Here is a 143,532-nt window from a genome sequence, read left to right on the forward strand (position 1 = left end):
GTCCCTCCAAGGGCGCGTCGTTTCCTACTGACCACGGACTTTCCCAGCCTGGTTCCACCGAGCGGGGCCCAGGGTGCGCCTGTGACTGGGCGGGCCGAGGTGGGGTCTGCTGCCAGGACTCCCCGTTCCCTCCGGGTTGACACGTGGCCCTGAAGGCGACACACACTTCGCCAGGGAACGCGGCCAGGGTCGCGCAGTCCCGCAGGCACCATCACCTTCGGGTCATAGGATCCGCGCGGTCCCAGGAGAAGACCGGCCTGCCCACCCGGGGACCGCACGGCGCGGGACGGGAGTGGCCTCCTCGCGGCGGAGCAGGGCAGACGTGGGCGGGGCCTGGGGAGGCGGGGCCGGGCGGGCGAAGTGGGCGGGGCCTGGGGAGGCGGGGCCGGGGCGGCCGAAGTGGGCGGGGCCGGGGCGGGGCGAATCCTGGACCTGCCGGATCCCCGGGTGCAGGCGCGTCCCGCTGGGGGCCGAGGATCCGGGTGCCGGCCGCTGGGCGGTGAGTGCTCGTCCAGGCGCCGGCAAGGCAGGCGGACAGTGGGCACCGAGGGTCCCGCCCCGGGGTCACTTGGCTCTGGAGCCAGGCTGGCCGCCCGGCTTGGGGAGGACTTGCCTCGGTTTCCCCCAGGGGAGGGAGAAGAACGGGGCGTCGCGAGGGCGGGAGCGCCCTGGCAGGGCTCTGGGGGTGTGGGCAAATTGGCCGGAGCCCTCAGTGGTCCCCCAGCGACCTGAGAGGCTGTGCCTTGGGGCTGGTGGGGGCTGTGGAGCGAGGAGACTGCGTCCTTTCTCTCCAGGGCCAGCGAGGACATGGCTCACCCTGCCTGCGCCCTGTAACTCTTACTGGGGTCTCTGGCCTCTTCCTTCCCCCTTGGTGCGGAGAAGGCCCAGTTCAGATCCCACCCCTGCCCAGACAGGCCCACCCACCCAGGCCTGCCGTGCGCTGCAGTCTCGGGCTGTGGGCCTCTGCTTTGCTCTCAGGTTGGGGGCGCAGCCACCTGGTCCTACCTGTCCTCAGGCAAACTGAAAGCTCTCCCACTCGGCTGCCTTGGGTGCGTCTTCCTCAGGTGGATGGAACTGGAGCGTGGACCCAGGCTCCCAGAGGCTCCGACTTTCCTGGCTCTTTCCCTAAGCTCTTTCCCTGTCTCCCTGCCTGGCTCTCCATGGACCATGACCTGGTCTCCTCCAGGGTCCCTGTTCTACAGAGGGGGAAAGCTGGCCTGCCACCCCTCCTCTGGCCTCTTAGTGAAGACCAGGTTGCTATCCCCACTGGCCCTGTGTTATGGCACTGCCAGCGCCCCTGGTCTTTGGTGACTCAAGCCCCCTTTGCCTCTCTCAATCTGAGTCTGAAAGTGCCCGGTCCAGGCACCTCCCTCCCCCCCTGGTGGGAATTCCTCTGCAGCACAAGCCCCGACCCTGAGTGTGTTACTTGTGAGGTAGCCATTCAGTGTCCCGCAGCTGCAGCTCTTGTTTCATTCAGCTAGCGGCTGTGGCTTGCCTCTGTCACCCCTTGGGTCCTCGTGTGCCATTGGAGCCACACAGAGCAAGTGCATTCTTTCATTCCTTCCAACAACCTTTCTCAATGCACCGAGGGAGACAAGGGAGACCCGGCCATGGAAACTCAGACAGCACTCCTGCCTTGCTCTTGTGGAGTACACACTCTAGAAAGGAGCACCAGCCGTGAAGTAAGCAAACACATGGCATGTCAGGGGGTGAGAAGAGCTATGGAGAAAAAGAAAACAGGCAAGGATGGGTACTGTGGTTGGGGGTGGCAGTTTTGTATAGCATAGGGAAGGCCTCTCGAGAGGGTGACCACGGAGCAAAGTCTTAAGGAGGTGAGGGACAAGCCAGGTGACTATTTTGGGGGGGGGCATAGAGAGAGTGCCCATCAAGCAAAGAGCTGGTGCAAATGTCCTGAGGCAGGAGTATGACAGGCAGGAACAGGCCTGACTTGTTCTTGGAAGGAGGAGGAGGCCAGTGTAGCTGGGCCAGGAGTGGGTGAGGAATTAGGAGGAAGTGAGTGCAGAAAGGTAAGTGGCAGGGAGCTGAGTGTTCACTGCATGGGTCATTGAAGGTGGCCATATGGGCCACCACAGGGTCTGAGCAGGGGAGTCCACCTGCTCTGCCTTAGCAGGTTCAGCTATCTGTGAGGCTGAGAGTGGACGGTAGGGCACGAGGGAACAGGAGGACACAGTGAAGGGGGACCACCCAGGACAGAGATTTCAGATTCAGTGAGTATTCTGAAGCTTGGGTTGCCAGGATGTGGGGTGCAGGAGAAAGGTAGAGCCTAGGAGGGCGCTGAGGCTTTGGCTTGAGCATCTAGAAGTCTGGGGCTGCCATCCCTGAGGTGGAGCTGTTTAGGGGGAGGGTCAGGGCTTTGGATCTGTGCTTTTCCAGCTTGAGATGCCCCCAGACATCCATGTGGTGTCAAGTAGGCCACTGGGAAGAGTGGGGTGGGATTGGAGCTGGTAGGACAGTTTAGGCATCGTCACCATGAGGCTGGTATTTCAAGCCGGGAGAGCAGGTGGCTCACTCAGGGAGGGGGTATGGAGGGAGGTCTGGTCCTTGAGCTCTGGGGCCCCAGGACCAGGAACCAGCCAAAGAGTCAGAAAGAGCATCCAGTGGGAGGGGGAGGAGCCTGGCGACCTGAGGGCCGTGAGGGGAGCGCGTCAAGGGGGAAGAGAGCCGTGGGCACCGACGCCTCTGGCAGATGAGATTGTGTCATGGGAGGTCACGGGTGACCTCGACCAGAGTGGCCATCGGGGGGGTTGGAAGGGCCATCAGAGGGGACGAGCAGGAGGATTTGAGGACAGCTGAGCAGCCACAGACGGGGGCAAAGGGGCTTGGAGCTGAACGAGGACAGCAGCCAGGGAGGGCTTCATGTTCACGGGGGAGGAATTAGTCCCCTGTGTCCCCCTGGGGGTGGTCAGGGGAGGGAGGAAGACCCTGTGGCCAGGGGAAGGAGGGAATGGACCTAAGGCCCTGGGGAGGCTTGGCCCTAGCTGGGCCTCCTTGGGCCTCCCTCTCCTCTGTCTGCAGGGGGTGGAGGCTAAGATTTTAACACACCGCAGAGAAGCCAGGCGGGCTGTGATGTCAGGGAGGAAGGGGGTGTCCCGGTGCAGGCCTGAGCTTGGGGGTAAGGGAGGTGCCACGTGGGTCACCCCTTGACCGTCTGTTTCACAAAGTGGTGCCTTTCTTTGTTTCAGCCTCACCTGGGGGAGGACAGTAGTGACTCCTAACCTCTAATAACTAGAGAAGAAAAGGCAATAGAGGCCAACTGAAGTATTGATCTAAAGAGGGGGAGTCTGCCCAGGTGATAAAGGTGCAAGTGGTAGGATTTCAGGCACAGTTTTTATGGAATAAGTGATAAGTGAACATCTGCCTATTTCCCTCCCTTCCAATTTAAGTGGAAGCGGGAGTAACTTAAGCTAGATATCACGAAGAACTTCCTGAGTTTATGAACTCCCTGAGCTGCCTAGTGAGGACGGCACCGAGGTCAGTCTTCTTTGCCAGGTGTTTAAGAAGAGCTAGAGCTACGCCTGCTGAGAGGCGGGGCTGGCTGAGTGGGTCCCTGGGGATTCTCCTCGCTCTGAGGTTTCCACAAGATTGGCACAGATGGGATTTTCCCACTGATGGCAGGAGGACAAATCACCAGGCCTCGTGGCTTGGGCCAGCCTCTCCCTCTGAGTCCCTTATGTCACTAACCAGGCAGCCCCGGCCTTGGCATGTCCTGTCCCTGGGGGTGGGCACGTCTGCTGGGTGTGTCTCGTGTCTCCAGTGTGCCCTGTCCTGCCTTTCAGTGGGGGCCACGGTGGACGCGCCAGGCTTTGTGCCAAGATCACGGTGCTCTGGTAGCTGGCTCCGGCTTCCGGCCCATCCTTTCGGGATTTCCCCTGAAGGTGGGGTCTGTGGACCACCCAGGACTGCCTGTCCAGTGCCCCCCTCTGCTCAAGGCTCACCCACAGTTGGCCTGGCCTGCCTGCTCCTCCTGCCTGGTGGCCTTTGCTGAGAGGCTGGGCTAGACTGTCCCAATGAGAAGGAAGTAGCGGATGTCCCTCCCTGGTAAGAGGAGTGGGCACTGCCTGGGCTCGGCCTAGTTCTTCACCTTCCTCTTCTCCTGGCTGCACCCTGCTTGCCAGGCCTGAGGGCTGAGGAGGGTGCTGAACCCTCTTCTGGGCTATTCTCAGGGAGGGAGAGTGGGGGCAGTTACTTCCTAGGACCTGGACAGGGGTTGGGGGCTAGTGTCTCTGCTGCTGAGACTACCCCAGGTCCCACCCAGAACTCCACCTGCCCCTTGCTGTCCTCCTGTCCCCTTGTCCCTGGTTCCCCTGCTTGTTGGTGGCTCAGTGAGGACACCTTCTTGACCAAGGAGAGCTGTCTGAGTTCCTGGTTTACAGTGGCCTGTGCATAGGGACACCGTCTCCCCCAAGCTGCCGGACACACAGGTCCAGGTGACATGCCGCCCAGGCATGAGGCCAGTCTGCATGTTGCTGTCTTATGAGAAGGTGCAGGCTGCTCCCGTCCCCCCCTCCCTGCTTGGACCCTTCCCAGGGTCCTCTGCTGGGCCAAGCGCGTGCCAGGCTTAGGGGTGGGGGCCAGGAAGAGGAGACCCAGGCTTTGCCATGGGCCCAGCAGGAAGCCACCAGCAGGACAGAGGCGAAGCCCCCAGGCCACTTGCTGCCCGTGTCCCTCTGCCCTCTGCTGTCTTCTTCCGTGCCTTTCTTCCTTTTACTTTCGTTTTCTCTGGGTGCTGCACCAGCCCTTGTCCCTGACCCTGTGACAGTCACAGAACTGACCATGCAGAGAGATTTTCTCTGCCACTCAGGGATCCTGCTAGGGCTTGACGCTTCTGGAGGTCACTTCCCCTCAAATTCCCAGAGTCTGGGGGCTGAGCCCACAGTAAGCCATTGATGACGGCCATGGTGACAGTGCCAGCCTGTGAGGTGTGGTGGTGTGTGTGGAGGAAGTGAGGCCGCGGGTGTGTGTGTGTGTGTGTGTGTGTGTGTGTGTGTGTGTGTGCAGACGCTCTAGCAGGCTCTGAAACAACTTAGTCTGCACCACGGTTTTCCACCTCACCTTGCCTAGTATCTCGGTAGCCACGTCCCCCAGTTGGGTGGCCGTGGGTCACCTACACAGGGGTGGGCGCGAGGCCCTGTGGGAAACTCGAGTACAGGGGGTTAAGGGCATGCCTCCTGAAGTCACGCTGCGTGCCTTCAGTCCCAGCTCTGCCTCGTGCACGGTTTGTGCAACCGTGACCCTGTGTGCCTCAGTTTCTTCCTCTGTAAAAGGGGGCTGAGCACGGCACCGATTTCAGAGTGGCAGGCAGGGTTAAGTGGATTCACACAGCAAAGCATTTAGGGTGGTGCTCACGCATTATTGAAACTGCTTGGCGGGCATCCGAGCTTGGTGGCAAGGTCCTCTCTTCCTGCCTCATAAGAGAGCCAATTCCCTGATCCGCGAGGATCACTGCTCCTCATCTTAGCTCCAGCCCTTCTGAACCTCTGAAGCCGGGATGGAGCAGGAGATGGGAGCCAGGGTTCTCCATTTAGTTCTTGCCGTGGGACCTGGAGCTCGGGCCTGGTTTGCGGTCTGTACCGTGGAGAGCTTGGGGTGCGTAACGCTGGGGGGGCGCCAGGGCTGATGAGGTCCTGGGGTGGGCTGGCCGCCCCTCCCTGGCTGCTGGGGAGCCTCCTGAGCCCTGCTCTCCGTTCTCTCCCTAGGTGGTGAGATGTGCTCCCAGGAGGCTATCCAGGCACAGAGGAGTCACCTGGTAGGGCTGCTCGTCTCCGGGTCCCTGGAGGGCTTCGAGAGTATCTTGGACTGGCTGCTGTCCTGGGAAGTCCTCTCCTGGGAAGACTATGAGAGCCTCAGCCTCCCAGGCCAGCCTCTTTCCCGCTTGGCCAGGTGCCTGCTGGACACTGTCGGGAACAAGGGCGCTTGGGGCTGTGAGAAGCTGGTCGCAGCTCTCCAGGAAGCCCAGGCCGGCGGTCAGTCCCCTGAGCCACGTGGCGGCTGGGACCCCCACTCACTCCACCCAGCCCGAGACCTGCAGAGTCACCGGCCGGCCATCGTCAGGAGACTGTACAGCCACGTGGAGGCTGTGCTGGACCTGGTGCGGGAGCGCGGCTTCATCAGCCAGTACGAGTGTGATGACATCAGACTGCCCATTTTCACGTCCTCCCAGAGGGTGAGGCACGGCCTGGGGTCGGCGTTCACAGGAAAGGCTTTTAGTCATCCAGCCTGACTGTGCCTGGGAGGTCAGCCCGTGGGGTAACGCGTCCACGGGATTCCCCCTAAAGAGCAGCCAGGAGGGGAGGAGCTGCCCTTGGCTATTGGCAGTGAACCACTGCTGGTGAGGGCAGGAGGTTGGCACCGGGCTCCGGTTCTGGTGCTGGAATGATGCAGGGTCAAGGTCAGTTCGGGGTGCTTCCGACTTCGGTGTGGAACCTGTGCATCCTTAGTCTCTCCTGTCTCAGTTTCCTCATCTGAACAGCACTCTAAATAGTTCCATACTTATCTTACGTGATTTTGGGGGGAATTTAATATGGCACATAGGAAGCACACATCCACGTCACCACTGACTGCTGCTATTTCTGTTATCAGCCATGTTCTGTCTTTGCACAGTCTTATCGCTGTCTTTTAAATGAACAGCTCAACAGAGCATAACGCTTCCCTATATTAAGTCTGTATCAATAAGTGAAATAGCACGCAACGTACTAATATGTCCTCGTAGGATTTCTAATGGGAAATCATGTTAGATCACAGGCGTTTGGAGCTGGGATGTAGCTGTCCCTGAAAATACAATGATTCAATGGAGACCGCAAGGACAGAAAAGTGTCTGTGGGTATTTTTTGGAAACGCTCTGTTTTATTTTCCTCAAACAGCGATCGTCAGGCCTCCACCTGACAGAATAGGGAATTCAGGCCCAGGAAAGTGGTTTGGATGACGGTGGTTGAGCAGAGAGCCACTGTTGGACCACAGCCTTGACCGTTCATTGATCACTCATTCATTCACTCATTTATTCAGCCAGACACTATTCAGAGCTTATCACCTTCCAGGCTCTTACCTGAAGCTTGTACTCAGGGTCCATGGTACTACCAAACACTTACTGCTGAAATGAATGGATTGCTGAGGGAATGAATGAAATGGAGTTCAATTGGAGTTTTAGAATGGTCTGAATTGGGGAAATTTGTAGTTTTTATTTTGGCCTGTTTTTAAACACATATTTGATGTGTGCACCTAGGTAAGGCTAGGTGGAGGATGATGAAATAAACTATTCTGTTTTCAAGTTGACTCAAGTTGGCTAATTATTCCCAGTGCAGACACACTGTGGTCCTCTCTAACTAGTGCAGATAAGACCTACGATCACACCCCGAGAGCCCACCTGTTCAAGTTTCTTGTGTTTTATTGGCGGGATAGAAGCAGCCCACCCAGGAAGTTACAAGTTAATGTCTAGTTGTCTCTGATCAAGTGTATCAGCAGTGTGGTCGGGTCTGGATGCTCTGAGGGATCTGGAGAAGCTCGCTGAGACGCCTAGGGCCCAGACAGAGGAAGTATTTGGACTGGTAAAGAAAAAAAAAAAATGGTATAGCTTATGGATCAAAGAAGAAATCATACTGGAAATCAGAAAGTATGTGGGATCAAAAAGTAATGAGAGCTGGGTGTGGTGGCCTGAAATTCCAGCAGCTTGGGAGGCTGAAGCAGGAGGATTGTGAGTTCAAAGCCAGTCTCAGCACCCCCCCCCCCCAAAAAAAAAGCGAGGTGCTAAGCAACTCAGTGAGACCCTGTCTCTAAATAAAATTCAAAATAGGGCTGGGGGTGGGGCTCAGTGGTTGGGCACCCTGAGTTCCATCTCTGGCACTGCCCCCCCAAATGAGAATATTATTATCAAAGTTTATGAGATGCAGCTAAAGCAGAATATAGAGGGAAATGCTCAGGTTGGGACGAAGACGGGCTAAGAATCCCTCCTGAGAAAGAACTAAGTGGACCGCAGAAGCCACCCGGAAAGTGGGGACCGAGCTGAGAGGTGGAAGGCACAGTGGGGAGCAGAGCTGAGGACTGGGGCAGGGGCCAAGGGCAGCCCAGCGAGCTCCAGGTGTTTAGAATCCACCTTTCTCTGAGTTCCCTTCAAGCTCTGGCCTTCTGAGGTCTCTGCTTTGGTGGCCTTCCCCCGGTGGCCGAATTCCGGATTCAGTGTGGGTGGTAACTGTGGTATGTCCTATTAACACGACCCCCCGGGAACCTTTCAGTTTCCTACATAGAGGTGCTACCACTGACCATTGATAATGATATCAGGTTGGGGGCTGGAAAGGACTGTGGAATGAAACAAAATGCAAGCTAAGGATCTAAATCCATAAAGTACTGAATCTAGGGATGGAACTAAATCATTGCTACTGTCTGCTGCCACAACGTGTCTGCACTGTGAATAATCAGCCAGCTAGCAGACAGAGTCGTTTGTTTCATTATCCTCAACCTAGCCTTACCTGGGCGCACTTAAACATCAAATATGTGTTTAAAAGGCCCTACTATGTGCCCCATGCTGTACTCAGCCTTTTCCCTATACTACATCATTTAAGCCTCACTATGTCCTCCCAATGGTGTGGTATGACTACAATCTTCCTTGACAATGTGGAAACCGTCCAAATTGCCCATCTGGGAAGGGGCCAGCTAGAATTTGAATCCAGGTCTGTTTTTCTCCAAAGTTTAGGTTGTTTCTTTTTTTTTTCCCCCCTCGGCGGGTGAGGAGAGTACCAGGGGCACTGAACCACTGATCCACACTCCCAGCCCTATTTTGTATTTTATTTAGAGATGGAGTCTCACTGATTTGCTTAGCACCTCACTTTTGCTGAGGCTGGCTTTGAACTTGCAATCCTCCCGCCTCAGTGCCCCTTGCCACTGGGATCATAGATGTGCACCACTGCACCCAGCTCTTGTGTTCTTTCTCTGTCATAAAATGTGAGGGCTTCCTGTGGTTTTGCTCAGTTGGGAATAACAGTTGTTAGGAAACCTGAGACTGGTAACACCAGCTGTGATATCAACTGTTCGTGTGACTCATGCAACTGCTAAAGTTAATGGGACTGGGGTGTCAGAGTGAGCTCTGAATGGCTTGCTCCTGTCACAATATTAACTTAAACATTTTTAGATTGGGAAACATACCATGCCTACAGAATAGTGGATAAATTTCATACCTACCGGATAAATATGTTGCATCACCCCGATTAAGAAATAGAACGCTATCAGCACCCAGACCCTTCTTCAGTTGCAACAACCAGAGGCAACGTCTGGTCTGACCTTGGTGTTAATCATTCCTTCACTTTATGGTTTTAGCACCTTTTAATCTAAACCCTTAAATTCTGGATTTTTTTTTTCTTTTGAAAAACTGAGTTGCAAGCCACACATTGTTGTGTAAGGAAAGGGCCAAATTGCCCTTTCTTAGGTCAGTGTTCCCAGGTCAGGGAAGCTTAACAGGGTCTTGTGGATGTGGTCTGGCCCTGCCTTCCCTGGGAGTTTATAGGGGACTCTGGGAGGTTGGTGGACAAGGTCAGGCTGGAGGATCTGGAAGCACTGGTATGAGAGAGGAGCTAGCTGCCTGTCCGGTGGGAATATGGTCAGAGGACGTGGGCTTCTCTTTCACTCAGTTGTGAGCTCACCAAAGGCTATTCTGGCTCCCAGGAAGAGGTCAAGACAAGCGCTTCTGTGGGGTGAAATGATGTCCCAGCTGACTTAGGCAGCAGGGTTGAAGGAACGATGCTGGCTCATGGTGAAGACAAGTCTCAGACAGAGAAGGATGAGGGCCAGGCTTACCTGGGATGTCGGAGGTGACGGCCCTCAGATTTGAGTCAATAGTGATTCCATCTAAACAGGTGGCCCTCTGTGGAGCCCACAGCCATCATCCTGATATTGGCCTTCCTGTGTTGGGTTTCCTGTATCCCAAATACTATGTCTTCTTCTTTTATTATTTATTCCATTATGATAGATCATATGTCTTCTAGTAGATTCATTAGAAAGAATGTGTGTCTGTCATTTCAACCACACTTTATTGACAGTTAGACTGGGTATAAAATTCTATGTTGGCCATCATTTTCCTTTAGAATTCTGATGACATTATTCCATTACCTTCTCTTCCGAATGTTGTTGCTAAGAACTCTAGAACCATTGTATATGTCTTTCTGGAAGCTTTTCAGATTTTCTTTTGGTCTTCAATATTCTGAAATTTCACACTTAAGTACCTCGGGTGCTGGGTACCCAACAGGCTCTTTGAATGCAGAAGCTCATATCTTTATGTTCTGAGAAATTGATGAATTTATTCCACTTTATTTTCTCTCTTCTCTCTTTATGCAATTATAATTACTTGAACGTTAGAATTTCTTGACTAACTCTTTAATTTTCTTCTATTTTCCATTTCTATTTTTTGCTCTATTTTATATATGATATTCTCTATTGTAAACTCTTAAATTTTTCATTTTTGCTATCACACTTTTAATGTGCAAGGGCAATTTTGACTATTCCTTTATTATAGCATCTTGCTCTTGCTTTATGAATACAATCTTTCCTTTTCCTTAAAGATCATAATGATAGTTACTTTGTTCTGTTTTGTTTGCTTGGGTAGGTTAGGTTGTTTCCTTCATCACACATAAACTTTTCTATCCAACAAGTTGCTTTCCCTTTCCCTACTGATTTGACTTTTACCTCCCATATTAAATATTTTCTTTGGGCATATGGTAGTCCTTGGTTGTCCTTTTTGTTATTGAAATAGAGAACTTTAAAATTCAATGAGACTGCAGATGAAATTTGTCTGCTAGGCATTCCACTGTAGAGATTTTGGGAAATGGCAGATTGAGATCTCTCTCTCTCTCTCTCTCTCTCTCTCTCTATTTATTTATCTGTATCTTTAGACTTTCCTTCTGGATTGACCAAATTCCTTGCCTAGACCTGCCTGGGGGTAAAGGTCTGATAACCAGAGTCCTGGGAGCCCAGGGGCTGAGAGGCAGTGGGTGCTGGCAGGGAAAAGTTTCAGTGTTCAGCATTTGTTTTGCACCGGGGCATTAAACCTGTGTTTGGTATATGACATCCACTTTAATTGTTCCTGATGTCTCACAGTCCAGAGATCCACCCCGCCCTCTTCTTCTTCTTCTTTTTTTTTTGGTACCAGGGATTGAACCCATGGGCGCTTAACCACTGAGCCCCATCCTCAGCCCTTTTTTGTATTTTATTTGGAAACAGGATCTTACTGAATTGCTTAGGGCCTCACTAAATGGCTAAGACTGGCTTTGAACTTGTGATCCTCCTGCCTCAGTCTCCCGAGCCGCTGGGATTACAGGCGTGTACCATCACGCCCAGCCAGGGATCCTCTCTTTACCCTTTCTAGAATATCAATAGGCCGACTTTGCCACGGCAGGCAGGGATATTTGCTGGTGGCTTGGAGTGGGCAAGGGCATCTGAAGATGTAGTTCATAGTCCACTTTGACTCAGTGCTTGCCTTTGTCATTTCCTTTGGTTCCAGAGGTACCGGATGATGAGAGTCTCAGAGCCCCTGACAGATTCCAGAGTGTACCTATGCACTTCCTGACTTCCCTATTGTTGGCTTAGGATTTGGCTCTCCCCGGAGTCTTCTGAGTCCCCTCCTGTTCCTTCATTCAGCCAGTTCTTGAGCACTGGGAGTGGGCCCGGTACTCTTCTAGGGCCAGAAGGAATTGAGCTGCAGAGTGTGTTAGAAAGTGCTTGTGCGGTGGAGTGTTCTGGGCGTAGAGAGTGTAGGGAGAGCAGGGAGCAAGAGAGTTCATGTTTAAATAGAGTAGTTGAGAGATCCCTCTGGGAAGATGGAATCTGGGCAAAGAACTGGAGGAGGGGAGGGAATTCGCCATGGCCCAGGTGGGGAGAGGGCATTGCAGGTCGGGGGTGCAGCCAGAGCAGAGGCCCAGAGGCAGGAGCATGCTGGGATTCCCAGGGAATAGGAGGCCAGTGCTGAGTGGGGTGGGCAAGGAAGAGGAGGAAGAGGGAGGTCGGGTGCAGCTGGGAGCCAGACGGTTATGGACAGAGACTTTTGTCTGTTTTGTGCCGTGAAGTTTACTGTGGGACTCAGGGTTTGATTGCGCTGTGTGAGGATCTTTTGTTTATAAAGGAGACGATGGGGCAGGGACACAGAAGGGAGGCCCATTTGGCAGGCTCTGTGGTTTTCTAGGTGAGCAGGGTGTTCTAGAGGGGGTACAGGGGAATGGCGGGGCTCTGCAGCTGTAGACGAGGCCATGTGTGGACACTGAGTGCTCAAAACACGTGATCCACATGGATATTCTCTGAGTGCATAAGACACACCAGATTTTAGAGACAATATGGAGGAAAGAATGCTGCATTATCAACTCATTTTTTTTTATATAATGTTGACTACGTGTTGAAATGGTAATCCTTTGCATATCTTGGGTTAAATGGAATATATAGTTAAAATCAATTTCATCTTTTTAAACATTAAAGAATGTGGCTGTTGGAAGATTTTAAATCTCGCGTGTGGCTCACATTTGTTGTTGATTTCTAGTTCCATTGGGCAGTGTTCTAGGTATACTTAATCGTGCCCAAAGGATTTCTGGTGGATTGAAGCTTCAAGGGTGACTTCAAACCTCTGGGGCTAAGCACCTGGAAGATGGCGTTGACTTCAGCTGATATGAGGATGTCTCTAGGCTTGGCACGTGTGTGGGTGTATGTGAGTGGAGATGGCAAATGGGCAATTGATGAGCCAGGCCCAGATTCAGGGACGAGTTCAGGCTGAGGTCAAGAACAGAGATCATATTCAAGCATGGAAGCCATGAGACTTGAAATCACTTTTCTTTCAAGTCATCGACAGCATCTGGAATCATTTTCCTTATCTTTGTACATTTGTTTATTTTTTTAGGTATTTACTTCTTGAGTGGGTTTGGAGAAGGAGTCAGATTGGATGAGTGTGTTCATTTCACCATCCAATATTGTACCAACTTCTTTTAACTCCTGTGATAATTTATTTGTTTTTCAGGCCTTTTATTGTGATGGCAGAGAGATCCTATGGCATTGTAGTTCATATAGAGTATCTTTTATCTTAAGTGCTTGAATCAGAAGTGTCTTGGTTTTCTGTTTTTTTTTTTTTTCAGATTTTGGAATATTTGCATATACATAATAAGATATCTTGGGGATGAGGCCCAAATCTAAAAGGGAAATTCATTTATGTTTCATATACACCTTAGACACATAGCCCGAAGATAATCTTATACAATATTTCAGATAATTCTGTGCATGCAACAGTTTCATAGTATGGAATCATCCACTTGTGACATCGTGTTGATGTTTTGGATTTGGGAGCATTTCCTATTTCAGGTTTGCAGATTAGAGATGCTCGACTGTACTTGGTGGAGACCTTCCCACTCCCCTCCTCAGCCCTTCTGGAAAAATAATAGCTTCTTCTTCTCCCACAGGCAAGGAGGCTACTTGATCTTGCCGCAGTGAAGGCAAATGGATTGGCTGCTTTCCTTCTCCGGCACATTCTGGAATTACCAGTCCCATTGCCCCTGCCTTTAGTGGGTATGTGTTTGTTCTTCTCAGTTTGTCAGAAAGGGAAGGGAAGTCAGCGCAGATTCATGGTTAATAGCAGAGCATGCATCCGTTGTCACCCACGTATTGGCTCTGCATAAGCCTCCCATGAGAGTCAGTTTCCTCATTTTAAAGCTAACATGGCTCCCAGACTCATCGGGCTTGCAGGGAGGGAATGAAAGGATGAAATTATTGACCTTGTCCCTTAGCTTTGATCACGTCCTGTGCTGCATCGTGATTACTAGAATTGCCACGAAGCAAGGGCTAACAACAGGTGCTCCTTACCATGCCAACTCTTGTCGTCTGCACTAAGAAGATCCAGATTCACTTTTAGAGGTGAGCTGGGTATCTCTTGACCTCTGAAATGTAGTTTTTGTTCTTCTCCAGTTTGTCAGAAAGGAAAAGGAAGTCAGCACAGATTCATGGTTAATAGCAGAGCATTTACTCATGATCAGAACCTCAGGGACCAAGTGGATTTAGGGAACGTGGCACCCCTCAGTGCCCATGCTCACCAACCCCACCCAGGAACGGGAGAGGCCTGTGCACACAGCTACAACGGACAATAAATGCCCTTTGCAATAACCCTTGGGAATTAGGTGTTTCCTCCACTTTACAGATGTGGAAACTGGGCAGGCAGGTTAAGTGACGAAGCAGTGGAGACGGGTGTGACTGCAAACTGTCCTCACCTGCACTGTCTTGTGGGGAGAAGAAATCTTCCATTGTAAAGAGAAGATGCAAGCTGGGCGCTCCCTGAGTCTTGTTCCAGCAGCCTCGAGAGGGAAAGCTCATCAGCACCGAAGGCCCTTGAGCTGTGTGCCTGGTGCTGACAGATGGGTTTCTCACCCTGAGTCCTGGCCTCTCGGCAGCGAGCGGGCCTGAGGGCAGGATGGCTGCAGGCCTGTGCTTGGCATGTGGCTGTGTGTCATCTCCTTCAAGCGCAGGATAGAGACATCAGTGCACAGTACCCGGCTGGCCCTTGGTTAACGATTATTGATATCATCAAGCATAGCTGGCGAGTCAGGCACTGGGGACACCGTGCCATGGGGCAGGTGCTGCTGAAGGTGACAAGTGATATGTCTATTGATATCTTTAAAATGAGAATTTATTTTTGAGGAATTTGGTATTGTTAACCGTGGCTGTGAATCTGCGATGGAAGTCAGGGTACTGGAAAGAAAGGTCTATAGCTTCTGGTGTCTGCTGAGTGCTCCCGATATAGCCAAAGGGCAGAAAGAGCAACAGTAAGCATAGCTCTGGGAGCAAAAGAGGTGACACGTGGTCTGTAGTCCCAGCCACTCAGGTGGCTGAGACAGGAGGACCACTCAGCCCAAGAGTTGGAGTCCAGTCTAGGCAGCATAGTAAGACTCCATCTTAAAAATGACCAAAAAATAAAACATAAAAAAACATAGACACAGAGCAACTGCAACTTCATTGAGCTGAGAGCTCTCTGCAAAAATTACCTGTTGGCTCCTGGGTTGAGAACAAACGGGCCAGTGTTTGGTTGGGGGCAGTGCGGCTCTGATGATGTGAGCTGTGCTGATGTCCTGCCAGCCTAGCTCTTGGGACCAGTACTTCTCTATTTCCCAAAAAAGGAACTGACCCCTTGCACAGGAAGTGGTTTGCACACACTGGAACCAGGATGATAAAGGAAAGCATCAGCCCTCTGGATGCACCCTGGGCACGCGAACTCTCCCTGCAGAGGGGACAAGAGGAGGATGGGGGCGTGCAGGCAGAATCAGAGGGTCTGGTCTGAGTGCTTGGCCTGGGAACCACGGTGACTTTGAGGCCCTCCAGTGTCCGGCCCACTCAGATTTTGCAGGTTCCTCTCATCACAGCCACCTAATTCCTTTTACCATGTAAGGGAACATAGTCACAGGCTCCAGGAATCAGGATGTGGACATCTTTGGCCGGGGGGCACTGCTGTGCCTGTACCAGTAATGACAATAGTGAATACCATTTTTGGATTGTCCACCAAGGGCCAGATATTCTTCTAAACCCCATTCATCTCACTGCTCCTGAGACAGTTCTTCAAGATGTGGATTGTTCCCATTCCTATAGATCAGAAAACCAAGGCCTGGACAGGTTAGGTGGTGTCCCCAAATGAGTGGTGGATGCAGGTTTTTATTTTTATTTTCTAATATTTTTAGGTATAGATGGACACGATACCTTCATCTTATTTGCTTGTTTATTTATTTTTATGTGATGCTGAGGATGAAACCCAGTGCCTCACACGTGCTAGGCAAGCGCTCTACCGCTGAGCCAGAACCCCAGCCCCTGGACACAGGTTTTAAACCCAGGTGTGTCTGACTGCAGAACCCTAAGCCCTTAGATCCTGTTTCCCTGTAGGAAGAGGCAACTGAAGAAGAGTGGTGAGGGGACTTGTGTAAGCCACCCAGCCAACATGGTGGGAACAGCATCAGAACACAGGTCTCGTGACTGGAGCCCAACCCCACAGCCAGTCTGGAGTCAGGAGTAGTCAGGGCACTGGCTGATGTCTTTGGAGCATTTACTTTGTGAGGGACACTGTTCTTGGCACCGGACATGCATTATCTCAGTTGATGCGTGGTCAAGTTCCATAAGGTGGTGACCACCAGTCTCCCCACTTCACAGGGGAGGCAACTGAGGTTTAGGAAGGTTCTGTGGCTGTCTTCGAAGTCCCCAGCTAATGGACGCCCACTGGCCCCTCCTATCAGCACATTCCTCCCCACAGCCCGCTCCGGTTGGGTCCCACCTTGACCACAGTCTCGTCCTCATCCCCTCATCCGCTCTTCTGCTGTCTTCCAGCTGCAGAATGCCGGAAGTACATCTCCAAGCTGAGGAGCACGGTGTCCGCCCAGTCCCGCTGCCTCAGCACTTACGACGGCGCGGAGAATCTGTGCCTGGACGACGTGTACACAGAGAACACCCTGGAGCTGCGCACGGAGGTGGGCACGGCCGGGGCCCTGCACAAGAGCCCCGCCACCCTGGGCCTGGAGGAGCTCTTCAGAGCCCAGGGACACCTCAACAAAGACGCGGACACCGTGCTGGTGGTGGGCGAGGCGGGCAGCGGCAAGAGCACACTCCTGCAGCGGCTGCACCTGCTCTGGGCCACTGGGCAGCACTTCCAGGACTTTCTCTTCGTCTTCCCGTTCAGCTGCCGGCAGCTGCAGTGCGTGACCAGACGGCTGTCCTTGAGGACGTTGATCTTTGAGCACTGCTGCTGGCCCGATGCGGGCCAGCAGGACGTCTTCCAGTTCCTCCTCGACCACCCCGACCGCGTCCTGCTAACCTTCGACGGCTTCGATGAGTTCAGGTTCAGGTTCACGGATGGCGAGCGCCACTGCTCCCCGTCGGACCCCACGTCAGTCCCCACTCTGCTCTTCAACCTCCTGCAGGGCAACCTGCTCAAGAACGCACGCAAGGTGCTGACCAGCCGTCCAGACGCCGTGTCGGCCCTCCTCAGGAAGTACGTGTGCACCGAGTGCCACCTGAGGGGCTTCTCAAAGGAGGCCATCGAGCTTTACCTGAGGAGGTGCCATCCTGAGCCTGGGATGGCAGACCGCCTCCTCCACCTGCTCCAAGCTACCTCAGCCCTGTACGGCTTATGCCATCTTCCTGTTTTCTCATGGATGGTGTCCAGGTGCCACCAGGAACTGCTGCTGCAGGACGGGGGCTCCCCAAAGACCACCACAGATATGTACCTTCTGATCCTGCAGCATTTCCTGCTGCGTGCCTCCCCGCCAGACGTGGCCTCCCACATCCGGGGACCCAGCCTCCTCCGAGGCAGGCTCTCCACCCTCCTGCACCTTGGTCGACTGGCTCTCTGGGGCCTGGGCATGTGCTGCTACGTGTTCTCTGCCCAGCAGCTGCAGGCAGCCCAGGTGGACCCTGATGACATTTCTCTTGGCTTCCTGGTGTGTGCCCCGCGGGTGGTGCCAGGGAGCACGCCAGCCCTGGAATTCCTACACATTACTTTCCAGTGCTTTTTTGCTGCCATCTACCTGGCGCTGAGCCCTGATGTGCCCGTAGCCTCGCTCAGACACCTCTTCAACTGCCACAGGCCGGGCAGCTCTCCACTGGCCCGGCTGCTGCCTACACTGTGCGTCCAGGGCTCCAGGTGTGAGGAGGGCAGCGTGGTGGCTTTGCTGCAGAAGGCCGAGCCGCACAACCTTCAGATCACAGCAGCTTTCCTGGCAGGGCTGTTGTCCCAGGAGCACCGGGACCTGCTGGCTCCATGCCAGGTGTCCAAGAAGGCCCTGCTCCGGCGCCGAGCCTGTACTCGCCGCTGTCTATCCCGCAGCCTCCGCAAGCACTTCCAGTCCATCCCGCCAGCTGTGCCGGGTGAGGCCAAGAGCATGCACGCCATGCCCGGGTTCATCTGGCTCATCCGGAGCCTGTATGAGATGCAGGAGGAGCAGCTGGCGCGGGAGGCGGTGCGCGGGCTGGATGTCGGGCACCTCAAGCTGACGTTTTGCAGGGTGGGCCCCGCCGAGTGTGCCGCCCTGGCCTTTGTGCTGCGGCACCTCCAGCGGCCCGTGGCCCTGCAGCTGGACTATAACTCTGTGGGTGACATTGGCGTGGAGCAGCTGCTGCCTTGCCTTGGTATCTGCAAGGCTCTTTAGTGAGTGCTGCCGGGCATTGCTGGTCGGGCATGGCGGGGGGACAGGACCTCAAAGTTATGCCCATTGGGATCCAGATGTCCAGGCGCACCCCGTGGTACGACACAGGCCAGACCCTTCCCCATTCTGGGCTTTAGTGTCAATATGTGACAGCCACACCTTAGTCAATGTCTGGTCTACTAGGTACAGTGCTTGCTGCGCTTTCCAGTATGATTTCATTTAATATCCACGGCCACTCTGCGACGGTGGCAGGGCCGTTATTATCCCCATTGTCCTTGATTTGAGGCTCAGACAAGTGAAGTGAGTCACATAGAAGGGCTGGAGATGTGGCTAGCATTTGTCACTCCCTGAGTTCAATCCCCAGTGCCATGAAAACAAACCAACAAATAGAGAGAGTCACGGGCTGGAGCTGGGGTTCAGCAGTAGAGCACTCATCTCCCATGTGTGAGGCTCTGGGTTTGATCCTTAGCGCCACATATTTAAAATAAAATAAAGGTATTGTGTCCCCCTACAACTGAAAAAATATTAGAGAGAGAGAGAGAGAGACACACAGGAAATTGCAGACTGGGTTTCACATTTTTCTGACTATCAGTTTTCTGCTCTCCATCTCATCTCTGTGGATGCACTTCTAAGGCTCTAGGAAAACCTCAAGGTCATGTGCAGAGTTTTTTTTTGAGGGGGTGGGGGGCGTTATTGAACTCAGGGTCACTCGACCAATGAGTCACATCCCCAGCCCTTTTTGTATTTTATTTAGAGACAGGGTCTCCCTGAGTTGCTGAGTGTCTCACTGTTGCTGAGGCTGGCTTTGAACTTTCGATCCTCCTGCCTCAGCCTCCCAAGCCACTGGGATTACAGGCATGCCAGTTCCCTAGTCCTTTTGATTTTTATTTTGAGACAGTGTCTCGCTAGATTGCCCATTCTGATCCTCCTGACTCAGCCTCCCAGGTTTTTGGAAATATGAGTGTGCCACTGTGCCCCACGTGGCCCACTTTTTTTCTATCAGGTAGTGCAGTGTGCAGGTGGGATTTCAGCATTACCCAGGGGAGGGAGTACTGCAGTTCGGTAGAACCCATGAAAGACCAAAAGTTGTAGACAGAAGTTAAAATCTATTCACAATCTTCTGGGGCTTTAGGGCTACTTTCAGGTGACCTTTATTGACCCTAAGCAAAGGGTGAGAAGACCTTCCTTGAATGTATGTATGAAGGTGGTGCATCTTCTCTGAGGCAAATCAGCAAGCCTTTTTTTTTGGTCCATGAAACAAACACATGGAATCTACTTGAACTTGTGCAGTGGCTTTCATTAGCCCCTAGATAGGGACAGTGGTCATAAGTTTATAACATAGATTACGGGTAGTTAATCATCCATAGTATTATGGATATTGTGTACAATTAATATAGAATGTCAGTATGGCTGTACCTGTTGTGGTCTTGGAGGAAACAGATCCCACACTTAAACTGGGGTAAGCTGAGGAGAGTCTAATAAATGGACTATCTACAGAGGTTATGAAGAGCCAAGGTGTGGAATGGAGCAGGGCCCTGGGGCTGGTGGTGGTTGGAGTGGACCTGAGGCTCAGGGAGGGCGGACTTATTAGCTGAGAGGAAGGAGTGGCCAGGGCATCCTGAGTGGCCTGGGCTCCAGGAGAGTCAGGCTTGGCCCTGGTCAATGCCTCTGGTCAGTGCCTTCCTCTGGTGAACCACCGAGGAGGCAGATCTGCTCCTGCTGCTGATGGCCACAGACGTCAGCCTCCCAGGACCAAGAGCCCGGGAGAGAAGGGAGGCAGAGCATCTGGCCAAGTAACGGCCCCATACTGCACTTCCTCTGGAGGGAAGAGGTGTGGTCTTCTGGCTGGGGAGTCAGGAGGCCCGTCTGTCTGCTAAGCTGGTTCTCCCAGGGTTTCTTGAATCCCAAGAGACCAGAATGATCCTCATAGACCAGTCCATCCCTGGAATTCTTCAGTGGGTCCTCTCTGACTGTTCAGGAGTGTTCCCATGTGGTGTGCAGGGCTGTAGGGAGCTGAGCACGGTGGCGCACTCCTGTAATCCCAGAGGTTTGGGAGGCTGAGATTCGAGGATCGTGAGTTCAAAGCCAGCCTCGGCAACTTAGTGAGGCACTAAGGAACTCAGTGAGACCCTGTCTCTAAATAAAATACAAAATGGGGCTGGGGATGTGGGTCAGGGGTCAAGTGTTCCTGAGTTTAATCCCCAGTATCAAAAAATAAATAAATAAAAGGGCTTTAGGGAAGCTGTGGGTCTGTCTCTATTTTCAGAGAAAGGTGAGGCAGGCTGGTTCTACTGCATGGTGCTCAGGCTACGGTGTGCAAAGTTGATTGATGCAGTGCAGATTTCTGGGCCTGCCCCCCATAACTCCCACTCAGTGGGTGGCCTCGGTATCCACAGCTGTCCCACCCCACACACTGCTGGTGATTCTGTTACAGCTGGTCTCACACCGAGAACCCCTGGTCTGGAGGAATCAGCTTGATGTTTCCATTAGCAGTCGCCACCATTCGGATAAGTATTCCCCAAAGGTCCACATGTGAAGAGCTTTGTCCCCAGAGTAGCACTCCTGGGAGATGGCGGGACCTTTAAGAAGTGGGCCTTGTAGGAAGTCTGCAGATTTCTGGAGGCGTGCCCTTGAGGCGGGCGGACTGTGGGCCCCAGCCTCTGTCTCTTTCTCTTTCCTCTTTGGCTTGTGATGTTAAGGATGTTTGCTCCGTCACAAGCTTCTGCCATGAGTTGCTGCCTTGCCATCATCCCCACAGCAACCAAGGCCAATGGACCATGAACTGGAACTCCTAACTGTGTATCCAGATAACTCCTTTCTCTTCATGTGTTGGTTATGGGAGAGATTTCATTGTAGAAACAGGAAGTGAACCAGTGGTTCAGGCCCTCGACCGAGATCCATTGTTCTTTATCCTGCACACAGCTAGAAGGTTGCTTCATGGGCATATTTGTGTGTGTGTGTGTGTGTGTGTGTGAGAGAGAGAGAGAGAGAGAGAGAGAGAGAGAGAGAGAGAGATGCATGGGGGCGAGGGGGCCAAGCTCCTCTCCCGCAGCGCCAGGTTGCATCTCTCCACTTGAGGAGTTTCCATGCCAACTAAAGCCCTCAGACTCTAGGAAACCCCGTATGTAAAGCACCCGATGCAGGGCTCTTCACACCCTGACGCTCTCTGACTCTAGGGTGATGGGTTTCAAAGTTTTTTGACGGTGACCCACAGTGAGAGCAGGCGGTGAGCAGACGCACCCGCATTCAGAACTTCTACATGAGAAGCTTCGTGAGATGACTTTGCCTCGTTAGCTCCGAGACGCTCTGCTCTCCTCTTCTGTCCTATTTCAGTTTTAAAAATGCTGCTCAGGACCTTCGAAATTGGTTCTGTGACACACTAACGGGTCACACGACCTGCAGCCTGAAAACCGCTTCTCTAGAACGGGCAGCCATCCGAGGCCACAAGGGGGGCCCCACAGTGTTGTGGTTAGGGGTGGGATTTGGAGCCAGACCACTTGGGCTCAACCCTTTAGGCGCTGTGCAGCTTTAGCAAAGTCACTTCACGTGTCTGTACCTCAGTTTCTTTCTAATGAGCATCATAGTAGGGCCTGCTCCAAGGGCTTGTGGTGAGGATAAGGTTACTGTTGGGAAGTGCCCAGGACAGGCACACGGAATGTTCCATACGTGCTAGTGCTCCTGATGACAGGGCTGTATGTGTACAGCCTGGAGAGGGTGATAATACAATCGTTCCCATCTTGTAGATGAAAGAAACAGAAAATAGCTAGTAAGAGCCTGGTCAGGATCAGAATGTCCAGATGAGGGACTCCAGTGCCTGAGCTGATAACCATTGAGTCAGGGCCATTGTCTGAGGATTAAAAAATCATGTGCACAGATGTTAAAATTTATGAACCCCGGGCCCCCACCCCATGTGTATAGAAGCACCAGTTCAGGATAGATGCCCTAGAATCTGTACTTTAGGGAAGCTTTCAGACGAGCTCATGGTCAGATGAGCTAGAGGGGGCTTGCTAGGCAGGATCTGCCCTTCAGGAGGAGTGTCTTGGGTCAAGGACAGCCCAGCGAGGCTTCACTGTCTACAACCTGTTATGCACTAGTTGGGGCCAGTCTCATCCAACTGCCTACCGTCTGCTAACCAGAAGGTGGTGACCATCGCTGCCCCAGGGGTTGGCCCATCTGGTATAGATCAGCCTCTGTCCACTGGGACCCTTCAGTGAGGCCGCTGTGATGATCATTGTCCTTTTGCAGAAATAGAAATGAGGCCTGGAATTAGACCTGCGACTGTCCAAGGATCCCAGTGCTCTTCATTAGGGACTCTGAATCCTCGGGGCCGTCCCCACCATAGTCAGCCACCTGGCCAGGGGTGCTGGGGAGTCTCCACGCTTCCGGGGTGCTCTGTCTTGGTGGTGGTTCCCAGAAGCACATATACTGGCACTTTGGGGATATGAGCAAGACTCTATTTTGGGGGTGCTGTGCGTTTTCTTCCTGAGTTAGCTCCATTTGTCAATGAATTCATTCCATCTTTTTTAGTTTGCGCAATAACGATATCTCAGACCGAGGCCTCTGCAGGCTCATTGAGCACGCTCTTCACTGTGAGCACCTGCAGAAGTTAGCGTAAGTTGGGCTGGGCTGTGGGCGTGGGGCCTTGGGTCCCCCAGGCTCATCCCAGGCCACGCTGTCTGGGCAGCTAAGTGTGTGAAGGGCTGGGGGGTGGGTGTTGCATGGCTGGCGGGTGCCGATTGGGGCAGCCTTGGGTTTGAAGGCTCACTGGCCACAGGCCTCACCTCCACATCTCCTCTCTCCTGGGACATCACAGTTTGTTCAACAACAAATTGACTGACGGCTGTGCACACTCCCTGGCCACGCTCCTCGCATGCAAGCAGAACTTCTTGGCCTTGAGGTAAGCCCTGGGTGTTCCTGTTCCCTGGAAGGTAGTTTTTGGTGTGGTCTGGGTCCACCTGGCCCGGCCCACAGTGGGCTTGTGACTTCTGACTGAGCCCAGCGCAGTGTCATTGAGAGCTGGGTTCCTGCACTGCTTTCATCTCCTCTGGACCAGCTCTGCTCAGGGGCACCTGCCCTTTTGACCTTCAGCCCTCAGGGCAAAGAAGAGTTTCTAGGCCCTTGTCCTTCCCTGTGTCTAAGAGTGTCCCAGGCTCTTTGGGGTTCCAGGTTCCCTGCTGGACACTGGGGGCATCCTGCTGGGGGAGACGTATGCCATCTTTGCCCCAGGGCTGCGCCAGCCATTGGCTGAAATGCTCCTGGAAGGTCTTGTCACCAGCTGGAGCATTGCTTTGTGGAAAGAATCTATTATTTTCACTTGCTGGGCTGGGTCTGGGGATGGAAGCTACTGTTTTTAAACTTGGCTTTGTAGCTCCGTCTCCATCAGAGCTGCTGAGACCAAGGCCACAGGTGCCATTTTGCACAGACTATTCTGTCACTACCACCTGCTCCCCCAGACTGACCTGGACCGGGGTCACCTGCCCAGGGAGGGCTGCAGGTGGCTCTGGGGTGCTGTACCCGCATTTGAAGTCCTGGGTTTCTGGTCAATGCATCAGAGTACTTGAAACTAGAGCTGCCCACAATTTGACTCTAGGAACCCTTGGAATTTGAATCCTCATTAACTGTGTGACCTTGGGTCAGCCTGGTAGATGTCTCTGTGCCTCCATTTTCCCCTTCTAGAAAATGAGGATAATGATTATAGCCCCCTCTGAGGTTGTTGTGGTGGTTGAGCGAGTTATTATACATGAAGATCTAATGCAGAACAGTGAGTGCTTTGTATAGTGAGCTCAGCCACTGAAAGATCGTGGGCAAGTTATGTAAGCTCACAGCTTGCGAGTCTTCTGTGAGTCTCCAGGAAGGAACTGCATGGCCATCAGATTTGCTGGGGAAAATGTGTCCAAGGGGAAACGGGGAGGGGGCTGGGGAGACTGAAGAAGCTTGTACTTCAGTGTAGCTCCGGTCACTGGGAGGGAGCCCCTTGTGGGAAGCCGTGGGCCTTGGTGCCAAGGCGAAGGGCATAGATTCTGGGGCCTTAGTTGCCTGCAAGGAGCTGAGGCTGGAGGTCGGGGAGGTGCCGTCTCATGGTGCTGCACCCCTTCTTAAAGGGAATAACAATGCCCACCCCGTAAGATTGTTGAGTCAGAATGACTTACAGTTCTTTGAACAGATGAAATTACATTCTGATTATTCCAGGAAGTGCTGGGTGGGTGAGAGCTCTGGGGATTTTTCTGACACTCTTGGACATACCTGAATTTGGCTTTAGCTGGACTCTTTCTGGTTGGGACCGGACCGTCCTCCTGCCCCAACACTCCCCTGTGTCCCTTTGGGGGTTGGCAATGTACATGCCCAGACGGCTCCTCCCTCTTCCCAGCTGCTTGAGCCTGCCCCAGCTCTTGCAGAAGAGGTAACTACTACCTGGGGCAAAGTGGTTTGTGCATGTCAGCAGGGACGTGCTGGGGTGACAGAGACGATTGGGAAAGGTGGGACAGAGTTGTCTTCGGCTCTTGGGAAAACTACCTACCAGGACAGCTGCCTGCTATGGCTCCTGCCCAGACCTGTCACACTATGTTACCAAATAGTTCCTCCCCAACTTTCCTTTGGCTGAGGACGACAAAGTTGGAGCCACTGAGTGAGCAGGTAGCCGCTGCACTCTGGAAAGGCTTCAGAGCTTTCCTGCCAGGCCTCCCTGCCCCTGGCACTGCGGAGCCTCGTCCCCTGCCCTCCGCTGAGCTCTCAGCCTCCTGTCTTCCCTTCCAGGCTGGGGAACAACCACATCACCGCAGCGGGGGCCCAGGTGCTGGCCCAGGGGCTCCGAAGCAATGCCTCTCTGCAGTTCCTGGGGTAAGTTGGACTCTGGGACAGATAGGTCTGCGTGGAGGAGTCTGGGGACTTCCAAGAATGTAGGGCAGGTCAAAACCACCAGTTGTAAGGCCCCAGAGGGGGGCTGGGCCCCCTGGGGGAAGGGCAGGGGGGGGGAGGGGGGGAGTGAGTGGGTGGCGCTCAGCGCCTCTGTGCTTGCTTCATCTGATAAGCAGGAAGTTCAGGGTGTCAGGGCTGGGGAAGGCAGCACCCTGGACCTGGCACAGGAAGCCCTCTGGTCCTTGGGGTGCTTAGGGCTGTGCTTTGGCCGAATCTTGGAACCACTCTGTGCTTCTGAATGACACCATCCCCAGGGCCCCATCCAGACTAATGCCATGAACATACCCGGGGATGTGGGTCTCTGTGAGGGCCCTGACCTGGGAGGGAGGGATGTGGGAAGGCAGGTAGGCCAGGATGGGAGTGTGCCGCTAGGCTCCGCTAGGCTCTTGAGCACTCGCCCTGGCAGTAGGGCCAAGCTGGCGCCTGCCAGGAAGCGGAGGGGGATCATCCACTGACTGTGAGAGGAGCCCACACCCCACAGGGCTGCAGAGTGGGGCTTCCCCTGGTTGCTGGGCAGAGCATCTGTCCCTCCAGGGTGCCACTCATGCTGTCCCCAGCAGTCCCTCGGCTGTTCCCCGTGAACTGTTGTACATTTGACAAGAACAGGGATCTGAGACTGTCAGAAGAGAGGATGACTTTAGGGCTCAGCCCTTCCAACCATCTCACAAGCAGACAAGTTGCCCACCAGCTCAGTTGGAGGCATGTTGTTCTAGAAACCAGCACCCTGTTCAGGCTGCATGGGTGGCAGCAGAGTTACAACAAACTAAGTGGGTCAGAGAGGATGACCCAGAAGGGGAGAGGGTTGGACACCATGAAGGAGCTGGGGTGCTAAGAGGAACAAGAGATATGAGCTGACTTGTGGGAAAGAGGTAGACTTCTCCCGGGTGGTCCCTAGAGCTAGTTACAGACATGGGTGGCAGCTACCAGGAAGCAAATCTGGACTCCATGTTGGGAAAGTGTTACGACTCTGGGAACTGCTGTTGAGGGTGGGTTCCCTGTCCCTGCAGGTCTGGGATGGTTGCGCCTCTACTGTATCTTAAGTCTGTGATTTCAGGCCACTGAAGTCCGAGAGAGGTTGGGCCAGCCCACCAAAAAGATGGCAGCAGGTCCACTACTGCTGGGACCAAAGTGAGAACTTTGTGTCCCAGTGAGAACTCTCTGGGATTGGGTGGCCCCGCCCCTCTGGCTGGGGCTTCAGGGGGCAGGCGAACGTGAGGACAGTTCTAGAACCCACAGCGGGTATCCACTAACAATCTGTTGACTCCGTTGGTCCTCTCAGGCTCTGGGGTAACAAGGTGGGTGACAACGGTGCCCAGGCCCTGGCTGAGGCCTTAGATGACCACCAGAGCTTGAAGTGGCTCAGGTAAGCTGCAAGGCCTGCCTCGCCTTTTTTCATAGGGAGATGGGACGTGAAGAGGAAGGAGATCAGGCCAGTTTTGAAGGTGGTTGAACTTATTTCCATCCCTCTGTGTGAGGTGGTCGGGGAGGAAGAAAGACCATTGGTTTTGGAGTTGGGGCACTTGAGGCTTTTCTGGGTGACCCCGGAGATGACTCTTCTCCTCTTGAAAAGTCGTTTCTCCACCTGCAAAATCGAAGATCGTAGGCCAAATCAGTCATGTTGTATCTTAGTAGACCAACTGCAATCCACTGGTCGTGGCAGTACAGCGTGCCTCGTGAGAAAGGATCTCTAAGGCCGCTCCTGGGCTTGAGGAGCGCTGTGACCCACTGGTGCACGCTGGGTCAGTGGGGCCACGTGTGCCATCATGTTGCTCTCCGTAGGCTAGCTGACCTCTGAGGTCTCTGACCGCTCTGATGCCTTTCTGTTTCATGACTGTGTCCAGCCTGGTGGGGAACAACATTGGCCGTGCGGGTGCCCAAGCCTTAGCACTGATGTTGGAAAAGAATGTGGCCCTAGAAGAACTCTGGTGAGTTGGGGGGATTCTCTGCTCTGGGGAGGAAGGTGACAGCCTTTCTTGATTGCCTGGCCTCATCCAAAGAGCAGCTGTGTGGATAAGACATGGAGAGGATGACGGAGTGATTGATCGATTTTGTCTTTTTATGTCCTGGGAGGTATGAAGCTTACAGAGCCTGATGTATAGCTCCTGATTTGTTTGCATTTAATACTTTTTATTAGTTTACTGATTTTTTTTACTGTCCTCCCACAGCAAAATGGGTAACCTGTAAAATGAGAGTGAGAATGTTTCCACCTATAAAAATATGTGTATAAAAATTGTTAGGTAGTGCCTGTGAGAGCTTAATATAGTGCCTGTCATATGGGTGAGCACACCACAGGTGTTAAACCATCGGCAGCACTGCAGTCACCACTACTATGGTGGCAGCTGCTGCTATGACTACAGCTACCACTCATATTATGACAGCTGCTAGTGATGAAGTTTTGTTATATATTTTTTTAATATATATTTTAGTTGTTGATGGACCTTTATTTTACTTATTTATTTATATGTGGTGCTGAGAATTGAACCCAGTGCCTCACACATATGCTAAGCAAGAGCTCCACCACTGAGCTACAATCCCAGTCCGAATTTTGTTATTTCAAAGTGAATCTGAATTCCTAAGAACACTGAGTGTTAGAATCAGGGGTCACCTTGGAAGATGAATGGAATTTGGGGGAGCTGAAAGGTGACCCATGAATTGTGCTCATGCTGTCGACCTGAAGCAGAATCCCAAGTTTTCCATCCTATAGATATTGCTAACAGAGTCTTCAGTCCCAGCGTCATCTTTGTAGTTCCAAATTATATCAGGGAGCTAAAATGCTTAATGTTAAATTTTTCCAGGAAGCAGAAAAAGCACTGAACCATATAAACCTTGCCAGAAAATGGATATTGAGGATGGGTCACGGCTCTTGGCAGGGCTCACTAGTTCTGTCAAAGTACCACTGATCGAATCCTGATTGGATTTTGCCCCTTATCATTTCTTGGTGGAAGAGCATCTCACTGTGAGCGTATCAGTTATGATTACTGTTAAAAAAAAAAAGAACTTCAGACAAATTCATTTTAGCAGAATTAATTTGAAGAAAGACTGATTCATGAATTGGGCAGCACTTAGAACCAGGAGAGGTTCAAAGGGCTCCATCCAGCCATGGATACACAGGATTTACCCACAGGGAAAGGAAGTGACATACAGAAGCAGCCTGATTGGTCACTGCTCGGCATTGGTTTTATTTGGACACAGTGTGATGAATTAGCAGCCTGTGATTGGCTGAAGCTTAGCTGCTATGATTGGCTGAGATTCAGCTATTTGTTACACGAATATTCTGGTTTGAGTTTGTTTATGTACTGAGTTAGGTTGCAGTTAGCTACAAAGGAACTCAAAGTATGGAGGCAACTTCAGGACAAATTTAGTTTAACTTAACACTGCACGAGGCTGCAAGTAATTTTAAAAAATCCATCTACAAGGCTTATACCAGTAAAGGATTTATTTTTCATGTGTAAGTAGTCTGGAGGTAAGCAGTATGTTATGGTGGCTACTAAAGGTAGCAGAGGCCTTGACTCTGTCTCTATCTTTTAAATATTCTTTATTTTCCTGTGGCTTCATCCTCAAGGTTGGTTGCCTCATCATCACAAGACAGCTGTTCCACCTGCAGCAATTGCTTCTGTATTCCAGGACTTATGAAAAGCACAGGCCAGCTGTGACTCTCACCTTTCAAAAGCATTCCTGGAAGGCCCAACTGTCAATTTCCCCTATGTATCAGTGACGGTGTATTTGTCACTTAGCCAACCCTGGTTTCATTAGAGAGTGGGAAATATTTTTTACCAGTAAGATTATGACTGCCCAAAATGAAAGGAGGTTTCCATGGATATGAGAGAGCCGGGACCTGAAGGAGTTTATTATATGGAAGAGCCCTGGAGTGAATTCTCTTGCAAAGATGTCCCTGGAATTGAGAATCCTCAATCTTACCTTACCTGTCCTTACTTTATTTGTAGGTTTAGATTTTCGGATGTTGGATGTGGATTACTGACATGGAGTTCCATGATAAGTGCTATCATGTCAATTGGATTTTCTCTTTCTCTTGCCAGCCTGGAGGAGAACCATCTCCTGGATGAAGGTGTGTGTTTTCTTGCAGAAGGACTGAAGAGGAATTCCAGTTTGAAAGTCCTGAAGTAAGGACCCTGTAAGCAGGAGCTGGGGTGGTAAGGACTGGCCTGAGGAGCGGGTTTCTGGATCTGAGATCTGGGCAGCTCCCCAGTCCACACGAGGTGGCCTGGTTGAAAACAGTCGCGCTGGTCTGGATGGATAAGGATCCCGGTGCAACTTGTTGACCTGGGACATGGTGTCAGCAAGCTTGGTGGGAGAGCAGCGGAGTCAGGCAGAGATGGACGAAGACCCATGCAGTGTGCTTAGTAAGGAAACTGGAGCTCCCTGCTGCTGAGACCTCCCAGAGTCAGGGTAGAACATGCCTGGTCACCTCCCAACCAGTGGATGAGGAAGCAGGAGCATCTGTCCACCCACCACCTGTCCTTTGTGTGGCAAGGCATTGCGTTAGCCAGCTTTTGCATTACCATGATCAAAATGCCTGACTGGAACAGCTTAGAGGGTGGAAAGTTTGCTTGGGGCTCACGGTTTTGGAGTTTTCAGTCCCCAGACGGCCAGTTCCATTGCTCTGGGCTTAAGGTGAGACAGCACATAATGGGAGAAGGGCCCGGAGGAGGAGAACCCTCTGCTCAGTCAGGAAGCAGAGGGGGTGGGGAAGGGATTGCAGGGAAGATGCATCCTTCCAGCACCTCCCCCAGGGACCCGCCTCCTCCAGCCTCGCCCTACCTGCCTGCAGTTACCACCCTGCCCACCCAAAACCTGGAACGACTGATGGGGTCACAGCCATCACATTCTGATCATTTGACCTCTGTGTATTCCTGCATGAATAGGAGCTTTTAGGGGGACACCTCACATCAAATCCTAACAGTGTGCTTGCTTGCACAATGTGAATTCTCCAGCTGGTCCTCATGGCTGAGTGTGCCCCTGGGTCAGGAGAAAGGTCTCAGGCAGAGAGGGGCAGGTCTTCCCAGCAAGCAGCCCTCAGGGTTGGAGGTGAAAGCCGGGAGCAGACGTGGGCAGGTTGCCAACCCCTAGGGGCCTGGATGGGCGTTTTGGATGCCCAACACCAGGGGTTTCGCTCACTGTGTGCAGCGGGCACGGGTGCTGCGTTTACACATGAGTGCTCTCTCCCGGTCCCTTGACACCTGTGCCCACATTCTTTCATGCCCACATTCCCCTACATAGGTGGTCACACGAGAAGGGTTTCTCCTGCTTGGGGCACGAGGAGAGAGTGGTCATAAGGACAGAGCAGCCCCCACTCCAACACCTCTTAAATTCTGATGGGGAAACGGATAATGAACCAGCCAATGAGCAAGGTCATTTCTGATTCCAGAAGGTCAGGAAGAGGTTGCTGCTTGGGCAGGGCCTCTCTGAGAACATGGCGTCTGAATTGAAACCTGAACCGCAGGAAGGCACCTGCCATGCTGAGGTCTCAGGGAAGCGCGTCCTTGGGCAGGAGGGACGAATCCACCAGTTCAGAGGCCCAGGCAGCTGCAGGCCTGGTGGCCCTGGGAACAGAGGGATTCCTGCAGCCGGGGTGGAGGGGGCAGGGGGAGGAAGCCCCAGAGCCACGCAAGGACCTGGGGTTTCACCCTAAGGGACAGGCTGTCAGTGCTGTCTGCAGCTGCTGCCCAAGGTCTCGCTTCACGGGGACCGCAGGGCACCATCGGTGGCTGCCTCTGCCGGAGGAAGGTGGTGTCTTCCCTGGTGAACGTGGAAACACACTTGTCTTCAGAGACAGGTGCTCGGCTGCCTCTGGATGAGCGTCAGCTCTGCTGCCAGACTGCTGCTCTCTGGCAAGGCGTGTTGGGTTGCTTTGCAGGGGCCAGGACGTTGCCAGTGTGTGGGGAAAACACTTCCACTCATCAAGTGGGCCGCGAGGCCTGGGCACAGCCCGGATTTGCCTGAGCCTGATGCCAGCTTTGCACAAAGCGGGGCCCTTGGCAGTACCTGGCCCATTGTGACCAGGTGTGGATGTGGCAAGTTCACCCTCCCTCACTGTCCAGACTTATCCCACAGATGCCAGACTTATCCCCCATGACAGGGGCGGGGGGTGCTTGTCCCATGCTACGTTGTCACCAGCTTTATTATTGAGCATCCTGAACTATATCATGTCCCACTGTTTCCCCATAAAAACTGAGCTGCTGGTGTGGAGAGAGAGAGAGAGAGAGAGAGAGAGAGAGAGAGAGAGAGAGAGAGAGAGAGAGAGATCTTTCTTTTTCTAGCATATTCTCTGCCAAGCATTGGTTAGAGTCCAGGCTGTGCAGCCAGACAGCCTGGGTTCGTACCCCAGCTCCCCCACTGCCAGCTGTTTCTCCTTGGATGGGTGCCTGGGTGGCCTCAAGTGTGAATGGGCATAGCAATTGGCCCCTCCTCAAGGGGCTGGGCACATTCATTGATATAATCATGAACTGGCCTATAGAACAGCTTAGCATTGCCTCGGGTCAGCTGTGGGGTGGAGGGGAGTGGATATTACCAGAAGGCAAAGCTTTAAACATGAGGGTGGTGTGGGAAACACGGAGCTCTTCCCCTCCTTCCTGGGTTGGAGCTCATCTCCAGCCTCCTGTGGTTTCTAACCTGTGGTCCTAGGTGCCCTGAATCCTCCCCAGATCTGAAAACATGAGCTTGTTGATATTTTCTGTCAGTCAGGCACTGTGCCACGTGCCATCCTTTGTTCAATTCTATGTGGTGGGTCCCCCTTTATGCCCATTTCACAGATGAGAAGTGAGACAAATTTGCTGGAGACCAAAAAGGAGATGGTGCTGGGTGTGGTGGAGTATGCCTGTAACTCCAGTGACTGGAGGCTGAGGCAGGAGGAGCCTAAGTTCAAGGTTAACTTGAAGCAATTTAGTGAGGCCCTAAGCAACTTAGCAAGACCCTGTATCAAGATTAAAAATGAAAAGGTCTGGGGGTGTAGCTCAGTGATAGAGTACCCCCTGGGTCCAGTCTCAAGTACCACACAATAAAAAGGAGATGGTGCAGGCTGGATTTGAACCCTGGAAGTCCCTGGGTTCCTGGAAATCCCTGGAAGTCCCCTTAAATGTAGGAACTTAGCCATTCCACTACAGCACCCTCCTAAGGGGAGGGTTGGGAATCCCAGAGAGGAGGGAGATGTTCCAAGGGCACAGGTGGGCTCAGGAAGGCTGGCTAACTCTCAAAGCCTCCTATAACTGGAGACTTTGAGAGTCTTGGTTTGCTCAAGAGGCAAACCAAGCGTCTTTGAAGCTCACCATCTCCTCTTCTTCTCCAGGCTGTCCAACAATGGCATCACCTGCCTGGGTGCAGAAGCCCTCCTGCAGGCCCTCAAAAGGAATGACACCATCCTGGAAGTCTGGTAAGGACCCTGGGAAATCCTCCGAGCCTCAGTTTTCCTATCTGCAAAGTGGGTAAAGGGGAGAGAGGAACACAGCACAGTGTTCAAAATCCCTTCTGACTCTGACACTCTGTGTCGCTCTGCATGTGACGGAACTGGATCTCTGGCTGGGAGAGAATTCTTGGCGTCTCTGAGTGGAGATCAATTCTTTCGTTTTAAAATCATGAGTATTTACTCAAAAAGTTCAGGAACAGGGTAGGATTGGGAGTGTGATTGAGGAATGAAAATAAGAGAGAAGAACTTGATGTCCGCCCTGGTGAGGATCCTCTGCAGTTCTGGATCCTGGAGGTTGCCCAGTGGGGAGGCTGGGGCTCAGGGTATCCACAGCCGTGCAATTTAAAACCACAGTCCTTCATGCATTTGGAAAAAGCATCAAGTCACGACTTCAGAGCTGTATCCTCCTTGTTTCCAGGGATCTGTTTCTCACTCAGACAATAAGTAGAAAGTGTTACCCTGCTCTAGCTCATTATGAGGGAATGTTGCTGTCTGTGTTTCGGGTACCAATATTTTAAAACAGTAAGAGATCTGCTATGCAAATCTATATTTCAGGGTTTTCTTGAAAGAGCCTGCAAATCTGGAGTCCCATTTGCAATGCCCTTGATCAGAGGAGGGGAGAGGTGGCCAGTCTCACTGTGCTGGATGCAGACCCCCCATCTTAGAGGTCTTAGAGCAAGACCTTTGGCTTCTGTACTTTACCTCCCCATCCTTGGAAGCTCTGACCCCTATTTTAATATGGACTTTGTCCTTTCTGCCAAAAGTACATTGAGGCGGCAGCAAATGTGGATATCAAATGATGAAACCAAGCACAAATCTGTTTGTGAAAATTCGTCCTGGGCTGGAGTGGTTTTGCTTTCTGTAAAATTGTGGAACCCCATAGCCTCCAAGGTCACTGGGTCCTGGACTGGAGGGTGGTTTTTATTTTTTATTGTTTTTAAACCATTGCACAATCCTCAGAAATGTCCCATTCTGTGTCCAGGGAGCAAGCCAGCGTCAGGTGGGTATTTTAAGGGCTTGGATGCTCCTTGCCGCCTGTCAAACAGGGCTTGGGAGGTATCAGGATTTGATGGTGGCATTCTTGACCGATTCCGTGGCTGCCTTAAAAAGAAGGGCCGGCCTGGGGGAGTCTGCAGCCGGCCTGGCTCAGGGCGGTGGACTCTTTCTGCAGCGTCACTGAGCCTTGTTCATCGTGCAGAATGATTCATGAGCCGCCCTGAGTGACCGAGGGTAAAAACAGCACCAACTTCCCTTCCCCGAGTGCCGCAGCTGGGCCAAGGGGTCAGCCCCTCCCAGGCATGGGTGGCCAAAGTGGCAGCTTCCCTTTGAAAGCTCGGCTCTAATTTTGTCCTCCATCCAACCTCTCTTCCCTTTATCCTTCCAGGCTCCGAGGCAACAGTCTCTCTCTGGAGGAAGCCGAGCAGCTCAGCCACAGGGACTCCAGACTCTTGCTTTGATGTTTCCAGGCTGAGGCTCATTTCAGTTGGTTGGTGAGGAAGCTGTGGTCTGGACCCTGGAAGCTGGATTGGCAGCAGCCCATTCAGACAGAGCCCTTCCTGCCCCGGGATGAATTTGTTTTCAGAGAGCACCAAGGTCACCTGACTCCACTGGAGGAAGGCACCGCAGTGCCCTTCAGAGTGGACTTCCCCAAGCCTACTTCTGCTCTCAGGTTCTGCCCCAGACTCAAACCATGGGATGGACCAGAGGGGCAGCCCCTTCCTCCCAGTCTGGGCCCGGGCCCAGCTAATCCGCCGGGGTTCTGAGGTGGGGGTTCAGTGGGACCCTGGGAGTCTACTGAGTGCCTGCTGGTCCTGACCCACAAGTCAGCGGAGGAGGTACATCCAGGAGGCAGCTTTCTGCCACATCCATCTCCTGGTTCATCCACCCAGTGGTTCCCAGCCTGCCTCCTCCACTACCCTGGGGAGACCCAGAGGGCTCCCAGCCCTGGCCCTGAGTATGGGATGGGCCACACCTTCCTCTGCTCTGCCGCTAAGACGGTGCTAGAGGGAGACATGTGGCAGCCTTTTGTTCCCTAAGACATTCTTAGATTTGCAAGAAAAATAGGATCATGCTTCAGCTCGGATACACATGGACTTTTATTTCCAGTGAAATCAATTACACTTCAGTTAAGCTTTTGGAACTAGCTCCCCATCCAAATGCAGCTTTTAAAAATTAATCTGGGCCAGAATTCCAAATGGCCCCAGTAGGCTTCTGGTTGATGCCTCTGAACTGAACTCTGACAACAGACTTTTGAAATGTATCCATAAGAGATGGTTCCATTTCATTTGTGCAGAATGCTTCAGGATATATAGTTATGGGCTGGAAGTTTACAGGGGGCAAAAACAGACCCTTCTTTCAAAGCAATGTTCTTTCTATACTTTCATTTCTCTCTCTTTTTTTTTGTACTGAAATTGAATCCACCGGGGGAACTATAGCACTAACCACACCCCTAGGCCTTTCAATGTATTTTTTGATTTCAAATTTTGAGACAGGTTTGAGGCTGGCCTCAAACATGTGATCCTCCTGCCTCAGCCTCCCTTGTAGCTGCGTTATAGATAGGTATGCACCACTGTGGTTGGTTGTTCTCTCTGAATTTTTCAAAATGATACAGGTTGAAACCTTTGTAAACTATCAGGTGCTGCACCTGTGTTATCACTGTAAACATTATTATGTGTGAAAACAGCTTAATATTTGTAAACTACTTTGTTTTATTCTCCCTAGTTGACACTTTCATAGAGCACAAGATGACAAACTTTTTCCTGTAAATAATCACAGAGGAGAAAACTGTTGAGTTACCAATGCCATCTTCATTGTGACCAAACATTTTTAAATATTCCAAAAACTTGTCAAATTTTAAAGCACAATGTTCTTCTCAAATGGGGGAAAGGAATGTTTTCAACAAGATAATTTATTGCTGAAGGCAGAAGCAATTCTTAGAAATAGTCTGGCAATCAAACCGCATTTGGCTTCAGCTTAGAGACTCTAACTCAGTGTGAAGTTCTAAGCTGTGCCTGAGCCTCAGGGTGTCCCACTGAGAGTCCAGCAAATGGGAAAAGGCCCCCAGGGCCTCCCTCAGTTCTCTCCAAGTGGCTGCAGGAGTCTTTACCAGGACAAAGATGGAGATTTGCAGGCTGCTGTCCTCTGCTGGCGGCCTCTCCTGCGGGCCCTGCTGAAAGGATTCTTAGCTACATTTAATGAGCATGAGCTCAGGTGGCCGCTGGCCACGGTGGAGTCCAGACGCTCTGAAAGGTTTCAGGTGTGTCTGGCTCCCTAAATGGCGCCATCTCCCTGGGCTCTGAGCTTGGGCAAGCCCCTGGGCCCTTGGTTACTGGCGCTGTGCTGTTGCCCGGCCTGTGCTTTCTGGTGCGGAGGGTCTGGAGGGAGGTGGAGATGGAGCTGCTCTCTCTGAGGAGTGAACACAGCTGCCCATTCGTGCAGCGCCATCTTGGGTTATAAGTTCATCTTTCCTGCGTCCATTCAGCAAGGACTTATTAACCAGTGGGGTTGGGACAACCTGTGGATAAACAAAACAGACATATTCCCTGTCCTCAAGGCACTTAGGTGAGGGTGGAGGAGAAGGCAGGAAGAAATTAGGTTTGTTGAAAAACGTCTCAAAATAAGGTCCCCTGCAGAAAGTGCTGGGAGGGAGACTGTGGTTTGGGATGGGAAATGTCTCCTGGAGTCCGGGGCCTTGGAGGCTAGGTTGGCAGTCTGTGGTGCTCATGGGAGAGCCAGGGATGTGGGCCTACGCGAGGCAGTTAAGTCCCTGGGGACATGCCTTTGAAGGGGATATTGGGATCCAGGCCCCTTCCTCTCCCGGAATTCCTGGCCTTCAGGAGGTGACCAGCCTCCTCTGACATGTGCCCCCTGGCCATGGTGTACTGGGTGCCACCAAGGCCCAAAGCCACAGGGACAAGTGCCCTTTCCTCCTTTGATCTTAGGTACTTTGTCACGGCAGAGGAAAGCCGGCCAAGAGAGAAACGAATAAAGGTGCACGGTAGAGGGGACCTTCTTCACACCACGGAGGGGTTGGTCTGGGACAGGACCTCAGAGGAGGTGCCAGGTATGCTGTGTCCCCAAGAAGGAGGAGGGCTGGCCATGCCATGAGAGAGGGGGAGAGAGGGCCTTCCCGTTACAGGAAGGAGCTGTTTACAAAGAGTCTGTCAAGGGCAGGACTTGCTACGTGCGGCAGGCTGACCGGCCCCCAAAGCCATCGGGCCCTGGTCCCTGAAGCCCGTGAATGCTGTTTACATGGCAGCAGGGAAGGGGTACAGGTGGTATTGAAATCCTGGACTCTGCAGACGTGATTAAGTTCAGGATCTCGAGATGGGGAGATCACCCTGGATCATGTGGTCGGGCCTAAACGCTATCACCAGTGCCCTTGCAAGAGCCAAGCAAAGGAGCGGTCGGCAAGAGAGAAGGCAGCCTGGGACCACCGAAGCCAGATGCCATGCTGCTGGGTTGGACGGTGGAAGAAGGGGCCAGGCGCCCAGGAGTGCAGCAGCTGCTTTAGAAGCCTTTGGAAAAGGCAGTGACACAGATTCTCCCTTGGAACTTTGGGGGGAGTTGGTAGCCCTGGCTACCCTGGGTCCATTCCATGTTGGATTTCTGGCCTCCAGGTTACAAGAGAATATTTGTGTCACCTGAAACCACCAAGTTTGTGGCAGTTTGTCACGGCAGCCAGAGGAAACTAATACCAGGAGGTTGGTGGCCAGCGGAGGAGAGGCTGTCACCCGACGGGTTTGCATGAACAGTTTAGATGGCCATGGTTAGGAAGGTGACCTTGATCTTAGAATAACAGCAAGCCCTGAAGGATTCAGAGCCGGAGAGATGTGACCCAACGACTGTGTAACCAAGACCTTCTTTGCTCTTGAGTGGAGATGGGACTACAGAAAGAGAAAGTGGGGAGACGGCCTCAGTGTCGTTGCAGGGGAGAGGCAGTGGGCCAGCCTGAGGTGTCGGCAGTGGAGGTGGACAGAAGAGAAGGGATTCCAGGCACTCTGGAGGCAGATTCTCAAGAGCTTGTGGCAGACTGGATGAGAGAACTCGGGGGAAGGCAAGGGTCCAGGATGCCTCCTACATATCTGTCTTGAGTACCTAAGGACTGGGATCAATAGAAAGCAAATTCAGAAGGGGAAAGAACTTCTGACCTGGACTGCCAAGATTGAGATGCTTAAGTGGTGTAGGTAAGGGGTAAGGGTGGTATTGAAATCTTGGTATATTAACTTTGAAAAATCTAGCAGCTATCATCAAGAGCATTCTGGGCCTGTGTAGGTAACCAGTGAACTAGGATTCTTTTTTTAAAAAATATTTTTTAATTGTTGATAGACCTTTATTGATTGATTGATTGATTGATATGTGGTGCTGAGAATTGTACCCAGTGCCTCCACATACCAGGTAAGTGACCTACCGCTGAGCCCCAGCCCCAGCCCCAGCCCCAGCCCCAGCCCCAGCCCCAGCCCTAGCCCCTAGGATTCTTAATCTTAAGGTTCTCTGATAGGGAAGCCACCTGAATGGGCTGTGATCCTGGCTGGTGGCTTATCCAGGAGAGATAGATCCCAGATTTATGACTAAGAATATTTATTTCCTCTGTGCAGAAAAACAAGGTATTTGTGCATGAGAATTTTCAAAAGAGCCTCAGACTTTAATTATATTTACCATCATCCTGGAATATAAAAGTGTCAATCTGAGTGTTTCTGCTAGTCCCCAGTCCTCTTAATAATGCCAAAAACAGGATGCTGGAATGAACACACCCCACTGAAATGTGAGATGAGAACAGAGCGTTGTTCCTCGTTGTACCAATGTATCTTCCAGCCTCTCTCCCACTCAGATGACTGGTCCAGGCCAGGGGGTGAAGCACACAGGAATCACCCTGGCAGTACCCATGTATGAGGGCACCTGCATCCTTGGGCCCTGGATAGTATTACAGGTGAACGGTAAGGTGGCCCAGGACATTAGGACTGGCCTGAACAATTCCCCTTGGAGAGCCACATTTGAAGAGACTACAGCTGTGCAAACTAGAAATAGAAGATCTTTGTCTTTTGCTTCCCCCGAAGACTCCCCCCGGAACTTTTTTTCTCTTCTTTAAATTTAGTGCCAAACTACCATCAGTTCCAGAACCATCCACCAATCCAATCCTCTAAGCCTCAACGGTCCCCATCACTCTCCTTGAAAACCCTCTTGGGAGCTCCGCATCGTGTTCTATTTGGAACACCTCCTTTCTTGACATCTAGAGTTCCATATTCCTTCCCACCTGCTGCTGCTCTGCTTTCCCCTAGGAAACAAGGACCCCTTGAGAACCCCCTTTGACTGAATTCTTTCTTAAATTTATTTCCTGGATTCTTGCAGCAGTATCTTGAAGGGTTTCCCTTTCTCTGCTTCCATACTCTTACCCGGGTCTGGTCTCTCTTAGGGATGTCTTCTTCCCCTAGACAGTGCTGTGGCTTGCTCCATTTCTTCCGGGCCTGTGTTTAGACACCACCTCATTGAGGGAGTCCTTCCCTGAACGATCCGTCTATGCTCAGCCATTCCTTTCTCCCTCAGCCTGTGTAAAGGTGTACATCTGGGTATTCATTTGTTTCTTCCTTTGTGCTATAGTTTGGATTTTTTTTTGGGGGGGTGGAGTACTGGGCATTAAACTCAGAGGCACTCAACCCCTGAGCCACATCTCCAGCCCTATCTTGTATTTTATTTAGAGTCAGGGTCTCACTGAGTTGCTTAGGACCTCACCAAATTGCTGGCTTTGAACTTGTGATCCATAGTTGGGATCTTGAATGTCTCCCAAAGGCTTGTGTGTTAAGGGCTTGGAGATCAGCTCTGTGCCATTGGGAGGGGGTGGGTCCTTTAGGAGGTGGGGCTTAGTGGAAGGAAGTTAGGTCACTCAGGGGCGTGGCCTTGAAGAGGATATTTGGATCCTAGCCCTTCTTTCCCCCTGCTCTCTCTTTCTCTCTCTGGCTGCCATGAGGTGAACAGGACTCTTCTGCCACATGCTCCTACCATGATGTACCTTGCTGCCACAGGCCCAAATCAACAGGGGTAAGTGACCATAGACTGAAACTTCTGAAATCATAAATCAAAATAAACCCTTCCTCCTTATGAGTTGATTTTTCTCAGGTATTTTCTTGCAGTTAAAGAAAGCTGACTAACGACACTTCTCCTGGAATACCAGCTCCTTGAGAACAGGAACAATACTCACTGCAGTGTATTCAGAGTCTATAAAGGTGCCCAGCACTTAGTAGGCGCTCAATAAATATTTGTTAACTAGATGAAGGATTCACCCTACTTAAAGGGAACAGAAAACTGAAGTTGAGACAGGTGGTAAGAATGACCCCACCTCCACTCCCTCGACACTGCTAATGCCTCCTTGCTATGGAGGAAGGTTCTGCTGGACATGAGGCCAATCCTATTGCACCAACCGTCTGAGACTACAGATAGATGTAGCACAAAGTTCTCAATGGTGAGCATTAAGCCTTTCTCCTCTCTGTGTGTTTTTAAATCATACCCAGAAATCATTTGTCACTGATATCAAAAAATACTCAAAAAAGGAGAGCATAGGTTTATAGTTCAGCTGGATTAGTTTAAAGGTGATTAAAGTAATCCCTTTTATCTCATCATGGAGAGCTTGTAGGTGGCCAGAGTAAAAGCCCCAGGCAGAATGCTCAGTTATACCCGAGTTTCTCCTCCTTGAAGGATAAGCACATCTCTGAGATGGGGGTCTCCCAACTCCTCATCCATGGATCAAGACAGGTCACTGGGCTACTATGGAGAAAACACTGGTACGCTGTCCTTACCTGTGTGGATGCCTGGTCCAGGTCGCCCCTTGGCTCAGAGCTCATTCTGAATGCCTGTGTGCACAGGGGTGGTGGGAAAATGACTGGAACCATGGGAGGCCAGATGAGTGATTGGAGGTTGCCCTTTACTGAGATGGGGACAGCAGAGGGACTGCAGAAGGTGCGGGGACTATCGCCTGATCACTTTTGGTGATGGTGAGTGGCGAGGTGGAGTAGTGGGTGAAATATGAAGTAAACATGGAATCTGATGAGGCTGGAAGGAGAAGGAGCCTGTGGCAGCCACTAGGAAACCTGGGACAGGACCTGATCAATAACCTCAGCCAGTGCTACGGAGAGGGTTTCCGTGAGTCTGACCGTGTGTCACTGCACATTAGAGTCTCCTACTAGGCTCTGGAATTTACCAGCTTCCTTAACCCTTTTGCTGCCCTGCCTTGCTCTGCCTCTTTCAGTTCCTTCAACATGTCATGCACCTTTCAGTTCCCTCCCGTGTGCAGTGCTTACCCTCACCTTCAACCGCGGCCATCATTCCTATTTCAGTTAAAGTGGCTTCTTCAAACAGGCCGTCCCTGAGTGCCCCACCACCCTTCCTGTGTGCCCAAAGCAGTTCTCCCCCTGAATTTACTAGAACTGTAATTAAGTTGGGTGATTGTGTAATCAGTGGTTTAAAGTCCACCTTCCTTGTTAGGGGCAGCACTGCTGTGTTGACTGGCTCCTGTTCAGTAACTCAACCACCACTTGCATAAACCAGGGGTCAGGCTGGTGGAACAGGCTGAGGGGAGGAGTGGAGAGACAGAGGTGATCAGTGGGGACTAGAGCCATCAACAAAGATCCCCCTGGACGAGGCTAGACTTTGGCTGGGCCCAAATGAAGGAAGTATTTGGAAGTTAGGATGAACCGTTCAGTTGGTGAATCCATTGAAAGAGAGGTGAAAGAATCCTGGATAGAATAAGGAAAATCAGCTCTTAACCCACCTCCTGGGTGACAATGGGAAGTTACTTTCCCTCTCTGGACCTTAATACTTCTTCTATAAAAGCAGAGGATGGTTGATAAAGGACTGCAAATAAATAGCACTATGACTCTGTTCCGTCATATCACTCCATGACAGGCCCCTGTGAGTCTGGATACGAGGCTTCAGGATAGTCACCAACATACAGTTCTAAGCAGTCGTTACCCACTGATAGGAGATGGTAACCGACATAATCCTGTTTGTCAGGCTTGGCTTGGGTGACATCTCTTGGATGAAATCAGGCCCTGATACTGATTCAATGGACATGTGACAGGAGGGCTGAACAAGGTATCTGACCACTGCTGGTGGAAAAGAAAGCCCTGCTGAAGCAGAGAGCTCAGAAGTACCAGACGCCACCATCAGAGAGGACATAAAGATGCTCTAGTCCAGGGGTGGCAAACCAAAATGTCTTCAGGGGTTAATAGATAATACAAATGAGAGAATTGGCCCAGAGGCATAAAATAGGGTATGGCGAGAGATATGGCAAACTAGAGGAAGAGAGAGCTTGCTTTGTCTGAAAGATTCAAAACCCCTCTCTCTGCTCTCTCTTCTCTTCCATTCTTCTTATTGTGTGGGTCAAGCAAAAACAGCCTTCAGAATGAAATTTTCTCCCAGACAGCCAGACTGACTTATGAGTCTACCAGCTTTATTGGAGAATGTAGATCTAGAGGGCAATGGTGCTGTCTAAGGCCACACGGCAAGCCAGGCTGTAGGTGCTCATCATATTGCTCCTGTCTGGGGTGTGCTCACAAACACACAAAAAACAAACAAACAAACAAACAAACACAACAACAACAACAACAAAAACAAACAAAAAACAGGATAAGGATGTCCTAAGGATAGAGAGGACTGAGGTTTAGGTTTTTAAAAATGTGCATCTCATTGAGTGATTATGGAAAGGGAGAGGAGGTAGTCTGTTTAGGATCACTTTTAGTAATCACTCATGGTACTTCTTTTATGTACTCATTGGTTTAAATCCCCCAGATCCCCAGAAACATGTCACTTTCCACTGGGGAAATTTGTGTCATGATTAAGTGCGCACACACGCACATCCCTCCCCCTTTCTCAGTATTAATCACCTTCCACCATAATTAGTACTTAAAATGTCAAAGGAGAAGGAATTAATTAACGAGAGTATCCAGTGCAGCAAGGCAGGCTGCAAAGCTCTTGGACTGATTATAAAAAGCATTTCCTTAAATATTTTGAGCACTTTTGGGAATCAGAAGCCTCTCTTTTAATTGAAAGATCCTTAACTACACCCCAAGTCCTGGCTGGTGGCCAGGGGTGCAGGGCTGACTGATGAGGCTCCTGGAAATCCCTTCTTTACCACCCTTAGGACACCTCTCTGCAAACTGGGATGGATGGTAACTGAAGTTCAGAAACAGCAGGGATCCCAGGACGCCTAGGAGGGGGTAGTAAGAGTTTTAACCTTTACTGAGCTCCTACTGCGTGCCAGAAACTTTTGTATGGCCTTACACAATAGTCCAGTAAGACAATTGATACTCTTCTCTTTATTTTACACATGAGGAAATTGAGACTCAACGTGGTTGTGAATTCCCCCCTGTCACGCGGCGAATTGAGAGAGCAAAAATTTCACTCTTAGGTGTGACTCTAAAGCTTTGCTCTTTCATGAAATCCTGGAACACTGTTCCCAGCTCTCATCTGGACTGCTTCCCACCCGTTTTGACAGCTGAGGCAGGAGCCAAGACCTGAGTATGGGAGGTGGGGCCGGCAGCCCGGCACCACGCCCTGGCTCTGGCCTCAGCCAATGGTGACGCGGCACCCGCAGCCTTTCGTCCAATCAATCGGGGCTTCCCGCCCCCCCTTCCCGTTCTTCTCCGCCCCTTCTCTCTGCTTTCCCTTTGGTTCCACCGAGCTTGACAGAGCGGAAAGTCCCTTCTGCCGGCGCCGCGCCGACAGCCATTGGAGGAAGGTCTGTCACAGGAAGGCCCAATCAGGACGCACGTAGAAACGCAACTCGGGCTGCGATTGGTTATCTGGGTGGTTGCCCCCTTCGCCCCCGCTTCTCCCCCCACCCCGGCCGTTCGGAGGCGGGGCAGGTGGGGGCGGGCCCAGGTAGCAGGTTCGGCTGTGCGGGGGCCCCCAGCGCGTCGGAGGTAAATACTGGGGCGGTGGGTGTGGAGCGCCGGGGCCGGCCCGGGACACTGGCTCGCGAGGCCAGCCAGGCGGCGACGCCCCGCTGCCCAAAGTGGTGAGTGAGCTGGGGGCCGAACGGCTAGCGGCCGCATCCCCCCGGGCGCTCCTCCCCGGCCTCAGGGCGCCTCTGGCCGCGGTGGCGACCGTCGGGCCTCGGCGCTGGCCCGTTAGCTGCCCCGGCCAGCCCGAGACAGCCGGGCCCACGGGGTGCTGAGCCCGCTGACGTCAGCCCGGGCTCCCCGCCACCCACCCCCAGCCTTCCCGGAGGGCTCCCGAGTCGTGGGAGCGTGGTCGCCGCCGCCGGGACCTGGGCAGGAGAGAGGGCTCGGAGGGGGAGCAGCGCAGGACTCAGACTCCCTCTTTGGACTCCTCCCCGTTTACAGACGAGGAAACTGAGGCACGGGCCTCTGGCTGGCTCCCTAAGGCCCTAGTTGGCCCCGAGAGCCTCGGGTTTTCATATCTCACGTCCGTGCTGTGGGGCATATGGATCTGTGGTATTGCGGGGCATTGTAGCTTGGGTCCAGGAAGAGCAGTGGGGATTCTGGCCTCGTTAATGGCGTGTCCTGCGTTTTCTTTCAGTTTTTGCCTTTCCAGGGTGAGGATGGTTTTGCACAACTCGGAGTTCTTTAGTTGAAAGCTTGTGCCCTGTTGAGACAGGTATAATTTCTTCCTGTTTTTCTTTGGATGGTTTTATTAAGGTTCTCTGGGGGGGGGGGGAATCGTGAAGTCTTGAAGGAAGATGGTGTTCTTGAGTTTGGTGCTCAGCTGGGTCAGCTGCCAGGTTATTCATGTACTTGGCATCTTTTCTATTCCACCCCTTGGCATTTGCATGTTTTAGGATGGTTGTCATCTTTCAGCCACCAAGCCTGTAGCCTTGCAGTCTCCCAGCCTCCACCATCCTTTCCACCTCCCTCTTCCTGATTTTCCCTGAAAAGTTGTGTCCTTAGCTAAGGAGCATTCATGCCTTCCTTTTGAATTGGGGATAATTATGGATCTTAATAACATTGTTCATTTTGCAATCATTGGCTTTCAGAGAAAAACCCAGGCCTCAAGAGGGTGTGCATTCAAGTGTCGATTTCTATGCACCCCCTCATGCCCTGATAGGTTGAATGGCTCTAAGAATTTAGCCTGCAAGTCCCCACTGGGTAGTGGATGGATTTAAACTAGAACAGTACAAAGACAAAGTGATTTGCTGAAATTTTTATTTAAGTTCATATACTCTGAATGTTAATACTGCCTAGAACATTTTCTTAATGTTCTGCTGCAAAAATATAAGGCATTCTTGCAAATAAGCTTGTTTTGGGTGGTAACTTTGGTGAGGAGCTGATAAGGCAAGGGCACTTGTTATATAAAAGAAAGACCAGCAACAATGATTTCTGTGGTCTGGCATGCCTAAGCTGTGGTTCCCATTTGATTTAAGGAAGAAGAGAGAAGGGAGTGTTTACACTATTCACTGTTTGTTCCTGATTTTTACAGTATGATCTTATATTTGTTGGGGGATTTTAATATCGATGTAGAGTTTAAGAGCGTCATATGTGGTGTGAGGTTCTTGGAAGCTGGTTTCAAATGAACCTCAAAACAACTTGTTTCATAATTGTGAAAATTACCTTATTTGTTTCTACCTTATTTGTAACAATGAAGTGGAGTAAAAGTTGATCTTGACTTCCCTTATCTAGAGAATTAGTGATGTTCTAGACCAAAAAAAAATCATTAAATGGTCCACTCTTGAATGTTTTCCTTTTGTTTAACCTGAAGAAGCTTTGAATAATTAAACAGTTAGGTTGAGGAAATGGCATTTTGGCTTCAACTGTTATCATTTTGTCTGGGCCCTGGAGGGGATTCACATTTTGGGAGTTCAGTGGCTAGGTTTAATTCTAGTGAGACAGCAGTGTTCCTTGTCCTTATGACTTGAATATTCAGATGCAAGAGTCAGATGTTTTTTGTAACCTTGTAAGACCCACCTGTTTTAGGGACTGTGTACTTGTGTCACATATTAATCTATGAGAAAAATTAAAACCAATCAAGTCTTTTTACTGTTCTTGGAATCTCTGCATTTAGGAATATATAAATTCTCTGTTTAGGAACATAACAACTTGTTCCTTTAGTGAGCATTGTTCTTTCTTAAAATGGTAATCATTGTAGCTACCTAGGAGCATTTGAAAAAGGCTCACATGTCCTCTTTCTCGGGTGTGCATGCTGATCTTCCTATCTCTTTGCCATTTATAATTAAGGGCAGTATTTGATATTCTAATTTGTATTTTGATTTAGATAGCTTCCTGTAGTTTTTGGAACAAACAGGGTATCACAGGAGATGGCAGAGTTCTTGAATTACACCTGTCTCTGTAAGGTTCTTCTGAATGGTATAACCTGATAACTTGAAAATGCAAATGACATTGTATCTTCTAGATAGGTTAACCACTGTCAATTTTATGTAGATAATGATCATTTGTGCTTATGTGTTGCTCTTAGAACTTGATAATTCCTTAATAATTTTATGTAAGACTTATTTCTTGATCATCTCCTTTTCATTTCATTCATAGGAAATTGACTAATATTTGTGCTTTTCAACACTCAACTTGGTTTAATGATTTTATCTTAATACAGTTAAATGCCCTTCACTATGAATCTAGACTATCAACAAGCTCAGATAACCAAATATGATTTCAAATCTATGTGACACTGAGCTGTTACCTTCAGTGTTCTCGAAAGAAAGGCCTTCTGTTCAGCACCGTTTGGGTCTTAAATATACTACTGTATTCCAATTCTTTGATAATCTTCATTCAGTACTTACAGTAATTATCAGAATATTCATGGTCTGGTCACTCAGTTATTGAGCCTGAAATATGATAGTATTTAGATGAGTCATTTTTCTTTATTCACCCTCACAGTGATTCTGCTTATAAAGTATTAAACAAGAGCATACAAATGAAAATTGCCCTGCCCCTTCACTTCCCTACCCCATCCCCAATTTTGAGTTTGGCTGTGTTTTTGCCCGGTGTTGCGTTACTGCTTCTGGGAAGGCAGAAGCTGAATAAAATGAGATGACTTATTGAAGGCAGTCATCCTATCGCAAATCTTCTGTATTTGTCAGTGTCTAATACAGTACTGTGTGCATCAAAATACCAGACCCACAAGCCAACCTTCTTGATTGACAAAATCTTATTTACAGTGTGATTTAAGTCTTTCCCTTGATTCAGGCAAGGTTTATTGCTTGGCTTTCTTAAACTTTATTTAACTATTGTGCATAGCCTAGTGAAAGAACGTTGGCATTGTATTTGTTACTACAGTAGGAGGGAATATGTATTGGCATATTTCTGTTGTAATACTAGTATTTTGAGAATATTAATGATCATCAGATTTATCATTGTGTATACCTTTAGGCCAGAGCCTTAATAAGCTTTCCCATTCAACTTTCTCTGTTATTTGCAATAATGATAATCAATTTTTTAATACTATAGTTTCAAACCTTTTCTTAATGTATTTTTTCTAAAAGAGGACAGGCACATACTTTTTATTTTTGGATAATGTGTTTTGAATATTTTATAACTTTTGTTTTGACTCTTCTAATTGTCTGCTATGCTTTTATTTAGTCTAAGTTCATACCCACTTGTGTTATTGCAAGTTAGCAAAAAAGTTACCACTTCTTGTATAGTTTGCTTTAAAAAATGGTACTTGAAAACTACTTTTGCCCTCAACTTTTTAATAAACTGAGTAGTCATATCAATTTTTATTGGGGACGCTCTTAAATAATTTGCAAATATCTTTTTTATAATCAAATTGATTTAAAATATAGTGTTCTCATTCATTACATATAATAATTTATTTTGCTTTGATTTTTTTTGGCACGGATGGTTTTTATTTTAATTTGTGACATGAATTTTTTTAAGATAAGAGACTCTTTTATCAGAGTTATTGGCATATAAGTGAAAAGATTAGAGGAAGTTTCTGATTTTAATATTTGAAGGTTATTTTTAGAAATTAAAAAAGTATTTCTTTTGAAAATATAATTGATTTATCCTTAAAAAAAATTTAACACCCCTCTCCTCCCCACACACACAATTTAAATACATTTTTAAAAGAACCAGAACAACAGCTCACTGCTTTGGAGGTGCTTTTTGACTACTTTAACCTTCTAAGAGCAATCAAAACAATATCTTTGCAATAAAACCTGTGCACTTTACTCCTAAAGATTCTTTCAGAATTTGTGTATTCTTTTTGTTTTTGGTGCTTTTTTTTTTTTGTTTTTTAAACATACAGACATATCTCATCATCTGGCTTCTCAGAACTGATAAGAAGCAGTAAGTTGGAAAGCAACAAGGCTGTAAAAGGAGTCAAATGTGTACTACAGGAAACCACAGAAAATGGCTGATTCCAAGAGAGAACTATAGATCTATAGAAAGCGAGCAAGTGGGCACAGAAGTATGATGTAGAGCCTTTTAACAAAGTAACAAACAGCCTTCCATATTGAGAGTCACACACAATAATTTATATTCCTAATGACGATTCACTGGTCAAGAAAAAAAAATAATTTCCTTGTTGAAAAGTGCTGATATTTTAAAAGCAATTTAGTGAAAACAAGCCAACACTTCATTTTGGTACTCTAAAGGCATAGAGACAAATAAAGGGGATGGATGGCTGCTTGGGCAGCCCTTTAAGGGATTTTGTTTATGCGGTGCCAAGAGTGAGGTGTCCACAGGTGTCTTATGTAAGTGGCAGATGTAAATTGATTCCATTCCTGCTGAAGTAGACAGTGCCCTCAAGTGGAATTAAAGCACGTACATTACAAAAGAAGAAGAAGAAAGAGGAGAACCACTTGATGCCACCTTTGCTTCTGTCTTCCCTTTCTGTTGTACAAGTGCCACAGTAATTTTGGTGTGATGGGGCACTAGCCTCTCACTTGTCCAGGATATCCTGCAAGTCTCTTTTTGACTTAGAGAGGGACGGACGGACGTGCAAAAACTTCACCAGGATGAAGTACTAACAATGCTTTCTAAAAGAAATGTTACTCTGTATATAGATTGTTTCACTGTGAAATAATTAAACTTAAATTGGTTCTTTAGTTTTAGGAGCATTTATTTTTTAATTGCAAGAATAAAATGGAGAAATTCAATAGTGCTATCAATTGCTGCTGTTAGCCAGAATAATGGAAATAGAAACCTCCATGCTATCAATTGCTGCTGTTAGCCAGAATAATGGAAATAGATACCTCCATCTCAAAGGAGGATGAAATAAGTACTGTATTTAGAAACCAAATAGCCACATTATTTATGTGACAGAGAATAGGAACTGTTGTTTTCAGCAAAATAATTCAAATAAGGAAATACAGTCCTCAGTTTGAATTAATGAAATTATGTAGTTTTTAACCATTAGTTAAAGTAGATTTGAGGAGTCTTTTTAATTGTGAAAGATGGTTATCTTTGTAAAATTTTAAATGAAAATTTGAAGTCAAAGAAGAAATCCTTGTATGATTGTGGCAAAAAACACTTCATATTTGATAGAAACATCTGCAATTCAATATCATTATAGTGCAATTTTATCTCTTTGTTATATAGTACAAATTTTGATGCTACAGAATTTATTTTTAAAATAGTTTTAATATAATAAAACTATAATATCTGTTATTTGGGACTGTGAGAAATGAAATGATAACTATGATTAAAATGATTAGCATTTGCTTGTCTAAGAACAAAATGTACAAGATTAAGGAAATGAAATTGAGTCAGAGGTAAAATGTTCCATTATCAAAATAGAGCATGTACATAAGAGAATTGTGGTTGAAGTTTCAGAATGTGATATATTTTTATTGATAAAAGATGGTCAGTACTAGAATGTATAACTTTTAATTTAAACTGTGTATTCAGAAATGAGAGCCATTTATTTATTTATTTATTGTGTGTTTTGCTCAAAAAGGCAGCTTATCTTTTAAAGTTAGGCAGAATCCATTAAAAATGTTACCTTTTAAAGTGTAAAAATTTAGAATACATATATGAGGCTAACCTTTAAAATTTTGTCTAGAATTTGATTTTATAAATTTTAGAGCCTTGGAAATAATCATTATTGAATTATTTTTGAAGGTACTTTACAATTATATTTCCTTAAATATGCAGCTATAGTAGATACCAGTATATATGTCTTTTAGCTATTTTTGGAGATTGTTCATTTGTGTGTGTGTGTGTGTGTGTGTGTGTGTGTTTACTTAGTCAGATGAGACTTTTAAAGCTTTTGATTTTAATTAGTTTAAATTCATTTAAATTCATTTAACTCATAGAGAATGAAATCTATTTATTTTGCTTGTTCACTAGGCATTTTGATTTGCTGTCTTTTTACAGCATGGACACCAAATTGCTAAACACATACTTTGGGACTGCCAGTGAATCTATCTTTTGCGATTTTATGACAAACTTATTAGTGGTTCATTTTTCTTGAGTTCATGTTCTGAAGTTACTATCACAATGAGTTCAGGCTTATGGAGCCAAGAAAAAGTTACTTCGCCCTACTGGGAAGAGCGGATTTTTTATTTGCTTCTTCAAGAATGCAGTGTCACAGACAAACAGACACAGAAGCTCCTTAAAGTACCAAAGGGGAGCATAGGACAGTATATCCAAGACCGCTCTGTGGGGCACTCAAGGGTTCCTTCTGCAAAAGCCAAGAAAAATCAGATTGGATTAAAAATTCTAGAGCAACCTCATGCAGTTCTCTTTGTTGATGAAAAGGATGTTGTAGAAATAAACGAAAAATTCACAGAGTTACTGTTGGCAATTACCAACTGTGAGGAAAGGCTCAGCCTGTTTAAAAACAGAAGCCGGCTGAGTAAAGGCCTCCAGGTGGACGTGGGCTGCCCTGTGAAAGTACAGCTGAGGTCTGGGGAAGAGAAGTTCCCAGGAGTCGTGCGCTTCAGAGGACCCTTGCTAGCAGAGAGGACAGTGTCAGGCATATTCTTTGGAGTAGAATTGCTGGTAAGTTTGATTTTAGTGGGCTGCATGTGTATGTTTGTGTGTCTGTATGTATTTGTATGCATATATATGTTTTTACTCCTTTAAGCACAAAGTAAGTTTTCCTAGAAGTGTTCTCTGATTTTTAAAAAAATATTTATTTTTTAGTTATAGGTGGACACAATACCTTTATTTTATTTTTTTGTGGTGCTGAGGATCAAACCCGGTGCCTCATGCATGGTAGGCGAGCGCTATACCTCTGAGCTACAACCCCAGCCCAGTGTTCTCTGACTTTAATATTCACTGGTTTACTTTATTTTTTTGTTCTTGTGGTGCTGGGAATTTAACCTAGGATCTCATGTATGCAAGGCAAGTGCTGTACCATGGAGCTATGCGCCCAGGCCCAGGATTAATTTTTAATGATGAATTGAGATAATGTAGATGATGCTTGGAAACTTGGAAACTGTATATGACAATATGAACATAATTATAGACTTTTTATATCTTTGAGATTTTAACATTATTTATATTAAAATTAACTTCAATTGTAATTAATCATTTTAAAGCATGTTAATTATCTTGTGACATTTCCATCTACAGGTTTCTCAGTTCTTCTTACTGTGTGCTACTAAATAATGACAATTTAGATATAAGATTTTTTAATAAGTTGCAGCAATTTAAACTTGCTTATAGTTTTCCCTGATAATAAATGTGAGAATTATTTTGGAATTTATTTTTATTGGACAGAAACCTAATGACTCTGTGAATGTTTTCAAACTTAATTTTCAAGAACTTAAATATCAATGTCATTTTGATATTCTTGTGAATAGAATTTCATGCCTTATTTGCTTCTTTTTAAATGTTTTAATTTGTTCTAGTTATTTATACATGACAGTATAAATGCATTCACATTTTGCCCTATTTGCTTCTTGATTTAATTTTTTAAGTAGTGAAACAGGAATCTGAATGCCAGTTAAGCCATATACTACCTGGATTTTCAGGTTGCTTACTTAGTCAATCTAGGTAACTTCTCTAAATCTGCTTCCTCATCTATATAATGTACATAATTTGTAGTGTCTTTGTGATGTATTGATATAGGACTTAGCACAGTGGCTATCATACGGTGAGTGACCAATAAATAAACTAACGTTGCTAATAAGGTCAAAATTTCTTTTTATGACAAAACTAATGTTTTAATCACAATGTAGACTCCATTCTAGCTTTTTCCCAATCCAATTATGATTTGGAATTATCAGGTAATTTTATTTCAGCGTCAGATGTAGCTGCTTATGTTTTAAACATCCTAAGTCCAATAGCAACAGTTAATTTATATTTCTTATTATCTGTGTCATTTAGAATTTTTCCAAAGTAATATCTCTGAAATCCCTAGGGTAGATCTTTTTCCCTGTAGATTATCTTTCTATATTTATCTATCTGTCTTAAAAATAATCTCTCTCTTAACAACTAGGAAGAAGGTCGAGGTCAAGGTTTCACTGATGGGGTGTATCAAGGGAAACAGCTTTTTCAGTGTGATGAAGACTGTGGTGTGTTTGTGGCGTTGGACAAGCTAGAAATCATAGAAGATGATGATAATGGACTGGAAAGTGATTATGCAGGCCCTGTGGACACCATGCAGGTTGAACTTCCCCCTTTGGAAATAAACTCCAGAGTTTCTTTGAAGGTTGGAGAAACTATAGAATCCGGAACAGTTATATTCTGTGATGTTTTGCCAGGAAAAGAGAGCTTAGGATATTTTGTTGGTGTGGACATGGTAAGAAAATTTTGCATTATATTACCATTATGAACATATGTATTAGTTTTATGATTAATTTTGGTACAAATTGAGCACTTTAAATGTTTAAAATGTACTAATTTGGTTTACTGTAAAAGACATTTGAATTTATCTTAGGTAAAGAAACATTGAGATAGGACAGGAATCTGAATATAGAATTACATTTACTTTTTTTCTTATTTGCATAAACTTGAATAGTATTCTTAATTTTTGAATTTGCCTTATTATAGCTATATAGTAGACAAAAAGACAAAAGAAACCTAAAACAACAATGGCAAAAAGCCCTAACTCCCCCACCCAACATCAAATACATTATGTGATGTATTTTGAAAAGTTTCTTTTTGAAATATGTTTTCTTTTTGTAGTATTTTACAAATTTTATTGGCTAGTCTGATTTTTTATGGTAATATAAAAAAATGGTTTATAGGAAATACCTGAGTAGGAAAAAGCCATGCTTCTTTAGAGGAGAAGATAATTGGAGTACTCTCATAGGAAATCACTCATTATTTTTTTTATTATGGTAAAATGTGTGACAAATAATTTATCTTTTTAGCTACCTTTAAATGTACAGTTTATTGGCAATAAGTGTATCCTCAGTATACCATCTTATTCACTTCCAGAACTTTATCACCATTCCAAACTGAAACTCTATACCTATTAAATCAATTGTCTACACTCTCCTTATCACCTGTTAACTGCTCTTCTTTCTTTCTCCACGAATTTACCTGTTCTAGGTACTGCATAGAAGTGGAATCATATAATATTTGTCCTTTTGTTTGTATCACTCGTTTGAATGTTACCTTATAATCATAATTGTTAATAATGATACATTCCAGTGTGGCAAGTTGAATTATACCTGTGGCATAAAGAGAATGAGAATAGAAAGGCTGGGAACATTTTCATCATAGATGGGAAATATAGGCAAATTTTTGTTAGGTACAAAGAATGAGATTCATGCAGGATTACAAAACATGAGGATGAATTAGGAGAGGATGTGAGTAATAGACTCTGTACCCACGATGGGAATGTTTTTAGTAGTCATTTGGATGTTTTTAGTAATCTGTGTCTGTTCAGGTATAATCTGAATAGGATGGTAGAATGTGAATGTTCTAGCATGATTGTCTATCTTGTGCTTGGAAATTCTAGGAAATGCTCTTTGATATTCATTAGTTAGTACTAAATAAACATTTGCTGAACTCTTAACTATGTGAAATTAGAATCAATGTAAAACATTGGGTTTCTCAAGATAGCTAACTATAAAGAACTTCTTTCAACCATAGTCCTTAAATTTTAATTCAGTATTTTAGAGAAGAAATGGTAGACTGAGTGGAGGGAAGGTGGAGGAAGAGACCACTAGTCACTGGTGTTAGGTTTCAGGTTGTTTGGCCTAGGCTCCAAACTTGGCAAAAGTCATTTAGGCCTTGCCCTCCTTAGATGGTATCTACAGATCATCTGTCTTACCCAGGGCAGCTGCCTAGAGGTATGTCCTGCCAGCTCTTCCTGTTGCTTCTGTCCATCCCCCAGTTAGCTTGTTCAGGTGTTGGTTCCTTGAGAGGAAGGTTATGGCCAATACAACTTTCTTTAATATTTCTATTTCCAGGGTCATTTTAGCACACTGCACACATTGGTACTCAGAGCAATTGTCTGGCCAATCTATCAGTGTAGCTTCATGAATAGTGCTCTAGTAGTTGGTGCTATTTTGATGTATAATATTAAATAGAAAAATATTCAATTTGGAGAAAATTTTACAGACCCATATATGACAGAAGAACAATTAAAAATAGACTTTCTGAGTACAGAAAAGCAGACAGTAGTTCAAACTGATTAGGTGCTCAGGGAATTATAGGGATAGGTTTCTGGTGAAATAATGTTTTATTAATTACTTTTTTCTATGGAAACGCTATCTTTTAAAACCACAGATGGGTGTTATTCCACAGACTTTATTTATTGTCCAGAAAAGTATGAAAAAACACTTTCAATTATTTGTTCAACTCTGTGTTTACTATAACTTACTTGTTATTGGTTCTTATTTTCCCAAAGAAAAAAAGCCTTAGTATTAAGGCAATTATTTCTAATATATATGTATATTTTCTTTGAAGCCAATAGTTAAATTTACCAAAGTAAGATATTTTGGAGGATTCTTTTATGGAAAAGAGACTTTCATATTTTATGTTATTTGTGTAATTTCTAGGATAACCCTATTGGCAACTGGGATGGAAAATTTGATGGAGTACAGCTTTGTAGTTTTGCAAGTGTGGAAAGTACGATTCTTTTGCACATCAATGATATCATCCCAGGTATGTTTTCTTGATGTTTTATACATTTACAAGCTAGAGTTTCTAACATGTATTTTGTTATGAGAACTTAAATATACACTTCAAGATGCATGTTTTGAATTTTACTTTTATGCTATAGAATCTCCTTTCTTACCCCCTAATGAAAACAGAAGTATGTGAGTGTGGGGTGACATTTATATATTATTTTTCACTTTTTTATCTTCTGGAGGAAAAATCCCTTTCTGATAATGAGAAGATTCAGGAAACACAATAAACTACAATGTGTTGGAGTAAGATGTTAGTTTAAATTGGAAGCCTTTAAGCAGAAATTGGTCATCTCATCTCATCTCATCTAATGTGGAGAAGATTCTTGCCGAAGATCCTTTCTAGTTTTGATGTGGTATCATATCACACTTCATGATTGTGGTCAGAAACAAATCCTCAACTTTTCATCTTTAAAAAAAAAATCCTAAGAACCTTTATTTTGTCTCAGACACATAGCAACTAATGGCAGTGGTCAGGTAATTGAAAGGTTCCTAGTGAAGCAACATTAATAGTACCATCCATTCTTGTTCATAGAATTCCCAGTGACGGGCTAGTGCAGAAAAACTAACAGACAATCAGAGGTGGTGGTGTTTTATTGAGCATTCTACCACTATGAATTAAATATCTGAAAGACTGCAGACAGACTATAGACAGGCATGTGCCACTCTGAATTAAATGACATATATATATATATATAATTCTTGACAACTTATAAGGTAGGTCTTAATGAGCCCCATTTTGCTGATTAAAAAATCCCCCCAAACCTGGAGCTCAAGTATGACTAAGAATGTCTAAGATCAAAATAAATGCTAGAGCCAGAATTCAAATCCAGGCCTGACTGATTATCAAGCAGTGCTCTTTTCTTTTTAATGTATTTTTTAATTTGTTCTAATTAGTTACACATGACAGTAGTACGCATTTTAGCACATCATGCAAAAATGGAGTATAACTTCTCATTCGTCTGGGGGTACATGATGGAGTTACACGGTCATGTGATCATACAAGCTCATAGGGTAATAAGGTCTGATTCATTCTACTATCTTTCTTACTCCCTGCCCCTCCCCTCCCTTCAAGCAGTGTTCTTTTCAGAACTTCCCCAACCCCAATTCTCTGTGTATTCTTTTGATGTGAAGACCTGCGTAGAAAACCATACTTCTTAGTCTCTCATACTTTTTCCATGGAGACTCAGTGTCTCTAATTCTATAAAAGTGGAATTTTTACTGTAGGTAAGGATCACAACTGAGCTGGCAAACTAAATTTTTTTTCTTGTAGTATTCTTCTATTATTATTAATTTTGACACTGAACATTATTTTTTTGTTTCCTACAGGTCATTTTAGGTCCTCAGTTTCTTGTTTTGTAAAAATGAAAGGCTAATACTAGATGAAACTTAAATTTTCTTCTAGCCTATATGGTGTGCCCTTCCTGTTTTCCTGTTGGTGTGCAAGTCATAAGTGCTTGTTTTACAAAGTTAGAAAATACTTTCTACTTTAGCTTTATAGCAGGAGTACATTGGGCTGGGGATGTGACTCAAGCGGTAACGCACTCTCCTGGCATGCGTGCGGCCCGGGTTTGATCCTCAGCACCACATACAAACAAAGATGTTGTGTCCACCGAAAACTAAAAAATAAATATTAAAAAGAAATTCTCTCTCTCTCTCTCTCGCTCTCTCTCTCTCTCTCACTCTCTCTTTAAAAAAAAAAAAGAGTACATTAATTTCATTGGAGGTATGAGAGTCAAATGATAGCTTTGTTTTGATTTTGCTTGGGAAAAGTCTGACATGGCATACTTTGCTTTTCTTAATTTCTTTAAAATTAGCTCTTCATTTCTTGCAAATTAGATTCCTCACTATTTATTTGTTTCCCTTTGGAAACCATGGTTTATATTCAGAGGAAAGCACACATGTGCTTTATATTTTATTTAGTAATACTGAATTCACTTTTTCATGCCTATTAATGGCATGATAAGTCACGTTTTTATGAATTGAAATCCTTTTTTATATAACAAATGCTTATTGTTTAAAAGATCATTCATTCAGATGTTATGAAGCCCTTGCTTAGGCTTCTTCTGGATGTTGGATGTGTAGTAGGAAGCAAAGATCCTTCTCACAGGGAGCTCTCATTCTAGCAAGTAGAGACAGACAGTAAACAAGTGAGATATGTGGTCGATCAGGTGGTGGTGAGGCCGAAGAATTATAATAAGGTTAGGGGAGGAATGGGCTGGGAATGAGATTCTTCTGTTTCATACAGAATTGTCCCAGTGGACCTCTCTAATGTGACATTTGAATTCTTGATATGAAAGAAATTGGAGTGCCAATCATGGTGACACACATTCATATATCTTTAATCCCAGTGTTCAGGAGGCTGAGGCAGGAGGATTGCAAGCTCAAACCCAGTCCCAGAAACTTAATGAGGCCCTAAGCAACTTATCGAAACCCTGTCTCAAAATAAAATGGACTGGGGATGAGGCCCAGTGGTTAAGTGCCCCTGGATTTTCCCTGACACACACACACACACACACACACACACACACACACACACACACACGGAAGGAAGGGAGGGAGGAGGGAGGGAGACTGACTTACAGCAGAGAGTGAGAGCTGGAAAGGGCTGGCAGTGGGCTGTGGGATGGAGTCTTGGCCTGTACCCTTGGGGAGATGAAAGTCATATGTGGGTTTTTAGCAAAGGATGCTTTGTCTAATTTACATTTTTAAATGACCACTCTGGGGTCACATCTTAAGAATGGACTATGTGGAAGACAGACACAGGGAAACCCAGAAGTAGACTTATGCAGTTATTCACATGCGAGATGGTGGTGGCACGGGCTGCTGTAGTCTGATGTCTGATGAAGTGGGTGAGAACTGCATGGATTTTGGATGTAGTTTGAAGAGAGCTAACAAGATCTGCAGATGCTTTGGGTGGGGGGCTTGAGGGAAATTGACATGAATTCAAGATGATTCCAAGGTTTGGACCCAGCACCTAGAAGGCTATAGAGGCCATTTACTGAGGTGGGAAGGACAGCAGGAAGGAGCAGGAGTGTGTGTGTGTGTTTGTGTGTTTGTGGGGGGTTAGGGTGTTGTTTTTGAAATTAGAATTTTGTTTTGAATATAAAACATACCTATTAAATAATTTGAGTTGAATGTTTCTATTAATATCATAAGAACACTTCTTTAATTCTTTTGTAAGGATGGGTATAGTGCTATTTTTTTATATTTGAAAAACATTTTGTGGAATTTATTTGCAAAAGGATATGTAAAACATGTATCAAGAATAAATAACGAACATTTCTGTACCTTGGCATTCGGGTTAAGAAAGAGGACTTATATGTATGTCAAGAAGTACACATGTATCTTTCTCTCATACTAACAGTATGCCCCTTGGGTAACTGCTGTTTAGATAATTTTTTTTTGTTAGCCACTTCCTAGATTCCTTTACAGTTTTATCATATCTCTATGCCAAAATCATACATTGTTTATTTAGCTTGTTTTTGAACTTAATATAAATAGAATCATATCACAATTATTTGCATAATTTACTTAAATTGTATTTTGAGATTACTTTCTGTAGTGAGAGTATTGATAGTTCATTCACTGTCACTGTTTCAAATTATATTTCATTGGGAGGAGATCCCACGATATAGTGAACCATTATAATATTAACGAATGTTTGGATTTTGGGTTATTTCCGCATTTTCTTCCATACTTGGTACTGATTAAAAATTTTGCCAGTCTTGATAGCTGAGTAATGGTATCTCAAGGTGATTTTAAAATGTAGTTCATTGATTACAATTCCCTATCAAGTTATCGAAACAATTTTAATGAGAAATACATTCACATATCTCAACTTTTAAAAAGCACAGTAAATTATATTGTTTCCTTTTTTATCTCTTTAATCCCAATTACCCTCTCCCTCATCCCTTGCATCCCACAGGTACTGTTTATGTATATATATATGTGTGTGTGTGTGTGTGTATACACACACACATATACCTACATACACACACATATACATACACACACACATACATATATTTTCTTATTTCTCATTCTATTTTAATATAAAAAGCATCCTAGGTATTAGATACTAGTATGCTTTATTCTAATTTCATATTTTAGAGCTCTTTGTAAATCTGAATAGAGAGGTTCTTCTTATTTTTTAGAATATGTTTTCTATTGTGTGGAAAAATAATTCCATAATTGATTTAATCAGTTTCCTATTGATGGATATTGTGGAGTATTTTTAACTTTATACTATTGTAAACAATGCTTCAGCCACTTTGGACATATGTATTTCCACATGTGCTGGCATATAGATTCCCATATGTTTGTTTATGATGAAAGGATGCCTGTTTTTGTATTATTGTAGATATCGTTTTCAGTAATGGATATAAAAATTTATATTTATGCCAGGATATAAATACAAGGGTAACTTATAGCTTTTCTATGAGAGTATGATTGTTAACTTTTTTTGCAATTCGATAGGTGAAAAATATATTCCTATATAGTTTTAAATTACATATCTGAGTGATGTTGGGCATCTTTTCATATAATGAAGGGCAATTTGTAATACTCTTTAATTGTTCATTCATATCTGTTGTCAATTTTTATATTGGGCATTGGTCTTTTTTTCTCATTGGTTTCTTTTTTGTTAGGGTGATTCGCTCTTGAGATATGAGGTCTCAATGTTCCATTCCTCCATCCTATGTGTCATTTGTCTTTTTAAAAAAATCTATTTGTTTATCTAATTAACCTTATTTGTTTTTTTGCGTAACAAGATTTTAACCATGTTTAAGCGTAGGATTCATTGATGGTCTAAGTACACTTGTAATGTTGCACAACCATCATCACTCTCTACATCCAGACTTTAATCCTCCCAAACAGAAACTCTTTGTCCTTTAAAAAACAACTCCCATTCCTCCCTCCCCTCAACCTATGTTAACTTCTAGTCTCTACCTCTGAATTTCTCAATATTTCTATTCTAGGTACCTTATATAAGTGGAATCATTCAATGTTTGTTCTTTGAATCTGGCATATTTCCCTTAAAATAATCTTTTGACTTTGTTTTGGTGTTTTTTGCCATGCAAGATTTAAAAAAACTTTTTATGCAATTGAGTTTATCAATTGTGTTTCAGATTCTGGTTCTAAAGGAATTTCCCTATATTTTCTTCTAATACTTTTGTGGTTTTATTTTTTACATATGCATCTTTGACCCATCTTTATTTTACGTAGTGTGTGACATGAAATATGGATCTAATTTTTGTTTTTCCCTTCCAGATAAGTACCCAGTTGTCCCCAAATCATTTATTAAAAAGCCTATCTTCTCTATAGTTTGAGCTGCCACTTTCATTGTATAAATTGCTTACCAGCACATCAATACCACATTGTTTTCAGTGATGCTTTATTTTATATATTAATGTCAGTAAAGTTAGTCCCCTCTTCTTCCATTCTGAATTTTCCCCTTCTACATTGTCTTATAAAAGTTTGATGGCTTGGCTTTTCACTTTTAAGTCTTCGATCCACCTAGGTTTGATTTGTGTGGGCAAGGAGACACAGGGTCAGGTGTCCAGTTTGGCCTGCCTTGCTTGCTGCGTGGTTTTCCACTTACGTATGTATGGCTCTCTCTCGGGCTCTTCTCTCCCTACACTAAGCCTTTTGGCCTCATATCATAGCTTTAGAAGATATCTTGACACTTGGGAGAGTACCTTTCCTGTTTTTTTTTTTTTTCTCTTTCTTTTTTTAAACGAGTGTCTTGGCTCTTTTTGGACTTGGCTAATCATCATAAATTTAACTATCAACTGCTCAAATATTACAAGAGAGTCTGTTATGATTTTGTTTGGAATTTCAATTAATCTATAGAACAATTTGAGAAAATTGACATTTTTATTACCTTAAAACTTCTGATATATGAGCATTATATATCTTTTTATTTATTTAATTTTATTTTAGTATAATTACAGTTTTCTTTAAGGGGGCTTTTTAAGCATTTTGATACATCATAAAGTAAAAAATTTATTCTTTTTGTTTTAACTTTTTTATTAGCGCATTATAGTATACATAATGGTGGGATTCATTGGGACATATTTATATATGCATTTAACATACTTTGGTCAATTTTACTTTCAAGTACATGCCCTTCCTCTACTCCCCAATCTCCCACTCACCCCCACCTTTTTTGATCTAACATCCACATATATTAGAAAAATATGTGATCCTTGACTTTCTGAATCTGGCTTATTTCATTTAGCTTAATGCCATGAACCATTTTTTTCTTTAGATAGTGACAAATACATACAAAAGATAAGAATGTTTGGGTATTAAAATGGTTCAATTTAACAATTTTATATGATTAAAAGAAGTATCAAGCAAGGACAGAGAGTAGTGCAAGGTAATGACCTTATTACTCAGGCTCAGAATAGTGCTAAGTGTCTTAGCAACAGAGTGGAGAAAGCTACTAGTCATACTGCTGTATTCCCCACCTACTGTACATCTTTGGAAAAATGCTTTTGCAGTAAAGATGCATACAGAAGAAAACACTTATTCTCATTCATGAATCATTACAGACTTCCATTTCTTTAGGTAGCTTCTCAAGTTTGTTTCACTTTCTTGAGTGTGTGAGTTTATTAATTTCATCAAATTTAGGAACTTTAGGTCCATTATTTTTTCACGTATTCTTCCATCCCACCTCCATGCCTCAGGAACTTAAATAATACATGTGTTAAGCCTCTTGAATTGTCCTACAGCTCAATGATGCTCTCATTTTCTTTATAAAATTGTTTCCTCTCAGTGTTTTGTTTTAGATACTTTCCAATGTTATGGGTTTAAATACATTTCTCATGATTAATCTGCTGTTAACTCCATTCTGTGTATTTTTGTTGGAGAAGTACTGCTAAGTGAATCAGCCAATTGCCCAAAAATAAATGCAGAATGTTTTCTGATTCATAGTGGGGTAAGGAGGGGGAGCGTGGGAAGAATAGACGACCTCTAGATAGGACAGAGGGGTGGGAGGTTAAGGGACGGGGCAGGGGGTTAACAAGGATGTTGGACTGTAATAGACATCATTATCCAAAGTACATGTATGAAGTCACGAATTGGTGTCAACAGACTTTATATACAACCAGAGATATGAAAAATTGTGCTGTATATGTGTAATAAGAATTGTAACGCATTCTGCTGTCATTTATTTTTTAAAAATATCAATAAAAAGGATTGGAAAATAAAGTAAGACATTTTAAATAGTGTTTTTACTAATGCATAGAAATACAATTAATTTTTTTTAAAAGATGGCTTTATTGAGAACTAATTCATGTATCTAAAATAGGTTCATTTAGTATACAATTCAGTATATTTCAATCTACAGAAATGTGAAATCACTAATACAACTAGTTGTTTTGGGTACCAGGGATTGAACCCAGGGTTGCTTAACCACTGAGCCATATCCCCAGCCATTTTTATATTTTCTTTAGAGACAAGGTCTTACTGAGTTTCTTAGGGCCTCGCTAAGTTGCCGAGGCTGGCTCTGAACTCATGATCCTCCTGCCTCAGCCTTCCGAGCTGCTGGGATTATAGGCGCAAGGTACCACACCTAGCTAATACAGTTAATTTTAGATTTTAAAACATTTTCATCACCTTATTTTTTAAAAAAGTGTTTTTAGTCGACATTCTCCTAACCCTTTGTCCTTTTTAGTCCAAAGCAACCACCAGTCTTTTTGTTTCTCTTTGTGTGTGTTGAAGATTTTCTGTTTGTATTATGTTTACAGCAACTTTATTATGAAATATGCCTATATTTTTCTTCATGTCTATTTTGCTTTTAATTTGATAAACTTCTTGAATTTGTAAGTTTATCTCTTTCAGAAAAATGAAAAAATTTTAGCCATTATGGCATCAAATATACTTTGTTCCATTAATCTTCTCTCATTTTATGACTTTAGTTAGAAACATGTTAGAATTTTTTATGTTGTCCCTCAAGTCCTTGAGGTTGTGTTAATTTTTCTCAAACTTTATCTCTTTATTCAGATAATTTCTGTTGCTCTGTATTTGATTTTACTGATTTTCCTTCATTATGATCAGTAACTCATCTGTTGCTATAACAAAATACCTAAGACTGGGTGTTTTATGAAGAAAATAGATTTATTTAACTCACAATTTTGGAGACTGGAAGTCCAAGATTGGGTGGCCAACTTGGTTTGGCCATTGGAGAGGGCCCACAGCAGATGATATGTTTTGAGTGCTTGGAGAGGGAAAGGGAGAGATCACAGGATGAGACAGGAGGTCAGAGAACAAGGAGGGCCAGTCTTGCTCTTCTTATAACCAACCGCTTGTTCTGGTGAGAACTCACTTCATGAAACTATTATTAATATCTTTCAAGGGTGATGCCCCCAATGGCCTAATTGCTTTACACTAGGCTTCATCTCTCTTTTAAAGATTCCAGCACCCTTCACTGTCATACTGGGGACCAACTTCCAGCTCATGAACCCCTGGGGGACATACTCAGACCTTATCCAAACCCTATAGCATCACTGAGTGAATTACTGTTTTTATGTACTACATTTTTAAGTTTTTCAAAGTGCTTTAAACATTTTCTATTTGGTTTTATTTTGATTGTTTAAGTAATTTTTATTTCTTGGATCAGAGATTTTCTTTTTTCTCCTTTATTGTGAGCACACTTTTTCTTACACCCTGAGTTTAATTACAGTTGCTTCTTTAAGGTCCTTGGCTTGCTAATTCCAGCATTGAATCATCTATGGGCTGGTAGTCATTGTGATTTTTTTCTTTGGAGAACAGGTTACAGTTTTCCTTTATTTTGTATGTTGAACAATTTTGGATTATATCTGTGCTGATCTTTACTTCTAAATTTTGATTCTTCTCGTAATCTGCCTGCTGTTTTTTTTTCCACTCAACAGTGCCTGAAAATAGTTGTTTTTATATGTGGTTGGTATTTGTGTGTATTATCTATAGGGGAAATGGTCTAATAGGAACTCATTTTGTCATAGCAGTCATTTCTACATACTGTCCATTTTAGAATATGGAGACATTGATTCAAGAAAAAGGAAGGATTTCTTTTGGGGAGGTATGTTGATGTTTATGATCAGATTTTTATTATTTGAAATATTGCATTATTTTCACTGCATATTGAATTTTTGAGGTTTTTTGTTTTCCTTCTTGCTTTCGCATTAATAGAAAACCTTTTTAAGAAGAAGTTCCTTTTAGGTCTAAATCAGAACGTCTTACTGGGATGATTTTTGCCTGCAGGGACATCTGACAATGCCTGGAATCTTTTTTGATTGTCAAATCATGGGATGATAGCATCATTTCTCACGAGTAGAGATGCTGCTAAATATCCTAAATACTCAGGGCAGCGCACACAACAGATAATGAATGATCTGGTCCAAAATGTTAGTAGAGCTAGGTTGAGATATCCTGTCCTAAAAATATTCTGGGAGCTATACTAAGTTTATAATGCTAACTTGCTTGATGGCTGAGGGGAATCCCTTTTTTTTTCTCTTTCATTTTTTAAATATATTTTTTCAGGGCAAATAATTCTGACTAATATTTTTTTTAGGATCATATAATTAAATCTCACTTTACTAACCAAATCAAGTATGTTCAAGGGTTCCTTTCTAATTCTTTGTGGTGTGTGTGAGGATGTTGGTAGGAAATGTCCAAAGGGTACTTATGAAAGCTCACAATCTTATGGCATTTTGGATTGAGTGTGGCTGTCCTTTTTTACCTACTTTAATTGCATTTCTTTGAATTTTGCATTTTACCTCAGAATATAATTGAGTAATTTAGGAGACTGAGGAAATATTTAGTTTAATATTATCATTAAAGAAAGAAAGAGATACCCTATGAAATAGGTTTATATATAATTAGTTGATTGTTTTTCTCAGTCTGCTGTAAAATAAGGATTTTAAAATATTTTTTAATTTGTTCTAATTCGTTATACATGGCAGTGAAATGCATCTGACACATCATACATAAAGCATAACATCTCATTCATCTGGTTGTACATGATGTAGAGTTATACAGATCATGTAATTATATACACACATTGGGTAATAATGTCCAATTCACTCTATTATCGTTCCTACCCCCATATCCCTCCCCTCTATCTAGTCCAGAATACATCTATTCTCCCCCCACCCCTTACTGTGAATTAGCATCTGCATATCCGAGAAAACATTTGGTCTTTGGTTCTTTGGGATTGGCTTATTTTCCTTAGCATAATATTCTCCAGTTCCATCCATTTAATAGTAAATGCCATAATTTCATTATTCTTTAAGGTTGAGTAATATAGTCTAAAGATTTGAAGTGCTTTTTTTCTTACTCCACTTCTTTATTTCTTTCTGAGTATTTTTTCCATTCTTAATTTGGTTTGATACCTAAATTATCTTGGGATCTGTGGTAGCATTTGAAAAGAAAAAACTACCATTTCTATTTTTCTGTGAATGGATTAACAAGAAATTATTTTGCTAGTACTTATGTTAAAAATTTATATTTTATTTAAATATTAGTGTAGAATTAAAATTAGTTTGGTGCTCTCTTGGGAGTCACTGTCAGGCAGACTGTGATCCTCTGGCCCTAGTTGTCATTGGCATCGTCACTGGCTCCGAGCAGTGACTAGAGGAAAAGAGCGCATTTCCCTTTCTTTTAAAGCCTGATATTCATAAACCTTGAATAGGAGATAATTAAGAATGATACCAGCTTTTATAACATAATACATAAATTACACTTATTTGCGAACAAAATAAAGCTGGCAAATAGACTTTAAAAACTTAAGTTGTTTAAGTGAAAATTAATTTAATTTATCTGAATGAGTCGTCTTCTCTGTTTCATATCATCATTAACACTCTTTTCTTGAGGGGGAAAAAAGAGTCACAGTGTCTCCTTTTAGTTCCTTAGTTTCTTTTTTTTTTGCCCAATTACCTTCATTTGTGGGACAAAATTAATATTACCAGCCTCTAAGAAAGACTCTTTTGGAGCAGTTGAACAGCTGGTGAGATTAGGGAGGGATTCTTCCCAAGCAGTTGCCTGTTACTGATGGCTCTGGATACCTTTGACTAAAAGATGCAGGCATCTTAAACCTGCTGTAAAACTGTTTCTCTCTTCATTGCTGTTTCAGATGGTTAAACACTATAGCCTCTCTAATTTGACATGTGTTCAGGTTCTTAGGGTTGTGATGAAGCATGTAAATTGATGCCACCCATAAATTAGACATTTCTGATTTTTGAGCTCAGCCTGAGACGTCTGTTCCAGTTGTGGGGGTTAGAGTGCAGTGCTGTTTATTTTTTATATTATACTATATAGTATATCCGCTTATGAAGAATTTTAGAACGGCATCTCATGGGATTTTTCCCTCCCAGTGTTCATCCCAACTACCTCATTTCCTTTGTATCCTTCTTAATCAATTTCTGGGTCATTTAACATTTGCATGTCTTTGCACTTTATGAGTCGTCTTTTCAAAACTTTTTTTTCTAACCAACTTTATCTGCTAAGATATAATTGGCATACAGTGAACTGCACATATTTAAGGTATGCAGTTTGATAAACTCGGGCATATGTGTACACATGAGACCATTACCAGTCATGACAGTGGACACATCCACTGCCCCGCCACCCCGCCTGCCTCCCTGACAGCCACTGATCTTTCTCTCACTATGCATTTGTTCATGTTTTCTAGAATTTTGTGTAAGTGGTATAACTCAGATGTAGTTTGATTATTTCACTCAGCATAATTAGTTCTTCTTTCAAAAATTTTTATATATATGTATATTTATTTTTTAGTTGTTGATGAACCTTTATTTTATTCATTTATTTATAAGTGGTGCTGAGAATCGAACCCAGTGCCTCACACATGCTAGGCAAGTGCTGTACCACTGAGCCACAACCCCAGCCCATAATTAGATTTTGATTCATCTCCCTATTGTCCTTTTTATTGCGGATAAGTATTCCAGTTTTTTTTAAATTCATTGACTTGATGGACATTTGGGTTATTTCCAGTTTGGGGGCATTACTCACGTAATGCTGCTTTGAAAATTAGCATACAGATTTTTTGTGGACATATGCTTTCATTACTCTGTGTACATGTCTAGACATGAAACGGCTGAAGCTATTGTTGGTAATTGTTTAGCCTACAAAACAAAACATCAACAACAACAAAAATCCCCCAAAACTGCAAACCTGCCACGACATCTTTCCAAAGTGTTTGTGTTATTTTACATTCTCAGCAGCAGTGTACTGGAGTTCCATTTCTTCCACATTTCTTACTATAGTCTGTCTTTTAATTTTAGCTATTGTAATAGATAAATAGTGGCAATATAATTATGGTTTTAATTTGCACTTCACTAGTGACCAAATGTCAAAGATTTTCATATGCTTATTTGTCATCTGTAAATCTTTCTTGGTATAGTTATCTGTGCAAATTTTTTGATGATTTTTATTGGTTTTTTATTATTGGGTTTTAGAAATTATTTATAAATTTCAAATACAAATCCTCTATCAGATATATGGTTTGTAAATACCTGAGATTATTAGATTCACCCGCAGAGAGGGCCATTTACCTGGTTTGTTCCAGTGGTAACGTCTGGTAGAGCCATAGTCCAGTATCACACCAAGGGCACTGACACAGTGGGGTCCAGAGGAGGGACACCGTCTCACCAGGACCCCCCGTGGCTGTTAGTGCTACACTCTTTCCCTTGTTCTCTAACTGCTCCTCCAGCTCTGGCCGCCACTCATCCCTCTGTTTTTCCAGGTGTGTCATTTCAGGAATATTGTTCAGTGCAGTTGTATAGGATGTGACTTTTCAAGATCAGCTTTATTCACTCAGCAAATTCCCTGGAGGTTAGCTCATGCTGTGTGTATTAGTGGTCTCTTCCTTCTTATTACTAAATAATAGTTGATGCTATGGTTGTGCCGCTGTTTAATGATTTATCCATTGAAATACATCTAGTTTCTGGACATTAAGAACAATGCTTTTATAATCATCTGTGTGTAGGATTTTTGGTGAATACAAATCTTCATTTCTCTGGCATAAATGTCAGGTGTACAGTTACAGGTAATATGATATTTCCATAGTTAGTTTCTTAAGAAACTATTACTGTATTTTCCAGAGTGACTGTACTATTTTACATGACCACCAGCAGTATCTGACTGATCATCTTTCCACATTCTCACCAGTATGTGGGGTTACCACTATTTTAAATTTTAGCTATTCTGAGAGATGTGTGCTGACAGCTCAGTGTGGTATTGAGTTTCCCTGAAAGCATCTTTTCCTGTGCTTATTGCCATCTGTATATCTTCTTCAGTAAACTGTCTCTTCATCTATTTTGCCAGACGAATTGGATTGTTTGTTCTTTCATTGTAGATTTTGAGACTTTTTCATATATTCTAGATACTGATCCTTTACTGAATTTAATATAATTTGCAGAAATTTTACCTAGTCTGTTACTTGTCTTTTCATGCTCTTTTTATATCTTTTGCAGAGCAAAAGAAATTTGGTTTTTATGAGGTCAAGCTTATAGTTTTCCTTTTATGGATCATGCTTTTTATGTCAAGTCCAACAACTTTTCTAGACTTGCAAGATTTTCTCTTAAGTTTTTAAAAATTGAAAGATAATTCATATGCCATTATATTTACTCTCCATCAAAACATACAATTCATTCAATTCAGTGATCTTAAGTACATTTACAATATTGTATAACTACCACTTCTGTCTAGTTCCAGGAATTTTTCAAAATCTCAAATGAGAACCCTGTCTCTACTCCCCAGTTGCTTTCCCTCTGCATCACCTGGCAACCAATAATCTGCTTTCTGTCTCTATGGACTTGCCTATTCTGGACATTTAATATAAATGTAATTTTTAAAATGTGGGCGTTTGTGACTGGCTTCTTTAAGCATAATCTTTTCAGGGTTCGTTCATGTTGTAGCATGAATCAATACTCAAGTCCTTTTTCTGGCTAGTGAAGGGACATACCATATTTTCCTTCGCCTTCATCAGCTGATGGACATTTGGGTTGTTTTTATTATTACAAAAAATGTTGCTATATTTTATGTGGACGTATATTTTCAGTTTACCTGGTTATATACCTGGGAGTAGAATCGCTCGATCATGTGGTAATTCTGTGTTTGTCATTGGTGGAACTGCCAGATTGTTTTCTGAAGTGCTAGTACCATTTTACTCTTCTACTATTAATGTATGGGATTTCTTTGTGTACTCTTTTCTCTTATTTTTTTTTTTTACTTTAAAGTTGTTACATGTTACATTTAAGTGTATGTGTCATTTTGAGTTAAAATTTTTAATAAAATATGAGACTTAAGAAGTTCTTTTATTTTAAACCCAAGAATATCTAATTGTTCCAACACCATTTGTTAATAATACCATTTTTCCATTGGATTGCTTTTGTACCTTTATCAAAATTCAATATTGTGTATTTATATGGGTCTATTTCTTGGCCCTCCATTCTGTCCCATTGATCTGTGTGTTCTGTTTCACTGCCAATACCTCACAGTCTCAAGTGCTATAGCTAAATAGAAAGTCTTGCAACAGGTAAATAATTCTTCTATATTCTTCTTTTGCAAAACTATTTGAGTTATTCTATATCTTTTCCTTCCCCTTATATACATTTAAGAATAATCTTCTGTAATCTACACAAAATCTTGAGATTTTTGATTAGAAATCACATTAAACTTCCATGCAGCTTTGGGGAGAATTGACATCCTTTGGTTAGAGAGAGCTGACTTTAGTTGGGTTTTATTTTGCCTGCCTGCAGGGATGTTTCCAGGCTGTTAGCTTCTGTTGCTGGGATGTAGATGAGGCAAGAAGAGCACCCAGGGAAGTCCTCCACCATGTTATTGCTTAGGTCCTAAAGTCCCTCCATGGTCTACCTTTTTCTTCCCAACTTAGAATATTTGTTTTGTATGCCATTATATTTAAAGAGTTTTTAGTTGTACTTAGCAGGAAAAATAGGGAAAAGTATGTCCACTCCATCTTTCTAGAAGTGCAAGTTGCATCTTCATTTTTAACAGTAGGTATTAGAGATCATTTCATATGAGTAAAGTACACAATTAAATTTTTATTTAAATTATTGAATTGTGTTTCATTTTATGGGCATACCATAAACTTTTAAAAACTAATCCCCTACTGATGAGTATTTAGGCTTTTTTTTTCCAGTCTTTTGCTGTTAAAAATGGTGCTTCTGTGAACAACTTCATCATATGGATCAGTTTGTGTGCATGCCTGTGCAGTAGGCTGAGAGATAACTTCCTGGGAGTTTTAGAATTGTTGGGTCAAAGGGTATGTGCATTTTACATTTTGATAGCTGATAACGAGTGATCTCCCATGGAGATTGAATCACCTTGAATGTTAGGTAGGACTTCTGGTCGTGTGAGGCGAAGCCCCAGGTCTCAGTATGTAACTCTGAAGTTACCTATCAGGTCCCATATAGATACAGTTTTTATGTACAGTTTAAAATAGAAGGAACGTATGTATTGTGATCTGCAATCAAATTTTGGATTGTTGCTGTGTACAGTTTGTTTGCTACCAGGTTTTATAATACCTCACTCTACTCAAGTGAACATGTTTCCCTCACACAAGTTTTCTGTGGATGTTAAATTCTCATTTGGGTCTGAACTATACTCTGTGGCTGATCAATGAAGCAATTTCTCTGAACTCAACACATCATTCAAATGTACAAACATTTCTTTAGGTTTCAGTAAAAAACTTGTTCACTCGTTTACTATTATAATTTTCAGCCCAAGATCATCCAAGGGATTTTTCTCTTTTTCTGATTAAATCAAGAGTAATGGATAAGGTATCAACTTTATCATTTTGACTATGATCCTTGCTGTTTCTATATTATGCATACTTAGGTTTGCTTTTTTTTGCTTAAGTGTCCATGTTGTTGTGTATGTCAATAGTTCATTCCTTTTTATTGCTATATAGTATTCCATTATATGAGTAGACCACAATTTGTTTTATTCTTCTGTAGGATAAATTGTTTCTAGCTTTTGATTATTATGAATAGAGTTGCTGTGTACATTTTTGTACATGCGTTTGGTGGATGTGTATCTTGCTATCTCTATCAATATTTTTAATCAGAACCATTTTAATCCTATAAAATTATCTGGTGAATATATTCCTTACCGTGTTTATTAGCCTTTGTTTACCTTTTCCTAAGTTAATAATCTAAAATTTATTTAAGTTAGAAGGCTTTGCTTTATTATTCATGTAGTTTTGGATCATTAAAGTAGTTATTATTAGTACAGCTATTCGGTATATAATTGTTGGAGGGTAAATTAGATGTGGTATGTGACTTTTATCTGCAGAGACTTCTGTTGGATTGTCTTAACCCTCAAAGTTGATATTTGGCCCCGTTTTTTTTTTTTTTAATATCTTTATTTTACATTTATGTGGTGCTAGGGATCGAACCCAGTGCCTTGTACATGCTAGGCGAGCACTCTGCCACTGAGCCACAACCCCAGCCCCTTGGCCCCGTTTTGATAAAGTCTTTGGTAGAAGGTGACCATAGTTTCCAACTCCAGTGCTTCCAGCTCCCATTCCAGTCTTTGAAGGATCACCTGTGGAACTGTCACCACTGGTTCATCATGTGACCTGTGCTGCTGCTGCTAGGATGTGTTAACAGTTTAATGGAGTGAAGACCGTCAGCTAAATTTGTTACAATGGCTACTAACTGTGATGACTATATATTATGGTGTACGTGTGAATGTCTTTTTTTCACATGGAGTTATATGCAGTCAATCACAGTTAGTTACAGTCAGTAGTGGTAATTAACTTTCTTTAGTCAGTTTGTCTGCTATAATTTGGGAATATTTCTGAGTGATAGAGATTTTCCTTCCATAGTTTCTGTCATTAGTGACATTGATATATCTGAATGGTAACATAAAAGTTAGCATATAACATTTCTTTTGCTATACTACTTGTTAAAATCATGGCTAATCAGTATAATTTTTGAATTAAGATAATACTGGCATGTTCCATAATAATATTAGAGTATTCCATTTCATTATCTGAGACATTTAAGATATGTAGCATAATAAATACATTTCCCTCCTCCAACTGTGGAAAAAAGTTACCAAGCACCATTTACATATAATTAATTTAACATGATTTCCTTTTTTTTAAAAAAAGTGATATTTTTCTTTCAGAAATGTTCTATTTTGACAATCTCAGATTTATAGAAGATTTAAAACAGTAGTGAAAAGATTTCCTAAGAAACCTTCTCCGAATGTTACTATTTTGTTAACTTGTTTTTTTCTCTTCTTCTCCATTTCTAGATAAGTATAGGTACATAACAGTTTTTGTCTCTGAACCATTTGCAACATGCACACAATGTCATTTTATTCCTAAATATTCACATTTTCTAAAAATGAGAAATTATCTTCTATAACTATGGTGCAATGATCAAAATAGGATAACTATATTATGAATATTTACTCTACAAATCTTATTCAAAATTTGCAAGTTATTTCAACAATTGTCTTTGAACCAAAATAAATCCAATTTTGGGAATGTCAAAAAAAAGTGATATTTTCCTTGTATTTAAAATGTAAAAATTTTCCTGTTTTTTTCTTTCTGTGCTCAAAAATCCACTGTGGGTGATATCGTTTTTGCTGATATACAGCTTTATCAGGTATGACTCTTTAAGTGTCATGTTGGGATTCACAGATGTGTTGTTGAGCTTTTCAAAGGAAAAACTTTCCACATTGACTCTCCTACATATATTTGAACAGTATTATAAATGTCTTATGAGTGTTACTGAGCTTTAAGGTTCACAATGGTCTTTGTATCAAAAACAAGTTTGCCAAGGAGAAATTCAAAGAGTGTTCAGAGTGTTTTTTTAAAAATATTTCTGTTGTTTGTCTTTGACTTTCTGCATAACCCTCTGTGTTTTCTTGTCTATATGTGTAGGAGTTTGTGTACACATGTGTGTCGTTCTTAACATATATGTTTTTAAAAACAGACACATAGCCAGTGCCTTCCGACCTGTGATACATGTCTCTCCCCAGGCTTTCTTCAAACTGTTTCCCTTAATATGTGTCAATATGAGATACGCAGTAGAGTGGCACAAAAGTATTTTCAAATAAGTATACTACATCCATCCTTGAGAGATTCACAGTATACTTTAGCATATCAAAGATTCTGATTTTATGCAATAAAAAATTATCTATTTTCTGTCTCAGCATCTAGAATATTTGAGTGTGGAACCCTTTATGATACGTAGGGGTGGGCCGAGCACACCGAGTTGGGAAATGCTGCAAAAATCATGAGTAAGGTTTTCTTTAAAATATAAAAATAAAATTGGCTACACATGGTTACGTTTTCAAGAGTTAAGAGTATTTAGCTGAATCATATTTGGGGGGTGATTTTCTTGTTGCATTGCATTTTGAAGAACAGTGTTGATTTCTTCCCCTCCTGGAGCCATTACCTCTTTCCTTTGATGGTCCTCAAAGAGAATTTGTAAAACTGTAAAAATTGTGCTTTTTGTTGGAAAGCAGTTTTTTGTTTTTGTTATTGTCATTGTTTTCTTGATTGTTTCTCTTCTAAAAGAATTTGCTTTTATCTAAGAAAAAAAAAAAAAAACCAAAACCAAAACATGTTTACTGTTTCAGATAGCGTGACACAGGAAAGGAGGCCTCCTAAACTTTCCTTTATGTCAAGAGGTCTTGGGGACAAAAGTTCGTCCAGTCATAATAAACCAAAGGTTACAGGTATGGATTAATAGGATATAATTCTCAGTGACTGATGTACTGTCTTATTTGCCCAGGCAATAAGAAAGGTTATAAACTATCACGACTTAACGTATATTTAGACTTACTTCTTTCAGGCATTTTAAGTAGTTAAACTAAAATTTTACATACATGGTGTTGCCTAAGCCAAGACTTCCCCACTTTTTTTTCCTGGTAAGAAGATTCCCATGAGAACTTCTGTCTTTAGCTGGCCCATAATCAACTGGCTTTTGGGATTCCCTACTTGTAATCTTGTATATTTATAATTGCAACTGTATAGACTAGTGTTATATAGGATAAAGTGTACTGGAAGGTTAATTATGTGGATTTAGCTAACTAGATGTAGCAAAAATTAAATTCCAAACTGCTAAGGAGAAAAATATTGTCTCTTTTGCAGAAACTTCCTCACAATACATGTGGAGTTCACAGTTCTTTTTCTGTTCACTTCCACATGCACCATAGGGTAGTTTTTAAACAAGCCCAACAGTTCATTTAAAAGGCTATAAGAATTTTTGTTAACTCAGATGTGGGTTAGAAGAAGACTATTTTTTCCTCAGTTATCTAGTTGAGCAAAACTATTATGGCTTGTTTAGAAGGAAATTATACTTAAGGAAATATTTTATATGGTATTAAGTCCTGAGATTTAGGGTTAATTGCAGGATATATAGGTATTTTTATATTAGCCTATAGATCTATAAAGGATAACTCAGATTTATTACTCTCATATATAAAAAAATAACTGCATACTTTCCTTATTCAAACTAAAAAATTTTGGGGATTGAGGATCTTGCTGTATTGTCCAGCTGGCCCCAAATTCATGGGTCCAAATGATCCTTCTGCTTTAGCCTCCTGAGTTGCATGTGTGTGGCACTGCGTCTGGCACCAGATTTTCTTACGACACCAGTGTTAATTGTGTTATCGCAGTTCTGAGTTAATGGTGTAAAGTCTAGAGCTATTGACTGAAAGTTGAAAAAATAAAATCTGCTTTAGTATGGGTTCTGGAGACTCCACTGTTCTTTAGGATGGCCTGTCTTCTTAACTGGTACTAGAGCAGGCAGTGTTTGGAAATGTCTGTGATACAGCTCTATAAACTTTTTGTTGCATTTGATAAATCTGATATAAAAGATTTAATAGTGCCTTGTTTATTCTGGTATGAAGAAATCAAACAAGAAATTTGATGACCAACAATTCCAAAATGTTTAAACTTTAATTATTTTATTTTTATGTATTTATATTTTTTGTGGTGCTGTGAATTGAACCCAGGGGAGTTATATCCCCAGTGTAAATCTTAATCTTTTTATTAATTTTATGCATTGATTTATATACCTTTTTAAAAAGGATCTATTTTAAAAATGTATCACATACTAACATTTGAGAAATGAAATGTATTGTGTGTGATTTTTGTCTTTGCAAGCATCAGAAAGTGTGCATACTTACACAAACCCAGGCTATGTAGTGTAATGCTTTTGTATATATAGTTTGTTATTGGCCAAAATGTTTCTATGTGTTATAAATCTAATAGGTTGTGATTCTAATAGGTTAAATTTGTAAACTGATAGATTCTTCAAATGAAATTGGAGAATGGTGATGTTGATATCTAGAAATAAACTATAGTATTTCTCAGAATACTTAAATATTAAAAAAAAAAACACTCTTTAACTTATTCCTATACTTCTTCCTGTACTGACTCTACAGGTAAGAAATCTTTTTTTCATGTTGCAAAAATGGCTGCCAAATTTTTATGAGAGGAAGACAATAATAAAATCTACTGTGTATCTGTACAACTGTTGGTTATATTTAAAGTTGTTGACATGATATGCATATTAATTTACTGTTAAAATAAAAACACTTTACAGCATATTGATTATATTTTTAAAAGGAACTTTTTTTTTGTTCCATAGGATCTACCTCAGACCCTGGAAACAGAAACAGATCTGAATTATTTTATACCTTAAATGGGTCTTCTGTTGACTCACAACCACAATCCAAATCAAAAAATACATGGTACATTGATGAAGGTAATGTATAATTCTAGTGTTCTTTATAGTGATTCTTTCCTTTTAACTCATCAGAGAAAAATGGCTTTTTCATCAGTATTTGGAAACAGAATTAATAGATTTAATATTGTATAAAATTTGAACTGCACTACTGCTAATAAAATATTTAAAATGTGTTAGTAACTTGTACTTTTTTTAAACTTATCTACTTAGGGTAGCTCTGTAGAATCAATTGAATCATTTAAAGACTTTTCTGTGGGTCTATTTTGACCTCTTTAATTTACTATGTCCCATCATCTTATATATTGAATACCTATAACTTAAATTGAGCAATTTTATAAGTGTTCTATGAAATTTTGTAAGTTTTTATGGTATCTTGTTATATAGGATGATGGGACATAATGGAATTTATAGCACCTTCTTTAAAAAACTATCTTCCCTTGGTTCAGGGACATAATTTTCTGATTTATTCATTTTCTTGTTCATTTGTTCAGCAAATACTTACTGAGGCTTACTCTGTGCCAGGCATTCTCTAAGGTTACAATGGTGGGGAACAAAGTAGCTATGCTCCTTCCCTTTCTGAGTTTATGGTCAAATTGTTAAGATCGAAATTAATCAGACATAGAAACAGATGTAGGATTGCAGTGGTGACAGACATAGTGCTGTTGGAGGAAGGATCGGGATTTACCTAGGGGCGTGGTGTTTCTTTTAGGAAGCGGCATCTGCTTAGATTTACCAGAGGAACTGTGTGTAACATGGTGAAGGAGGATCCAAGAGCCTTTTAGGCAGAGGGAATAGCACAGATAAAGGCCTCAGGGAGAGTGGAGCTAGCCTTTGCTAAGGACTAAAAAGAGCCAGAGTAGCTACACAGAGTTGGCATAGCACTGTAGGGATGGAAATGGAACTGCCAACAGGGCCGGACACGTGGAGCCTGGGGTGTCCCACCAACAGGAAATGGAGAGCCACCTGTGGTGGCATGACCAGGTTTGCCTTTTGGAGAGATTACCCAGGCTGCAGGGAAGGCAGTAAATTGAAGTGAGGATAGGTCCCAGAAATTTGATTGTAGTCCTGGACTAGTCTTGGAGAAGGGATGGGGAGAAAGTAGAAGGAGATGGGAGTTGACCTGAAAGGATTTACAGATGAGTGAAAGTAGGAGTTGAGGAAGGCGTGTCCTGGTGACTCCTAGTTTTCGGCTTGCGTACTTGGGTGACGAAGGCAGGTGAAAAATTGGATTTTGAGTGTTTTGTATTGGAGGTGCCTCTTAAACTTACTGGAGGTGAGTCATCACGTAGGCAGTGGGAAGCACAGGTCTGGAGGCTTAGGAAAGGAGCAAGTACTCGGGAAATAATCTGTAGGCTGTCCTCATAGAGGGCGACCGAAGTCCTTTGAATGTATTGCCTCTGGAGAGTGAGGAGGGACAGTATGGGTCGCAACTTAACCTTGAGGAGCTGAATGGTTGAGTGGGAGGAAAGATGAGCAGGGGGATGCGGGGAGAACCAGGAGCTGTGGTCTCAAAAGGCAAGGGACAAGCAGACAGCAGTGTTGAGTCCTGTGAGAGGGCAAGAGAGGGCACCAGGAACCCCCTTGGATCAGTCACCCGGAAGTCACTGATGACCTTGGTTCTGTTGTGGGGAAGAATTTCATAGGGTCCAGATTGGAGTGTGCTGAGAGCCTGGAGGGAGGAAATGAGATGTGAGGCCGATGGAGACTGGTGGAAGTTTGGGTTTCATCTGAACTGTTCATATTCATTCATTCACTCATTCATATTTTCTCCCTCTTCCTCCCTCCTATTAGTAAAGCCCAGTTGTCACCACGTGCCCTGGGATTCCCCTTCTTCACATCATTAGACTCTCCCCTGCTTCATTTCGGCAGCCCTGGCCTTAGTGCGGCTGCTTTGTTCCTGTCTGAATTCTCCTGGTGGTCTTCTAACTGGTTTCCCTGCCTCAGACTTGTTCCTTTTAAAGTCGTTCTAACAGCAATGCCCGCTACTCCACCAGCACCCCAGCAGCGTCGTCCTCACCACCCTCCTGGTAGGCGACCTTCTAGCCCACTGGCTGCTCGCCCCGCATTGGGCTGAGCACTCGGTGCACATTGGTGTATCCTCAAAACCACTTTATGAGGCGGGCGTTTTTGCTGCTGTCTTCTTCACACAGTTTCTATGGATGTTTCCCCAGCTCTTAAAGATAAAAACTCAAATTTCTTAGTTTGGCATGTCAGGCTCCTTGTGGTGTGGCTTCTGTCATTTTCCCTGTTCCAGATGCGCTACACTGGGGCCGTTCTTAGGATGTGTTGTGAGCACTTGGGATCTCGATATCTCCATCTCTCTCTCTCTCTCTCTCTCTCTCTTGGATGCTCCTTCTTCCTGGAAATTCTTCTTCCTGTTCCTCCACCTTTGAGGCCTGGCTTGCTCTTAAATCATCTCTTAAGTCTCAGACTTTTAAGTCATACAGAAAGCCTTTTCTTTCCTTTCCTTTCCCACTTCTAGGTTAGGTTTATTTTCCTCAAAATGATCTCAAAATGTTTTGGGTTACTTTCCTGTTTCCTCTGCCAGACTGTAAGTTCCTGGTGTTCAGCCCAGGACGGCATTCAGCAGATTCAGTAATTGCATGCAAACTAATTGAAAATACAGATTTACGTACTATAGTGGCTATAATGACTCCTTAGTTATGACATGGCTCCAGTCCCAGGCTGATCCATATCCACCAATGCAACATTTTGCTATTACATCAAAAGACTCTCATGTGGAAGATGACTCAAAGGGAGCAGTCGGTGGTTCTGTCTTCTGCACTCTGTCATTCCGACTCTGAGTGGGGGACCACGAGGGAGGCAAGGATTCTTTCTTTCCAAGAAGCAGAAGACTTATTTAATGGCATTCGCTCAGGAGGACCTGTCCTGAGGGACGACTGTTGTTGAGAGGAGTTCCAGCTCTCCAGTAACTCAGGCCCTTTGGGAACACATAGCCTGCTGGCCTCTGGGTGTGTACAAGGCCCAGCCAGGGTGGCTGTGGTGCACTGGCACTTGCCCTGTGGTTACTGCCAGATTTGCTAATGCTTTGTCTACATGGTGATTTCTTTCCAAGGAAAGGAAACTAGTAACTGGGCGCAGGGGTGCAGGCTGTAATCCCAGCGGCTCAGGAGGCTGAGACAGGAGGTTCGCAAGTTCAAAGCCAGCCTCAGCAAAAGAAGGCCCTAAGCAACTCAGTGAGACCCTGTCTCTAAATAAAATGTAAAAAAGGCTGGGGATGTGGCTCAGTGGTTAAGCACCTGGGTTAAACTCCTGGTACCAAAGGGGAAGAGGGAAGGAAACAAGTAAACCATAGATTTTTCATAATCTAGGTAATGTCAATGTTTGTACATAATTTTATCTTTCTTATTTTTAACACAGTTTTGTATTGCAGTGGAATATTCCTAATTTCTTGATTCTATTAATCTGATCTAATGTATAATACATCCTTGAAATACCAGTGATCCTAAAAGACCTATTTGGAACATGGAAAGTAATGAACTTTGGAGTAGGTATTCATCTTTAAATCAGAAAACAGAAGTAATTTAGTTGTAAAAAGAATATTGTTCCCAAAGTTAATTTTACTTGCAAATTTAAAAGAGCTTTTCCCTACAATATTTGATTAATTTATAGTTTTTTAAAAAACAAATATTTACAAATATTTTCTTGTATTCCAAGTGGTTACACCAAATGCTGTAGATTCAACCATGGCAAGGACAAACAAAATTGCCATTCTTTTGAAACGTACCTCCTCGTATTGTAGTTTCTATGATAGACAGTGAGCATATAAACAGATAAGGTAACGGGAGATGGCGACATTATGTGAAGGAAATGAACCAGGTGGCAGCGGTGGAGTAGGAAGCCACCACCGCAGGGTGGTTTGGAAAGGACTTTTTGGAAAGGCTATTTAGGTTGAGATCTGAATGATGAAAATGAAACTGCCAGAGAAAGAACTTGACAAGAGCATTCCAGGCAGAGGAAGTAGAAGGCGCAAAGGCTCTGAGGGGAGGAAGCCTATTTGAGAAGCAGGAAGTAGACCAGAGTGGCCACAGGGTAAGCAAGAAGTGGTCTGTAATGAGTTTGGACAGGCAGGTAGGAGGCCCCTGGTCTAGGTAAGAAGTCTAGAACTTCTAAGAATCCTGGAAAGCCACTGGAAGGTGTCAACTACACACGGTCACCTAAGATCTTTAACTTAAAAAAATAGCCTCACCAGTTGTTGTATGATGAATAGATTGAAGAGGGACCAGGAAGGCGGCAGAGAGACACTGGGAAGAGTCTGGTAGCAGGGTGATCCACGATGGTGGCATGGATTAAGGAGATGATGGCAGAGGAGAAATGGGTGCACTCCAGATAGAACTTGCTTGATGAATTCAGGTGTTGGTATTAAGGGGGTTCAGTGTTTGGGAAAGAAAAGACTGATATTTATAGATTTTAGATTAAGTCTCATTACTAAGGAAACTTGGCTAAGGTATAATGAACAGTAGGTGGAAAGTACAGTAAATACCCAAGTAGTCATTACTGAGTTTAAGTAAAAGACCATTATAATTACCTTTGAAATTCCCGGGGTTCCTCTTTCTAGTCCCTCCTCTGAGCTAACATCATCTTTACTTTAATATTTTATCATTTTCTTGCTTTTCATTGTAGTTTTATGGTATATGTAAACAATATATTGTCAGTTCTTTGTTTTTGAGTTTTCTATATAAGAAACCAGATTGTATATATTCTTGCATAATTTCTCTCACTCAACATTATGTTTCTAAGATTCATGCAAGTTACAGTATGTTATTGTAATTTATTCATTTTCATTGCTGTATAGTATTCCATGATATTACTGTCCCACAATTTATCCTTTTGACCAATTGGCATTCAGACCAATGGTCCATTTGACCATTGTTTTTAGGTTCTTACTATCATTGGCAACTCTGCTAATAACATTCTTGTGTATGTCTAGAGTGTATAACTAGAAGTAGTATTATTGGTACATTATTTGCTAAATAATGCCAAACTGTTTCTTGAAGTAGTTATACCAATTTAAAGTCTGCTATAACAGACTTTATAAGCTTATAAACAACAGAAACTTATATTTCACAGTTCTGGAGGCTAGGAGGTCCAAGATCAGATTTGCAGATTTGTTATCAGGTGAAGATTTACTTCCTGGTTCAGGATAGCCATCTTTTGCTGTGATATCTCAGGGTAGAAGGTCAAGTGAGTTCTCTAAGGCCCTGTTTATAAGGGCTAATCTTATGTTGAGGGCTCTGCCTTCATGACCTAATCCTTTCCCAAAGACTTCACCTCCAGATACCCTCACATTAGGGATTACGTTTCAACATGTGAATTTTAGGGGCAGAAACACACAGTCCCACAGCACATCCTCATCAGCACCGTGTAGGAGTATCAGTCTTACGAATAGCTAATGTTCTAAGACCTTGAACTCTTCCTGCTAGCCTTGGCTTTAATTTGTCTACTTCCTACAAAGGCAAGGATCTTTTCATTGATTTGTTGGTGACTTGATATTCTTCTTGCATTAATTGCCTTTTCAAGTCTTTTTTCTAGTTTTCTTTTTGTCTTATTAGTTTGCAGATCTTCTTCAAGTTGTAATCTTTTGGTAGCTATATATATCACAAATGTTTTCTCCTTGTGGCTCAAATTTTTGCACTATGATATGATACCTTGTAGTGATTAAGTTCTTAATTTTAATATGATCCTACTCATCAGTATTTTTTCCTTTATGTTTCATGTGCTGATGTTTAAGAAATTTCTTTCTATCCTGAGTCATAAAGATCATTCTTCTGTATTATCTTCCAGAGGTGTATAGTTCTGCCTGTTGTGTTTGTTTTCAAGCCACTTGGAACTGATTTTGTGTAGAATGTGAGTAGGATTCCAGTTCAATTTTTTAAACATATGGATAACTGGTATCTTCACACCATTAAGTGCCTTCTTTCCCCACTGGTCTGCAGTGCCTGCCGTCAGTGGTATTAATCATTTTAAGGAAACAGCTTTTGGCTGTGACATGATAATGTGTTTGTTTTCTCTTTCATTATTTCCTGTCTTTGTGTTTACTTTGGATTGGATCTTCTTTCTTCTAATAACAATCTATTACATTAATCTTTGTTCTTTTGTTTATTCTTGCTTACTTTTATGGGGAGGTCATTCTGTTCTTCCAAATCCTCTGTTGTATTCTGAGTTCATTAATATCTGGGCTTTCTTTTTTTTTTTTCTAAAATAATCTGTCTATAAATTTCCTTTATAGGTATTACTTTGTGTTCCACAGCTTTTCTTTGTTTCCTCAGTTTTGCTCTTTCATTACTCCTTTATTTTAAAAACATTGTCATCTTTTCTTTGATTCATAAAATTTAGAATTATTTCTTAAAAATGTTGGTGTCTTTTGTACTGATTCATAATTTGATTGGGCTATGGATAAAGAATGTAAGCTATATGAGATCAATAAGTAATAGATTTTTCTTTTGTGTGAACAGTTGGGTGCCATTTAGTGAGGTAGAGAAGTTTGCAGGTGGGCAGAGAAGCAAGAATACTGTTTTGGAGATATTAATTTGCAATGCCTGGAAGAATCCTCACAGAGAGGCCATGCGGGCAGTTGGACTAGAGCTATATGTTAATTTTTAGATATGTAAACCCTATTTAATGTTTAAGGCGTGTTTGTGATTCTTGAATATATTTCTCTAATTAAGAATAATTTTTCGTAGTTGCAGAAGACCCTGCAAAGTCACTAACAGAGTTATCTTCAGAATTTGGACACTCGTCACCGCCGCTGCAGGCTCCTTCCATGAACTCCTTACCCAGTGAGAACAGATTTCACTCTCTACCATTCAGCCTGACAAAGGTGCCTAATTCCAATGGAAGCATTGGTCACAGTCCGCTTTCTTTGTCAGTTCAGTCTGTGATGGGGGAGCTGAACAGCGCACCTGTCCAGGAGAGCCCGCCCTTGCCCATGTCTTCTGGCAACTCTCACGGTCTGGAGGTGGGCTCGCTGGCTGAAGTCAAGGAGAACCCTCCTTTCTACGGGGTCATTCGTTGGATCGGTCAGCCCCCAGGACTGAATGAAGTACTAGCTGGACTGGAACTGGTAATTTAATTTGATCTAAAAATCATAATTCTTTTCTAAATGGGGTTTTGTGCAGAATATTTCCTATTGTATATTTCTTGACAAATCATCGTGTATGTCCAAAAATTTGGAGAAAAATTTCATGACGTGTTGCCTGAATTCTTTTTGCCGCTCCTTAGGCTTCTGCCTCGCCTGTTTCTAATGTTAGTTGATCCATGTCCAAAAAAATAAGAATTGCGTTTTAGGTCAATGTATTTAGGCTTCTTATATTGAGCAGAATGCAATAGGGGAAGCAAATTGTTAATTGTTACCAGCTTTTACTTTTCTTGTTTCGCCTTGTTCCCTATAAAGCTAAATCATTGGCTTTAGAACTAACCATCGTTTTCTCAGGTCTTTTGGTATCTTTTGTAGAGAGAAAGATTTTCCTTTTGGAGAGTAGGAAAGCCTGTTTGGCATTGCACAATCAGGAGAGGGGAATTGAATACATTTAGCTTTTATTAAAATATATTTCTTGGTTTGTTTGCTTATTTGTTTGTTTTCATGCTAATGAGCACTATTAGAGGAGTACTTAACATAATGTCCTCCTCCTTTCCCTCTGTGTGTGTACTTAGCATTGCTGGGCATTGAACCCAGGGCCTTCCTTACCTGTACCAGGCAAGTACCTAACCATTGAGCTACACCCGAGTTCATTCCTTGGTTTTAATACTTGTGGAAATAGTACAAAGAAAGGTAACCAGGAAGGCCTAGGCAGGTGTTCTAAAAGGGAATTCATCGAGGAGTTCCTGTTGGATTAAGGAATTCACTTCTTAAATCATTAGCTGAAGGCTCCATGCTTTGATTCCGCAACCCCTTTTTCTTGATGCAGTTTGCAGTACACGTGGAGAGGGAATTTGGAGAAAGGGTCACTAGGAGCAGCTGCGGGCGCCTTAGTTCTGTGTGTCTGTCTTTGCGGCGTGGTGTAATGCATGTGGAAGCCTTTCTTTTCCAGGAAGATGAATGCGCAGGCTGTACAGATGGAACCTTTAGGGGCACTCGGTATTTCACCTGTGCCCTGAAGAAGGCGCTGTTTGTTAAACTGAAGAGCTGCAGGCCTGACTCGAGGTTCGCGTCCCTGCAGCCTGTTTCCAATCAGATAGAGCGCTGTAACTCTTTAGGTATCGGATGCTTTTCATTTACTTACCAATCTGGAATGACTTCATTTCATACCATTTTGTATTAGGTGACAGTGACAGTGTTTAAGTGATTTTCATGCCAATTGCTCGTAAGCTTTCAAATCAGTAAAGATTGTTACTTGGTATATCTGAAAGTTAGTTAGCCTAAGAAGAGCCATTTTAAAAAGTGTTAGAATAGTGTCTTGGATCTAAAAGGTGGGAGTAGGGGGATTTGTTTTTTTCTTCTTATTGATTACAGATGTTTACTTTTCAGCAATACAGGGGCTGGAAATTGAAATGTGTTCCTCTTTTTTGGCATCAACTTCCCCTATAATGTATTGGTTAAGTATATCAGTCAGCATGTCTTATCAAGAAATCAGTGTTTGTCTAAGTAGTTTTAGATTGAGGCTGGAGGAGAGCTGTTCTCATCACTTGGAAGAGGTGGTGGCTTCCTGATACTATCCCTTCCCACTTCTGAATAACAGTGGCGCAGCAAAGAGTAGGTGTAAATAGGAAGGTGTAATAGGAAGGCAATTTTAATGAAGCATGTTTTTCTTACTGTTGAAAGAGTATTTTATATATTTTTTGTTTTCTTTTTGGACTTGAAAATATGAGACAATGTGGATAAATAATAAAGTATTTTAGGAGCAAAATATTTTGCTTGACAGATGCTTTTTACACATTACTTAATACTCTAAAGTGCTTTTCAAATTGTGGAGGAAGCGAGTTTGAAAATGAACAATAGTGTTGTTTTACATGCCAAGTTGAATTGATTCATGAAGGTTGATAAACAAATATTTTTTATAAATACCAAAATATATTTTAAAATGAAGACACAGTTTGAAAGTTTCCTTTTAATGGTTTAAAAGAATTCTTTTCATTTTTTTATCTTTTCAGCCTTTGGAGGCTACTTAAGTGAAGTGGTAGAAGAAAATACTCCACCAAAAATGGAAAAAGAAGGTTTGGAGATAATGATTGGAAAGAAGAAAGGTATCCAGGGCCATTACAATTCTTGTTACTTAGACTCAACTTTGTTCTGGTAAGTTTAAAATGAATGCAGTAGGGAGAGAGAGAGAGAGAGAGAGAGAGCGAGAGAGCGAGCGAGCCAGCTACCCGAGTGGAGACACTAGGGACTGGGGGTTAGGAGAGGAAGGGAGTTTGCTTTCCATAACATACTTCTTGAAGCTACGGAGCATTGTCGCCTGTTCCTATATCCACCACATTAATATGAAAAGTAAGGCAGGGAACAATGAGCCAGAGCTGGGTGACAGTGACGCACCTGGAGCAGATATGTGCCGAGGGCAGCTGGAGCGAGTAGGCACGGTGTCTTTGAACATGAATCAAATAACATGACTTGCAGTAAGCTCTTGGCCGTTGTGTTCTGTCTTTGTTTTAGTAGGTAGAAGGAATCTTTAAACTGCTTTCTTTAAAAAAAAATTATGTTCCATTGAAGCCCTGTTGCTCCTATATATGTAGTTTTTTCCCAAAGTGGATCAACTTAGCATGGCAAGAATCATTAGACTCTGAAGACGGAACCAGGAGTCTTTAGGCCCTAAGGACCTTGCATTGCCAGTTCCATTAATTGTATAGCTCTGTCATCAGAATCAGGGAGTTAACATGACATGTTAAAATTCTAAAAGTAGGAAAAAGAAAAAAGATGGTAGGCCGTTCTGATGATAGAGTACTTTCAGTCTCACAGATGTTTTGACAAGAGCAAACCTTATGGCATTGATATAACAATTTCATTAGATTTCTTGATAAAATCTGTATTAGACAAGTTCTGTTTTCTTTGAAACCAGGAAGTTTCTGTTGTTACTTGTCGCATTCCTTGTGACTGAAACACTCAGGGTCACTCTAAGGGAACTGGGCTGCATGAAATAACCACGCAAGAGACAGAGATACCTTTTTCTTTGGGTTCCTGTGATGGCCCCTCTGACCTTAAGGGTCCACAGGAAGAGAGAGAGCGCGAGCGCGTGCTGAACCCTTTTATTGAGGAGAAGCCATTCGAATGAGGCAAGGGACCAGGTTTCAGTGGGAGGCTGAGTCTAGCTTCCTGATGTCTGTTGTCAGCAGGTTGACTGACATCTGGGAAAGCCACACCCAAAGACAGAGCAAGAGAAGGGGACACACAACGGGCGTTTCCATGGAACATTCTATCCCAAACAGGGCCAAGGAGTAATATCACAAAGGAACAGGTGAGCGTACGTAGCTCAACCCATGGGGCAACACGCCTGTGTCCGAAGATGTGTTCTCAAACTTTCAGGATGGGGCACTGTCCAGGTCACTGTGAGATGTAGTGAGGGTCAGAGCCTCTCTGGCTCAGGGAAGGAGAATGTGAATCATTCAGACTGGATCCCACAGTTACTCACTCACAAGTGGTTTTAAGGGAATTTAGGTATTCACAAAGTGGCAAAAGGGAGATAATGTTTGGGATAGAATGTTCCATGGAAACGCCCGTTGTGTGTCCCCTTCTCTTGCTCTGTCTTTGGGGGTGGCCTTCCTAGAAGTCAGTCGACCTGTGGCAGCAGACATCAGGAAGGCACACCACCCCTGACGCCTGACCCCCGCCTCATCTGAGCATCGACTGAGTGGCTTTTGCTCTGAGAAGTAGTTTCCAAACGTCCTCCTGGGCTGTCTACTGTGGTGTGACTCAGATTTGGAGACCCCTTTAACTTTTGCAAAGAAGTTTTCTCATCATATCTTTATCCTTTATCACTGTCAATCTATAGTTTGCCTTCTTGGCTTTACTGTTCTTAACCTGAAAGAATCTGAAGACCTGAAGATGGGACCTGGGGGGGTCTTCACAGGGTCTTGGTGGCCCATGTTCATGAAGAACGTGAATGTTTATATTCTTTGTTCTCTTAGACTTTGCTTCTTTTCCTTTTGTGATTCTTTTTAGAATCTATTTCTTGAAAAATGATCTGTTTATATCATGAGGGAAAATAATTATTTTATTTTGCAGCTTATTTGCTTTTAGTTCTGTTCTGGATACTGTGTTACTTAGACCCAAAGAAAAGAATGATGTAGAATATTATAGTGAAACTCAAGAGCTGCTGAGGACAGAAATAGTTAATCCTCTGAGAATGTAAGTACAAGGAAGATTTTTTGCTGTTATCCTGTCCAGTAGTAAATCTATGTCCTGCTTTCCTGTAATAAGAAGTGGGAAAAAATTAGTTGTCATGGTGGAATACTGATTTTATTTTAGGCTTTGTTCTTTGTGTTTCCATTGCTTATTTAATTTCTTAAGTCTGACCAATGCATAGAACATAGTGTATTCTTTGAAATGCTTTGAACCTTTTTAGTGGAGTATGCAATAAGTTAGCAATTGCAGTAGGTATAGAAAAACTGGTACAGAGCATTTTGCTATCTTATCTTTTGAAACAGTTTATTCCAACAGTACTACTAATAATAATCATACTAATTAGCAAATTGGTACAGTATGGCTTCTTAAATTATATCAAAGAAAAAAGTAGGGAAAATTTTTATTTATAGAATAGCTACTATTCAATATTTCTGTATTAGAAACAGATGAGATGTATTTTAGTAGCATGTTTTATTTTGAGGACTATATTTAGGCTTCCTTCCACCTAATTTTAATCAGGTGCTTAATCGGTGATTTTTTTTTTTTTCATTCTTGGTTTAGAAATTAGAATGAAAAAAAATTTTTTTTTTTTTTTTTTTTTTTTGCTTTTGGTCACAGGAAGCAATTTGTACTAATCTAATCGCAAGTGATAGAACACCATTTAGTAAAGATTTTTGATAAGAGGTAATAGTGAGATATGATAATGTCACAATATAAAATTTAAACTGTGAAGAATTAGGCCATGAATCATAAAACAAATTTGGAAATACAGAGAGAAAAGTATGTAATTTAAGTTCTGTATTAAGACTAATTAAAAATTTGTGACATATTTTTCAGTTATAATAAAAAAAATAGTTTAATATTTTGACCCAAAAAAGAAAAAAAAATACTGAAATACAATGAGTGTTCCATTGATCTACTATCTTTTATGACTGGGAAAGTTAATTATAAGAGAATAAATTATCCCAGTTATGTCTTTTGTTTTCTTTAAATTCTGTAATGAATTCTATAACTGTCTTATCCTTTAAGATGAGTATGAATCTTGATTTTCACATTAATTCTTTTGTCTTATGCCAACTTAGTTCTCTATTTCTTACCCCCAGGTAATTGATACTAGAACAAGATAGGTCAAATCCAAAATTCTTTAAACATATTGCCACTTCTTCCTTTACAAAACATCATAAGTCCATTAATAAACATTTTTTGTATACTGTTGTTCACCCAGTTAAGAGTCATAGTTTATGATGCTCTAATCCCATCCACTTCAAAAAGCTTGTCAGGTGACCTTTTGCAGTCAAGAGTCCCTGTGTTTGCATCTCTATTTTAGCTGACTGGTTTTTTGATAATAAAACCCCGCTCTCAAAAGCAGAGACCCTATCTTTTCAACCTTTCCCCTTCTGTATTCCCAGGGGCTAATCCCTTGGGTGATTGTGTAAGTGGTAGCTGCTCAGTGTATGTTGGTTGCAGAGAACTAATGAGTAAATATAAAACAGTATAAAAATGAATATAAGATTGGCTGGTTCTGACTTGTGTTAAGCCATGGTGGAGTTTTGTCAAGGATCTCATTGATTTTATCCTGTAGTCAGACAAGATGAAAGAAAATGGTGTAATGGTGGCGATTGGTTCGATTATAGATTTTAGTTTCAATACCTCATCAATTCCCTTTCTCATTTCCTTTGGAAGTTGTTTCTTCTTTAGTATTAAAATGATGTTCTCTCTCAAAATGATATATTCTGTTTTATAATGTAATTTTTAAAAAATTTTTAGGCAAATATTATTTAAAAATCCATCATCCCAAACTTTTAACATTATTTTTTTCTTTTATTAGTATTTAACAATCATTTTTAAGGTATATAATAGTGTTTGGGATAATTCTACTTCTAGTTCTGTAATTTTTCATTCTTTAATCAAAGCTTATATTTGTGTTCTTCAAAATCATTGTCTTGTCTATTAATTCATGACATACTGGAGTTGTTATAAGAAATGTCTCGTTATTAAGACATGTTGAATAATTTACTATATAAGCCCATGTCAGCAATTAATAGTTTTTTCCTGACATAGATATGGATATGTATGTGCCACAAAAATTATGAAACTGAGGAAAATACTTGAAAAAGTTGAGGCTGCATCAGGATTTACCTCTGAAGAAAAAGGTGACCACCTTAATTTATACTATATATTTGAAAATGACTCAAAAAGTTATGAATGTGCTAATTGCTAGCTGAAACATTGTTTGTGTGGTGTCAGGTATAGTTTTAGCTTAGAATTTGTGGGGAGCAGAGCTGGGCATATGGCTCAGGGGTAGCATACTTATCCAGCATGCAAGAGGCCCTGGGCTCTATCCTGTCCCCACCACTGAAAAATTAGAGTTTTGTCAAGGATTTCTTTGAGCTCATTACAACGCAAACAAGATAAACAAAAAGGAATTATTTTTCTATGTCACACACAATTTTCTCCATGTTTTATAAATTCATCTTTTCTTCTACAAGTGAAGAATAATGTGGAAGAATGAACCCCTTTAAGAAGCTGGCTGGTTCCAGTGTATTAAATGAATAGGTGCAAGAAAGAGTTCTTTTCTTTCCCCAGCCCTGACCCTCTGAGTCACTTCTCTCCTGTGGGGAAGGGTGCAGTGAGTTGTCTGTGTGTCCCATTGGTTTTCCTTGTAAATAGAAGGTACAAAATGGCCTTATATGTACCTATATACATATGTACATATGTTTATGGTCAGTGTTTTATTCTGTTCATAGCTAATGGATTTTCTCAAAGATTTAACTTCTGACTTTGACCTTGTTGGCAATGTACTTATAACCAGCTATAATGTTTGGAGGCTGATAGTTATTTAACCAGCAGGAAAAAGAGGGCACACTTCAGGTTTTATTCTATTTAATCTTAAACCCTCTAAACCAAAAATTATTTCACTGTATATAAATGATTATATCCTTTCAAATATAATAAAATTATATCAAAATTGAAATATAATACTTTACTATAGCCTTCAAATTTTGTTTGTATTTTTTCCTTTGTCTGGAAAAATTGAAAACTGTGAGTTTAATTGGAATACTACTGAATGAACAAAATCGAATTCAGTATAGAAATGTGGTTGTAATAAGTAAAGAATAGAAGGATTTTAGCATTTTGTCTGTGACTTATTTGACTTTTATTTTCTCCTAGATCCTGAAGAATTCTTAAATATCCTGTTTCATCATATTTTAAGAGTAGAACCATTACTAAAAATAAGGTAACTTTTAAATTATGATAGAAGTATTGTTTAGGGCTCTTAATCCTGCGAGGCAGGTGCACATGCAAATGCATCTTAGTCATGTTGTCTCTGTTGTGCCAGACTTGACTTGAAGAACAAATCCAATGGCAGTTTATGTCTCTAACCCACAAAATAAAAATCACTTCAGTTTATTTTCTTACAAAACTATATATGAATGTTTTTGTAATTTCAGTTAACGGACCTTGTAAGATGATCTCATTCTAACTTAGTCAAACACTGGAAGAACATTGCTTTTGGCCACCCACCAGTCAGCCACCAGTCGGCTCCTGTGTCCTCAGTTTTTTAAAATGGTCTTTTCCTTCCCCACAAGTTGAAGGATACCTCAAATTTAATGCCTTGAAGTTCTTAGTGTTCTAGGTGGCTGGACTTCCCAGGTAGTTTGAGTGTCCGAGTCTAAGTGGGGGACAGTTTTCCATTTTGGTCTGGGTTTCTCTGTGAAAATGCTGGTAATGTACTATCCTCTTCCTTAAAAGCTGATCATAGGCAAACACTCTTACCTCTGTGCCGTGAGTGATGTTGTTTGATGCCAGTGGAGCTATGGGTGAGAAGGAAGAAAGAGGGGAGTGCCACAATTATAATCATGATGGTGTTTGGGAAGTTCTAAGAAATGAAATAAGACATGATACAAAAGCTTCAGGTACCCATTTATTACCTGGTCAAGCATAATATAGTCATGTGTACATCTAGAAAATCCTAGAAAATTGTCTAGAAATTGTTAGAATTAACAAAAGAGTTTGTAATTTAGCCATGTAAAAATGACCGTGGAAAAATCAATCGCATTTTTGTATACCTCAAGCCCAAAGGAAATAGGGACAATTTCCTGCTTAATGAAGGTAAAATATTAAGCAACCAATTTTCTTGAGATAGATTTTTAAAAAGACTTAAACAGAGCTGAAAGGTGATTTAATTAGTGAGAAAGACTGTTTTTAAGTAGGAAGATTAAATAACTTGAAGATGCTAATCCTTTTGTTTGGTACCAGGGATTGAACTCAGGGGCACTCCATCACTGAGCCCCATCCCCAGCCCTATTTTTGTATTTTTATTTAGAGACAGGGTCTTACTGAGTTGCTGAGCACCTTGTGGTTGCTGAGATTGGCTCTGAACTTGCAGTCCTCTTGCCTCAGCCTCCCGAGCTATTGGGATTACAGGTGTATACCACCACACCCAGCTAAAGATGCTAATTTTTATAACATAGTTTTCACATAAGCAGGACTTAGCCTTTTTTCTTAACTAAAGAAGGTGATTTTAGAGTTCTCTACCAAGTGAAGTGGGAAAAATATTGAATAATTCTTTTATTTAAAAAGTCCTATTATAAGCTTAAAAAGGCAAAGCAATAGACACTAAAATAGTATGTGATACTGGTAAAACATTAGAATTATCAATCAATAGAACGGGACGGAAAGCTCAGTAGTATTCCAGTATCTTGGAAATCATCCTTCAAACACAAATGAGGAAAGAAAGATATACACAATGCAGGGCATCTGGCGGGCAGTCTCGGAGAAAAAGGTCAGTTTTGTTTTTCATCTCTTAAAGAAATAAATTCCAGATTCTAAAAACAATTGTTTTTTCCCTTTATTTCCCTAACCCATCACACCTAAATGGTGCCATGCCTCCCGTGTTAGCCTGGGTGGAGATCTGCAGCGATTCTCAGGGAGCGAGGAAGGGTCAGACCCTGACGGCGTCGGAGGCCTTGGAGTCTGGAGAGAGCTGGGGGCCTCCACTCCCTGAGGGCTCACTGATCCCCACCCCTAGGCAACCTCTGATATTGCAAGTCACTGTTTAAAGACAATAAAAGCATATTTCAAGTTAGTATTTTTTCCCCAAATGTCATTTTTCTCCTGAACTCATCTCTTTCTGACTGAGGGAGAATCAGTGGAGCAGCAACAAGAGGACCTTACAAACCAGAACAATAAATAGTCCAACGGAGAGCTAGCTATTAGACATTTTTAAATGATTGAGGAGACAAAAGAGGGACTAGATACCAATGGAGATTAAAAGATTTGATCAACAGTATCAAAAGATCATCAGAAGCAAATAGGCAAGAGTGGGATTACCAGAAGTAGGGAATAGGTCATGGGGGGAGGAAGGACCCCACCAGGGGTAATGCACACTGCGCACAGAGTCAGAGAACAAGGAGCGGACGAGCCATGAGGGGCGTACACCCTCACACAGAGAGGGGACAGGGAAGGAGCAGCCGTGCAGGAGACCTTCAGAATTTCTGACAGACTTAAACTCTAATAAAGATGTGCAGAATTCTTTAAGAAGCAGGAGTGAATTGCCACTCAGAGACTTATCACAACATGTACTTTAGAAAGACAGACTGGACTTAGAATGAAAGAGTGGGGTGCAAGAAACACGGAAGAATCAAGAAATTGGTGAACTTGGGTAAATTAACTTTCACATTTAAAAAATAGTGACATTGCTGTAATAATAGTGACTAATTCACTGCATGTGCAGCATGGAGGTAGAGCTCAGTCGTGGCCACTGAATGAGAAGGCGGTAATCAGAGGCAGGCAGAGCAGAGCAGAGCAGAGCAGAGCAGAGCAGAGCAGAGCAGAAAAAACAAGCGGGACAGCATCCTCCATCAGGAAGCAAACGGGAGTTTTCTGATTCAATGCCGAGTCCTTCTCATTATAGCAGGTGGTCTGAGTATTCCTTGTGGGTGTCTGTGGGGTAACCCAGGACTGAAGGGAACGTTAGTGGCTACCCATTGTAGTCTGTGTGGCAACGGTAGATAGACCAAAAAATATCTGAGTCCACGAGTGTTCTCATGTCCTCGTCGATGTCCATTTTCTTTTGAAGTGGACCCCTTTATACCCTTCTGCCCTTGGGTTTTCCGAATAGATCTAGGTTCAGAGTTGGCTGCAGTCATATAAACCTTGTTGTGACTCCTTAGGGTTTTAGCCTTCCCAAACCTGAGGAGTGAGGTTCGCATCCCACTCTTCTGCCCCATGTCACAAAGCCCTGTGCTTTCTACTTCTGGATTTCTGGGTTTTTCTCTGTGTTTGCAAGTCAGTGCTCCCTTAAATACCTCTCCTTCTCTGATCACCGTCATTATTTCTACTTCTTTTGTCTTTTTAATTCTTCATTTGTTCTTTTTAGTTATACATGACAGTAGAATATATTTTGTATGGAGTACAATTGCCCATTTTTGTGGTTGTACATGATGTGTATTAATATATGAACATAGGAAAGTTATGTCTGATTCATTCTACTATCTTTCCCATTCCCCCATCCAATCTGATGCACCCCCCGCCCCACCCTGCCACCTATTGTGAGTCAGCATCCACATATCAGAGGAGCATTCAGCCTTTGGATTTTTAGGATTGTGTTATTTCACTTAGCATGATAGTTTCTAGTTCCATCCATTTACTGGCAAATACCATAATTTCCTTCTTCTTTATGGCTGAGTAATATTCCATTGTGTATATGTACCATATTTTCTTTATCTATTCATCTGTTGAATGGTCTCTAAGTTGATTCATAGCTTAGTTCTTATAAATTGAGCTGCTAGGCACATTGATGTGACCACATCACTATAGTATTGCTGATTTTAAGTCCTTTGGTTATATGCCAAGGAGTGGGATAACTGGGTCAAACAGTTGGTTCCATATCATGTTTTCTGAGGATTCTCCATACTGCTTTCCAGAGAGGTTGTACCAATTTGCAGTCCCACCAGCCATGTATGAATATACCTTTTTATCCACATCCTCTTCAACATTTATTGTTACTGTGTTCTTGATAATTGCCATTCTGATTGGAGTGAGATGAAATCTCAGTGTAGTTTTAATTTGCATTTCTTTGAATTATCAGTGATGTTGAACTTTTTTTTATATATTTCATATACAGTTGTATGTCTTCTTCTGTGAAGTATCTGTTCAGTTTCTTTGCCCATTTATTGATTTTTTTGTATAACCTGGAGATTAATGCTCTATCTGAGGTGGTGGGGAGTGGCAAAGATTTACTCCCATTCTATAGGCTCTCTGTTCATGTTCTTGATTGTTTTCTTTGCTGTGAAGAAGCTTTTTAGTTTGATGCCACCCCATTTATTGATTCTGGGATTTTACTTTTTGAGCTTTAGAAGTCTTATTAAGGAACTTGGTTCCTAAGCTGACATGACAGAGGTTTGGGCCTACTTTTTCTTCTAGTAGGTGCAGGATCTCTGGTCTAATGCGTAGGTCCTTGATCTCCTTTGAGTTGAGTTTTGTGCAGGGTCTAGTTTCATTTTTTACATATGGATTTCCAGTTTTGCCAGCACCATTTGTTGAAGAGGCTATCATTTCTCCAATGTATATTTATGGTGCTTCTGTGTAGTATGAGATAACTGTATTTATGTGGGTCTGTCTTCTGTTCTGTACCATTGGTCTTCATGTCTGTTTTGGTGCCAATACCATGTCATTTTTGTTATTGTAGCTTTGTAGTATATTTAAGGTTGGTATTATGATGCCTCCTGCTTCACTTTTCTTACCGAGAATTGCTTTGGCTATTCTGGGCCTCTTACTTTTCCAAGTGAATTTCTTGATTGCCTTTTCTATTTCTATGAAGAACATCATTGGAATAGGAATTGCATCAAACCTGTATAGTGCTTTTGGTAGTATGGCCATTTTGACAATATTAGTTCTGCCTATCCAAAACCATGGAGATCTTTCTGTCTTCTAAGGTCTTCTTCAGATTCTTTCTTAGATTTATGTAGTTTTTGGTGTAGAGGTCTTACTTTTTTTTGGCATATGTTGAGAGAATCATGTGATTTTGTCTTTAAGTCTATTGATGTGATGAATCACATTTATTGATTTCCATATGTTAAACCAATCTTGCATCCCTGGGATGAACCCCACTTGATCATGATGCACTATCTTTTAATTATGTTTTTGTATGAAATTTGCCATATTTTATTAAGAATTTTTGTATCTATGTTCATCAGGGATATTGGTCTGAAATTTTCTTTTCTTGATGTGTCTTTGTTTGTTTTTTTGTATACGGGTGATGCTAGCTTCATAGAATGAGTTTAGAAGGGTTTCTTTCTTTTCTATTTCATGGAATAATTTGAGGAGGATTGGTGGTAATTCTTCATTGAAGGTCTGGTAGAGAATCTGGTTCTGAGCTTTTGTTTCTTGGTAGGCTTTTGATGGCATCTTTAATTTTATTGCTTGAAATTAATCTGTTTAAATTTTCTATGTCCTCCTAATTCAATTTCAGTAAGTCATCTGTCTCCAGAAATTTGTTGATGTCTTCAAGATTTTCTATTTTATTAGAGTACAAATTTTCAAAATAATTTTTGATTATCATCTGTATTTCAGTTTTATCCATTGTGATATTTCCTTTTTCATAATGAATTTTAGTAATTTGAGTTTTTTCTCTTTCTCTTTTTTAGTGTGGCTAAGGGTTTATCAAATTTATTTATTTTTTTCAAAGAACTAGCTTTTTTATTCTAATTTGTTACACATGACAACAGAATGCATTACAGTTCACATTACACATATAGAGCACAATTTTTCATATCTCTGGTTGTATACAAAGTATATTCACACCATTCATATCTTCTGTACATGTACTTAGGGTAATGATATCCATCTCGTCCCACCAAAAGAACCAACTTTTTGTTTATCAATTTTTTGTATTGTATCTTTTGTTTCAATTTCATTGATTTCCTGTTTTCTACTGCTTTTGGTATGATTTGTTCTTCTTTTTCTAGGACTTTGAGATGTAATGTTAGGTTATTTATTTGTGGACTTTCTATTGTTTTAATGAATGAACTCAATGCAATGAACTTTCCTCTTAGCACTGCCTCCATAGTATCCCAGAGATTTTGATATGTTGTATTGCTATTCTCATTTACCTCTAAGTATTTTTAAATTTCATCCCTGATTTATTCTGCTACCCATTGGTCATTCAATAGCATCCTATTTATTCTCCAGGTGTTAGAGTAGCTTCTATTTTTAATTTTACCAATGATTTCTAATTTCATTCCATTATGATTGATAGACTGCAAGGTATTATCTCTGTTTTTTTTTTTTTTTTTTTGTATTTTCTAAGAGTTGCTTTGTGGCCTTCTCTTGTAGAGAAGGATCTGTTTGCTGCTAAGAAGAAAGTAAATTCAGTCATTCATGGATGAAATATTCAAAATGTATCTGTTAAGTCTAAATTTTAATTGTATTTTTTATTCTATAGCTGCTTTATTTAGTTTTTGTTTAGATGATCTATTCAGTGGTGAGAGGGGTGTGTTAAAGTCACCCAGTATTATTATGTTATGGTCTGTTTGATCCTTGACATTGAAAAGGGTTTGTTTGATGTACATGGATACTCCATTATATGCAGGAATGAATATTTATGCTTGTTATATCTTGTTGGTATATAATTTCCTTAATCAGTATGAAATGTCTTTCTTTGTCCCTTCTGATTAATTTTGGCTTGAAATCTGCTTTATGTGATGTCAGGATAGAAACCCCTGCTTACTTATGGGATCCATGTGAATGATATCTTTTTTCCTAACCCTTTCCCTTCAGTCTGGGGATGTCTTTGCCTCTGAGGTCAGTCTCTTGGAGACAGCATATTGTTGGGACTTGTTTTTTTAATCCAGTTCGCCAGTCTGTGTCTTTTGATGGATGAGTTTAGGTCATTTACATTCAGTGTTATTATTGAGAAATGATTTTTATTCCCTGTCATTTTGATATATTTCTGGTTTTTAATTTGAATTAGTTTTTCCTTTAATTGACTATTCTTCTAGTGTAGTTCCTCCCTTAGCTGCTTTTCACTTTTGTTTTTAATATCTTCTTTATGAAATGTTGAGTACATTTTATAGAGCAGGCTTTCTAATGGTGAATTCTTTTAACTTTTGTTTATCATGGAAGGTTTTCATTTCATTGTCAATTCTGAAGCTTAATTTTGCTGGGTGTAATATTCTTGGCATCTATTTTCTTTCAGAGCTTGATACATATTATTCCAAGACCTCTTAGCTTTGAGGGTCTGGATTGAAAAATAAGCTGAGATCTGGATCATTTCTCCCTCTAAACATGACTTGTCATTTTTCCCTGACAGCCTTTAAAATTCTATCCTTATTCTGTGTATTAGGGTTTTTTCTGTTGTAATTTTGTATATTTGTGGTCCTGTAAGCCTGACTGGAGCAGCAGCAGCTATGATGCTGGAAATTACTTCCTTATTTCATTATATCCAATCTCCGGACTCCCCAATCTGCTTTGAATGTCCAGTATTAAAGTCCAGTAAAATCCCCCCCATGCTTTGTTTTTCATTCACCCACCTTGCCAAGAAACTGCCTGTCTGCTTTCTTAGTTTCACACCGTGGAATAGCCAGGAAAGCGACCTTCTCTATTCTACTATCTTGAAACCTCCCATTTAGACTACTTTTAACTACTCACCTCCATTACTTTCAACTTTTTTAGTTTCTTGTCTTTTTTTTTTTTTTCTGTTTGCTATTTTTCCATGATTTTTGACTTTTCACAGGAAAAAAATCCTGGCTTTTTGTAGTCATCAACAACCAATTAAAATGTTGGTACAGCATAACTGACAAGTTTTCAGGTTATCATCTATTCTTATTGTTGTGGATTCTCAAAAATCTTCTGCCTTGTTCCCAGACAAATTGTGTTTATTTGGGGACCTAATTTGTTTTGGGAAATGAAAGATTTCCTTGTTTATTTTTTCTTTCAGTATTGGGGATTGAACCCACGGTGCACTATCACTGAGCGACATCTCCAGCCCTCTTTGTTTTTATTTTGAGACAGGGTCTCATCAAGTTGCTGCCGCTAGTCTCAAACTTGTGATCCTCCTACCCTAGCCTCCCAGTTGATGGGATTATAGGCCTGTGCTGCCACTTCCCACTGGAAGTGGAAGGTTTCTGCAGGCTGGTCTCTGAATTGCTGATGTTTTATTATGAAGACTATGTTAATATTTTTTTCTTAAAATTTTTGAAATCTAGATATATAATATATCTTGAAAAAAATAGTCTTACTCTAAACTCAGAAATTCTAAAAACGTTAATAGTAAACTTAAAGATTATTAATCCTTTTGAAAGAGTTAGTCTTACAGATTAATGGCATTCTGTAGTAAAATATTTAGAAGGGAAAATGCTCAATATAAGGGTTCCACTGTGGTTGGCATATTGTATGTTCTTACTTAGCATTTACTGAATAAATGAGTGACCCTCTAAAGAGCCAGCCTGCTTAGCAGAAAGAATGTGATTACTGGTTGCTAGGACCCCTGGGTTCCATACTTTGCTCTGGTTTTGATCTGTTGGTAAGTTAATATTCTTATCTGTTAAAAAAAAAAGAAAAAGAAAAAGAAAAAGTTAAGTTTTGTCTAGAAGGTCTTCTAAGAGTCTGTCTTAGTTATGTAAGAATTTATTGTCTTGTTTTAAGCATTAAGTGTAGTTTGCTACATGCTGAATTTGGATGGTAAACTAAATGATTTTTAACTTCTGGCTATTGTTCACACAGTGTTTATTGACTGGCGATGTTATTTCATGATTTTTCTCCTGGTCATCAAGAGAACTTTTCAATATAAAACTAAAACAAGAAATCATTTAAAGGTCTATTGCATTATTACATTTAGGTCAACTGAGTTGCTGTCTTTTCCTCTGTTGTCAGGACTACCCAAAGCCATACCATCCCTTTCACTTTTTTTTTTTGTTGTTGTTCTTAATCCTGTTGGAATGACTTTACATTCTGATTTAAGCATTTAATAATAAAGTACATATTTTTTTCTGTGTGCTTTTAGATCAGCAGGTCAAAAAGTACAAGATTGTTACTTCTATCAAATTTTTATGGAAAAAAATGAGAAAGTTGGCGTTCCTACAATCCAGCAATTGTTAGAATGGTCTTTTATCAACAGTAACCTGAAATTTGCAGAGGTTAGTAACACCCACTCACTGTGTTTTATGTGATGGATTCTTAAGACTACTGGTAGATTCAATGTCTATTGATTTTAACCAAGAATAGTTTGAAACACACTTTGTTAAAAAACCACAAATTTAAAAAAATGTACATTATTTCAACTTTGTCCATATAGAAAATTCTTTAGACTGAAGATTGAACTTTTTAGATTTTTGTTGCCAAAGAAAACATGATGCTGATTTGTAACTTGAATACTTTTAAATAGTTTAATGCAAAGCAAGATTGAGTTTTAAAAAATAATTGTCATTTTACCTGAGCATATTATTCAATTATATTAAAAGAGAATATTTATTTTCCCTACATTAAGAGGCAGTGTCAACAAATTCATTTATGTTGGGTTGTTAATGAACAAGTGATACAAATCAGTTTTTTTTTACTATGAGTATTCTTATGAGTAGTGTGTGTTTCTGGCTTATTTTTTATTGTATTCATCTCTGAACAGATGTTTTGACAAAATCTTAATAGCCATAGGTATTTATTTTTAAGGAATCTCATCCTTCTGAAGACTGTTTCTGTATTATATTTGAAAGGGAAAAAAACCTCTTTCTCTAAAACTTTTATTACATATAAACCTAGAGTTAAATGGCACTATAGTCAGTGTATTATTTGGCACCTGAGGTTGTTGCTCCCTGACCTCTTGGAGTGGGTGTGTCTTGTGACTGGGGACTATGTGAAGACTTGTGGCTGGTATTTTGCTGCTCTGTGTCCATTCATGTATGAGCCACTCCACATTCACCTGTGCATCCAGTTTTACAGGCCACCACATCATGGCAACAATCACTGCTTGGTTTGACAGCTAGGACTATTTCAGTTTCATAGGGGACATTGTTTTTCAGCATTTTGATTTCTAAAAATATGTATTTCTTTTAAGGCACCATCATGTCTAATTATTCAGATGCCTCGATTTGGAAAAGACTTTAAACTATTTAAAAAAATCTTTCCTTCTCTGGAATTAAATATAACAGATTTACTTGAAGACAGTAAGTATAAGATTGCTGTTTGTTTGTTTTCCTTTTTAAGAAATTGTCAGGTCATTCTCATTAGTGGTAGATATAATACTTCTAAAAGGTGTAATCCAGAATCTGAAGAGTTGGACACATTAAGCCAGGAATTTTAGTTCTTGAAATTTATTTCAAAAAATAATCAGAGATGAAAGTAAACATATTATATATAGATATTCTTATTGTAATAGGATTAAAAAAATTAGTGACAACCTCAATATTAATATGAAGGGAGTAGTTAGATGAATTGTATATCTATACAATGAAACTGCTGCCACTAAAATTCTCTTTTTGAAGACCAATGTGTATACAAATGGCAGTGGCGTAGTATCAGGTGAAAAGGTAGTTACATTAGTTTCTACAAGAGGAGCCTATGCAGATATGTGTCTCTATAAACACCACCAATGTGCAGATTTGTAACTATTCATATGTAAAATTATTAGTGAAAATGCATAATATCAACAGTGGTTATCCCTTGCTAACTAAAATGTAGATGTCTTCAGTTTTCTTCTTCACACTTCTTTGTATTTTTGAATTTTCATTAAATGATGTTTTATAACAAGAGAGGAAAACACCCTAGAATATATTATTTTAAAAAATGTTATCTGGCCAAAGAAAATATCTTTAAAGATATTCCAAATCAAAGAAAATCTAGTTAAAGTTTAAGAGAATGGGAGAGAGAGAATTTTTTTCTTTCTTTTCTTTTTTTTTTTTTTTTTTTAGAGAGAGAGAGAGAGAGAGAGAGAGAGAGAGAGAGAGAGAGAGAGAGAGAGGGAATTTTTTAATGTTTATTTTTTAGTTTTTTCCGGCGGACACAACATCTCTGTCCGCATGTGGCGCTAAGGATCAAACCCGGGTCGCACGCATGCCAGGCGAGCACGATACTGCTTGAGCCACATTCCCAGCCCAGAGAGAGAATTTTTGAAGCCCTCAACATTGTCTTTTTAATGCATAGTTCTTCTTTTTAACATTTTTCATGAAAGAATGCATGTGTTAAAGGCCCCTCCGCTCCCTTCCCTCTCCCCATGCTTCAGCTCCCAGGCAGTGCCGGATCTGTGGCGGGCTTGCGATGTATGAGTGCAGAGAATGCTATGACGACCCCGACATCTCAGCAGGAAAGATCAAGCAGTTTTGTAAAACCTGCAACACTCAAGTAAGTTTGCCTTTATTTAATGAATGTGGAACCTTAAGGTATTTGTAGTTGAAAACAGGTTTCAGGTTTTGAAAAGTCCTTTTAAAGGTCATGATTAACTTTAAAAATCCATAATAAAATGATATTGTTTTTGCCTCTTCTGTTGACTTGCTGTGAAGCACTTGGTGACTGTTTATCGGGATGCCATCAAGAGAAGTGAATCCATCACTTGAAACATGAAGCAAGGTGCACTCATGCCATTCTTTCATGGTCAATTTTAGGTCCATCTTCATCCCAAGAGGTTGAATCACAAATATAACCCCGTGTCACTTCCCAAAGATTTACCTGACTGGGACTGGAGACATGGCTGCATCCCCTGCCAGAAGATGGAATTATTTGCTGTTCTCTGCATAGAAACAAGCCACTATGTTGCTTTTGTGAAGTACGGAAAGGACGATTCTGCCTGGCTCTTCTTTGACAGCATGGCGGATCGGGATGGTATTTAAAACACCTTCTTCCTTGTGTGGCAGCCTATTAGTTTGCAGGGGAATGGCTCATAGTGGGATAGCCTCTTCTGAGTTACAAGATATTTTGTGAGAAAATGCTTTCAGGAATATGTTAATGACTTAAATAACAGCTCTACTGCTTAAACTAAGGAATGATACTTTTGTAATAATTGGCCATGCATATGGTCTGTATTAAAGAATCTTGGGCTGGGGATGTGGCTCAAGCGGTAGCGCGCTCGCCTGGCATGCGTGCGGCCCGGGTTCGATCCTCAGCACCACATACAAACAAAGATGTTGTGTCCGCCGATAACTAAAAAATAAATATTAAAATTCTCTCTCTCTCTCTCTAAAAAAAAAAAAAGAATCTTAAAATTCTTATTTTAGGACTGAAAGATTTTATTTTTTGCTTCCTTTCATTTTTTAATAAACCTAGTAACCATTTATTGAGCTCTTACTGCCAAGTTCTCTGGGAATACATTAGTCATTCTATCCAAATTCTTGCAAGATGGGAGCAATTGCAGTTATTTGATATGAAATCTAAATTTTGCCCCTTTCCCTAAGAAATGAAATTGGCCAAATTATGTTGTTATATTGTGTAAATGCATGAATATGTAACAAGAAGTCTCACTATTATGTACAACTATGAGGTACCAATAAAAATGTAGGAAAAAAAAAAAAGAAAAGCTGAGTTTTAAGGTTCTTAAAGGTACATAACTTGTATTTAACTCAGTCTTTCTGATCTCATAATTATGGTGTTTTTTTTTTTTATACACTACTGTGTATTTTCTTCCAAATGGCAAAAGTTAAGAGCAGAAGTAAATACCCTCTTTGCTGAAGTAAGCCTGTTCTGTATGTAACATGTTTCACCCTGAAGTGGGGGAGCAGCTGAGCTTTCTGGGTCACTTGCTAGGCGCTCATCATCATTGCGTACTCAGCTGAGTGCCAAGGCTTGAGGAGGCGGCAGGAGTGAAACAGTTGTCAAAAGAGCTACCAGCTGCTTGTCTGAGCTTACAGGAAGGGTCATCCTAGGCGAGGCTGGGAAGTAAGTGTGACATCCAGGTCCCTCCGTTCTTCTTACCCCTCAGTTTTCCTCTAGCCACTCTCTCAAGCCCTAGTCCCCATCTCCTGGTGGCTCTCTAATAACATTAGATGCCACCAGTGAGCCTCTTGACAAGAGGCCCAAGCTCTAGATGAACAGTTCTCAACCTTGGCTTGGCTCTCAGCTACTGGGTGCAGCCTAGCCCCTCTGTAAATGTGCCCTGCCCCATTAACATTTGCCCTTAACAGTGTGACTCAAAAGCACAGGAAAAGCACCAGGAGAGTGTTTTTGTTGTTGTTGTTGTTTTGTTAAACTGGAAGAGCTTTTTCCTGAATCAGAGCATCTTCACGCACAGATTGATAATATTCAAAACAAACTGTACTAGAGGTATGCAAATACATTTTGAAGTTATAGGGAAATGTAATAGTGTTCATTTTAGTAGACCTGCTCAAATTGGACAGTCTCTTGGTAAGCATGCCCGGGTGCTCATGTCTGGGAGGGTTATGGAAATGTGAAGAGCTGAACGCTGTGCGCATATGTACAGATCACACTGTTCCCTGAATAACTGAAGAGGAGAGAATCCTGGAAATTAGGTTGTGGGGTCTTTTCAGGATTACCTATGCTTTCACCAGTTTAATTCACTGTGGCCTCAGAGTCCTTTCAGATGCTGAGATGGGAAAGCTGTCACGTTAAAGGAGCTCTCACTTCTAGAAATCAGAAGCTGAAAATCAGTCTGCTCGATTCTAGGACTGCCGACTTGTTTTGGTGGGGCAGGGAGGGTCCGGAACCTCACTGCCCTAAGAAGGTTCTTTCTCTTTCTCTTAGGAGGTCAGAACGGCTTCAACATTCCTCAAGTGACGCCCTGCCCAGAGGTGGGAGAATACTTGAAGATGTCTCCGGAGGATCTGCATTCCTTGGACTCCAGAAGAATCCAAGGCTGTGCACGCAGACTTCTTTGTGATGCCTATATGTGCATGTACCAGAGTCCAACCATGAGCTTGTACAAGTAGCCGCGGTCATCTGGAGAGCTGAAGAAGCTGCGCGTACATTCCAGGGTGGCCCCTCCTCGCTGGGGCTTCTGTTCAGCGCCCATTGCCGGCAGTGGGTGTCTTTGTGGAGATGGTCTTCAGAAAAGGATTCATGTGTTTCCAAATCAACTGCTTTTGTGTTTCTGAAGTATTTAATAAGAAGCATTTTGCACTCTAGAAAGTACGTTTGTGTTGGTTTTTTAAGAAATCTAAATGAAGTTATTATTACCTGAAGCTTTAAGTTAAGTGCATTAATCATATGGTATTTTTTGGAAGCATAAAATTTTAATTGTGACACTTTAAAACCTATTTTAGTCCATTGAAACTGTAAATAAATGTTTCTTCTTTATGGACCAAGGATATGAAATCATTTTTCCTTTGTAGCTAACAGATGCCTTGAGGAAGAAATAATTTGGTTTTATTGAGTCTACTTTCAATCCAGTTGTCAAAGCTGTACTGAGTTGATTTGTCAATTCTTTCCTATACAGTGCTTATTCTTGCATGTCTGCAACTTGCTGCGTTTCTGTGTTTCTACAATAGTGGTCAGAAACTACTGAGATTCCTTTAATGGTGTTGTTTCTATTTGTTTTGTTTTTGAGATCAGTGAGTGATTCTGTCATAAAATGTCCATTTTTGGATGTAATTTTCTTGGAGGATTAGAGTAGTCCATTGAAGCTCTATAGTCACAGGAATAACTGTCAACGAACAGGCTGTGTGTGTGTGTGTGTGTGTGTGTGAGAGAGAGAGAGAGAGAGAGAGAGAGATTCTATTTTATGGAACAGAGATTGATAAATTTTATGAAAGGATTGGAATGATAAGTAAATCATGTATTGCTATACAATTATATAGTCTATAAGAAAATAAAATCGGCATATAGAATCACTCATTAACATTTCCCCAGAGACATTATCAGACATTTAAACCTCTATTATTTTAAATATTTAAGAGGTTATTTTAAATAAATCTCTATCTAAATAAGATAGTTATTTTTTAAGTTTGACCAGTCACACCTAGCTCAGTTTGGTTTCACTTGAGATAGTGACAGTTATTGATCATATTTTATTGCAAGTTAGCAGCAGCTTTACAGCTTTATCCTCCTTCTGGTTAATTAAGTAGAAAATGGATGTTTTCTTGGGTACTTTCCATAGTGTGTGTAGACCACAGTGGATGTTGTAGACTAGAACAATAGATTATAAATGTTAATACTGTGGAATGTGTACTCTCTGAGTGTTCTTTTTGTGGTGTTTGTTTTTCTGGGACAACTTCCTTTTCTTGCAGAAAGACAGAAAAGATGTCATAGCATATGACTTTATAAAATGCTTAATGTCAAAGATGGAGTCCTTACCAACCATGCAGTTAGCTTCTTTAAAGGCATTTTACCTTTTAGTTTCATCATTCCATCTTGCTGTGTCTGTTAGCTTTATAAGTTCTAAGAAGGTACAGAATTGCCTTCATTTCTTAATGAAGACGTGTTTACATTTTGCACAAGGCTTTGTACGGCTGTGTGCTTAGGTCAGGGGGAGGTGCTGACTGGAGGAGGCACAGAGGCTGAGGAGCCCTGCTGGTTGGCTCTGCTGGCATCACCCTCGGCATGAGTGAGGTTGTGGGGTGCAGTTCAGTCACCCTGTAACAAACATGCGTTGGATGAAGAAATGGATGAAAGAGCCTCTTGGCATGATTCTGAAAGGTCCTGGGTAGGAAGAATGGGTAGGACTCTATATCCAGGTGAGACTAGGTTAACAGCTGTAGTGGGAGATCCAAGCTAAGGGAGATCCAGGGCCCGGCTTGCAAGGTAGAAGATTGAAGGCTTGTTTGGGTGCTTGCATGGTTTCATAGTGTGGGGGTGGAGGCTCCTTTAAGTGGGAAGGTCCTTGTCCATAATTGGTCCCAGCATCTGCTGTAAGTGGAGCGAACATCCTTTAGTGTCACTTGGGAGCCAGCATGCAGTAACGGGTACCGGGGGCCAGCACTAGCCAGGGAGGCTGGGTTCTTGCCTAGCTCCTGAGAGCCATGGGGCCAGCGGGGAGCTTCTTCCCTACCTGTCTCTTCCCGCCCTTCTAGTTCCTGTTTCAGCTGACTGTGGTTTGTCATGGGCACAGTCAGGGAAGAGACGGCGGATGTGCCTGTTGGTTTATTTCATTTTCAGTCTTAAGTCCTTAATATTTCCTTAGACATTAAATGTTTCAATTAGCCTTTTTTCTTATCAGATCTATGTTCAAAATTACAACATAGCAGAATCATCTGTTTATAACATGGTTCATGATCCATAGTTAACAAATAGAAAATATAACAAGTTCCTCCATGTCCAAATAAGTGTGTGTGTGTGTGTGTGTGTGTGTGTGTGTGTGTGTTTATAGATGAGGAAGAGAGAGAAGTAACCATGTTAATAATATAGAGGCTAAGTGTATCCCATCCCTCATTATCAGCTTTATAAAGGAGTCTGACTCCATCCATAAAAGAATGTCTCCTGAGACTGGGAAAACAGAAGAAACAGTAACAAAAATCAGCATAATACAGTTGTTATAAGAATTTTCTCCTTAGAACAGTTTAGGATTTTTGTAACTTGTATTTGTCAAATGCTTAGGTAAATGACCAGGTTATTCCTATCCCTTAGTTTCATTTATTTTTTCATATATGTCATTTGAGAATAAGCATGAGACAGTGATTAATCTTATGGCACTTATATTGTCACTCAAATTCCTGGTTGTTTAAATGTGTCCTCTTCATAAATCCAGGAGTTACTCCCCTGTTCAGGGGGATTGGCTGGATCTCAATATCCATCTAGGTTATTTTGCATCTATTTGGATGATTGGAGACAGAGATGTGAGTGGAAAATTATTCAATATGAGGCCTTAGCTGAGTGACTGCCACCAACAGTATTTATGGGACATTGATTAGATGCCTAGGATTGTGTCACAGGGTGTGTGAGGCCCCAGTCCCTGTCCTCAAACAGCTTGTCATCTGACTTCAGCAGCAGGACAGCTATTAATTGTTCTTAGCTTAAGTTGGAGGGTTGTAGGAGAGACAATGTGGTGTGACGGGCAGGTAGAAGACTAGGGGACAATACACCTGGGTCCTTTCTCTGTTCTTGCTCTGTAGCCTTAGACATCCTGACTTCTTGAGCTTTAGTTTCTTCCTCTGGATAATGAGATGGTTATGATTTTGAATTTTATAGGAAAAAAAAAGAAAACAAAGATTCCCAGGTCCCAGGCTATGCCGACTGGATCTGACTCCTCATGCCAGGGCTGGGGAAACTGTTGTTGGAAGCTCATCAGGTGGTGAACCTGATGACCAGGTGACCAGTCAGGTTGGAAATCACTGAAGTGGAAGACCTCAAAGGTCCCTTATCTTTTTGTGATTATGGGATCATGTAATGCTGTAGTATTAATCATTCTACATAAATGTGAGTAATTGAATATTAATCATATTTATCAGTGTTTACATATGGCTTATATAAGAAATGAATTTTAGTGTGTGTACCTCAAGCAACTATTTCCTAGAGGTTTTAGCAGTCTTTGGAATACAAGTCTTAAAAGCATATCTGATGTTATTTATCTGGATATTTTCCTTTCATTTTATTTCTTTAGGGGAAATTGAGGCTCTGGGAGCCAAAGAAATAGAAAAATGAAATTCTTATGTAAAGTTAAAAACAATTACATCATTTGTTGTTCTCTGCTTCTTTATGATGAAAATTTTAAAATGTCATGGGAAGATTTTTCTGTGGGGCAGGGTCCTTTTATTATAAAGTAAGATGTCCTTGTTAAAAAAAGGAGAGGCATAAGGCCTACAATAAAAAACAAGGCCGCCTCTCCTAAGGCTTGGTCATACCACCACTAACTCTCCATCATTGAAAGTCTTTGAATTCCCCAAAACCAGTGTGTGTGTGGAGTGGTGGGGTCTGGTGGGAGGGAAGAGGGTGTTAAAGTGGGAACCAGTGAGCAGCAGACGGGTGGAGAAGGGAAGGGATGAAGCCCCAATAGCAGATGTGCACAGGGCCACAGGAAGGCAGGGTTTCCGTGGCTCTCAAGATTGTCCTCTTGTCTAGACTTATCTCTAGACTCCAGAGAGCCAGGCTTCTGCAGGACGTTTGTCTCTCCCTTGTCTTCCTTTTAGATGTCCTACTGCGGGGAAGAACAGGAGGAAGGGGCCTCTTCATCTGACTGTAAATCCTAGAACAGCTGATGGGCTTCTCTTGGGTCATGAAGCAGTGGTGCGCCAGGTGTGGTGGTGCACGCCCATAATCCAGTGACTTGGGAGGCTGAGACAGGAGGATTGCAAGTTCAAAGCCAGCCTCAGCAATTTAATGAGGCCCTCAGCAACTTAGTGAGATCCTGTCTCAAAATAAAAAATAAAAAGGACTGGAGATGTAGCTCAGGGGTAAAGCTCCCCTGAGTTAAATCCCTAGTACCAAAAAAAAAAAAAAAAAAAAGGGAAGAAAGAAAGAAAGAAAACACAGCAAAGAGCTGGCAGAGAAATAGAGTCCTCCCAGATTATGGTGAATGCGGGATTCCAGCCCGGGGAAAGAGCCTCAGTGGGTTTCCTGGCCCTGGGCTGGTGGCGGAGGGTCATCCTCCCGAGCACTGTGGCTTCAGGTGCAAGCCTTTTGTGCTCTTAAGTGCTGTCTTCTTCCACCCTTGTTTGTTCTAGAGGGATTGTGCTGCCGACCCAACTGTCTTTGGTTTTGTATTATAAAATGGCCTTGAGCCGTGGGATTTCAGCACTGGACAGTCAGCGTCGTACCACAGACATTCATTGAAACCCCCAAACTTCCCAGGGTTGTCGTGGTCATCAGAGGGTGGTGCAAAGGAGCCCGTTTCCTACTGCAATTCCATTTCCGGTATCCTGTTCAGCATTTTTTTTTTTTTTTTTTTTTTGCCTGAAGAATGTCCTGTACTTATGAAAACATTCTTTAAGAAGACACCACATAAAATATCCCTTTACTATCAGACTGCTCTGATTCAGCCTTAATTTTGTTAGATTTTTTAGAGATGAATGAAGTGCTGCTGTGGAAAGAAATGTACTATATACTATTTCTGTATCATTAAAATGAAATTTTTATGGTTCCTTTTCCTTGATTTCTTTGGGGAATGGTCACGGTGATGGGAAGGCCGCAGGGGGTCTCTTCCTCCACGTCTGCTTGGCGACAGCATGGCCGTTCCTCTGGGAAGGGCTGCACCTGGGCACATCTGTCCTCATCAAACCTCTGCTGTGGGGACAGTTGCTTTAGAAAGCCCCGCATGCTCGTCCTGTCTGGGAGCCGTGCCAGGCCCCAGGAGTTGTGTGCTTCCTTGGTCTAGTTGGCATTTCCAAGCTCTGAGCCTAGTTAAAACGCAGTTCCACCCGCCTCAAAGCCATGCCAACCAGCAGTTGTTCCTCCCGTGCTTCATGTCCTCACCTGTGAACATGGCACAGAGCTGTTTACTGTGGGGTGGTGTGTTCTGGTCCCCACCACTGCTAAGGAGACAGTCGAGCGCTTTGTGACACTCAGGAATGACGACATGACCTTAGGAACTGAAGTTCTTCTCAGATCTTTTAGATAATGGATACAACAAATCTCTTTTAGAAATGACTTAGCCGTTATGTCACTTACTCTGCCAAGGTAGGAAAGCTAGACTGGTCTTATTAACATTGGCATTAACAATGCCTTCAGTAAGGCTTTTATTTAAAAAAAACATAGCTGAATAACCTGCTGATAACAAAACATCATTGATTTTCTTTGTCTATTCAAGGGTTATTATATTTTTGCATTGATTCCCATCTTCCTTCCTCTTTGGGTATATGAGTGGGATAGGGATAGTGCCCATGTGCCCATCTGTGGATAGGCAGAGTCAAGTACAAATGAGTCCCTGCTAAGGAGGGCTCATCTGGCCAGAGGAACCCTAGTGCCACCCGGGCCTGTCTTCTGGCCCTGATGGCCCACGTTATCCTTTGTTACCCCTGAATGGCGTGGGTGCTCTGCCCTGGGCAGTGGGTCTTGATCCTGGTTGTGGGTTGAATCCACCTAGGGAGACTTCCACGAAGCCACTGCTGTGTCCACCCCGGGCCTCCTGGGATCTCAGATGATGGGGCTGGCAGTGGGCATTTGTCAGAGCTCCGTCCACTAGTCCAACATGCAGCCAGTGCTGGGCCTGCTTGTCAGAGAGATGGAGTGTTCCGAGGGACACAGGATCTACTTCTTCTTCCCTGGGGGAACTTTCTGTTCCAATAAAAGACAGGACAGACTCCAAATGGGAGGTTGAGACTCTGTTGTCAACTGCTGGCCTTGGGAACATGATGGCGTGTGCTGGAGACGGCAGAAGTGAGTTTGGAAGCAGGATGGAAATTTCCCTACTTGTGAAGAGGACTCGATCAAGATGGTTATAAAGGTGTGTCACGCGTGTGCTGTTGTCCTTGACCAGGAAATATTTCAAAATGTGTATACATTTCGCATCACAAGCTTTAGTTGTCTAAAACCAAACCAGCTCACAGGGAAGGGAGGATGAAGGAAGGGAGCAGAAGGGTTCTGGGGAGGGCCTGCTTCCGGCAGCCTTCCCCTCCACGCGCTGAACTGGGGACACTCAGGTTTGGGTGGGTCTCCAAGGCTGGTTGATGGCTTTGCAGTGCTGAATTTGTTTTGGGGGAGTCGGTCATTTCTGAGATCTGATTAGGGCAATGAGGTGAGCCACCTAGAACTGGGCATCATGAAAATCAGGTAACCGACACAGCACAGTGATTCTCATCACAAAGTGCAGCTCAAATTTGCAAGTCTGTCCTCTTTTTGAACCTAACCACTTTCCTAGGGTTATGAGAGTTCTTAAATTTCAGAGGCCAGACCATCCCCTTACAAATAACACCCAAATCTGCTTTAAACATTGCCTTTTCCAGAGGAGGTAGTTTCCAATTGCATTAGGGCCTAAGGGTTGGCTAGGAAGTTGACTGTATCTAGCAGCTTTCCCTGGTCCCTCTCCAACCATCTGAGACACTGAGAGTGACCTCTGAGGTCTAACCTCGTGGGTGCTAGTTGGTGCAGGTCTCACTAGACTGTGGAATAAATGCAGTCAGGCTGTGGGCCACTATGACTGGCTTCTTGCCTGGTCTAATTGACCACAGAGGGTGCTCTGGAGTTGTGGGGTGGGGTGATGATATGGGATGTATGCATTTTAAACAAATGTGTACTTTACTATTTCTGGCCATCTCTATAAACTTCAGCATGTTTTGTTCCTATGCATTTCCAAACTGTGCCTGTAGGCCACCTGTGACAGGTGGGATGGGCTACTCTGGACAGACGGTTGCAGATGTCTGTTTGTGGAGCACCTCAGAGAGACCCTTGAAGCGCTTTAGCCAGTGGGGTGCTACTAAGTGTGACAGGTTTTGGGGAGCTCTGATTTGTAGCCTTTGCCAATTGTGTGGTATAAATACCCACGCCATGGCTGATTGAAACTACCAAAGTGACATCTTTGGGAAAAAGGCACAGTAGGATTCATACCAGTGTTCAGGGTTTTCATTGTACAGATTTGGTACACATAAATACCCAGGCACAGACCAGAGGTCTGCAAACTAGTGCCGGTGGATCAAACCCAGTCTAATGTTTTCATAGCATTTTACTAGAACAAACTCATGCCCACTCATTTATGCACTGGCTACCACACAGCTTTTGTTCTGTATGGGCAGAATACAGTGGCTGTGACAGAGACCTTATGACATGCACAACATGAACTGTTTACTAAGTGACCCTTTACAGGACAACTTTTCTTATCTTTCACATAGATAATGGTAAAGTATAAAATAACATTGTCTAAAATAATTATGAAATAACTAGGTATGACATAATAAGAAAGTGAAGAATTTTGAGTGTTTACTACCTTTGTTTTAAATATAACATTTAACTTTATGTTCATATAATTTAATTTTAATAATGGATGCATTTAAGAACTGGCTCAGACATTCAAAAAATTTAATGACTGGCTCTCAGGAGCCCCGGCAGCAGTTCCACTTTGCCTACTCACATCATCTCAAGTGTCCCTGCAAGCACTTTTAGGGACCAGACCCTCTGACCACTAGAAACAGGGACCTTCTCTGATCCCTTCAGTTTTCCTTCCTTTGCATCTTGATCAGTGCCTGGCACAAAGTAGGTGCTCAAATATTTGCTGAATGAAAGAAGTAGTTCAGCCTTTTGTGAAGAGAAGCTACCACCCCATTCACTATTGTGGATCTGACCAGAATCCGATCACTGTCTGCATTTCTTTTGAGAAAGCACAAAGAGGTCCCAGTCTCTGCCTCCCACATAATGCTTCCTCTTAGAAGTGGAGATGTCGTAGAACTTCCCATAAGGCTTTTATGAACTTTAAATGAAACCGTGTTTGAGAAGTGCTTGTCACAGTGCCTGGTGCTTAAAATCCCTCCCTAAATAGTAGCCATCAGAAACAGCAGCCACAGCAGCAGTAGTGGTACTATTATCATCATGAACTTGAGAGAAAGTGGCAAATCTAATCAACATGTCGCTTTCCACCTCTCTTCTGCCTCCATGATCTTATATTCAGATCATGCTCTATAGATTGTTTCCTAAGATGTGCTTTCTCAGCCATCTTGTCCTTCTGAATGCAGCAGCGCCATCTCGTGGTCATTATGGGTTATGACAATGTCCTAGATCCTAGCTCCCAAGTAAGTTAGCAAAGCCGACCCTAGGTTGGGGAGCAGCAGGTGACTTTTAAAAGCAAATGTGGCAAGCAGGACTACATGGCAGATTACAAATTATAAGCAAGATGGTTTAAACTTTCTCTGTGTATTTTCAAGACAGCTGGTTAGCAGGGTCCATTCTGCTTGTGACTGTCCTCTCTCACAATTGACTGCCCTTTGTCTCAGTCTCTCCATCCATCTTGAGCTTTTAGTCGCCCTGCACCAATGGCATTTAGAATGAGTTAGTGCCATCTACTGGGCGAATGCAGAAAGGTCAGGTGTGAAGTCCTCTCTGGCATCTGTAGAAAAATGAATTACGAATCTACAGCTTCAGGGGGGGAAAGTAGGTAAACAGTAGGACCCTGAAGCCACACCCCTTAGTTGGTGCACATCCCTCATTGTAAGCCTACCAGCTACTGCGTTAACTTTCTACAGCCTGCCTCGTCAGCCACACTGTCATCAAGAGTGACCTGGGGATCTGCTACCTCTGAATCATCATGGAAACTTTAGAGACACAGACTGAGGGGTGCGGCACCAAAGTCATGACCTTCCTAGGTGACCTCTCGGTCTCAGTTTCTCCGTCTCTCACACAGGGGACTTGGACATTCAGGGTCTTGGTGCTTTGTGTGTCCCTCCCCAGGGGACACTTGTGGTGGTGTCTGGGTCTGGAGTGAGCTTGCTGGCTTCTCTAGGTTCAGTTCTTCCTCGGCCTCTCTTGTCCCTGACAATTGTACCCAACTTCTGGGTCACATGGACATGTCATACATATGTGCTTATTTTTAAAAGCCTTAGTGTTTTACCTACCTTATACCCAGCCCTTGTGTAGCTGAGAATTTTTTCTAAGAAAATAATGATTTTGTGTGTCCAAGAGTAGCACATATAAGATTGATCAAAAGATCAAACTTGGAAGCTTAAATATTCCAGATTTTGCTAAATGATGACCTAGTTGGACCAGGGAGTGTGGCTCATGGACAATTCTTCTAGAACACTGTTTCTTAAGGGCATGGGCAATATTATTCATGCAACATTAGGTGAAAAACAAGTGGGCTATAAAAACGTATGCATCCTAATAGACCTAATTTTGTTTATAAAAATATTTGTGGATGGACCAAAAAGTGTGTGAGCAGGGAGGACATGGACTACAGAGATTACAGGGACAGCAGATGGTTTTGTGTCTTTATTTTTCTCTTGTCAGTCTTATCCAAATTGAACCCAGCATTTGACTGAATGACAGGGGACGCGGGGAGGGTGGCTGGGCAGGAGCCATTTATCAGAAGGAGATAATGAGCCCAGGAAAGTTTGTGAGCCGTAAATCAAACACTGTGGAGGTGTTTGGGATGTGGAGTGGTGATTTGGGAGGTCATTCAGAAGAGACGCGCATTTTCACGTTTTGAAAGAGCCCGCGTCCTGGCCACCCTGGGGAGCAAAGGCTGGAGTCCAGGAAATGGACAGAGGCCTGGGCTCCTGGGGATCACGGATCCTATGACCCCCGGGAGGGAGTGAATGGCAAGAGCTCACCACGTGGAAGGGGTGGGCAGGGCAGGTGCTGCCAATGGCTGCCATCAACACAAAGCTATCTCCAGTCCAGGAGGGCCGTTCTGAGGATGGGGGTCCTGGAGGGAGCAGCAGATAGCACACGGTGTCAGGATCACACTGGGAGACTGAGGCAGCCCAGGGGTTGTCACCACGAGGCAGGGAAGCAGGAGTGTGCTCCATCTGGTGTGGTGTAAAACGCTGGCCAGGACCGTCTGGGGTCTTTTCCACTCTGCCCTTCCCTCTGGGTCCAACTCTCCATGCAGCTGCCCAGGGAACCCTCAGTGCCGTCTCCCTCACCTGCCAGTGGGTGGAATGGCGGCTTAATTTTGCTGGTGGAGAAACTGAGGCCGAAGGAGCTGGGTGGTCTCGGCAGCAGGAACAGCAACCAGACGGTGCTCTGGTGCTCACAGCCCACGGCTCAAGAAGGGCAAAGTAGCTCCCCCAGGGCAGGAGCCCCGCAGGGAAGGGGAGGAGAGGGTGCAGGGCCACCAGACCAGGCAAAGGCACTGCCCACACCAGCCTCAGGTCCAGACTCCAGGACGGGCTGAATAGAAGGCGCAGGGAGGGGAGGAGCGTGGCTGACGCGGGCATTTTGCACTATGAGATGGACACAAACCTCTGGGGGCCAGGAGTGGAAGGTTATGGTTTGGATCTGAAATGTCCCCCAAAGACTTATGTTTGAAAGGCCTTCATGGCCCTGTTGGGAAGGGGCGAGGGCTTCATGAGGTGAGGTCTAATGGAAGGAAGTTCGGTCACTGGGGGCAAGACCTTGAGGAGGACACTGGGACATCAGTCTCTTTCTTTCTCTCTTTGCTTCTCTGCTCTCATGAGGTGAACAGGCTCCTTCCACCATGACACACTGTACCACCATGAGATGCCGAAGCACCTCAGGTCTAAAGTAACAGGACCAAGCGACCATGGACTGAAACCTGTGAAACTGTGAGCCAAAATAAACCCTTCCCTTATTAAGTTGATTTATCTCAGGTATTTTGTCACAGTCACAGAAAGCTGGCTAACGCAAATGGGGTTCATCCCTTCAGTTTAAAGCTCGAGAACCTGGGGCCTAGGGAGGTAGATGGTACCCATAGGTGCAGGTGAATCAGAGGCAGAGCTGGGTGAGATCCCAGACATGGGGATTCCTACTCATGCCTGGGCCTGTTCCCACCCTGGAGTATTAGCAGCTGGGGCATTAGTGGGGGGCACTGCTCCTGCACTTTCTCAGGTGGAGGAGGGTCTCCTCCTGCGGTGTATACTGGACCTTCCCTAAATGGTGGGGGTGGGCTGGCCCAAACGCTCACCTTCTTGGGCTTCTTGGGCTGCAAGGATTCCGAAGCCTGGTGGAGGTGTGCCCCTGGAAGGGCCTGTCGCTAGCACCTGATTTTACCACATCGTCCCACGGCTGCCCGGGCCTGGCTAACACCTTCCGGGTCTCAGACCTGCACCACCCTCCCTCTCTCTCCTCCTCGCTCACTTACTACTTCCTCCCCCACTTGGCACAGGTGGAAGGGATCCAAGGCTTCCCTGAACAAATGCCACTCCCGGGCACCTTCCTGAGTGCCCAGAACATCCCAGTTTACCTCTAAAACTCCAAACAACCCATCCTGGTCTCCAAGGCAACCTCACTCAACTGAGATGCCATCCCTCGCCTTTTTTTTAATCCTCCATCTCCAGCAGTGGGGCTCCCAGAGGGTGAAGACCATGTTGCCCCGTCTCCTCGGCCTCCAGCATGGGGCAGCCCAACTCTGGGGCACTCCCTGTCATTGGAAGGTGGAATGAGTGACAGGCAAGGCATGGGCGCTGGACATTTTTCAGGGCATTTCCAAGATGAGTGTTCTTTTGTGCACGTGAAGTCTGGGTTGTCAGGACTTTCTATTCCCCTCCATGAAGGGGGCCAGAAAGCGTGTAGCACGCGTCCTTGAGCTAGAGAGGGATTTCCCTCTGCTCCCGCCCGGCTGGAGGAACATGGGATTAGACAGAGGGACCCATTTGCTCTCCGTGGCAAATTCGCCCTGCAGCGGCGTCCGTCTGTCTTCACCCCACTCTCTCAGGACCCCTCGAGCCCTGGGCTTTGGGTTGTTGTACCTGTCTCTCTTGCCAGGCCTCACCTGGTATGCATCGGGGACAATAGTGTCTGGTCACAGGTAGGTCCACCTCCTTGTGGACCAATGGCACCCCATGCTCTGTGACACCAGCCCCCAGCAGGTTGCCTGGACTCTGGTCATTATGTGCTCCTTGGCAAGACTCTCTCTCCATGGCCCCCAGTATCTCCATCTAAAAAACGAGGTGTCCTAGATAGTGGCTCTCCAGCTCAGTGCTCCGTGGGCCAGGCCGTAACCCGAGGAGAGGAAGATGGTTGGTGGTGGGGGGCGGGAGAAGCGTGAGTAGCGAGCTGAGCACAGGCTGAGTTTCAAACACCACCAGGAATTTCTGAGACAAGTGAGGGTCCCCCATTTGTAAACTCCTGGCAACCTTTGTTCTTCAGCCCTCGATGGACCAACAGTTCATGGGCTCAGACATCCGCTGCTGCCATATCCTTTCTGTGGGGGGCACAGGCTGGTGGCAGCAGGGTGGGAAGCCCAGACTCGGGCGGGCTTGAGTTCTGACTGCGCGTCACCCCCGCAGCACACCAGCTGTCATGTCCCCAGCCCTCTTTGTAGGACGATCGCCTTCCTTTCGGGGCGCCAGAGCTAGCATATGAATTTTTGATCAGATTGCCTTTTGAGTGAGTCGACTGTCACGAATAACGGGGCAGAGGGCGCCAGCCTCGTGTCTTTAACCATAACTGTTCCAATTAATTACGGGCTTAATTAGCATACATCGAGAGCGGCCCCGGAAAATAATACTTCATGGGTTACAGATGCTCTAGCAGCTGTAACATGAAGTGTGATCCCGGGCTCGGGGAGAGATAGTTATTAATAAATTACTCCCATTGTCAGAGACCCTTATTTATATAAATTAGCAGGGGATACATAATCAACTTTAACTGTATAATTTATAATAATTGATTTCATTTTGACTGACCACTAGCCGCTTACCAAATACCCTCGGAAGAAAAATTGCCCTATTAGGGTAAGTTTAATCCTAAACATAGCTAATGAATCCTATTACTTTAAGGTCATATTTGAAGCTTTTGTTAATTGTCAGAACCATTTTAAATTGATTAGAGTTAAATCAAATCAATGTAATGTTTAGAAAAACAATATTTCTAATGGATGAGGCCAGGCTGACCTCGAATAAACATATTTATCAACCGATTCCTGGTGACGAGAAGGGGAACAGCTGGGCCCATAATTCACATTTGTCTATAATATGGGAAATGTCACCAGGCAATTAGTTATGTCAGGTAATGAACAGGGAGCGTGGGGACTCCCCTCTGGCAGCTGGGGTGGAAGGGGATGGAATGTTCCAGTGGTTCACCTGGGGGTGGCCTCCCCTTCCTCCAACCTACTCAGGGCTTCCAGAGTGGGTCCTTGGGCCGTTTCCTGAAGGTCACCGGGCCACCGATGGCCACTGGCTCCCCAGCTACCCAGGCCTTCTCCAGGGGCTCGGCTGGCGGAGCCCAGCGCACACCGGCTCCTTCATCCCCCGGGTCGGCTCAGGCTTCGCTGTGTTGGGAAGAACCCTGAGCCCCAGGCTCCAGGAAACCTTCAGGTGGGGGCCGCAGGGCAACGCAGGTACCGGTCCCCGCTCCCCGACTCGGCCCAAGCTCCTGAGGAAGTCCTGTTGCTCTCCTAAGCCCTGGGTCTCGGATTCCCACCCACGACAGGAACGTCAGGAAGGGCGACTGAATGCAGGAAGTGGACGCTGCAGACCGACTTGTGGCACTCTTGCAAGTTCTGTCTGGCCGGAGCACACCACCTGCCACCTTCTGACCATTCACCAAAGGCCAAGCGCTTTACAGAGGTCCAGCAGGTTTTGTGACATTCCTAAGAGGTGGGCCGTGGTATCTCCATCCTACACAGTAAGTCGTTTATCCAGGACGTCTTCCTGAGCAGCGATGGGGCCAGGATCCGAACTCAGGTCCAGGGGAATCCAAAGTCCTTTCTAGGGTCCTTGGTCAATAGGGCTTCTTGAAGGACGGGGCCCTGAAGATGGAGTGTGGGTTTTCCGGGGGGTTCTGGACAGTGCTCCAGGCCACCTCCCAGGGACAAGGTCAGGGTGTGTGCGGAACAGATGTGGAAGGGACAAGGTCAGGGTGTGTGCAGAACAGATGTGGAAGGGACAAGGTCAGGGTGTGTGCGGAACAGATGTGGAGGGGAGGAATGTTTCCCCCAGGGTCTCCTGCTTCTCCCTCTGCTTCTTCCCCAGCCCAGAGGGTGGTGATGGAGTGCTCTGTGGGCAGGTGGAGCTCAGGGCGGTGTGGCCTCGGGGCGGTGTGGCCTCGGGCTGAGTCCTCGTCAGAAACAAACCACGCTGACTCAGGAGGGAAACTGGGGCTCGGTTTCCAGGCTGTGAGAGAGGCCCCCACCCAGGGCATATTCCATTTCAGGGAAAGGGCACAGAGTGAGCAGGCGCATGAAGGGCACGGGAGGAACATCTCATTTTCTGTGTCCCCACGTCTATCACCCTGGCCAGGCAGATGCAGCCACAGGACACAGCCACAGTGGATTAGTGGCAGGGGGACAGGAATCTGTCACTTTTTATTTTAGCTTCTGCTTGGGGTCCTGGGGACAGAATGGAGAAGACAGGCCTGAAAGAGCGACACGGGGCGCCCAGGAGAGGAAAAGCGCTGTCCCTCTGCTGGGGAGGTGACTCTGCAGACCAGCCGCAGTGACCTCGCCGTGATCCCCGAGGGCAGCAGTTCCAGATCACCTAGGTGCCCGTCACTGAGGAAGGCAGGACAGCGGCTTCACGGCCCCTCCCCCACGTGAGGGAGCAGGCCTGGAGGAGGCTCACAGCCCCCCGAGTGGGAGGCCAGAGAGGGTGACAACTGGAAGTCATGCCCCCGACTTCCCACAGGCTTGGCCTTCCTCCAGGGTGTGGCTGACCCCTGTCCCTGATGGCCAGAACTGGTGGGGGAGGGGGGTGTGCAGAAACCCCAAACCTGCCCGGCCCCCAGCAAGTCCGGGACGAACGGCCACACCGTGCCAGTGACAATCATCGATGACATGCCAGTGACAACCCCACGTGCCCAAGGGTGTTCTGAACACTTTACAGATGGCGTCTTAGTTGGTTCTCCCTAAATTTGTGGCATGGTAAGTACTGTCATGTGTCACAATCATCTTGTTTTATCAATGTTCCAACGGAGGCACTGAGAGGCGGACACCTTGTCCACAGTCACACCACTCGTGTTGGGGGGGTGGTTGTCTTTCAGGCCAGGCTCCTCAGGGCCTGAGCTCATCACCACGCCCCGACACCTTCTCTTCGGATGCAGAAGGTGGAGGCTTGGGAATAATTTCTGATCATCTGAAGCAATTTGTGCCTGATCACAGGCCCCTTCAATGACGGCAGGTCCTTGTCATTAAAAACCATTTTTTAAAAACAAATATAACCGAAGGGGGTACAATTTGAGCCACGAAATAAATATCCACAGTAATGGATCGTAACCCTAAGAAAAAAAGTAAATACCCATGAGTCCACATGATGAATAAATGATTGAATAGGTTAAAAAAAGGGGGGTGGGGGAGGGGGGGGAGGGACAAAAATCCTCCTTAAAGAAAATTGCAAATAATAGGCTTGGGCAGATGTCCCTGGCTCTGGGGGACGCAGCCTGACTCCAGTGGAGGCTGGCCTCAGTGACTCTCTTCCAACAGGGATGGTGGACATAACCTCAGATCCCACCATGATGTCAATCACCATGCACCAGTTGAGAAACATGGAGAAAAAAACAGCAGCCGTTATGGAGGAATTTTGCAATTGAGGAACATCCTCAAGATTTCTGACCGATACCCTTCAGAAGTGTCGAGGGCATAAAGACAAGGACACCCACAGACCTACGGAGTGCCAGAAGTCCTTATGGCTAATGCCACGTTGTCCAGGCAGAAAAAGGACGTTGTGTCAAAGCTGGGGAAGTCTGGATAGAGCCTCTGGTTCCGGCAGGGGGCTTGGGTCAAGGTCAGTGTTTCAGCTTTGGCTCATGCATCGGGGTTCCCTGTGAGAGATATGGACATCCGGGGAAACTGGACGGAGGGCCATGGGCACTCTTTGGAACTCTGTGTAAGTCCAAAATTATTCCCAAATAGAAAAAGTCTATTAAAAAACAACAACAACAAACATGATCATTATGGCTAAAAACATGTCCAACAAAGGTAAAAAGCAAACCTCCCTCTTCCCTGGGTTCCCAGTTCACTTCCCCAGGGCGCCAGGTGGCTAGCGGTGTCACAGTCTGGGTGTCGGAAGAGCTCACATGAGAACTCAGAGAGGCTCCTGGGTGTGGGCCGTGAGCTCTGGCTGCCGTGGGGGCAGGAAGGGGTGGCCTGAGTCTCCGTGGAAGTCCATCCCCACCTGGGGACGCTGCGGACTGTGGCCTCTGTGGCTCTGCAGTCCTGGGGTGGGACGTGCGTACTCGCAGCCTCTGTGGTGGGTGCAGGTCACTGTGCAAAGCTGTCCCCTCTGGTGGCTGGTTTCCTGTGCCCACTTGCCTGGGTCGGTCGGGGCCCAGGCTGCTCGTGGCTCGGAGGGTGCCTCTCCGGGTGTTTCTGGATGAGCTTGCATTAGAGTCCGGGGACTCCGTGGAGAAGAGCCCCACATGGGCCTGTGTCGCCTCACCCACGGAGGCCTGCGAAGAGCAGAAGGCGGAAGAAGGAAGGGTTTGGCCTTTTTTTCTTGCTTCTGAAGCTGGGACACCTCATTTCACACCCACAGGCTCCCCTGGTGGTCAGGCCTTTGGTTCAGACTGAGCCATGTCACCGGCTCTTCTAGATCTCTGGCTGCAGATGACAAACTGGGACTTCCCCGCTCCCCCAGGTGAGTGAGGCGATCTTCCATTCCCTCATAATCAGGCTCTCTCTCTCTCTTCCCATCACCTGTCCATCACCATCATCACCACCGTCTCCATCATCTGTCTCACCGGCTCTGTTGCTGCAGGCCTGACACCTGGTAGTGCCTGGCGCTAGGCAGGTCCTCAGTAAGCACTCTGGGAATGAACGAGTGGATTCCGGAGTGACGGACAGCATGAAGTGGGTGACACTGTTATGGAGCTTAGCAGATACCACCTTGTCCAATAGATCAAGGTCAGCGTCACCAGAAGTGCATCCTCGGCTTTCACCCACCCTCATGGATACAATGAGGAGGGCTTTCTGCCTCTGTGGTGTTCTTCCCCCAAACCTACAGTTCCATTTTTTTAAATGAGAAAACATTAAACAAACCCCAGGTAGGAGGCTGTAACCACAGAAAACTTTGTCCTGATAAGAGATGGATAATAGTGCATAATACATAGTACCGGTATTTCTAGAAGCCAAGCAGTATTAACACCATTTTACAGTTGAAAAAACTGGGGTGCAAAGAAATGAGCTATATGTCACTTGTCCACATTGATAGCTAGTGAGGAGTAGTGGAGTCAAAACTCCGTACCGGGGGCACTTGATCCATAGTGAAGATGGCTGATCATTATGTAATGAGGGTATTTAGGTCCTCGGAAGAGGCAAGGTTTTCTTTCTGTCTGTCTTTTATTATTTATTTTAAATGACGGATAGTATATTAGCTTACTTTGGCTGCAGTAACAGAATATCACAAATGGGATGGCTTAAATCACAGAAACGTGTTCTCATGATTCTGGAGGCTACAAATCCAAGATGAAGGTCTCCACAGTGTCACCAGGGCTGGTTCCCTCTGTGTCCCTGTGGCTTGCGGGTGGCCGTCTTCTCCTGTGTCCCTTCCTATGACTTTCCCTTTTGGCAGGTCTGTCTCTGTGTCCAGATCTCAGTCATATCAGTGTGGGTTCCCCCCTAATGACCTCAATTCAACTCAACAGCCCCAGTAAAGACCCTCCCTCCAAACAAGGCCACATTCTAAGGTACTGGGGGACAGGACTCTAACATATCTTTTTTGGGGGGTAATAGGGGGACACCATTCACTGCAGACCAGGTGACTTTAGGAATCAACATCCTTTGGCCAAATGCGTCACAGTTCTCTTGCTTTCCCCCGAGTGACGTGTATCCAGCCAGGTCAGGAGAGGGAGTCACAGCTCTGGAGTAGACATCGTCACCTGCGCACAGAGCTGTCTTACTGAGCTTGGCTGTGGCCTCGGCACCCCTCTGGCCCAGGCCTTGCTCTGACACATGTCAAGTCTGTCCTGCTTGGTTGGCTTCCATTATCTCGGCTTGGCAATGGCTTCAAAGCCCAGTTCAAGGGTCCACTTGCTCCTTCCATTAAGCTTTTTCTGCTCATCCAAACAGAGAGCATCTCTTCCTCCATGGGCCCCCACAGCACTGGTTCTGGAATGTTCTCTGTAGAAAGAGCTCTCGTTGGCAGGAAGGGACTTGGGAATATATTTGCATAAACATCATTCAGGAGTCACTAAGCCTCCACTGTCCACATCGCATTCAGGAGCATGGGCTGACGGAGCTGGGAGAAGGGCCAATCCTCGCTCCTGTGTCACCCATGTGGCTGTCACCCATCTGCTTCATTCCCTGCTCCCGACAATGCCCCGCTTACCTGTGCTGCTGACGATGAAGGACAGGTCAACGTACTTTGCTTTTGAGGGAGACCTTGGCTTGCTTGTGGGTGTCTTGAGGGGAAGGCGGATCTTCCCCAGTGAACAAAACACCCCCTGTTCTTCAGGGCGGGGAGACCCACAGGACCAGGACCTCCTGCAATGAAGAGGTTTGACCTGCTGAAGACTTGAGGTCTGGATTTTATTTTATTGTTATTTTTTTTTTTTGAGATCTGGATTTTAGTATCAAACGGAGATATTTTCCTGATGGACTAGAGAGTTAGTTTTTTTTTTTCACTGTGACCAAAATACCTGGAAAGAACAACTTAGAGGATGCAAGATTTATTTTGGGTCAAGATTGAGAGGCTAAGTCCATGGCTGGGCTGACTCCAAGGCAGATACATCATGGCAGGAGGGCACGGAGGAGGAAAGCCCTCCACTCATGGCAGTCTGGAGAAGGTGAGGCACGGGGTAAGGAGCGGTCCAGGTTAAAGATGTGGACCCCAAGGGCTCACCTCCAATGATCTGCTTCCTCCAATCATGCTCCACCTGCCTACGGTTTCCATCACCTCTCAAGTAGTCCATTCAAATTCTTATTCCATCAAGTGGATTAATCCATTGGTGGGGTTAGAGTCCTCGTAATCCATTCGATTCCCAAAAGCCCCACCTATGAATTCGCTGCGCTGGGACCAAGCCTTGCACACATAGCCTTTGGGGAACCTTCCCAGTGAAAACGATCAACCGTTAGTGAGCGGGGGTGGGAACTCAGGATCCATTTCCCAAGGTAGAGACTGGGTTTAGTTAGTGGCCCTCAAAAATATCCACCCAGCACTCAGAAATGACCCTATTTGGAATAAGGGTCTTCACAGATGTAATTAAGGTCAGGATCTCGAGATGACGCTATTCCTGGATGGGGGTAGACCCTAAATTAAAGAAACAGAAAAGAAGACCCATAGACACCTGCAGGGAATATGAGAGGAGGAAATGGAGACCAAGGTAGAAGCCGTGAGTCCACGGCCAAAGAACACCACAGAGGGCCAAGGCAGCTGGCAGCCACCCGAAGGTGGGAAGAGACAGGAACAGGTTTGCTCCCAGAGACTGAGAAGAGCCATGGTCTTGCCGACACCTTGATTTCAGACTTAGTCTCTAGAACTGTATGAGAATAAATTTCTGCTGTTTTAAGTCAGTAAATTTGTTCAAATGAACACACTTTTATTGTCCAAATGGTGGTTGTTATGGTTTGGATGAGGTGTCCCCCAAAAGCTCACGTGTGAGACAATGCAAGAAGGTTTGGAGGAGAGATGGTTGGCCCGTGGCCTTAACCTGATCAGCGAACTAGTCCCTGGTGGGACTAACTGAGTGGTAACTGGAGGCAGGTGGGTGTGGCTGGAGGAGGTGGTTCACTGGGGGACGTGGCCATGGGGTATATATTTTGTATCTGGGGAGTGGAGTCTCCTCTCTGCTTCCTGATCACCCTGTGAGCCACTCCCCTTGCCACACTGTCCCGCCATGGTGTTCTGCCTCACCTTGAGCCCCCAGGAATCGAGCTGGCAGGAGAGTGTGGCGGGGGAGCTCCCATGGGGACCCCAGAGCAGAGAGAGACTCCACCCTCCAGATAAATACTTACCCAAAGCCACGCCCCAGTTCCCACCTCCTCCAGCCACCCCCCACCACTTCAGTCACCACGCAGTTGACCGCTGTCAGGGGATTAATTCACTGTTTGGGTTAAAACTCTCACAACCCAGACATTTCTCCCCTGAACCTTCTTGCACTGTCTCACACGTGAGCTTTTGGGGGACACCTCGCATCCAAACCACAGCAACCATCAAATCCCCTTGGAGGAGCTGAGAGGAGTGAATTTTACAGGAATTACAACTCGGTGCTGCCTTCCTCTCCTAAGTCACATCGGATTGGCGACACTCAATTTCAGCCTTCTACAGGCTGAGTGACAAGCACACTAGTGAAGTCTCGCCCACACTTGTTCCCACAGCAGTTTGTACAGCAAATTACAGTCCCTCCCCGCTCCCATGGCTTTGCTTTCTGTGGTGTTAGTCACCCGTGATCATCTGTGGTTTGAATATTAATGGAAAATTCCAGAAATTAATATTTCATAACTTGTAAATAACTTCATTGTAGTGTATTGTGTCATGATTATATTTTATCATTAGTTGTTGTCTATCTCTCACTGGACCTAATTTATAAATCAAACTTTGCCATAGGTATTATATATAGGGGAAATAAACCTGGTATTTGTAAGATTCAGTGCTATCCTTAGTCTCAAGCCTTCACTGGGGGTCTTGGAATATACCACACTCAGATAAGGGGGGGGTGTGAGTGACATCATGGAATCTTCTACAAACATTCATATTAGCTCCAAATTTTTTTAAGACATTTTATTTTATTTTTGTATGTGTGGTTGTTAATGGACCTTTATTTTTTATTCATATGTGGTGCCGAGAATCGAACCCAGTGCCTCACACAAGCTAGGCAAGTGCTCTAACCACTGAGCCCCAACCCTGGGGGGGGGCCCATTTTTTTCACATTCCTAATTCATTGACAAATAATATTTAGTTAAGTGATGGAAACGCAAAGAATACGGGCTTAATTGGATTTGGGAATGTGCACAGTTGACCTGGTGATCATCTAACTCGATGGGGTGGTAGGGACAGGAGTGAGCTAGTGTCCAGATCAGAGCTTGCCAAACTCGTCTGTGAACTGCAGGAACATATCTGGGAATTAGGAATACATGTGGGAAATGTGTCATGGGAACTATCTGGGTGTCTGCTTAAATTACAGATTCTGGGGGCTGGGGATGTGGCTCAAGCGGTAGCGCACTCGCCTGGCATGCGTGCGGCCCGGGTTCGATCCTCAGCACCACATACAAACAAAGATGTTGTGTCCGCCAAGAACTAAAAAATACATATTAAAATTCTCTCTCTCTCTCTCTCTCTCTCTCTCTCCTCTCTCACTCTCTCTAAAAAAAAAATTACAGATTCTGATTCTGGTTGTCTGAAACAGGGTATGAGATTGGACATTTCTGAAATCCCCACTCGATGATGGTCCTAGTGGCCTGGGGAATGCTTGGAGGAGCCAGGTGGAGGGAGAAGCAGCCCCCCATGGCAATCAGTCCGTATGTTCCATGTGGGGAGGGAGGACATCGGTCGATCACAGTCACAGTTGTGGTGGGGAGGATGCTGTGATCCTGAAATGTGCACTGAAGTTTGACGGCTGCATGGTGGGGTCCTTAAGAGGTCATTGGGTTGCTAAGGGGATTTAATGTATTTCACTGCAGTAAGTTAGTGTTGCTAGAGTGGGTGGTTAGAGAGTGAGCTCTCTTGCTCCTGTCCCCTCTCTTTTGCATGAGTTTCTCTACCCTTTCACTTGCCAGGTTGCAATACCCTTGCCAGACATTGCCCACTATGCCCTTGGACTTCCCAGGCTCCAGAACTGAAAGCCAGAATCAACTTCCTTTCTTTACAGATCACCCAGCCTGTGGTCTTCTGTTATAGCAACAGAAAATTGACTAAGACTAAGGACTCCTGCATCGAGCTGATTTCTGCTTTCCTGTCATTTCTTTTATGCATCGATTCCAGTTCTGGGTTTGGAACTGAACAGAAGGAATCATCACGCGATTAGAACGTTATAAGAAGAGTGTCAGCTCAGGGTCAGTATGTAGTTATGGCTTATTAAATGTTTCATTTTTGCAGGTTTATTGAGGCATACATACAATACACATCAACTAAAAAAGTGTCCAACTCAATGAGGAGATGTCGTTCAATGATAAAGAGCTTGCCTAGTGTGTGTGACGCCCTGGGTTGGATCCCCAGGACCACCAAAAAAAAAAAAAAAAGTATATAGTTCACTAGTTTTGACAATATTTGCAATTGTTTAGCAGCCACAGTCAAGAGATAAAATATTCTTTGCAATCAAAAAATGTCCTTGTGTCTCTTTTTAGCCAATGCCCTTTCCCTATCACCCACAGTCCTTGGAAACCACTGATCTGACTTCTATTTTTATAAAGTTTGGCATTTTCTTGAATATTACATAAATGAAATCATAAATTGGGTCTGGCTTCTTTCACTTCCCATAGTGCTTTTGAGATGCCTTTGAATTATTCTGTAGGTTAGGAGTTCACTCTTTTTATTGCTGAGAAGGGCTGTGACCCATTCATTCATCCATTGACAGATTTGGGGGTGGTTTCTAGTGCAGGCTGGTATGAATAACACGGCCCCAAACGTTTGAGTCTAGGACTTTGTGTGGACATTTGCTTTCATTTCTCTTGGTCAATAGCTACAGAATTGCTGGGTCATGAGCTCAGTATACATGGAATTTATCTCGGATTGGTGAAATGTTCTCCAAGAGAATTCCAGTTGTTCCATATTCTTAGCATCTCTTGGATGGTCAGGATTTTTAACTTTAGCCCTTCTAGTACGTATGCAGTATTGCATTGTATTTGTACATTAATTGTACAAATGAATGAGTTCAACTGTGACATTTCCATGCATGCATATACCATGCTTTGGTTGTAACCGCCCTCCCTACACCTTCCACTTGCATTTCTTTAATGACTAATGATGCGGGACCTCTTTTCATGTGTTTCTGAGCCACTGAGACGTCTTTCTTGGTGCAGTGTCTGCTCGGAGGTGTTGTCGGCAGGGATCCAGTTCCGGTCCATGGGAGAACCTTTGCTCCATGCTCTTTTATGCCACTTGTGTGTCCCTCCCACCTGCATCCCAGGCCATATGTGTGCCACACGTGGCAGCCTCAGCAGCTAAGCTCTGCTGCAGCCCCACCAGCCACCACTTGCAGCCCTCCAGCACCCTCGGAATCCCACCGGTCTCTTTCCTGGGACGGCTCCTGTTCCAACTTGATCAGTGCAGGTTTCCCAGCAGCAGAGCTGGAGATGGGGATCTGGAGAGCTGGAGATGGGTCCCGGAAGTTTTCCTCAGAGAAACACCTGTCAGGGAAGGGATTCAACAGAAGGAGAGGGAGAGAGTAGAGCTGGGGGGGTGGACCTCAAGGGAAGCTCGGTCTGAGTCATGGTGGGGGTCGGGAGCTCTGAAGCATAATTGTCCTGCACTTGGCCCTGCCTGGAGGCCAAGGTTCCTCGTAACCCTTGACTAGTCGTTCACTGACTGTGGGCTGTCCTTGCTGTGCGCTGGTTTACCTGCCAGGTCATCAGCCGAGGCAGAGCTCCAGGGACCGGTGATGCCGGGGGCTGTAATCTGCCCAACTCACAGCAGCTGGGGTTTAGACAGGGGATCTGGGAGGACAACGGCACCCCAAAGACGCTGTGTGATTCACAATTGGCATCATTCCAGGCTACTTTCTCCAGGAGGTGGTAGGCGGTCGCGGGAGTTTCTTGTTCTTGGCACACACACGTCTATAAAGATGGTGAGACTTTTTCAGCAATGTTCCTGACATTTTACAGGGGCGTGCGCTCCTAATTCCCAGCCCATTGTGGTGGCCTTTGGTCTCCAAATAACCACCCCTGGCCCTGAGTGATTGATGTGTGTGCGTGTGTGTGTGTGCGTGTTAGCACAGACTCTAGCACTACCGCTAGCCTTTAATAAATGCTTGGGTTTGATTGTTTAAAGACTAAGAGATTCTAAGTCACAAGATGAGTCAATATTAAAGATAACACCCACTTTTCGCAATAGATACCACAGGAAGCTATGCTGGGGGAATCACAATTTGGGTCACACAGTAATGGTTAAGGACGTGAGGTCCTTTTTATTTTGCAAGCTAAAGAGGAATCACCATGTAGCACTGATGGAAGTGGCAGCTTCAGTTCACTTAGCCTGTAAGTTTTGAAACTACACAATCCTTGATCATTTTGTTTTACTTTGGGCGGTGTGGCGGGGGGGTGGAATTTCAAATTTTGCATGTAACATGGAGGCATAATTAATTTTATATTACATGATTTCAAAATCACACGTGCAGTATCATCTTCTAATACTTTTCCAGATCTATCTTTTATATTTAGCTTCTTCATCGAGTAGGAACCTGTTTTTACGTATGAAGTGAGGTAGGGATCTGACTTTTCTTTTCCTTTTTCCAATGGGAAGCTGCACGCCCAGATCTCATGCACTGAAACAAAATTCACGTTTCCCTACGTGTGTGTGTGCGTGTGTGTGTGTGTGTGTGTGCGCTCACCTTCGTGTGTGGGCTATCTATTCTGCTTCTTTGGTTTCTTTGTCTCATCCCTTCAGCTTCATGCTCTTTTAAGTACTTTAAGGTCCGTTTTAATATTTGTTGGGACAAATTCCCAAACAATTATTTTCTTTTTTCAAAAATTTTCTTTGTTATTCTTGAACATTTTCTCTTTCTAGTGAATTGCAGCCTGACTTGTCCTGTTCCATGAAACGTCCTGTAGGGACAGCCGATGGGATGGTATTGAATCTATAGCTTAATTCAAGGGGATCTGTCATCTTTACAATATTGAGTGTGTCCACCCAGGTCTCGGGCTGTGCTTTTCCATTTATCCATCCCATTTATGTTCCTTAGTAGATTTCTATAGTTTTTGTCACACAGGACCTGAGCATTGCTTGGCATGGCAGGTTTATTTCTAGGTATTCTGTCTTTCTATCTATCTATCTATCTATCTATCTATCTATCTATCTCCATTTTGTGTCATTGTGAATGAGGCTGCAGGGTTTCTGAACTGTATTCACATCAGGACAGGAATCCTCAGGCTGGGCTAAAGAAATGTTTTTCTACTTCCTTGGTCTTGAGTGGAGATGCCTGTATTTCCACTGTGGCAACTAGGGCGTGTGCCTGACTGCAGAAGGGGGTTCACTTCCTTTAGCACGTGAGCCTTTGGGTTTGACCCGGGTTGGAGGCTGCACAGCTCCCATCTGCACAGGGGCACCGTGGGCCCCTTGGGCCCCCGGGAAAACCCCTCTGAGCATGGTTGTTTTACTCCTCTAGTGGCTCTGCCCACTGGGCTTCATGATTGATGGCTCTGGGCACAAGATTACTTTGTGTCTTGTCTCCTTTCTCAGTGGCCCACCTGCTTCCTGCCTTCCAGGAATTGTGGATAAGCTCTTGCTTGTTATAGACCCATTTTTTTTTTTCTTTTTAAAAGCACAACTCTTCAAGGATTCAGTGCAGAAAGACAGGTAGACGGGCACAGCCTGTTTGTCTTCTTCATCCCGTCATTTTGTATATCTGTTCTTGAGTCAGGAGAGACTAAGGAATGGTTCTTGGAGACGCAGGGCCCAGTGGGGAGGAGGGGATACAGGCAAGTGGGGCTGATGGACAGATACAGCGCTTGCCTTGGGAAGCCAGAGGGGCTGGGCTCCAGGGTCGGGTGTCAGGGCTGGCGTATGGCAGGACAGGTCAAGGGCAGGCTCAGGGGTGGCTGTGATCATAGGTTGGTGTAGAAAGTTAACTGTGCGCCCACCTGTTCCTTCTGTGGTATGTTGGTGGAGGTTCTCCAGGGAGAAGATCCAAAGGTACACGGATATGGGTGGATCGGGGCTTCACAGGATGATGGCAGCTAAGACGTGTCACCGCAGCTTGTCCACGGGCTGGAGACCCTGGAATGCCAGCAGTGGGACTCTGGACTCTCGGTCCGTGGAAGGAGGAGCACCGGCAGAAACCCTGGAGTCCAAAGGCTGCAGGGCATGGGACCGTAATGTCCAAGGCAGCAGAGTCTGTCCCAGCGCTCGGAGGAGAAAAACCCTATTTACCTTCTGTAATTGTTCTTTTGGTTTCTGGAAAGTCAGAGGGTGCCCACCCACATAGAGATCTTCCCCACCTGGTCCACTCAGAATCACCAGTTAATCTCTTCTGGAAGCATCCACACAGCCACGCCCATAATGACGCATTACCGTGTTTCTAGATGTCCCTTATTCCAGCCAAACTGGCACCTGAGATTAGCCATCGCCTGTGTTCTCTGCCACCATGAGGGAGGGTTGAAGAGAGGGGAGGTTGTGGTCACTCTGCGGAAGAATGGGGAGACGGGCTCCCAGGGTCACCCTGAAGGCCAGGCCTCAGGTCACATCCAGCCCACGGAGCTGCCCTGGACAGTCCTGGGCACTATTGGAGGGTGCTGGTTTGGGAGCTGGGAAAACTCAGGAAAGCACTGGTTGTGATTGGGGTATGAGGTGCCCCCCAATCTCTGTCAATGCAGGGATACTCAGAGGTGAGATGATTAGATGTGAGACGTCACCTCATCGGGCCATCCTGGTCTGGTTTGAATGGACTAGGTGGTGATTGTAGGCAGGTGGGGTGGGGCTGGAAGAGGTGGGTCACTGGTGTGTGTCCTGGAAGGGGGTATCTGCCTGCAGTCCTTCCTGCCCCTCCTCCTCCTCCCCCTCCTCCTCCTCCCCGCCCTCCCCTGGGCCCTTCTGCCCTGCTGTGTGGCCTCACTTGGGCCCAGAGCCATGCCGTTGGCCATCTATGGACTGAGACCTCTGAAATTGTGAGCCCCCAATTAACTCTTCCTCCTCTAAGCTGATCTCGTGGGGCATTTTGGTCATGGTGATTAAACAGCTGACTAAACTGGCATTAGGTGACCTTAGTCCCCTGGGTTCTCTTTACCCTTAGATGGACAGGACGCAGGGGCTGGGCGCCAGCCTCCAGGCTACCCCTTGGCAGTGCCGATGCTGGCAGGGGTCCACCTCCAGAGCTCTCATTCTCCCCCGGGGCAGAGGTAACGGCGATGTGGACGTACGGGTGGCCGTGAGTAGACCGCTGTGGATGACTCAGGGACATCACAGCAGTGAAACATTGTCACAAACTGGCCTGGGACACTGAGGGCCACCGAGTGGTGCCTTTCTACTAATAGGAAAACATTGTGGAGGTAAAACCTGGGGACAGAGGGAGGCTGAGACAGTGGGGGGGGGGCTCCTGTGGCCTCAGGGGAAACGGAAGCTGCCGCTCACGGGCACCCACTTGAGGCCCGTCCTCCAGCGCCTGGGTGGGTGCTCCCTCAGCTCCTCCATGCCTGATCCCTCTCCCTCCCCACCGAGCAGGCCCAGAGAGCAGCTGTCTACATTTTTGTAGTCACTTGAATCTGGAAGGGACACCAAGCCTCTTCCTACTGATGCTGCTGCAACTCACCCTCCTGTCCCCAGGCAGCCAGCTCCAACCCGGGATGCTCCTGGGGCCAGCTTCCTTTGCAAGGGGAGCCGAGCACATTCAATCCCAAGGGAAGACTGTGCCCTGTGAAAACCTCACTTCCAGCATTTCGGGAGGCGGGGATGGGTGGCTTCTTCCCACAGGCTCACGAGGCCACCACAGATCGCACTTTCTCCTGGAGTTAGGTGGGGACTTGTGGGAGTGCCCAGACTTGTCCCCTTGCACCGGTGTCGACAAGCGAGCTGGGGGGACGGGGGGCCTCATCTGCTTGGGGGCATACCTAACCTTCTGCATAAGAACTTTGCCACCAGAGTTGGAAATCTGGAGAGGGCTCCAGAATAAACCCTTCAGACAAGTGCACAGGGATTGCCGCTCAGTGTGCCCTTCACCTCTAGAAACCAGGAGCTGCTCAACCAGGAGCCCGGGCGGTTGGCCGAGTTGCAGGTGGCCCCATCGTGGTTTCTGGAGCCCGTGCCTTTGGTCCACACCTAGCTCAAGCACTGGGTGGGACTCTCCAGGGGGTCCCGAGAGAAAGCTGAGACTTCAGAAAAGGCACAGAAACTCGCGCTCCCGGGGCGGGGGGCAAGTTGGAGAACTTCAATACGTGATTCCTTGTTTTCCAAAATTCCTCTTTTCCCCTTATTTAATTTTTTCCCCCCCAGAAAAATAAAACGTGTGATTTTATATGCTTTTCTCTGCATGTATTAAACAAATTGCACAGCTGAATTAGCTGTTCTCAAAACCTGGACATTCACCAAAAAGAAGTTTGCCAGCACAGACAATTAAGCTTTCTTATTTGAACAATGGACTGACTGACTGGCACATTTGAAATGCGAGCGTGTTTTTTTCTCCTACTGTTCATCCTTCAAGCTGATAAACAGCAACAATGGGAAACAGCTGGGATAGGAAAACATTGGAGTTTGTATTTTCAAAGCAAGCAAGAAAGAAACCCGTCAGTGTGGGCCAGATCCCGTCTTCCGCCTGAGGGCGAGCCGGCATTTGGGGAGGAAAAAATACTATACATATTTCTAATCAAACATTACATATTTATTAATGTGCAGCTGGTGCATTGTATTCCGAGGGTTGGTGGGGGGTGTCTCTCCCCCCACCCCCACGCCACCGCCTTGTTCCTCTAATGTGTCTTGTCTGGCAGGCTGGTATTGTTCTATAACTGACATTACTTTATAAGAACCCAGAGCCGTGCACATTTAATGGGAGTCATGGAGACAATTGCTCTCCAAGAGGTTCGGGGCTCTGTGACGTAGGCTCCATCTGAGCCCCAGCTTCTGTTCTGGGAGCCGTCGGGGTCTGCAATGGAGGTACTTTTAAGCAGGTGCATCCGGGGTACCGGATGGGGGGAGCCCCCTGCCTCTGTCCCTTTGCCACCATCCCCGACCCTGCCCACCGGGTCCTTTCTGTGAAGGCCAAGGCTCCTGCCCAGGTGTCTCCACTCTTTCTAAACAAGGGAGCAAATTTATTTGGATGCTTATTGAGATTCAACTTGCTGTGCATCTCATCGGGAGCAAGGGTTGGATCTGTTCATTAGGTGCGGAGGCTCACCTTGTCAATTTCCATCGAGCGCTGGCACGAGCGATCACTTTATCATCATTTGTCAGCCGCCGCGACAGGTTTTACTCAGCTTGCATCCCTCCCGGGCCTGCCGTCATAACTTCGTTGGTTGATGGTAGCAGCTGAGTTCCCTTAGGTGATTGTCTAATAGATCCACTTTGCCTTAATATCCGTAAGACGTTCAATGGGAAAGAACGTGGCTGAGGGGGGCGAACCCCAGACAGGCCACGCGCTCCTGGAGCAGCTACGGCCCCACCCAGCACTAGGGTCCGGCTGTACTGATCGGGGGACGGATGGGCCACTTAGAGATTTGAAAAACTGCAGCTGGGACTTTAAACTCTCTGGGCTCCTGGCCCGGAAGAATTGAGCATGGGAGGGTGGGAAGGGTTGTGGGCCAGGGGCTGTGCTCTGGCGGGGCCTTGCCCACTTTGGGACTCCTGCTTCCTGGGCAGGGCCAGCCAGCAGGAGGTCCCAGTTCTCAGTCTCTGCTTCACCCTGGAGTCGAAGGGACACAGAAATGGGCAGGAGGGCCCGGTAGGGACTGTGGCCACAGGAGGAGAGGGCACAGACTTGTCCACAGGGGTGGCCATCACTCACCTGTGGCCACGTGTCACCCGGGGTTAATGCTGGTCAGGTAGAGGTTTGAATTTTTCAAGAGAAAAATTGGAATTCTGAATTTTTATGCCAACTGTTTTAATTGTTAGTGCTGCACGGAATTTAAAACCCATGACACTTTGTTGATACAATGTCTGTTGGCTTTGGTGACTGATGATGATGACCATAGCGTACATTCTTGAGTGCCAGGGCTGTTCCAGGCCAGTTTCACTGACCCCACAGGGTGAGAAGGCAGCTCTGGCTTATCCCGGGGAAACGGAGGCACAGCGGGCAGCCGGCCAGGTTCAGCTGATGAGGTACTGGATTTCCAGGCACTTAGAGAGCCACTGGCAGGGGACCCGGGTCTGTGTGGGCAGCACAGGGGTCTGAGGCAGATTTCCTGGCCAAGACCCGCAATGTTGCCACGCTCTGCTTAGAAAAACATCTGGACGTCCTTACAAATGGCACCTGTTTTCTGGAATTTTCCATTCTTGTTTTACTCTGTCCTTCAAGACCATGTTTTTTTTTTTTTTTTTTTTTAAGTGGCAGGGAATGACCAAGTTCGTGGCTGAGTCGAAGGACAGAAATAAAGGGCTGGACGTGGGGGTTCCTGGCTGTACCACGGCATAGGTCCATCCCACCGCCTGGGGTTTACCCAACACTGGGAAACCCGAGTCCTCTGGTCCCCCACGTGGACATTTGCCTGAAACTTATTCAGTCTTTAATAAACATTTGTGAGATTAATGTTTGGTGGATTTTAAATCTGAATATAAGGTGTCCTGAACAAAGATTTCTTTCTCTTTGGCCAGGGACGGGCTTGCTTCTTGTTATTTATTTCCGGTTGTGGGTTTTGCACATGCTCTCGCAGACCTACATCAGCTACGTGGGCACTTACGTGAGGTCCAACATACACACGCAACATGCAACGTTTGTATGTGGTTCAACAGCACAGGTGTGCACATGTATGTGGGCTGACACATAATGTGCACATGTTTACACACGGATCAATACACGTGCACACACAGACCTTATTGCACACAGGCACGAGTGTGTGGCTTAACATGCATGTAGCTGCTCTCACGGGACTTAACACACATGTGCAATGCACACACATGGTTCAGTCTATGCACACGTGCCATTTACATGTGGCTCGGCACACACGTGTAGACACATTTCATGTGGTCCAGATACTCCTGTGGGGTCGGGGGTTTGGTGGTCACGAGATCCCATCCCAGGTTTAGAAGTGGTGAGTGGGATTTCCTCACCCTGGCAGGAGGAGAGGATGGATGAAGCCAGGATCTGCGGGTACCACTGTGATCGTTTGACCCAGGATCGCCAGGAGGTGGTGGAGGGTGTGCACCGGTCAATAGCAGGACCCTTCCGCTGTGTACAGATGGGCCATCAGGAACACCTGTCCCAATTTTGCAGGTGGGTCTTCTGGCTGTGCTGCAGAGGTCAGCTGCACAGTGTCCCCTGTGCAGGCACCATGCATGGCTCTGGGGAAGAAGGAGAATCTTCTCTCTGCACCCGCCCAGGCACAGTGTGTCTCTGGTGGCTTGAGGTGGCGACTCACCCACAGCAGAGGGTGGTGGCGTCATGTCTTAGGCCACTGAAGGCTGCTCTTCCCAGGGAGGGGAAAGCCGGGGGCAGGAAGAGCCTGTCAAATGGGGGCCCTTGACCTTTCACTCAGACCTGCATTTTGTTCTGAGGACTCTGTGGGCTCCCTGTCTTTTGGTAGAGAAGTGGTAGATTTTCAGGCAACGGAAGCAAATTCTGTTAGACCAGGACAGGGCAGGTGGCAGGGTGGGGGCAGGAGGGCCTGTCTTTAAAACTCACCTCAAGGAGAGATGAAAGGAGGTGAGGAAGGGAGAGTGCTCAGCCCAGAGAATAATTGATAATAATAATAATGATAATAATGGTCGACAATGTAATTCCAGCACTTAGTCTATACCCATTTCTATACCAGGTGCTTTTCATGGATAATTTCTAGCCCTGACAACAAACATGTGAGGTCCATTTCTCAGATAATATCACAGAGGCACAGAGAAAAGCCCTCTTTTGTCGGGGAAGCCCATCACCTCCCGTCTCCCCACCTTCTAGGACCTGTCCCTCATCTCGTTCCCTGTTGGAAAAGGAAACTCAGGGCCCGGAGGCCAGATCTGCGCCTGTCCTGTTTGGGGAGCCCGAGTCCAGCCTTCCTGGTGCTTCGTACTTTCGGGAAGGGAAGCTGGCAGCGGCCTGTGCCCACCGTCCGGGCATCCAAGGTTATCCAGATAGCGCGGGGCGCCTCCTGTGCACGGTGCACGGTGCGCGGCTGCAGAGCTGGCTGCAGATAAGGTCTGGAGGCTGGGCGTCCTGCATTATCGCGGCTCCTTAAGCCCAGATGAATATGTAAATGTCCCCCAGCCTCCTGGCTCGCGGCAGAGGGGGCCGCTTCCTCCGCAGCAATTCCGAGGGTAAAATTGATTAATATTTGTTTTCAAAATGACACGCAGTGATATATGGGCCCTTTTACAACTTAAATTAATACTTTAAAGAGATGAATGGTCTCTACAGAGGGTGTTAAAGTTCAGACCCAGGGAATTTGCATATTTATATTACAGTCAACTGATAGTAATTGTGGGAGCGGTCTGTAATGCCGTTCGTTTGTCACTTTCAGCCATGTGTGCTTCTGCCAGGGACCTCATTAAGCCCCGCAGCCGCAGCCTCAGCCCCTCCGCCCTGCAGGACAGGGGCTGGCCGGCGCTCAGGGGCCTGTGGTCAGGGCCAGGCTTGCCTCTTGGTCTCCACCAGGCTGGGCCCCACTCAGGCCTGGGTATCACTTTAGGGTGGGGGCGGGTAGGGTGGAAGCAGGCCACTGAGCCTTCAGGTCCTCAAATAGGGTTGGTGAATTGTTCCCACCATTCACAATGTCAGCCACCACTGGGGGCCCCCTTGGGCCCGCTTAAATCACTGCAGTACTTCCCTCCCAGTTAAGGTCCTCCCAGAAGCACATCTTGAGACCAAAGTCTGAGGGCAAGGCATTTGTTTGATAGTTCCAGAAACAACGGCAGAGAGAAGAAGAGAGACCATAAAGTCGGGGAGTGATGGCACTAGCCTGTAATGCTAGGGATTGGGGAGGCTGAGACAGGAGGATGCAAGTTAGAGGCCAGTCTGGGAAACTTAGGGAGACCTGACTCAAAGTAAAAATGAAAAAGGGCTAAGTATGATCCTTGGTATCAAAGAGCCAGAGAGAGAGAGAGAGAGAGAGAGAGAGAGAGAGAGCCCATTAAATGACCCATTAGCATTGTCACACAGGTGCTGTGGGCTGTCTGGGGCACACTTTGGGGTTGGTTTTTCGGAGGTGAGCAAGCTGGAGCACTTGGTTTTACTCTTCAGCTCCAACTGTCATTGGCTAATTGGCTGCTTCTGGTGTCAATTCCTAGAAACCCCGAGAACTGGCTGCAGTGGCCCAAGGGGTGGAGAATCCCAGGGGCCGTGACCGTCCTGAAGGGAGAATGTGCAGGGGAAGGCGAGCGAGTCTTACGTGGCCTCCCTACTTCTGTCCTCGCCTCCCCCAGTTCCCATCCGCCCCCTCTCAGCAGCTAATCCTTCTGAAACCACGAGTCAGATGAGGTCTCCCTTCTCAAAACCCTTCCCCTCTCCCCCTTTCCCTTTGAAATGAAAACCAATTCCTGGCCTGTGTGGCCTTTCCCGCCCCTTGTCTGATCCCACCTCCTTCCCTCTTCCTTGGTTGCCCCCCTGAAGCCGCTTCAGCCTCCTTGTTGTCCCTGGATACTCCAGTTCCCCTGCCTCAGGGCCTTTGCACACACTGCTCTCCCCCTGAAATGTCTCCACACTCTCTGCCATTCACTGGGCAGGACTCAGCCCCTCACTTCCTCTCTAGAGTCACCTGAGCAAGCTTCCCTTGCCCACACGGGTGTTAGTCCACTCCCTGACCCTGCCCCCACACGCCACGTCATTTCCTACTTTATTCTGCTTCGTACCTCTGCTCACTAACAAATGATACGTTATTTATCAAAGGAATGGAGGGGTGAGGTTGGTCCTGCTCTGCCTCAGTGGCGTGGCCGGGACCAGCCCGGAGGAGAGGGGTCCTGGTGGGTGGGCCAGCCTCCTGGGGGTGTGACTTGTGCAGGGACCTCTTTACACAGCTAGTGCTCAGGGGACGCTCTGCCAAGGTCTCTCCTTGTTTGTTTAGGGACAGTATTTTTGGAGCAGTTTTAGGTCACAAGAGAACCCAGCACAAGGTTGTCCCCACACACCTCGGCCCCACACGCACCTGGCGTCCCATATGGTCACCGTCCCTGGGGTGGTGCGCTGGCTGCCCTCCATGAGCCTACACTGACATGTCATTGTCACCCAAGCCACCGTTGATGCGGGGCTCACCGTGGGTGCTCTCCTCCTGTGGGTTGGACAGATTAATACTGACAGGTACTCGGCGCTGCAGCGACAGGCGGCAGAGTTCCACTGCCTCAGAGTCCTGGGGCTCCGCCTATGCACCCGCCCCCCCCTGGTGACCCCTGAGCTTTTTCTTGTGCCTCTGTTTTTGCCTCTTCTAAAGGGTCCTGCAGAAGGTGGCCTTTCCTGCTGGGCTCCTTTCCCGTGGTGACGAGCTGCCTCCTCCCGTCTTGGTGGCTTGGGAGGGCATTTCTTTTGGGTGCTGAGGGATATCCCATTGTCTGGGTGAGGGACACTTTCTTCATCCGTTCACCTGTGGGGGACGTGCTGGGCGCCTCTGGTGGGGACAGTCACGCACAGAGCTGTGGGAAGCGCTCAGGCTCAGGGGTCCTGTGGGGACCTGTGAGAGCGACCCTGGTGGTGGGCAGGGTGTGGGTGGTGGAGGGAAAGGCCAGACTGTCAGCCAGAGTGGCCGCTGCCCTCCCACCAGCCGGCGGTGAGGACCTCTGTGGCTCCACACCATCGCCAGCGTTTGGTGTCATTCTAATAGGTGTGTGCCTGGGACAACGTTTGGCCACTGCCTACGCCTTGTCTTCACCAGCGTATTCCTGGTGGGGGGCAGGGGGGGTGGTGGAGAACACCTCTTCACTTACTTATTTGCCCTTCACGTGTCTTCTCTGGGGAGGTATCTGTTAAGCGCATTTTCTTAGTGAGTGGCACTAAGGACCAGACCCCGGGCCTTGTGCAGGCTGGGAAAATGCTCCACCACTGAGCCCCCAGCCCAATTTTACGTTTTCTTACCGTTGAGTTTTGAGAGGTGTGTGTGTGCGCGTGTGTGTGTGTGTGTGTGCGTGTGTGTGTGTGTGTTGGGTAACTGTTCTTTATCGGAGGCTCTTTTGCAAATATTCCCTGCAGTCAGAGGATCGCCATCTCATTCTCTGGACAGTTGTCTTGGAATTTTTCTAATTTTGGAGTAGGGGACTCTGCATTTTCATTTTGCACTGAACCCCACACTTTACGTACCAGTCTTGCCATCTGGGTCCCCAGATAGCAATTCACCACCACTGCACAGGTGCTGAGTCTGGGCAGGGACTTTGCACAGGTTTTCTGGCTAGTGCTGTCACCAGTGAGAGGGGTCTGTCCTTTAGAGGGGCACGGGGTGGGCAGAAGGGTCCTCCGCTGGCAGTCCCCACAGGAGAAGCCTGCCACGTGGCCACTCTCCTTATTTCCCACGTGCATCAGGTCTCGCACGCCTGGCTTTCAGGTGTGCACATGCAGACAGATGCCTGGGCATCTTTGCATCTTTTCTTTCTTTCTTTTTTTTTTTTTGTAGATGAATAAAAAAATTTCCCCCAGTTCTAGGGTGGGATTTTGTAGCTTTTTCCATCAAAAAATGGAATCCATTTCTTTTCCTTGAACCTGTGAGTTGCTTTGGCCAACAGCACGTGGTGGAAATGCCCTGCGCGGGTTCCAAGGTCTCTCCTTGAATGTCCCTCTACCATGAGGACGTGCTGGGACCGCTTGCTGAGGACGAGAGGCCCCCGGGAGCGGAGAAGAGCCAGCAGGCTGCTCTGGCTGAGGTCCTGGGGGAGCCCCGGGGATCCGTAAAGCCATCAGCTGGGGCGTAGCTGGCTCTAGGTGCCTGGTGTATTTGGATAGCACCTGAATTAGTGTTTCTGGAACTTACTAGTGGAGTTTACTAAATATTTCCATCTCCTGCCTTTCAGAAACAGGATAGAATTACATTTCCAGCCCCACTTGAAGGGAGCGGCATGGAACAATTGACACTGGTCAAAAAATTATTCGTAGAAATTATGGGTGTCACCTCTACTCCAGATCATTTAGCTGCAGGACTGACTCCCCTGAGCTCCCCTTCTTTCTGACATAGTGATCAGCAACTTTTGAGCTGGTGGCTGCTTTACTTGGTTAGGTGTTTAAGTAATAGGCAAAGTCACCTCCTACCCTTCCTTGTGTGTCACCTTGCAGGGAACAGGAGTAGCATGGGCAAGAAATAAACCTTGGCCATTTTTCCATTGAGCTTATGGGTTTGTTGTTACTGCAGCAGAACCTGGCTTATCCTGCCTGATACAGTGATGCATGAATGTTGGACATCATCACCGTCATCCTGTTCTTCATACCCACTGGACTCGAAGCCTTTCTACTATGTTTTGACGACCTGTTCAGGTCCTAACTCCCTCTTCCCATCCTTTACCATGACTTTTTTTTTTTGTCTTTGGGATCATTAAAGTCTCAGCTCAGGGCCAGTCCTTGACTTGATGCTAAGTGTTCAGTAAGTGATTTTGTATATGTCTCTGGAGAAGTCAGAGGTGTAAGTATCTTTAAACGGCTTTGATATCAGTGTTTGCAATTACACAAAAAGTATCGTAGCAACAACTATAAAAATGCACCCCCTCTAAGGGTAAGGACTTGCCCGTGTCCACTCTTGCTGTCTTCAGGAATGGACAGTTTTCAGCCCACCACATTTTTATTCTGCTTTTTCACTCCATTTCAAATGCTACCAGGAAGATATGTTCCTACTGAGTATGCGAGACCTTTGCTTCAGAAGCTGCATCAGGGGCTCCCATGGTTTGGATACTGAGCATCTTCCCAATTCCCCAGAGAACTAGAAATGGAACCACCCTTTGACCCAGCTATCCGACTCCTCGGATTATACCCAGAGGACTTGAAATCAGCATAGCAGAGTGAGTGACGCGGCCATGTTTATAGCAACTCAATTCACAATAGCTAAACTGTGGACCCCACCTAGATGCCCTTCAACAGATGAATGGATAAAGAAAGTGTGGCACATGTACACAATGGAATACTACTTAGTCTTAAAGACGAATGGAATTATGGCATTTGCTAATAAATGGATGGAGCTGGAGAATATCATGCTATGCAAAATAAGCCAATTCCCCCAAAACCAAAGACCAAATGTTTTCTCTGACATGTGGATGCTGACTCACAATAAGGGGGGGTGCAAGAAAAGAACAGAGAAGAACAGAGTTACTTTAGGTTGGGTAGAGGGGAGTGAAGGGAGGGGAGGGGTGTGTAGGCAGGAAGGATAGGGGAATGAGTCGGACATTATCACCCTATGTGTGCGTAGGAGATTCTACGTCATGTACAACCAAAGGAATGAGAAGTCACCTCCTTTATGTACGATGTGTCAAAGTGCATCCCATGTCATGTGTAACTAATCAGAACAAATACAAAAAATGTTCTTAATTTAAAAATATAAATAAGTAAAGAATCATCCAGGGAAAACGTGCACACATTTGTATTGTATAAATTTGCACGATATAGACGCAGAGGGCCCTCCTCACCAGCCCACCCCTCCCCAGAGGCCCTTTCCATCTATAGCCATTTTACAGAACATCCATACATTGAGGGTTTTTTTTTTTTTCTTCCAATACAAGTGTGATCCCGCTGAATGCATCCCTGTTGCTTTTGCCTTCAATATTTTAGGGGCTCCCTTTCCTTCCCAGCATTCAGACCCACCCTTTCTGCAGAGTGGAGAAGCTCTGCCACCCATGAACCACGGTCCCACCTGCTGTGGTTACGGGGACAGACCCTGCAGCGGACATCCTTGGCCCGACTCTTCAATGGCCATTCTCTTCAGTGGCTGTCTGTGGCGGCTGGACGCCACGCATTTGCCTTTTGATGGGCATCTCTTTATTACATCTAGTGACCTGTCCCAGCGAACGATTGTGTGACGGGCACCTATCCAGTCTCAGGTACCAGGGTTTTGCTTTTCACAAGGTGCACTTCCAGGAGAGAGGGTGTCAATCAAACAACGGAAGTCGGAACTGTTTCCCGTTTCACCTGCCTGACAGCCAGACTCTCTGTTTCCCCCATATCTTCTGGTCTGATGCTGGCCACTTAAGTTTTGCCAGTCTGATGGATGAAGAATGATGTCCCTGCTATGCCAGTCTGCATAGCCCTAAATCGGATCATCTGTGTTTTGGGTGTTTATTGACCTCTGTATTTGCTCTCCTGGGATTTGGTGATTCATGTCCTTATTGCAATTTAAAATAAAAAAATATCTCCTTGACAGTTTGTTGGCACATTAAAAACATTGAGCTTCTATTCTTTGCATTGCAAGTATTTTCTCAAATCTGTCATTTGACTAAACTGACTTTAGCTGATGCTGTATATAAGATTTAATTTTTATATCTTCTAACTTTTTTGATGATAAAAAATTGTGTTTGTTTTATTGCTTCGGGGCTTTTAGACCTAACAAAATCACCTTATATTTTGAGAATAACGAAAAAGACCAAGGGAATAGTATGCTGCTAGGGTGGGCTCATCAGAAAGGGCTTCCTGATGGGAGCTGTGCTGGGGGGCTGCTAACTCAGGTCAGCCCTGGCCGCGTAACATGGGACAACTCTTGGCTTTCTGAGCCCGAGGCAGAGATTCTTGTTAGGTCCACTTCTTAGGAGGCTGAATCTCTGTTACATTGCTCTGGGTCACTGGTGACCCCTACCCCATCTGCTCGTGATTGTTAATTTACACTTTCACTCTGTCATCACTATTGTAATTCCTTATAAAAAACCATTAATTAAGGCATCACTTAATTAGCACTGGAGATCCATTTGGAGAAATGCAGTGGTACAATCTCATGGGACCACTGTCGTGTATGTGGTCCAGTGTTGGCTGGAAGGTCATCATGTGGTCCAGGACTGTGCCCACACACACATATCCTGCTGGTTGTGTCCCTGGAGATCCTGACTATCACAGCTCTGGACTGACGATATTTGCTAAGATCTTTTGATGGTGTGCAAGGGAACATGCTCTCTGGTTCTGGGGAGAGAAGAAGAAGATTGATCACATTTCTTTCCTGTTGGGCAGGGGTTACTGATTTATAGAGGCAAACCCTTTCTTTCTTTCTATCTTTTTTTCAAGGCAGCAGCATGAGAGACTTGAACTAGATATTGTGAGAGACTTCCAGGAAGTGAATAGTGCCATCGCATATTCAAAAGGAAGGGTAAAATAAGCTCAGTTTACTTGAGGGTGCTGGCATTTGGGAAAGAGGGCCGAAGGATGGGTGAAACATTGTCAGAGCTTTTCTGGGTCTTTGAGAATGATCCAGAAAACAGCAATTTTTGCCCCTAATAATGTGACCCCCTAGAAAGAATCATGTGTCCGTAGAATCTCAGGACTGAACCCTCTGGCTGAACTGCAGAGGTGCTGAGGGGCTGCCGGGTCCTGATCAGATGGGGTCAGCAGGCTTGGTGGTCCTCCTGGGTGGACATTTCCTTGGTGCCCAGGGCGGGAAAACAGAAGGTGAGGATTTTTACATTCGCCACTGGGCACTCTGTGTCCAGGGAGGCTGCGTTTCCCGTGGGGAAGATGCTGGTCTGTGCTTCTTCTGTTTGCGGTGCCGGCCACTGTTTAAAAATGTGCGTTAATGCACGTTGTTATTGCAGACTTCATGCTCGCTTCTTGCAGGACGGCTGGCCAGCACACAGGTGCATAAGAGTGGCCCTTGCACCTCCATTTCACACGGCTTCCTTTTAAGATGCCCGCGGAACTGATGCCAAGAAGTCCTAGGTAGTGAGTAGCCCTCCCGACGCTCACCCTCCGACCCCCACCACCTGGCTCTGGAACTGTTCCATCTCATCCAGCTCTCTCCTCCTCAGCCTCCCGTCCCCTGGTCCCTGGACCCTGGCTCCGGGCAACCCCACTCCTTCTGTCCGTGAACT

The 143,532-nt window shown here is 44.6% G+C and overlaps 2 protein-coding genes across 15 annotated transcripts; both read left to right on the forward strand.

Annotated features, from left to right (window-relative positions):
• Window positions 1–425: 425 nt before the first annotated feature.
• Nod2 (nucleotide binding oligomerization domain containing 2) lies at window positions 426–36,554 on the forward strand. Of its 5 annotated transcripts, XM_077105811.1 has the most exons (14): window positions 526–1,682; window positions 3,798–4,059; window positions 5,718–6,184; window positions 13,434–13,539; window positions 16,330–18,145; window positions 22,671–22,754; window positions 22,957–23,040; window positions 24,897–24,980; window positions 26,338–26,421; window positions 26,900–26,983; window positions 29,096–29,179; window positions 32,362–32,445; window positions 33,863–33,968; window positions 36,420–36,554. In XM_077105811.1, exons 2-13 carry the CDS (start codon window positions 4,047–4,049, stop codon window positions 33,933–33,935), a joined length of 3,063 nt encoding a protein of 1,020 aa, XP_076961926.1. In that variant the 5' UTR covers window positions 526–1,682; window positions 3,798–4,046; the 3' UTR covers window positions 33,936–33,968; window positions 36,420–36,554. The 5 variants fall into 5 exon arrangements, with proteins under 5 accessions (XP_076694707.2, XP_076961926.1, XP_076961925.1 ...); XM_077105810.1 differs by lacking the exon at window positions 36,420–36,554 and having other exon boundaries at window positions 33,863–35,261; XM_076838592.2 differs by lacking the exons at window positions 526–1,682; window positions 3,798–4,059; window positions 36,420–36,554 and adding an exon at window positions 426–499 and having other exon boundaries at window positions 33,863–35,261.
• Window positions 36,555–43,317: 6,763 nt separating this feature from the next.
• On the forward strand, window positions 43,318–108,461 carry Cyld (CYLD lysine 63 deubiquitinase). Of its 10 annotated transcripts, none has more exons than XM_077105773.1 (18): window positions 43,318–43,391; window positions 49,734–50,387; window positions 51,832–52,134; window positions 54,347–54,452; window positions 73,097–73,195; window positions 75,115–75,231; window positions 81,918–82,013; window positions 82,104–82,297; window positions 83,265–83,430; window positions 84,325–84,466; window positions 86,390–86,512; window positions 88,571–88,662; window positions 89,681–89,747; window positions 98,517–98,649; window positions 99,564–99,672; window positions 100,728–100,846; window positions 101,107–101,323; window positions 103,196–108,461. In XM_077105773.1, exons 2-18 carry the CDS (start codon window positions 49,884–49,886, stop codon window positions 103,378–103,380), a joined length of 2,772 nt encoding a protein of 923 aa, XP_076961888.1. In that variant the 5' UTR covers window positions 43,318–43,391; window positions 49,734–49,883; the 3' UTR covers window positions 103,381–108,461. The 10 variants fall into 10 exon arrangements, with proteins under 10 accessions (XP_076961888.1, XP_076694385.2, XP_076961887.1 ...); XM_077105770.1 differs by adding an exon at window positions 44,011–44,088 and having other exon boundaries at window positions 43,352–43,391; window positions 81,918–82,297; XM_076838268.2 differs by lacking the exon at window positions 43,318–43,391 and adding exons at window positions 43,399–43,486; window positions 44,011–44,088 and having other exon boundaries at window positions 81,918–82,297.
• The last annotated feature ends 35,071 nt before the right edge of the window (window positions 108,462–143,532 follow it).

This window comes from Callospermophilus lateralis, chromosome 18, assembly GCF_048772815.1.
Source record: "Callospermophilus lateralis isolate mCalLat2 chromosome 18, mCalLat2.hap1, whole genome shotgun sequence".
Taxonomy (NCBI): domain Eukaryota; kingdom Metazoa; phylum Chordata; class Mammalia; order Rodentia; family Sciuridae; genus Callospermophilus; species Callospermophilus lateralis.

Coding starts and splice junctions, on each gene's coding strand:
- Nod2 (XM_077105811.1), top strand. Junction 18,146..22,670: donor GGTATCTGCAAGGCTCTTTA/GTGAGTGCTGCC, acceptor CATCTTTTTTAG/TTTGCGCAATAACGATATCT. Junction 32,446..33,862: donor GACACCATCCTGGAAGTCTG/GTAAGGACCCTG, acceptor TTATCCTTCCAG/GCTCCGAGGCAACAGTCTCT.
- Cyld (XM_076838270.2), top strand. CDS start 49,884: ATGAGTTCAGGCTTATGGAGCCAAGAAAAAGTTACTTCGCCCTACTGG. Junction 89,748..98,516: donor GAACCATTACTAAAAATAAG/GTAACTTTTAAA, acceptor GTGTGCTTTTAG/ATCAGCAGGTCAAAAAGTAC. Junction 98,650..99,563: donor GTAACCTGAAATTTGCAGAG/GTTAGTAACACC, acceptor ATTTCTTTTAAG/GCACCATCATGTCTAATTAT.